Below are 109,416 nucleotides of genomic sequence, written 5' to 3'. Positions count from 1 at the left end.
GGGAGGCAGGGTCCTGAGGGGCAGCAGAGACACCACAGGTTGTTTCCCTCCACCTTCCCGCCAGCCTGCTTCCTGAGTGGGCGGGGATGACCGTTTGACCCGCCTGTCTGTTCTGCAGAGGTCTGTGCCCCCGAAAGGTCACCCCCCCCCCCGGGACCTGGGGTCCACAACACGTGCAGCCGACAAGAAGATAGAGCCCCCTTGTAGCCAAAGCCTGCTTAAGGGACACAGACAGGGGGTGAATGAGGGTGCTCCCTGGGGCAGAGTCCCCACCCCGGGCAGACTTCGCTTCCTAAACCGGATCGCGGGGGCCCCCACGGACCTCCCTGAAGCAGCATCCAAAGATTGGGGCTCCGGCATCTGACTTTCAAAACAAACGCTGCCTATTAAGGCCCATGGCAGTCGTGAGCTGGGCCCACCCCAGTCTTCCCAGGTCCTCCGAGGAGGAGGAGGAGGACGCCGCTCCCAGGACGCCCTCCAGGTCAGAGCTCTGACCCCGGGAGGCGCCCCCTGGCTCCCAGCAAGGCCCACCTTGGGGAGCCTCACATCCGCCCGCCTCGGGGTGGGGCCGAGGGGGGAAAAGGGCTGTGGTTCCAGCAGGGCACACCCAGGCCCGCTTCCGCCCAGCCCCGGGGCCGCCCAGCCCGCAGGCCGCTTCAGTCTTCACGCACCGTGGGGTCTGGTGGCCCAGGAGAACCGGGAGGGGGTGAACCTGGAGGGGAGAGCTGGGGTCCGGGAGGACGGAGCTGGCGAGTTAGGCTGAGGGCACAAGGGAAAGGCCTTGAATGCCACGCTCAGGGGGCGCATTCCCCAGGGTGTCCCGGGCCTTGCATGTGAATCTTAGCACGTGCCGGGCGCACAGTAGGAGTTCAGGAAGCACAGTAGGAGCTCAGCCTGCCGGACCCAGAGCCTTGTTTTCCTGAGCGGGCCCAGACAGGTGTGCATCTAGACACTTTCTAAGTCACCCCTAAAAGGGAGAGACTGATGGGGGACCCCAATGTCTGCCATCTCCGCAGGCTGGGCTCTGGTGAGAGAGGGCCAAGCAGAAATGGCAAACCCGGCCTTGGCCTCCTGAGGCTGGCTGGCCCCTGGGCGGGGCGGGGCTTCAGCACCCACAGAAAGTCCTCCCACCTGCCCACCCCCCGGAGGTCGGGGAGCCCCGAGAGGCGTCTGCAGCCCGTGCAGGGAAACGTGTGTGGCGGGAGCCGGGGCATTCAAACCGCAGCTCGGCTCCGCGGGCTATTCTCCGGGTTTCCATGGACGAGCCTGGCCGTCTGCGTGTAACTGAGTGCGCGTGTGTCCGCCACTGTCCGCGTGTGCTGGAGAGCGCTGGGTGCTGCTGTGCAAAGTGTGGGTGTTTTTGTATCTTTCCGTTAGCGGAAGATATGGGGTCACCTACTCACACTATGAGAGCTGACGTCCTGAGGGATGTGCAGATGGGGAGGAGGGCACGTGATGGCCAAGGGCAGAGTTTAAAGGTCAGACAGAGAGGGGCGCCTGGGTGGCCCAGTGGGTTACGTGTCCGACTTTGGCGCCGGTCACGATCTCACGGTTCACGGGTTCTGCGCTGACCCTGAGGAACCTGCTTGGGAGTCTGTCTCTCCCCCTCTCTCTCTGCCTCTCCCCCACTTGCACTGTCTTGCACTCTCTCTCAAAATAAATAAATACACTTAAAAATAAAATTAAAAAAAAAAAAAAAAAAAGGCCAGACAGAGAAAGGAAGATGGCCAAGGCAGAAGGGAAACTGGAGGACGGAACAGGAAGGAGAAGCTTGGGGCGTAGGGTGGGGGAGGGGCGTTCAAGAAAGAAGGGGTCAGGAAAGGTGAGGCTGGAAACTCTCCCATTGGAGTTAGCCCCCAGAGAGATCTAGAAGACTGGAGGGGGTGGAAATAAGACTACAAGGGCTGTGGGCTCAAGCGGGTGTCAGGAGGCAAAGGCAGGCGTGCAGATAACCCTTCGGGAAGGGAGGGGACAGAGGGTCACTGAAGAAAGGAGGGACAGACAGCCTTTTCCTCTGAGAGGGCGGCAGCGGGCCAGGACTCCAGAAAGAAGAAAGCCTTGGTCCTCTCACCAGTGACAGTGGTTTGGGGCTGGGAGGTCACAAAGGATTTGGGGGGTGGGGGGAGGGGGTCAGCAGGGAACAAAGAATTTTTCAGACCAGACGCAGGGAGCGAGGGTGCAGTAGGGAGGCCCCACCACCAGGGGGCAGCACCGGCACGGCCACGCGCGCTGACCGGAGCCCGCACACCTGACCTCGCACGCAAAGCCCAGCCCACGCACCTGACTCACACGTACACAACCGCGCGCGGACACGCAGGAACCCGGGCAGGGACCAGGTACCAGAAGCAGATTTCCCCAGGTCCCAGGTGAGTCTTGTACATCCAACCCCACAGATACCATCCGGCCTTCAGACACACAGAATCGCAGGGGTCTTTTTTAAAAACAATATTCAGCTATAAAAAAGGAGGTCCTGCCACTTGGGACAACATGGATGGACTCCAAGGACACTATGCTAAGTGAATAAGTCAGACAGAGAAAGGCAAATGCTGTATGATCTCACTTAGACGTGGAATCTGAAAACGGCAACCAAACCCATAGAAAAAGATTGGATTTCTGGCTTCCAGAGGCAGGGGGTGGGGGTGGGGGGAGGAATTGGAGGAAGGGGCTCAAAAGGGACCAACTTCCAGTGACAAGATAAGTAAGTCCTGGAGATGTGATGCGCACAGCGTGGTGACCAGCGTTAACGCCGCTGCGAGGTGTGCTGGAGAAGTCGCTAAGAGAGTAGAAACTAAGAGTTCTCATCACAAGGGAAAAAAAGTTGGTTTTTTTTTTTTTTTTTTTGCATCTAAATGGGGTGATGGAAGTTAGGGAAATGTGTTGTGGTCATTCCACAGTATATGAAAGTCCAGTCATTATCCCGTGTGCCTTAAAAGCACACGGTGCCGTAGGTCCATTGTATCTCAATAAAACTGGGGGGAAGGGCGCCTGGGGGGCTCAGTCGCTTAAGCGCCCGACTCCTGATTTCGGCTCAGGTCATGATCTCATGGCTCAGGAGTTCAAGCCCCGAGATGGCACAGAGCCTGCTTGGGATTCTCTCTCTCCCTCTCTCTCTCTGCCCCCCCCCCCCGACTCACACTCTCTCGCGCTTTCTCTCAAAATAAATAAATAAACTTAAAAAAACAAAACGCTGAGGGGAGAACCACCCAGATGTTCCTATTCACCCCCACATGGGCAACTTGGCACCCAAGATTTGCCCTCAAACACACACTCACAGGGGCGCCTGGCTGGCTCGGCTGGAAGAGTGCGTGACTTTGATCTCGGGGTCGTGGGTTCGAGCCCCACGGGGGGTGTACAGATTACTTGAATAAATAAAACTTAAACACACACACACACACATGCACAGATGTGAAAATACACACTCTGTGTGCAGACTCACAAACGCAGGGTCAAAATCACAGCCAGTGGTGCACGCACACACACTCAGACGTTCACACACACCCAAGCTCACCTCAGGACCCAGTCTAAACTTGTCTTCTGAGGACCCCAATGTCACCACCACTCACAGTGCCGTTTTCTTCGGCCCGTCCTGGGAATGTCTAGTCCGGTCAGGGTGAGATGCCTATAGATGGAGAAGGGGTGAGGGGGGCTTGTGCTCAGGGCTTGGCCTTCCCCCCCAGGCTGGAGTCCCTGGCCCCCCAGCCCCCCTGCCCCCCTGCCCTGGCCCCAAGCTCCCATCAGCTGATGCATCTGGCCGCCCCTGGCGGCAGTCTCCGCCCCTCTTGCTGGCAGCCCCATCCTGGCAGGGATTCCCAGCCAAACTCCTGCTTCAGCCCCTGCTGTGCACCCACCACTCTCGCACGCGTGGGCCCCCATGGCTAACTCAGCGCTCAACCACTCCTGGCCAGCCCTCTCCAAGCGGTGGCTGAAGCGGTGGGCCTTCAAGAGAGGTAAGGGGGCGGGCAGTGGCCAGCAGGCATGTCCCCCTGCCCCCAGCAGGGCTCCCTGGACAGCCTGGAGCCTTTCCTTTGCCTGGGGCACAGGCTCTGCCTGATCCGGCCCCAAATTCCACGATCCCTAGTCCCCCGGGGCCCAACAGAACATCACAGACTTATGGGGTCCTTGTCACTTCAGAGGAACCGTCTCCCCAGGCTCGGCCAGGACCTTGTGTCGGGAGGTAAATTTGCAGAATGAGAATCCACCCCAGAACTCCCTTGGGGCACCCTGGTGACTGGCTGGGGGTTCCTGCTGCTGTTTGCTCCTGGGTGATGGCAGGATGGAAGCTAGGGAGGCAGCCAAAGAGAGGAGGTTTGAGACTCCGAGGGGTTCTGGCAGACATCTCCCTCAAACACAACACACGAAAGGGGTTGGTGGTGGTCCCCTCCCGGGTCCTGGGGCCTCAGTTTACTTCTGTGGGGGCTGGAGAGGCCCCTTGTATTATATCCCCCGAGGCCTGGGCGAATCGCTTTGGCAAAAAGACGCTTCTCCTTAAATCTCAGGATGAGTTTTCCCTTGAAGATAACCAGCCAGTATCAGGAGCCACAGGGTGTGGGGGACAGTGTGATAGGAGCCTCCTGGATGTCCTTCCTCCCGTGCCTCCCACCTTTGCCCGACCCTCGCCCGCTCCAGTCCACTGCTTAGCCTCCACTGTCACCTGCATGAGCCAAGTGCCTGTCCAGGGTGACAGTGAGTGTTCATGCAGGAGGGAAGCCAGGGAGAAGATTCATTAGCTCATTCATTCCGCAGACTGGTTGAGGGCCTAATGTGTACCAGGCACCCTGCTTGGGTCAAGAAGGAGACAGGAGTATCAGAGGACCTGGAGGCTGGGGCCGGGGAGACAGAGGGAGGCCCGGAGATTGGGACGCGAGAAAAGAATAGCCAGAAAGGTAGAAGTTGCTCGCCGGTTGTTGAACCCTCGTGATGTTGAGAGAGGCTGAGTGACTTTTGCTCGAGGTCACATAGCAAGCGCATGCTGGAGGGGCCAGGATCTGGAAACAGTTCCATCCCAAAGCTACCTCTGTGCTGTGTTCTGACTGGTAAACGAAGCTGCCAGTGTGGGCAGCCGGAGGGTCTGGGGAGGGCTTTTAAATCCACCAGTGGATGGCAATACCAGAGAACAAGTGCATCAACCATGGACCCCCAAAGTCCCTGTCTGGGACCCAGACCCTTATGAAGTTCCACCCGCTCCTGGCCTCTCCGCCCACCCCATCTTCCTGCCCAGGCACATTGAGACTGATTCACAGGCTGGCAGGTGGGGGAGTGAGCTGAGGACACCAGCAGTCACTCTTACACCCTTTTATGGCTGGGGCTGCAGGGGCTAATGGTGGAACCTGAATCCAGGCTCCTTAGCGAGAAGCATGGTGCTGGGGAGTAGAGTCTTTCCTAACAGTGTCCTTCCAGGCTTTAGCCCTGGGAGGAGTAGGGAGATACATAGGAAGAGGGCTTTTTTGTGTGCCCCTCTCAAGCTCTGTAACTGGCCATCTGGACACCTAATGGGACTTCCTGGGAAAATGATAGGGTTGGATTTGGGGAATGAAACAAGGCTGGGGAAAGGGTAGTTAGGACCTGCAGGGAAGTTGCCTCACCGAATCAGTAATGAGTACATTCTGTGCCTTAACTGGGTTTCCCTCTTGCCTGGCTTCTCTGACTCTGTCCTGCCCCCCTTCTATCTACATCTTCCCCCTCCCCCACTCATCCCCTCAGAATGCCATTTCCTTAATGTAACGAATGCCTCGCTGTCTCTGGACACTGCCACCCCATCTATCCCAACTATCCATCCATCCACATATCCATGCATCCATCCAACCAGCCAGCTAGCCAACTATCCATCCATGCAACTATGCATCCATCCATGCATACATTCATCTAACCAATGATCTATCCATCCATCTAATCATCCATCCATCCAATCAGCCAGCCACCCAACTACCCGCCCGTGCATCCATGTATTTGTGCATGCATGTATCCAGCCACCCAACCAGCCAGCTAGCCAACTATCCATTCATGCCACCATGCATCTATCCATGCATGCATTCACCTAACCATCCACCCATTCGTCCATCCACCTTATCATCCATCCATTCAACTAGCCATCCATCCATCCATCCATCCATCCATCCATCCATCCAACCACATAACCATCCACCTATCTTACCATCTAACCATTCACCCATCTAACCATATACCCATCCATCCATCCAAACAGCCAGGAAGCCAAGGATCCATTCATTCATGCATCCCAGCATCCATCAATCCATTTATATAACCATCTAACCACCCATCCAGCCAACCATCCAGCCAACCAACTATCCATTCATCCAGCCATCCAGCCAGCTAGCCAACTATCTAACCATCCGTCCACCTATCCAACAACGTATTCACTCATCCATCCAACCATCCACCCTTCCAATCATTTATTCACTCATCCATACTTTCATCAGCTTACCACAGGATAGCCTGGTGGTTATAAACCCCTGCTTTGGAGGTGGAAATTCCTGGGTTCACATCCAACTCTGCCTCTTACCAGTATGGTATGACCTACGACAAGTTCTCTAAGCCTCAGTTTCCTCTTTTGTAAAAGGAGCACTCGAGGGCTTATGAGGATAGAAGAAAGCAAAGTACCTGATAGGCTTAGCACTAGGCAAGGTATACAGGAGCTGATCAATATACATAAGATTTTACCACTTGGGGCTTGGGGATGTGAAAGCAGGTCAGATATAGTACCTGCCCTCATGAACCTCATGGGCTACAGCAGGGGTCAGCAAGCTTTTTTTCTGAAGTGCCAGAGAGTAAATATTTTTGACTTTGCAGGTCACGTGGTCTCTGATGCAACTATTGAACTCTGCTGTTACAGCATGAAAGCAGTCGTAGATAATACATACACAAATGGACGTGACTTGCGCTAATAAAACTTTATTTATAAAATCAGATGTTGAACCAGATATAGCCCATGGAACTCCTGGCTTAGAAGGGAACAAGTAAATGGGGCACATGGGTGGCTCAGTCGAGTAACCATCTGACTTCGGCTCAGGTCATGATCTCACGGTTTGTGGGTTCAAGCCCCGTGTCGGGTTCTGTGCTAACAGCTCAGAGCCTGGAGCCTGCTTCAGATTCTGTGTCTCCCTCTCTCTCTGCCATTCCCCCACTCACTCTCTGTCTCTCTCTCTGTCTCAAAAATAAACATTAAAAAAAGAGAGAAGGGAACAAGTAAACCAATTACAGTGCAATAGCGCGGTAGAAATTGTGGTTGACCATTGTTTGTGTGAGAAAACCCCAACAAGAATTGTGGTTGGGCATGGAGAGAACGGGGACTGAAATTCAAACAATGGCAGAGAAAAGAAAAGATGATAGAGTGAAGAAATGTCAGGGAGGTGAAATTGACGGGGCTTGGTGTCCTGAGGAGTAGTGAGGAGGGAAGGCTGGTCTCCAGGTTTCTGGCCAGGTCACCGGGAAGATAGTACGGTCACCCTGCCACAGGGACATAGGAGGAGGAAAGAAAACAATGAGTTTGGTCTTGGCAGCTGGAGGTTGGAGTATGGATGGGAATACTAGGCAGCAATGACCAGAGGCCCCTGGAGACAATGTCTGGCGTCTGGGGGAAGAGAATCTGCCATCAAAATCAGAGTTCAGTGTGCAAAATCAGAATCAAGGCTCAGTCTGTAAGCAGGGTCAGGATTCAGCTTGTGGCACTAGGATGGAAACTCAGTCTATGACACCAGGATCAGGACTCAGTCTATGATGTTGGGTGGGGGCTCAGTCCATGACACCAGGATGGGGCTCAGTCTATGATGTTGGGTGGGGGCTCAGTCCATGACACCAGGATGGGGCTCAGTCTATGATGTTGGGTGGGGGCTCAGTCCATGACACCAGGATGGGGCTCAGTCTATGACACCAGGATCAGGACTCAGTCTATGATGTTGAGTGGGGGTTCAGTCCATGACACCAGGATGGGGCTCAGTCTATGACACCAGGATCAAGACTCAGTCTATGATGTTGGGTGGGGGCTCAGTCCATGACACCAGGATGGGGCTCAGTCTATGACACCAGGATCAGGTCTCAGTCTATGATATTGGGTGGGCGCTCAGTCCATGACACCAGAATGGGGCTCAGTCTATGACACCAGGATCAGGACTCAATCTATGATGTTGGGTGGGGGCTCAGTCCATGACACCAGGATGGGGTTCAGTCTATGATGTTGGGTGGGGGCTCAGTCCATGACACCAGGATGGGGCTCAGTCTATGACACCAGGATCAGGTCTCAGTCTATGATGTTGGGTGGGGGCTCAGTCCATGACACCAGGATGGGGCTCAGTCTATGACACCAGAATCAAAGTTCAGTCTATGACCTTTGGCATCAGGACTTATAGTCTGTGGCACAAAGATTGGGGTTCAGCATGTTATACCAGGATCAGAGTTGAGTCTGTCATCAAAGTCAAGTCCAGCCTATTCTTGGCTCAGAAGCTTCCATAGAAAAGGTAAACTCATCCCTGGCCTTTCACTTTCAGCCTGTGGATCGCAGAACCCAACGTCTGAGGTTCTGCCTTTGGCCTCTACAGGCTGTCGAGGCCTCAGGCCTCCATGAGGCCCCTGCCCAGTGAAGCAGGCAGACCCTTCAGTCTGAGCAGGGGGTGGGACTGACCCTTGGGCCAGCTCCACCTCCCCTCCCAGACTCGCATCAGCCTCCCGGACCCCCCCCCCCCCGCCCCACATCTGGTTTTTCTCCCTCACAGCCTGCTTGTTTTATTCCGACATTTCTCTGAGTCATAGATGCGGCCCTGGCTTCAGGGTGGGGAAGGCGGGAGAGGCGAGACTTAAGGAGGACAGCAGAGCAGAGACCCTCCGTCAGCCCAGGAGGGCGACGGGAGCACAGGCGTGGTGGAAGCAGTGACGTGCTCACACACTGTGGCAGGCCCGGAGCATCAAAGGCTCATTCACCTTGAAGGAAACGGAGCGGCAGCCCGCGTGCACCTGCCCCATCAAAGTTCTACAAGGGGCCCCAGGAATGTCGGGAGCAACAGTTTCATTGAGATGTAATTCACACACCAGCCGGTTTACCCATCCAACGTGTTCAGTTCGATAACTTTAACTACATCCACAGTATTATGCAGCCATTGCGACAACTTTAGAACATGTTCATCACCCCAACAGAAACCGTATCTTTCAGCCATCACCCCATAGCCCTCTATTTCCCCCAAAGCCCTAGGCAACCACTAATCTGCCTTCTGTCTCTACAGATTTCACCTGCTGCAGGCACTTTCTATAAATGCACTCGCGTAGCATGTGGTCTTTGTCAACTGGCTTCTTCGCTTGTAAGGTCTTCAAGGTCAATCCTCACGTTGTAGCAGTGTCCAAACTCCCTTCCCTTTAGTGGCTGAATCCTACTGCTCCGTGTGCCTCCGTCACCTCTTGTGTATCTATTCATCCACTGGTGCCTATTTGGGTTAGGGACATCACCAGCCTTCCCCTGTGCCAGCAACAATGGTCGCAGGCAAGGTGGCCACAAACATATCACCCTAGCTAGACCCTTTGGAGAATGACAGCAGATGTTGGCTCGTAATTATCCTGGCTCAGCATTAACTAGGACGGTCCATGGGGTCACCCGGCCACAGGGGACCCAAGCTGCGGACCTAACTCGGCACTTTCCAAAGGCATCTGACCTCCCACTCCCCACCCCATCTCGGCCCCACCTGAGACCGCCATTGCTGTCACTTAGGACGCGCTGGTCTCCTCCCTGGTTTTGGCAGAGTCAGGGATGTCTTTGGAGGGGGGTTGGAGCAGGGACGATGTCGAGGCAATGCAAGGAAATGAAACGCACATGAGAGAGGCACCACAGGTCGGGGGCGGACGGAAATTTCTGGAAGGAACAGGGTGAGGTCTTCAGGCAGGCAGCCTCAGAGCAGGAACGGAAGGGGAGGGTCTCAAGCAGCAGGTCCCGCAGGGGCGGGGACCAGGCACAGAAGGAATATCCTGGTGGACATCAGTGGCCGGGCTAAGAGTCTCAATATTCCTCCTGCGAGCGATCAGGAGCCTCCGCGGGGATTCGAATAGGTAGGGGGACTGTGCTGGCTGCATTGTAAAGGGCAGGGGGAGAGAAAAAGTGGGTACACCCCCCTTCCCACAGCAAGGGGCTCAGCCCAAGACCTGACATCAAGGCAGGGCACCCTCCTGACCTAGAGGGCAAGGAAGGTGGCCAAGACTGGCCAAGTGCCCCAGGACTACGCTCCACACACTAGGGCCCCTGCATCCTCCCCACAGCTCTGAAAGGCAGTCATTGTCACACCCACCTCCCAGGTGAGGAAACTGAGGCTCAAAGAGGTACTTTCCCCAAAGGTGTGCAACCATTAGAGGCAAGTCCAGGCAAGGACACAGTCTGGTTGACCCTAAAGTCCTTGTTTTCTCCTCTCTGCCATGGCAACCAGAAAACCCTGAAACTTCAAATACGACCCAAAGGCAGGGGTAGCCTGGGGTCCCCCCATCAGAGACCCTCCCAATGTGGGCATTGGGCGCTTGTGCTCGGTCTTAAGGAGCCATTCTCTCGAATGAGGGCTTTTTGCCAGAGCAGGTATGACAAATCAATTTCATCTCACGAGTCCGCTCTGATGAACTCTAAGGAGCTGCTAGAAATGGTCCCGGGGCAGGGGAGGGGGCAGGGAGGTGGGAGTCCGAGGGGCTGAATGATCGGTCAGCAGGAAAGAGCCTCCTGTGTGAATACAAACGTCTGCCACAGGCTCAGGAGGCAGGATGGGGAGGTGACGGCACGCACGTGTCTTCGCTTCAAGATCTTTGAGACCATCTCCTTCCACCAGCCCATCTTATAGATGAGGCAACCGAGGCCCCGGGAGAGCAGCAGCAGCTGCAGGACTCAAGAGTCCTCTCCCCTCAGCCCGTCGCACTTGGCCCTGACACCTCATCCCTCGTTTCTGTACAGGTTCTGAGCCCAAGCCATGTGTCCAGCCCTTTGACTCTGAAGCAGCAGCATCAGCCACCGGGAGCAGCGGCGGCCCCTGGAGGCCTGGGTGCCCAGACTTTCCCACCATGGAGGATGAGCAGGCAGGTGTCTGGTGGATGAGACGGGCGGGAGCCGACGACAGCAGGGGCGGCACATACACTTTTAGGCGTGCTTTGTACCAGGCACTCGGCGTGCATTATTTCCGAGAACTCTCATTAAAACCTGGCAAGGTAGTGACCGTCCCGTTTGACCAGCGACGAGGAGGCTGGAATCCTTCCTGGGGCAAGGAGAGGGAGGGAGGGATGTGGAGACGAATGGGTGCACGGAAGAAGGAGGGACTGACAGAGGGAGGGGTACACGGACGGACGGACGGATGGGAAGAAGGAAGGAAGGGTGGGTGGGTAGACAGATGGAGGAAAAAGGAGGAGAAAGCTTCCCTGGGGAGCTCCGGGCCAGAGCAGCCTTGCAGAGTGGTCCCAAGTCAGGCTGAGGTGGGCAGACCACACATCTGCTGTGTCCCCACATCAATCAGGCGTGGCCTGTGGGCGGCTCAGGAAGAGGTGTGGCTTCCTGGAAGGGGTCTGACAGCCGACAGTCACCTGCTGACATCCTTCCCAGCATCTGGGTTGGCACATCTTTGCTGAAGGGGGGTCTGGGTGGCATTTTACACCACCCCCCACACTAAAGGAGGGTCCATTACAGTTAAAGCACACGAGGCGTCCTGCGTATCCGTCCCTTCATTTTGTAGGAGGAGAGACTAGGGCCCAGCAGGGTAAGAATCGGCCCAAGTGGGGGAGCCTGGGTGGCTCAGTCAGTTAAGTGTCCCAAGTGTCTGACTGTTGGTTTCGGCCCAGGTCATGTTCTCACGGTTCCTGGGTTCGAGCCCCACATCAGGCTTAGTGCTGCTGGCACGGAGCCTGCTTGCGATTCTCTCTCTCTCTCTCTCTCTCCTCTCTCTCTCTCTCTCAGTCTCTCTCATTCTCTAGAAAAAAAGAAAAAAATCGGCCCAAGGGTCAGCAAGGATCCAGTGTGCACAAAGACAGGAGCAGGACCCAAGTGCAGTTCAGGGCTCTGGAGCTCTTCCCATAGGAACTGTCAGCTGCAGGCAGTTGGGCAGATGAGGTGGTAATGGGGGGACCCCTCCCCCGCGTCCCTGTCATTGTCATCTACTTGGTCACCAGAGTTGGAGGCCAGTGGAAGGTACTTCCCTGTCCCTTCCCTCCTGCTCTCTCACCCGAGCCCTGTGAACGCTGCACCTGCACCCCCTGTCCGTGTTTCTCCTTTCTTCTCCGCTGCCCCGGTGGAGGCCACCAGGATCACTCACCCCCCCAGGGGTCCTTCTCACTCCACCAGGCTTCCCCTCCCCACTCCCCCCTCCCAGCCCATCTCAACTCTGCATCTTGCACACCATCTTTGGTCTTTCTGATCTTTCCGAAGACAAACCACAGTCGCCCCCCCCCCACCCCCACCCTGCCTGAACTCCCTACCACCGCTATTTGGAACTTAGAGATTAAGTTCTTACGTGATCTACCAGGCCTGCTGATCCGGCCCCATCTCCCCCCTCCACACCTCCAGACAGAAGGAACGCCAGTTGTTGGAAGGCAACGGGATCCCTCAAACCTGCAGGCTTCTGAACATCCTGTTCTTTTGATGCCTGGAATGCCCTCACCTGTGGCCTCTGCCTCACCAACTCTTATTTGTTCCTTCGCTATCACCTCCTCCGGGAAGACCCCCTGATTTCTTTCTTTCTTTCTTTCTCTCTTTCTTTCTTTCTTTCCCTCTTCTTTCTTTCTTTCTTTCTTTCTTTCTTTCTTTCTTTCTTTCTTTCTTTTTCTTCTTCTATTTCTTCTTCTTCTTCTTCTTCTTCTTCTTCTTCTTCTTCTTCTTCTTCTTCTCCTTCTTTTTTACATTTAATAGGACACTTCTTGAAAGTCTCCTGTCTACTAATTGGTAAGATGTAGACCTTTTTAAAATACATGAAACTTGACCAATATGTGAAACTTGACCAGTTCGAGAGATCATTTACATGTCATATGGACACTATTTTATGTGGTTGGATATAGGGTTTTTTTGGTTTGGGATGAGCTCTGGAAGGTATCTAAAGATTGTCTAAATTTTCCTAATTGGGTTGTACTTAATAGTTTTTTTATTTTTATTTTTTTACTTTTATTTATTTTTGAGAGACAGAGCGCGAGCAGAGGAGGGAGGAGACACAGAATCCAAAGCAGGCTCCAGGCTCTGAGCAAGTGTTCAGCACAGAGCCTGATGTGGGGGCCTGAACCCACGAACCGTGAGATCATGACCTGAGCCGAAGTCGGACGCTCAACCGACTGAGCCACCCAGGCGCCCCAGGTTTCCTCCCCCCTTTTAGTAACAGAGTCTTTTTATTGATAACTTCCCAACAGCATCTGTAAACATCGGGTACAAAAATATTCCGTTTAACTCTGTTTCCCAAGGTCTCAGCTTGCTCCAAGGAGGTCCTGGGAGGGGCCTGCTGGGCCCTGAGGGTTCACACCTCTGGTCAGGGAAACACAGACCTCATCAGGCTTGCAGCTGAATGGCCCGCCTCCATCTTGAGCCTTCTACAACTGTCTCAGAAGCCTCCTCGAGATACCAACTGGAGACAGCATTCAATACTTTTGTTGGAGGAAAGGGCAGGGAGACCAGAATTAGTAGGTGCAGGGATGGGTTGGGGTGAACTCAGACCCAACAGTGCTGATCACACACTTTGAGGTGGTCTTGACCAGGGCATCGGGCAGGGGCCTTCTGGCTCCAGTCTCTGGGAACCTTTAAATGTTTAGAGCAGACCTCGAGCCTGGCTCTGGAAAAGCTCCCTTATGTCCAGCCCAGTAACTCCAGCTGAGCTGGTCATCCCCTGGCCTGGCAGAGGGGTCTGCAGAAGACTTAATAGGTTTGTTTACACAAACGATTACATTGGTTTTGTACTTGAAAGTAGAGGGGAGGGGCGCCTGGGTGGCTCGGTCGGTTGGGCGTCCGACTTCGGCTCAGGTCACGATCTCGCGGTCCGTGAGTTCAAGCCCCGCGTCGGGCTCTGTGCTGACAGCTCAGAACCTGGAGCCTGTTTCAGATTCTGTGTCTCCCTCTCTCTGACCTTCCCCCATTCATGCTCTGTCTCTCTCTGTCTCAAAAATGAATAAACGTTAAAAAATTAAAAAAAAAAAGAAAGTAGAGGGGATTTTCTTTCTTTCTTCCTTTCTTTCTTTCTTTCTTTCTTTCTTTCTTTCTAGTAATCTCCATCCCAATGTGGGGCTCAAACTCTCAATCCTGAGATCAGGAGCCCACACACTCCACCTGCTGAGCCAGCCGGGCACCCCGAGGGGATTTTCTAAGTAAAATTCCGATCCAGAATTCCTGTCCCTCCAGACAGGGCCAGCTGGCCTCCCTCAGTTCTTCAGCCTGTTTCCTGGAACATTCTATCACCCTTGATACTAATGGCTGGGTTAAACCATCCCTCCTATCCAACTAGCTCCGGGAGGGCAGGGACGGACTGTGTGACTGCATCTAACACAACCATCTTCCCCCCCAGAGGAAGAGCCCTGAGTCCCGAAATAGGAAAACAACCACTAACATAAGATCGCTTCCACTGATCCAGGGTTTGCGATGTGTCCACACCACCTCGTACCCACACAGCAAGTAATCCTACAAGAAGGCAGCATGACACCCATTTTACAGATGAGAAAACTGAGGCCACGAGAGGGGCTGGAACTTGCCCGAGGTCACACTGAGCTAATACAAGTCATACCAGGGAGGCAACCCTTTGACTAAGGCTTTTCTACTCAGGAGCCATCTGCCCTGCCATTTATTTGTACTTTGTTTGATGCCCGTCTCCCTTCCTACCTGATGAAATGGAACTGGAGAAACCACACGCTTAAAGTTGCTCTGGCAGGCCGTGGCTTACTAACGATACAAGATAAGGAACTATTCACATTTTGAAGTTTATCCATGTACGACCCAAATCTGCACCTTGTAAGCCCTTCTGCAGAGTGGGCATTCCGGGGACATCTCGCCTCTGAGTCTGACTGGGGGAGCTCATCCCCCCCCCCCACACCCCCCCGGTGGCCGGAGGCCCAGGCTCCTCAGGGGCCATGAGCAAGAGCCTGGATTTATCGCCTCCTCTCTGGGGCGTCAGGCCCAGCATACACTGTTCAGTCGGATGCCTGGAAAGGCCCCCATTGGGCTGGCTCCCACCTTTTCTCACCCGGGCAATGTTGGAGGAAAGAGGTTTCGAAGCAAAGGATGAGGCACCCCCCCTCCCCACCGTCTCCCTCAGGGTACCTGCTGCTGGGAGCTAGGACAGCCTGTGCCACAACTGCCCATCACCCCTGCCACCCCCAGCCCTGGCCACAATCCCACTTCTGCCTCCGGTGAGGGAGGCCAGATGCAGAGGAGGGGGAGGGGGCCCGGCCCAGGCCAAGAGGCTGTCCTGACATGTTTATGTTTACAGAAGGAGAAAAACCAGAGACACGAGGAAACCTTTCGGGCAGTGGCAGGGGAGATGGGAGTCCGTAGAGGTTGTCCAGCCACCAGGGACGGGACTGGAGTGATTTGGGGAAAGGGGAGACCCGCGAGGAGGTCACAGGAAGGGGAGGGGCGCCCGGGGCCAGCCGCAGCCAGAGACGGGAGAAGCGGGAGAAGAGGGAGCCTGGCGTATGGAGGACAGAAGGAGGAAGTGGAGGCAGAGAAGGAGCGGCCAGGGAGGGGAGGACAAAGATCAGCGGGTCCGAAGGGAAGATTCAAGGAAAAGGGAGGCCGTGCGAGCCATATGGAGGGTGTTCCAGAAGTCAAACCCAGGATACCTCCTGCTCCCAAAAGAATTAAAAGCAGGGACAGGGGCTCCAACAGATCTGCACGCCCGCGTTCCCAGCAGCGTGCCTCACAACAGCCAGATGGTGGAGACAACCGGGTGTCCATCGCGGGATGAATGGGACACAACATGTGGTTTTGCCGATACCCATACAGGGCTGTCCTTCCAGACAATGGAAGGGTTTTTTTTTTTTTTAAGTTTATTTATTTATTTTGAGAGAGAGATAGAGAGAGTGCATACCAGCAGGGGAGGGACAGAGAGAAAGGGAGAGAGAGAGAATCCCAAGCAGGCTCCACACTGTCGGCCCAGGGCCCGACACGGGGCTCGAACTCACGAACCGTGAGATCACGACCTGAGCCGAAACCAAGAGCTGAATGTTTAACTGACTGAGCCACCCAGGTGCCCCAGACAACAGAATGTTATTCAGCCTTAAAAAGGAATGAAATCCTGATACATGCTAGAATACGGATACACTTGAAAACATTAGGCTAAGTGAAATAAACCAGACACGAAAGGACAAATATTGTACGATTCCACTTACTTGAGGTCCCCAGGCTAGGCAGATTCATAGACAGGCAGCAGATTAGAAGCTACCCGGTACCTTAGTGCCACCGAGCTGCACACTTAAAAATGATGACAATGGCAAATTTTACGTCATGTCTACCTTACCACGAGAAAAAGAAGGAGGAAGGGGTAAAAACCGTGGAGAGCTCCAGGCAGGCGAGGTCAGCGGGAAAAGCCAGACCCTGCAAAGCACGTCTTTCCAGGTACTTTCAATGTTGAATTGGAAGCTTCCCCGAAAATACCCCAAACCAGGCAATAGCAGGGGCCCCCCTGCTCTCCCTCTCCCGGTAGAGGACTGGCCCTGCCTGAGCAAATGGTCCAGAGTTAGGGTTGCGAGACTGAGGAAACCAAATCAGAGGACACCCAGTTAGATTTGAGTGTCAAATATTACGATGCTTTGGAATATACTTACCCTAAAAAAATACTTGGGGTTTATCTGAGATTCAAATATAACTGAGTGCCTTGTATTTTATGTGGCAATACTATCCTTGGGGACCTCTTCTTTTTAAGCACATCTATTAACATCTCCATCCATCTTTTTATTTGTTTGTTTGTTTGTTTATTTTAAAGTGATCTCTATGCCCAACCTGGGGCTTGAACTCACAACCCTGAGATCAAGAGGCACATGCTTTACCAACTGAGCCAGCCGGGCGCCCTCCTGGGGGACTTGTGTAGGGTCCATGAAGGGGGCCATGTTCCCTCGTGGCCCCTTCAGGCCACCAGCTGGGACAGTGTCTCACAGGCTGCCTGAGACCACATAGATGCCTGGGGCCATGCTCAGCATTGGCTTTGCAGGAGGCAGTGGGGAGAAGCCCACCCATCCACCCACCTACCCACCAAAGCCGGTCTGAGGACACTCCTAACAAAAGTCTGGACAAGGAAAGTCTCTGTGCCACAGGTCATGCCCAAGCTGGCTTTTGAAGGATGAATAGGAGTTTGCCAGGCCAACCATAGGTGGACTAGGAGAACAGGTTTTCCAAGGAGAGGAAAGGCAAGTTCCCTGGCTGGGGGAAAAGATGGCAGAATGATTGGGAAGGAGAGAGAGAAGAGAAAAAGGAATAGGGCAAGGAGAGAGAAGCATAAGAAAGAGCAGAGGGCTTGGATCCAAACAGACCTGAGTTTGAGTCTGGCTGTGTGTGATCCAGGGTGAGTCTTTGTTCCTCCCTGAGCCTCAGTCTCCTGATCTGGAAAGTGGGACAACAGTGCCCCCTGGTGGAGCTGCTGTGGGATTAGCGACAATGCAGGTTTAGTTCGGGATGACTGTGTGGGGAGCACTAGCGGCTGGCACATCGTCGTCCACTTCTGTGTATCTTCTGCGTCTCACGGGGCCTGGCACGCCGCTGCTTCGCAGGTGGGTGGGTGGCAGCTTGAGGCTGCCGAGGGGGCTGGCCCCAGAGCCTTTTGTAATGTGCCCCCTGGGCTTCTCCCTGCCAGAGAGGGGAAGGTGTTGGCTGGAGCACTCCAGGCCATGAGGGAGCAGGGCCAGAAATAGGGGACGGGAGTGAGGTGAGTCGTACAAGCACAGGGTCCAGTACTGTCATGATTTAACATTTTGATCATCTGTTCATCGTGACTCTCTTTGCATGACTCTTGACATTTTATTTATTTTTATTATTTTTATTGTGTATTTATTTTTTGAGAGACACACACACACACCGAGTGTGAACAGAGGAGGGGCAGAGAGAGAGAGAGAGAGAGAGAGAGACAGAATCCCAAGCAGGCTCCAGGCTCCGAGCTGTCAGCCCAGAGCCCAACATGGGGCTCGAACCCACGAACCGAGGGATCATGACCTGAGCCGAAGTCAGATGCTGAGCCACCCAGGCGGCCCTGACTCTTGACTTTAAAAATATATATATTATACTAACCTGATTTTTCTGGATTCCTGAGTTTGAGGCCCCCCCCCCCCCCGCTTTGATTTTGTGCCTGAGGCAAGGTCCTCACCTGCTGCACCCTAGCCTGGGCCTGGGACGGACACTTGGGGTCCAACAGACCTATGAGGAAATGTACCAAGCACCCCAGGGACAAGGCAGGGAGCCCCAGCGCTGCATGAAATTCTGCCCTTAGCGCCAAGGATGACTTATCTGTGTGCTGAGCTTTTACAAACTGATTTCGAAGACATTAAACAAGGCGGCGGGGGGTGGGGGGGGGAGGCAGAGCAGAGATTATTACCCCCTTTTATAAGCCCATGGGAGGGAAACCCAGCGAGCAAGGTGGAGTCAGGGCTAGAGGTCCCGACTTCCAGCCCCCTTTTTTGGGATGAGGCCGTGAAGGCCCAGGTTAGACAGATCGCCTGGGGGACATTCCACCCCACCTTGGGGGGGGGGGGTGATGGGCAGGGGCCTCTGGCACCCGCAGTCAACGCCCTCTTCCCCTCCCACACGGGTCTCCAGGAGGATGGCCTTCTAGGACAGCTCAGCGACAGCGCCGAGGACCTCAGCTTGGACTTGGGGGCCCTTCAGGGCAGCGAGTATCTCCAGGACCTGGGCCTTGGGGCCTTTTCCCACAGCCAGCCTGGGGAGGCCAGGGACAGCGGCCCCCCCAGTGAAGAGGCCGGAGGAGATTCGCCCTTCTCCAGCTCGGCAGAGTCCCAGGGCGGGCCTCGGAGACGCAGCTGGGAAAGGTCTCGGAGCTGCTCCGAGAGCTGGCAGAGGTCAGGCTTCCGCGACGCGCCCCCAGGACAGGGCGGGGCCTCGCCCCTGCAATCTGCAAGGGGGCGGGGCGGTGTCTGCAGGGTCGGCGGAGGAAGCCCCAAAGACCAGCTCCCCAGACACACATGCGTCCCGCACACACAGCCTGTGAGGGCGGACGAGCCCGCGTGCCCGCTGAATAAGCACGCACGACCCCGAGACGAAGACCGTAGGCTCGCGCGGCAGGTGCACACACGGGCCCGTGCGCACCGAGCGAGCGTACCCGCCTGCAGGCGTCCGTGCTCGCCCAGCTCCAGCCCCTACATAAAAGCCTAAATGTGTGAGGTGCCACTGGTCGCGCATGTATGCACCGAGCCACGGATGCACTCGTGATTAGAACACAGACGTGTGCTCGACTCCACACACAGCAGCAGCCCCACACAGTGGAGGGGGGCTTTGACCGCCCCCCCACCCCGCACCTGCCTCCCTCAACCCCTCCCAAGTCACCGCAAACAGACATCCGGTCTGGGTAAACATGATGTGTCCTCCGTGCAAAGGTGTGGACCTACCTGCAAAGTCCCCAGCAAGGCTCCCCCGACCTCTCCTTCCATATGGGGAGACTGAACACCCCCCTATACCCTGACCACTCCTCCCTGCCCCCCGGGAAGGATGGCCCACAGGTCCCCCCAAGCCCCTGGATGTGGAGCTGGGGAAACAGCCCTGTGGAGAAGACACACTGAAGCCCTGCCTTCCTCTCTTCTTCCGCCAGGCTCAGCCTCCAGGCCGCGGCTGTGAACGAGGGGCCCTGTCTCCCTCGGACGCTGGCTAGCCTTGCTCTGAACTTGCCGGGAGAGGATCTGCAGGCCTGGACCCAACAGTGTCTGTCTGGGGGTGCGACCCCAGCAGAGCACCCGGGCAAGGTGGGTGCAACCCATGACCACCCTCGGGACCACAGCTCGGGACCCAGGAGCCAGCGCGGCGGGTGGGAGGGAAGAGGTTCCTTACCTGCAGCTAGTGGGACTTAACTGTCACAGCGGGGTTGTTCATGGGGCCGCCCATAACCGGGGAGTCACTGAGTCCTGAGATTCCAGCCCAGGCCTGAGCGTTCTTCACTGGGGTGGGGTCCACAGTAGGGGATCCTAGGTCACAAGTCTAACCCATGGTCTGGGAGGCTGGGGGGATGTCTCTGCATTTCTGCAGCTGGAAGCAAGCCCCGTTGGTGACCGGGTAGATCTCGTCTCAGGTCTGGGACTCCAGCCTCAGGGCTGTAGCCTGTGGCTGAGGCATCTTTGGCCAGGACCATGACCTGGGGAGAAATCCCTGATGGGCTGACATCCGGAGCTCAGATTTCGGGGCTCCAGCCCTCGGCTGCTGCTGCGGGGATCTATCCCTGTGCCCGGTGGCTGAGGCAAGCCCCCGCCAACGGCTGGAGGATGGGGCTAGGGACCCTCTATCTGGGGAGCTGGCCTGCAGTCCGGGCTGCCTCCCTGGCTTATCGAGATGCCTATTCCCCACAGGAATGTGACAGCCCTGAGAAAAGAGTGAGGTCACGGTCGGTTCCCGTGTCCTTTGATGAAATCAGCTCCCTGGAAATCTCTCCGGCTTTGGAGGTGCCCACTCCTGCTGTTCAAGGTAGCCCAGCCTGGGGGGGTTCCCTCATTCAAACCAAGAAGGGTAGGGGAGTTCTGCTGGGGGACTCCCTGGATGGGACCCCAGTTGGGCCTGAGAGTTTGGGAAAGGGCTGCTGGTGGAGGGGGCTTAGGGGCAGGAACTGGGGCCCTACTCCTTGTGGGGGGTGGGGCAGAGGGGGAGAGGCCTCTGGCATCTGCCCCATCCTTCTGGGCCTCCAGCCAGAGTGGACCGCACCACCTCAATGCCCTCGCTCACCTAGGGCTCTTCTGTCTCTGCCTCTGTCCCCTCCTTCGTCTCCCTCGTTATCTCTGAATCTCTGTCCTAAGAGCCTGTGTCTCTCTGCTGTCGGATAGACCCAAAGTCTAAACCCAAAACTACCACTTTTCTTTTTTTTTTTAATTTTAATTTATTTTTTTTAATGTTTATTTATTTTGGGGAGAGAGACAGAGACAGAGAGAGACAGAGCACAAGCAGGGGAGGGGCAGAGAGAGAGGGAGACACAGAAACCGAAGCGGGCTCCAGGCTCTGAGCTGGCAGCTCAGAGCCCGACGCGGGGCTCGAACCCACAAACCGCAGGGTCTACCACTTGCTAGAAATCTCTGAGCCCTTGTGGCTTTCTCTGTAAGAAGGGAGCAATGAGCATATCTCCAGGGGGCTACCTGGGGCTTCACTGAGCACACTTGTGCACAGCACTTGGCATACAGTAAGCACTCCTGAGACACGGGACGGGGACGGGGGGGGGGGGGGGGGGGGGGGGGGGGGAGGGAGGGAGGGACAGGGGTGCACTTCCAACACTGGATCTCTGCCCCCTTGGTGCCTCCCCTCCCCGAGTGGCAAGCCCCCTCTGGACGGTCTCCAGTTCCGCAGGGATGGGTCAGAGGGGGTCCACACAGGGCCGGCCTGCCCCAGAGCCCCCTGACACCTATGCCTCCTGGGGTGGGGGCCGCTTCCAGGCCTGGAGCCGCCGGTGCTGGAGTGCATGGAAAAGGACCACGTGGAACCGGATCACGTGTGAGTGTCTGCCTCGCGGTGGGGAGGGGACCCCCAGTGGACCGCCAGGGGGCCAAGGCGGGGGTCCCTCCCAAGCCCCCCGTGACCTCGGTCTTCTCTCCCACCCCATCCCTCTCCCAGAGGAGAGACCCAGGCCCCTCAGAAAGGTTCTCACTATGGCATCAGGGGAGGGGCTGAGCCCCCCGGGGCAGGGGCTGGATGGGGACCTGGGGACCGGCTGGGCAGTCACAGCGCGTCTTGGGGGATGTGTCTACAACCAGGGCGACGGTGCGCTGTTTTTACACACTTCCCCCGCCCCCTACCCCAGGCTGATTGTCCAGAAGGTGCTTCAGGAACTTCGACAGTACCACGGGTGAGTGGGAAGGGGGACACACGTGAGGGAACGGGGCTGGGAAGACAGACCAGACGTGAAGGACAGTGTGGGGAGAAAGCCTGCGGGGACAGGTGTGGACAAGACAGGGAGATAGGGGAGAAAACAGGGATGGGAGAGGTGGGGGGAGGAATGCACGTGGGAAAGGACAGGGGACATGTGGGGGGTGGGGGGACCCAGCCCAGAAGGTACCTGTACACAAATGAGAAACGATGCCTCTTTCCCAAGACACTGCCATTTGCTAGAAAGTCTTCCTGACGTGCTGATTTTGTTTGGCCGAGAGGTGTTACCCCCCCCCTGCTGGGAAACCAGTCACAGTGACCGTGGATAGAGCCCACAGTGGGAGGGATGGTGGGGTCCTGGATGTGGCTCCAGGGCACCGGAAGGTGGGGGTGGGGGGAGAGGCAGGAGATGGGACATCTGGGGAAGGAGGGGCTGCCGACCCACTCATCTGTCCCCTCTGACCCTGCAGGGCCCGACAGAGGGCTCGCTTGTCAGTGAGCCCTGGAGAAGCCCACTCAAACCTCACCTGGTTTGAGTTCCTGTCTGAGTAAGTTTGCAAGTGGGAGTTTCGGGCTGGGGCCCCGTCCTGGCTTTGCGCACATCTACCAGTGGCCCTCTGTGCAGGACCCTAAGCTGGGGGCGGGAGGTGGGGTCCCCCCCCCCCCCCGCCATCCTCTCACTGGAACTGCCAGGGCAACGATGGAGGTAGGGGCTGGGGAGGCGCCTCATACACCTTGGAGGGCAGAGGAGGACTTCCGGGAGGAGGCGACGGCTTGAGCTGGCTTCCGATGGAAGAGTAGGGGTTCACCAACACATGGGGAGGAGGACGGGGGCAAGAAAGGGGTGCCTTCCCGGGGAACGGAAAGGCCTAAGGAATGGTGTCAGGGTGGGGCTGGGAAGAGGGAAGGTGAGGGAAGTCAGCAGGGGTCAGATCACCTCTGAGACTCTGGAGCACCACTCTCTAGTGATTGGTAATGGCGAGCACAGACTGGGCTGGGGGGAGGGCAGGGTCTGCAGACTGGAGGTGTGGATCTCCCTCCAGTGGATAGATTCCGCAGGGGCTGGGTTTGTTTGCTGCTGACTCAATAAATACCGTTGATCCTTGAACAACACGGGTTTGAACTGCGCGGGTCCACTTATCCGTGGATTTTTTTCAATAAATACTTGTACAGGACCCTAAATGTATTTTCTCTTCCTTATGATTTTCTTTTTAAAAAAAAAAGTTTATTTATTTTCGAGAGAGAGAGAAAGCGAGTGGGGAAGGGCAGAGATAGAGAGGGAGACGGGGAATCCGCGCAGAGCCCCACGCAGGGCTCGAACCCGCGAACCGCAAGATCATGACTTGAACTGAAATCAAGAGTCGGACGCTTAACCGACTGAGCCACCCAGGCGCCCCTCTTCCTTGTGATTTTTGTAGTAACATCTTCTTTTCTCTAGCTTGCCTTATTGTTAGCACACAGTACCCAATACCCATAACACATAAAAAATGTGTTAATTGACAGTTTACGTTTTCAGTAGCTAAGTTGTGGGGGAGTCAGAAGTTATATACGGATTTCTGACTGTGCAGGGGGTTGGCGCCCCAACCTCTGCGTTGTTCAAGGGTCAACTGTATTCATTAAATGAGGGGGTGCCGGTAATCCAGGAGAGGCATGACAGTGAACCGGGGCTGGGATGTAAGGGGGAAGAGGAGAGCAGGATTTGAGAGATACCCCAAAGGAAAAATGGGCAGGATTCGTAGGCTGATCAGAAGGTGGGGTCGCGGGTGAATAGCAGGGAGGAGGCAGAAATGGACAGAGCCAAGATTTCCAGCCTGGGCCCGCTGAGGGACCCCAAGCTTGAGACCATGTTGCAGTCCCCTCTGTGAACCTGGTACCCCCATCTCCTGGAACTTGGTAACCATCTGTGTTTGTTGAGTGAATAAGTGATTGAGAGGAGGGAGGAGAGAGTGCGGGGACCACAGAAGAAGCGAAACAGGACGAAGGGGACGCGGGGGACAAATTCCACGTGGGGTCCAGGAGCGACCTGGGCCTGCCGCCCCTCCCTGTTCATCTTTCCACCCCTTAGGAGCGAAGACAGCGCCAGCAAGATTGAGCGGAGTGACAGGAGCACCAGGGTGAAACGCAGACTGAGCTCCCTCCGCTGTAGAGTCACCAGACAGAAGGAGAAGGTCAGGGGGCGCCGGACCGGGGTGGGGGTGGGTACCCCGTCCACCTTCTCCACAATTGTCAGGTTGCCCCTGGCCCTGGAGCCCTGTGACGCCAGGGAGATCCGAATGCGCGGGGCGTTCTGAGGTTCGCTTCTGTCCCCCACAGGGGAAGAGCCCAGCACAACCAAAGGACAAGGGTCAGGATGCTAGAGAGAGGAAGGAATGCATCCATGGGCACCAGCTGGCCCAGGGGACGTTCGTCGGCCACTCCAGCTGTCCCCTGTGCGGCAAACCCTTCCTGAGCTCTGGTGAGTCCGGTGGCCCCGCCAAACCCTCCGGATGGCAGCCAGTCTCTCAACTTTACTGCCTCTAAATCTCTCTCTCGTGGCCTCCTGTGCTGGTTACTCCCTCAGCCCACTTCACCCCTGCCAAGTGGAGGCTCCCTGGAGAGCACTGGGGGCCTAGGGGCAGGGACCCTGTGGCTACCTCGGTTTTTTGTCGTTGCAAAAATCCTCTGGCAAAATTCTGACTCAGGCGGTGGGTTAGCTAGGGCTGCCTGACAAAATACCACGATCTGGATGGTTCGAACAAACAGAATTGTACAGCAGACGCTTGAACAACGTGGGGGTTAGGGACGCTGACCATCCCACCCCACCCCCACTCTGCAGAGTCTATATACAACTCTTAGCAGTATTTTGGCACAACAAACTAACTCCTCCTACCCCTCCAGAGGGGGTGAGTAGCCCCCCTTTCCCCCCCTGGACTTTCAGTTTAATTTTCTATTAATTTTTAAATCTTCGTTTATTTTTGAGAGGGAGAGAGTGTGTGCGCGAGCGGGGGAGGATCAGAGAGGGGGACAGAGGATCCGAAGCGGGCTCCGCACTGACAGCAGAGAGCCCGATGCGGGGCTCGAACTCACGAACCTCTAGATCATGACCTGAGCCTAAGTCCAACGCTCAAGCAACTGAGCCCTCCAGGTGCCCCTAGACTTTAATTTTAGAATCACAGAAAAGTGGAGAGAGCAGAGAGGGTCGCTTTCTAACTTTCCTCCCGGTTCCTGCCATGTTAGCATCACCTGTGACCACAGTACATTTGTCATAACTTAGGAACCAACATTGGTGCAGTAAGTTTTTAAGTTTTTTAAAAAAATGTTTATTTATTTTTGAAAGAGAGAGAGAGAGACAGAGCATGAGTGGGGGAGGGGCAGAGAGAGAGGGAGACAGAATCGGAAGCAGGCTCCGGGCTCTGAGCTGTCAGCACAGAGCCGGATGTGGGGCCTGAACCCATGAACCGGGAGATCATGGCCTGAGCTGAAGTCGGACGCTTAACCGACTGAGCCACCTGGGCTCCCGGGGGCAGTATTATTCATCAAACTAGATTTTCCTCAGATTTCACCAGATTTCTTCTTCCACTCAGGTTCTCTCTGTTTCAGGACCCAACTCAGAATACTGTATTATCTTTAGTCATCCTGTCTCCCTAGTTTCTCTGGCCTGTGAAGTTTCCTCAGTCTTTCTGTATTGCTCGTGACCTTCACGGTCTTGAGAAGTATCAGCTGGGTTTCTAGTATGATGTCCCCCATCTGGGTGTGTCCCATGCTTTCTCATAATTAGGGTTATAGGCTCAGGAACCTTCTTGCCTCCTCCTATCAGGGGATAAGTGCTACCGACACAACACCCCTGAGGATATTAACCTTCACCCCCTGGTTAAGGTTACACCTGCCAGGTGACCGACTTTTCCCTTTCCCTACTCTGTGCTTTGGCAAGAAGTAACTCAATGCAGCATACTCTCACGATGGCGGGAATCAAGGTCTGCCTCCTGGAGACAATTTTCAGGACAGATCTTTGAGATCACAGAAGATTCGAGTTTGTGTAAAGGAAAATATGTGGGGTGCCCTTAGCATGGTGCCTGGTACGTAGGGGTACGTAGCGTCCATCATCATCACCCTGTATCGTCGAGTTAAAGCTAGCGTCGAAACCACAGACCCCCAACCATACCCCCATGCCTGTGTAAGGAGGCCTGTGGGGCCACAACGGCCGTGACTCGCTCCCAGCAGGCTGAGAGTACCCGCCCCTGCCAGGTTTAACGAGCCACAAACCTACCTACCGCTGGAGGCATTCAAAGCCAGATGTTACTATCTGTCCCTTAGAGGAAACAGCCCCACAGGAAGTTCCGCAGAACAGGGAATGAGTCACGCTCCAGGTAATTACGGAGGGCAGGTCTCCAAGGGTAAAGCGGAGATGCTTTCCCAGAGACCAGCCCTGCCGACAGAACACCATTCCGGACAGTCTTGTTAATAGCCTTGACCTCTGAGGTTCCCCATGGCCTGACCCCGCCTACCTCTCCACTTTTGCCCACATACACCACCTGCACCTTGCTCATTCAGTGCTGTTCCTGGAACTCCCTCGGCCGCATAACTCTTACTCACCCTTTAACCCAAAGCCACGGCCACGTCCCCCAGTAGGCCTGGATTGTGGATTAGGCGACTGTATCCGTGTCCGAGTGTCTCTTAGGGCAGTTGCTGTTAGCCGAGAGGACATTGGCAATATCTGGAGGCCTTTTTTTTTTTTTTTTTTTTTTTGTCGTCAGAACTGGGGTGCTACTTGCATCTAGCAGATACGGGCCAGGGGTGCTGTTCAACATCCTCCAACACATAGAACACCCCCCGACAACAGAGAACCATCCAGCCCCAATTGCCAATAGCTCCAAGACTGAGAAACACTGCCACAGACTCATGTTCCCAACGTCTCCTTAGCTCTTAGCAGAGTCCCTGGCCCATGACAAGGACTTCATAAATGCAGAGCGGTTGGATACATACAAGAAAGATAAGAGATACCTCTCCTTTTTGCCAGGCTCTTGAGGAAGTTGGTGTCTACGTTTAGGGGAGAACTGTATCAACCTGAAGGTTTCTATATCCAAGGTAGCTATAGAAATAAGGATCCTGCCACTTTTCCTGCTTAAAATCGTCAATGGCTCCCCATTGCCTTTGGAATAAAGTCCCAAAGTCATAGGAACTCTGAGAGTGAGCATTTACACATCCATTGAGACCTCAAAAGCACCTGTGTCAGGGCTTCTGACCTCTGAGGAAGCACGTCCCTGTGCTTCCGGAACCTCCAATTTCCTGGACGTGCTCCCTCTCTTGACCATGATGCAATAGACTTCAACTGCAGGCAGGTCGCTTGGGGACTCTGCTACCCTGTTTCTGAACTGAGGGCTCTCGACCACAGATTGTGGGTGTTTTGAAGTGGGTTTGGCTTGGAACGATCTCGGCTTGGTTGGCCAGCTTGAACCTTGGGCGAAAGAGGTGCTTGGCTCCTCTCCTGGTTACTGCCCCACTGCCACACCAGGGGTGGGCCTGGGAAGGGGTGGGGCAGCCTCAGAGCCCGAATGTCTGATCGTGCCGGGGGAGTGCTGAACTGGGGGAGGGGAGGCATCTGGCATTTTTTTCTGGTGTCTACTAACACCTGTGTGTGTTGGGGGGGGGGCGGTCTGGCTTGTATTTTAGACTCTGGACACTTGTATGGGGGTATCTACTAGTATCTGTGTCAGAGGTATCTGGTATGTGTTTGGGGGGAGCCTCTAGAAGTTTCTGAGTAGGGTTTTTGACACGGTTCTATCTGGGGGTGTCTGATGGCTCCTGGGTGAAGATGTCTGGTACTTTGGGGGTGATTTGGCATGTTTTTCAGATTCTGAGTCGTTTGGGGGGGGTAACTAACAGATCTAGGTAGGGTGTCTGACCTATTTGGGGTACCCGAAAGCATGTTTTGAGTATCTGATGGCACCTGCCTGGGTGTCTAGTATGAGTTTTGGGTATCTGGACAGACCCATGTAGGGGTGTCTGGAACGACTTGAGAGCCATATGGCTTTTTCCCAGACTTGTCTAGCTTTCTGCAATCCACGCTGCCCCTTCTTCGCAGGTGACAGACCTGTTCGGTCCATTTCTTGTACCCTGTCCTTAGACTCCTCGCCCTGGGCCTCGGTCCCCTGCGACGTCCCCCGGCGCCCGCCGATCCCCGGTTCCAGGCACCCCTGATTCCCTCAAGATGCCCCCCCAGCCCCGCTGACCCGCCCCCACAAGGATCGCCCTCACCCTCACCGCAGGGACCCTCCCTGTTCGGTCCCGGGGTCCCCCCTCCCTGTTCGGTCCCGGGGTCCCCCCTCCCTGTTCGGTCCCGGGGGTGCCGGCGGAGGACCCTCCCCGCAGCTCCAGCCTCAGCCTGAAGCAAAGTCCGCGCGAGCCACGCCCCCTTCCGGGCCCACGCCCTCTGACCCGCCCCCGGGGCGGGCACGCGCGTGCGCAGCTCTCCCGCGCGGCTTCCCACTTCCGGCCCCGTGCGGCGGGCTGCGGTGGATCCTAGGAGGCCGGGCGGCAGCGGCGGCGGCGGCGGCAGCGGAGGCGGCGGCGAACGGCCTGCGGGGACCGGGCCAGGTGAGGGCAGCGGACCGGGCCCGAGGAGAACGGAGCTCGGGAGGGAGGCCTCGGGCCCCGGGAACGCGCCATCGAGCCCCGGGGATGGCCTGGGGCGCCGGACCCCCGGAGCTGCTTCAGCCTCGGGTTGGGCCCCCCTGGAGTCTTCCAAACTGGAGGGCGGGTCCTGCCGTTCAGGCTGCCCCTTCAGTGCATGTGGGCTCCAGCTGGCGAAGGCAGAGGTGCAGACGGTGCCCGCCGGCGCCATCCGAGCTCCAGCCCTCGGGCGGTGCAGCCTCCCCCCAGCTCAGGTCTCCGGGGTCCAGGTTCTGGAGCGCCCGGGGCGGGACTGGGGATATAGTGATAAGCATAAACAGTGACCAGCTCTGTGGTGCTTCAGGCCTCTGTGCAGAACTCCCTCCGTGGAGCGGACGCCCTCCGAGCTAGAGAGCGTCTGGGCAACAAAACTATACCAAGAATGTGTGCTTTGGATCATCCTCCAGTTCCTTATGGAAGAATTTTAGATGTTGCGGTGCTGCTTTCTTTGCAGGGATGAACGAGAGGCCCTTGATCTTTGCATGGTCTGTGGTCGTTACCGTCCCCCGATCTTTTTTACCTGTTGCTCTGTTGGGATGGAAGCCTTAGAAGAGATGGCTGGCGCAGAGCGTAAAAAGTTTTCTTGGTGGGCGGGGGGTCCTCTTTAAGTTTTACCTAGAAGTGAAGGACATAGCTCTACCCCCTTCGCCTCATTTGGGGAGAGTGGAACTCCATCCAGCCAAAAGCCTTAAAGGGCCTTTTTCTTGTCGAGGAGAGAGAGTTCAGGACAGCATAAACAGCCCCATGGCCTCGGGCAATTTGGAGATGATTTTACGGGTGATACATTGCATATCTGGCTGGGTGAATGGTTAACCCTGAAATTGTGTGGAGAAGTGCCAAGAGCGCGGGCTTGAGTGTGAAGTCAGATCTGGGCTGTGGTCCCAGCGCCGTCACATTTTAGCCCTGTAACGTTGCTAAGCCTCAGTCTCCCCATCTTTAAAATGGGAATAAGTATTGGTTAGCGATTCGACCAGACAATACGGGTAAAGTGCATAGCAGAGTGCCTGGCTTACGGTGAATACTCAGTAAATGTTATTTATGCCGTGTATATGTGCATGCCCCCAGACTTGTATTTTGAGGTTGACGATAATAAAGAGCCTGGAAAACGCGAGCATCTCAGTTGTTGTTTGGACTGGGTCAAAGTGTATACTTTATCAGTAGTTGGCTATTCTCTGGGTCAAGCCCTTTTGAGAAAAAGGTTGTTCTAAAGGGAATAGGAGCATAGTGCCAGAAGGCATAATAAATGCAGTTCTTGTAAACATAACTTGGGGGTTTGAATAGCTTATTTCATTTTTAAATGGCATGCACAGAGAAATGGAAAAAGCGATTCTTTGATTCTTTTCTTTCTCTCTCTCTCTCTTTTTTCCCTAAATTGACTTTACAATGCCCTCACTTTGAAAGCTGAAGTGGCATGTACATTGTTTCTGGTGTAAGCTGTGTTATAATTTTCATTCTTGTCACACAGTAGCAATTACCGCTGGCCGCAGGGCCATTACCCTTGTCACCAGCCCCTGGGACTAGGGCTGTGGTCACCAGCTGTGCCTCCCTGGGTGTTTACCTACCACATGTTTAGCATATTTCTGATCCTTGTGTCAAGGTCTCCTTCTTTCTTCCTCATTCATCCTAAGTCCCGTTTCCATTTCTTCAAGACTTTGAAAACGTTTTCATCTCGGCTCTCTCAAGTAATTTAAAACTCAGAGACCTTTCTGAAGTCCAAATAGTTTGTTTCTTTGTTATTTATTAGTTGGGTTTTACTTCTCCCCTGAAAGAGGTGGAGAGCTGCCTGCCGTGTTTTGAAAACCCTTTCTCCAGGTGCAGAACAATTCCGGTCACAGCTCCACAGCTGCCCGTAGGAATTTTCTGGAGGAGGAATGTGACTGTTGGGGGGAGGGAGCAAAGTGATTAAAATAATGTCCTCAGTGGAGGGACCCCTGCTGCTGTGCTTCGTGTTTGTTGTTAAAATTGCCCGTGAGTGTAAAACTCAGCCCGCTTGCTTCTCTGCTTTTGCTTAGTTTTCAACTGAGTATAAAGTTGCAGTTGGTTATGTTCAAAGTAGCAAACACACCAGCTGATTTACATCATATCTTGAAATCAATATTCTAAAGATTTAACGTATCCTGTGTGGTTACATTTTAAACTCCTATCACTTTTTTTTTTTTAATTTTTTAATGTTTATTTATTTTTTGAGAGAGAGAGATAACACGAGCAGGGGAGGGGCAGAGAGAGGGAGACACAAACTCTGAAGCAGGCTCCAGGCTCTGAGTTGTCAGCACAGAGCCTGATGCGGGGCTCGAACTCACACAACCTCGAGATCATGAATTGAGCCAAAGTCAGATGCTTAACTGACTGAGCCACCCAGGTGCCCCCTTTTTCTTTATGTAACAGCTTTATTGAGATGGAATTCGCCTACCATAAAATTCGCCCTTTTAATGTGTGGTAAATTATTTAGTGGTTTTTTTTTTTTTTTTTTTTTTAAGTTTATTTTGAGAGAGAAAGAGAGAGTGCACGGGTGAGGGGCAGAGAGAGAGAGAGAATCCCAAACAAGCTCTGCACCATCAACGTGGAGCCCATTGTGGGGCTCAAAATTGTGAACCTTGAGATCATGACCCGAGCAGAAATCCAGAGTCGGGTGCTTAACTGACCGAGCCACCCACCCAGCTGCCCCCTTCAATGATTCTTAGTACTTTCCCAGAATTGTGCAACTGTCACCACTATCTAATTCGGAACGTTTTATCATCTGGTTATTCTTGTGGGTGAGTTTCAGGAGGAGAGAAAGGCAAAAGAAAGAGGTGGCCTATGCAGGGGCTCCATGACTCCATTGCCACATGGGACAGAGGGAAGGAAGGACCACATCAAATTACTTGGCTGGAATCCAGCATGTTCCTGTGCATAAGGACAACTAGGCACTGTTTATGGATAACTCTTAGTTTGCCGAGATGACCTTGCAGAGCACAAGTGAATTTAGAAAGAATAATAAATCGTGAAGTCGTCCGCAGCAGGGGCCAGTGTGCTCACCGGTCCCCACACAAGACTGAAATGGATAGTAACTGACCGGACATATTGTAGAGCAAAAAACCAGTGGTGGACCGGTGGGTTACGAAGCAGTGAGGGAGCCAGCTCTGTGGCGCTCATGACCCCAGGATATGGTCAGTGACGGTCCTTGCGATCTTTTGCGGTGGCCATTGGGAGGCTTCTCATCAGAGAAATGAAAGAGAGATGGGGAGGTGGAAAAATTGAGACCCTCCTATGTACTGTTGACGGGGCTGTAGAATGGGGCAGCCACTGTGGAAAAACCGTCTAGCACTTCCTCCAGAAGTCACACAGAGTTACCATATGATCTCCAAATTCCACCCCTAGGGAATCTGCGCCTAAGGGAGGTGACTATATAGGCCCGCACAGAACGGCCACACTCACAGGAGCGTTATTCACAACAGCCAACCCAGATGGCCGTCCCATGAACGGAAATGTGAAATGTGACCCATCCATTCAGTGGAATATTTTTCACCCACAACAAAAGAATGACATTTGGCTACAGGTGACAACACGGATGAGCCTTGAAAACGGCATGCTGAGGGAAAGAAGCCAGTCCCCAAAGGCTGCGTGTCTTCTGGTTCCATTTATGTGAACTATCCAGAATGGGCAAATCTGTAGAGACCAAACATAGAGCAGTGGTTGCGGGGGGGCCGGAAAGAGGAGCACCGGGAGTGACAGCCAAGGGGCGCAGGGTTTCTTTCGGGGATGATGAGAATGTTCTAAAACCGTGGTGATAGATACACAATACTGAATATACTAACAGCCATCCAGCCTTACCCTCTAAAAGGGTGAGTTGTGTGGTACATGAATTCCATCGCAGTAAAGCTGTGGCATAAGAGAAAAAGGAAAAGCCACGGGATAAGAACTAGAAGCACAGTGGAAATGGTCACGGGACAGAATTGTAAGGAGTGGTTTGAGACTAGGTGGCTAGAAATCCAACGGGGCAGGATCAGAAAACCCTAAAGAAAAAGGGAACATCGCTCCAACACAAATAGCTTGGGTTGGATTGTTGACGCTAATAGATTCTTGCTTTCCTAAAGTTGATTACAGACCGCTCCCTGTCACTGAGTCCCGTGTGCCATCCGTTGTGACGAGGGTTGAGGCAGAGATGTGGGGTCAGAACGGGCAGGAAAGTCCTCTCTCTCCTGAGGGGCGGGGGTTAGGCCGAGACTCAGCAGCAGTGACAGAGGGGGACGGCATGTGTGAAAGGCAGAGTCGGGAAAGACGTGCTAGCCAGGAAGCGCTGAGATGGGCATTTTGCAGGCTGGGGTGTTACCCTGGAGGACTTTATGGCCCTTGCTTGTCAGTGGGTGGAGACTAGCTTGGAAGAGGCCAAGGCTGGAGACGGGGAGGCACGTTGGGAAATGACCTTGGCCTAAACAGGGACAGTGGGGAAGAGGTCAGACTCGGGTCTGCTCAAAGGTGGGTGTGTCAGGGCTCATGTGGCGGTGTGGGAGAGAGTGTGATGTAGGTGACCAGGCGGGCAGCGGGCCCTGAGGTCATCAGCTAGGGGAACTCTTCTAACGCAGCCGGGGCACCCGAGGCTTGTAGGTGCTGTTGGTATGACCAGTCTGGCCCTCTCTCAAGTATATCTTGTGCTGGAGAGGGGGAAGCCGTGTGCCCTGCCCTCCAATCAGAGCCTCTCCCCCCACCACCCACATCCACCCCATCCCAAGGCTTCCAGGGTCTAAGGACGGTAAGAAAAGTAGGCCTTGATGAGCATCAGGGGCCCTGAGGCTGCACTGCTGTGAGATGGAGTGGGGGCGGGGCGGGGCAGTACTCACTCCCTGCCCGAGGTTGGAGGTAAGAGGGAGAGAGGCAGACAGCCTGGCAGCTGAGTGATGCAAAACCCATCAGAGATCAAGTGTGACCGGAGAGCCGTGGTGTGATTAGTGTGCTCGTGGGACCAGAGGTGGAAGCCCTGGGAATTCTGGTGCTTTTCTGTCCGCTCTGAGCAGGAATCAGCCGCCCTCGGCCTCCCCGCTGTATGTTCTGGGTGGAGAGTTGTGGCCTGGGGGACCGGAGGGCCGCCTGCGTCTCTCCTCCGTTAGGTGATTTATAGCCCACCTCTCCCCCCACGCCGATGTCCCGAAAACGTCCTAGGTGCGGTAGGCAGGACGAGGGCCCCCGGGTCACCCCCGAGATGGCAAATATGTGACCCTCTGTGGCAAAAGGAACTTTGCAGGTGTGACTGAGGATCTGGAGATGGATGAGCCCAGGTTACCCAGGAGGGTCGGGGTGAGAGAAGGAGGTGTGACGGTGGAAGCAGGGGTCAGAGGGAGGTTGGAAGGGACTCGCTGCTGCCCTGGAAGATGGAGGAGGGGCGGGAAGCCAGGTCGTGCAGGTGCCACTCGAAGCCGGGAACGGGTTCTCCCCTGGAGCCTCCAGAAGGCGGCCGCCCTCCGCCTTCTGCCCTCCAGCGCCCTCGGGGAATAGTTTGTGCTGATCTCGGCCAGGCCAGGGTTCCCGGTCCTTTGGTACAGCAGCCGTGGGGGACCCCCTACGCCCAGTGTCCATCTCCGTTGCTTGAGAGCCCAAGCTTCTCATTTGACTCGGGACCCGCCCCCAGCCCTTTCCAGCACTTCCTTCTACTATGGAAGTTTCTGGCGCTCCGGGCTTTACTCAGCGTTCTGCAGGCCTCCCTCAGGCCACTCTGGTTTCCACTTCACGCACGCACATGTACACACGTGAGCGCCCAGAGCAGGAGGGTGGCAGCAGAGGGCTCACGTCGGCTTCCAAGGCATCAGAGATGCTCCGTGAACACTCTGATCCTCAGCTCCCTGTCTGTAAAACTAGAAGCTTAACAGCCTCCTTAGTTTGTAGGGTTGGAACTGTCGTGAGGGGCTCAGCAGTGTCTGCGTTCATTCGGTACCAGCTTCCGGGGTGGCAAGAGTGAACACAACTTAGCTCTTTCCTCCTCCTCCTCCTCCTCCTCCTTCTCCTCCTTCTTAATCTTAGAAATATATATACTTCATTAACAGTGCAGAAAATACACATAAATAAACAGAAACAATTTTTAAAAGTGGAGGGCAGCCACCGCGGCCGGCTCTGGAAGTTTGAGGGTTAATTATAAGTCACATCTTGAAAGTTAGTGCTTTCACCAGTGTCATTAGCTCCACCCGGCTTATTAGCAGGAAGCTAAAACCTCCCTCTTCTAGAATGTTCCCAAAGGTCTGATCCCAGGGAAGGCCCTCTGGTCCCCTGCTTGCTGGGACCTCCCTGCTGTTCACAGAGTCGTCCGTTCTGCTGGCTGCTTTTGAAAACAGGGATATTATAATTCACATACCATAACATACATCCCTTTAATGTGGATGATTCAGTGGTTTTCAGTATATTTACAGAATTGTGCAACCATCACCACTCATCACCCCACACATTCTCATCACCCCAAAAGGAAATCAAGTACCTATTAGCTGTCACTCCGCATTTCCTTTTCCCAAGCTTCTGGCGACCTCGACTCTACTTCCTGTCTCTAGATTTGCCTGTTCTGGACGTTTCGTATATAAATGTGGTTTTTTTTCGGGGGGGGGGGGGTTCTTTAATGTTTGTTTATTTTTGAGAGAGAGGCAGGGAGACACAGAATCCAAAGCAGCCTCCAGGCTCTGAGCTCTCAGCCCAGAGCCCGATGTGGGGCTCGAACCCACAGACTGCAAGATCATGCCCTGAGCGGAAGTCCTAACGCCCAACCGACCGAGCCACCCAGGCGCCCCTCATATATAAATGTTTTTAAGGTTCATCTGTGTTGTAGCCTGAATCTGTTTTTTAATCTGTGGCAACATGAGCATTAGAAGAATGGTGATATGGGCCACGCCACTGTGTGCACAGACTGCCCCAGGGACACTGGCCTGTTTTAATCTGTTGACCTGATGGGAGTGTTTTCTGCCCTGTCTCTGGTGATGTGGTTGGCTCCATGCTCTGGGGGCTTCTTGGCCACTGCCTCCCCATCTGGATCGTCCTTACACTGTCCCATAAATACTTAAGTCAATGGAACCACTGATCTACAGTCAAAATAAGCAGAGACAAGAGGTAGAGTGAAATCTGACGGCCTTCTAGATGGTAAAACTAACCAAACACCGAGTAACTTTGTCCTTGAAGATTTGCCAAAGTAGGTAGCTTTCCATTGGTCTAGAAGGTTCACCATGTAGATGGGCCCAAAGATAGGGGCTTCTGGGACTCTATAGTATGTTTGGTTTTGACCATGACCACAATGAAAACTAATGTTTTACGTTGTAACCTTGTAAGCATGGGTAAGCAAGCGTGCACACACACACATACATATGTGCATGTGCGACGGGATCCAAAGTTTTACTAAATACTCATCTTTATTAGTCATGATAAACTGGCATATTCTGTTGTTTTATGTTTTTAGTTTTTATTTCTTTTTAAATTTTTTTAATGTTTATTTTTGAGAGGGAAAGAGAGAGCAGGGGAGGGAGACACAGAACCCCAAGCAGGCTGTAGGCTCTGAGCTGTCAGCACAGAGCCCAACGCAGGGCTTGAACTCATGGACCATGAGATCATGACCTGAGCTGAAGCTGGACGCTCAACCGACTGAGCCCCCCAGGCGCCCCTCCTGTTGTATTTTGCGGGAAGCTGTTTCCCCGGCTCGCTAAGGGGTCGTGATCCTCAGTGTCAGAACGCTGCCTTCAGATCCCAACACATACGGGAGGAAAATGTTCAGCGAAGGGTGTGGCACTTGGCGACACAATTAATGGCTGTGACTTTTAAGAACTGTACTAGTTTCTCAGGACCACTGTGACAGATTGCTACAACCTGACTGGCTTAAAATAACGAATGTATGCTGTCACAGTTCTGGGGGCTAAAACTCTGAAGTCAAGGTGTCTGCAAGGCTGCACTCCCTCTGAAGGGTCTAGGGAAGGGTCCTAGAAGGCTGCCCAGGCCAGACTTCCTTGGCTCACGGCTGCATCACACCACTCTCTGCCTTTATATTCACTTGGCCTTCACCTCTGTGTGTGTTTCTGTGTCTGCGTCTCCCTCTGCATCCAAATCTCCCTCATTGCCTTGTACAGACTCCAGTCTTTGGATCTAGGGTCCACCCTTAATCCGGGCTGATGGCATCTCGAGATCCTTAAGTTAATTCCATTTGCAAAGACCCTCTTTCCAAAGGAGAGCACGTTTTGTGAGGTTCTGGGTGGCCATGCATTTTGAGGGGACCATATTCACCCCACCACAGGGCCTCCTATTTCTAGTGAGTCGTAAATGAGAGCTACAGATACTCATTTCTTAGATTCTTTACAACACAGTAACTTCAGGTATCGTAAAGTGAAAAGTAAGCGTTGAACTTCGGCCCACTCTTGGGAACCCAGTAAGTGAAGAGAGGAAATAGGAGATCTTAAGGGGAGCTAGTTTCTGCTTGAAAAGCTTCCAAATTTGAATCTCCTGTGAATATCATTTGCTATACGGCATAAACAGGTGCCTGAGACTACAGTATGTCCACTGTTTGCTTGTGTGCCTGTCTCCATATACCCTCGTCTTTCCCCATGCGTTCAAAAACCACCTGCATCAAATACAAAAGTCTTGTCAATTTGGAGAGGAAAAAACAGTTCCCTCTGCCTGGCCCTGCACCTGGCTGACGTAAGTATGTGCGATTGCTTTCTTCCCGACCTTGAGACATGAAATACATTAAAATATATTCAAGCTCACACCGTTGCAGTACTAAAAGGAATACTAATGAAGGTCTTTGCAAGGTTTTGGAATTTTCCTAATACATGAGCAGGTTGCTGACTTAACGTTAATAGTTCTAGCCGGCGCTCTTAGCAGTGTGGAGATCTTGAGATGCTCAGAAACCAACCTCGTACCTGTTTGCTACCAGCATGGGCTGCTTCAGGGCTCTGGAATTCAGTAATGACTTCACGCAGTTAATCTGCTTCATTGCTTCCTTTATTCCATTCCCTTCTGTGTGTCAGGGATTAAAAATGGGTGCTTCTTATGCCACATGAGTGAGCCCTGCTGGGTTGTTGGAATAGGCCTTCCCTTCCAGAACAATCCAAGCAGATAAGGTAGACCGGGGATCAGCAGACTTTAACTCTAAAGAGCCCAATAGTAAATATTTTCGACCACACAGCCTCTGTCTCGGCTGCTCCCAAGAGCAGCCCCAGGCAACAGGGAGACAAGATGGGCATGGCTACGTTCCAATAAAACTTTATTCACAAACATAGGTGGCTGGCCCTCAGGCTGGAGTTTGCCCACTACTGCAGAAGACTCGTGACTTTTACCATTCTGGTTCTAGGGTTGCGACTCTGATTTTGTACATTTGGTGAGGGACACAGGTGAAGGGGACAGGGCATCTTCTCAGCTGCAAGTTTGCACTGGGAACTCCTTCAACACCCCTGACACCATTTCTGTTGTCCTTTTTACAGAGATGCAGTGCCCTTGAATAATTCCCCAAGCCACTGAAAGCAAACAGGTTTTTTCTGGCATGGTATTTGCATGTTTTTCTTTCCTGCCTTCCGCCTTTAACAGAATGCTTTTTATCTGGTGAAAGAGAAACCCACTGGGCCCGGTCCAGTGTTTGATTTCCTCTGCCCTCCTTATAGCCACCTCTGCTAACATTTGTTCTTCATTCCCTGAATAAAAGTGGTTTTTTTTTTTTTTAAATAGCTAATAATAATGTTAGTTATCCAGAAATCTTCTGGAAGATTTCAGAGGTGCAGTGGCAACACCTGAATTAATCTTTTCAAAATCCTTTGTTTTCATTGAAATGTTTTGCAACCCACGTCATGTTGACTTCTGTACAGTCCGTTGAATTAACGTGATTGTTTAAAACACCAAAGAGGAAACCAGGCTGCCCTTCCTGGCCAGGCCTGGGGGAGTGGGAGGCATTGTTTTGCTGGGGCCCCTACAGTTCAGCACCTGGCCTTGGACCCAGGTCACAAGAAACACTCATGTGGCACATGGCTTTTCAGGGTCTGAACAGTCACCCATGGATGATGCCGAAGTTCCACCGAGCAAAGGGGAGCTGGGAGTCGCGCAGGGCATCCTCCCCACATCCTTGGTTTCGCACACTCTTTGTCAGATCTAGTTCTCTCTTTAAGCAGTCACCTTCCAGCCCTGACCCCTCTGTCCGTCTGACCAGATTGGCCCCTTCTCAACCCCACACCGCTCATGTCCATGTCATCCTTTAGGAGTGATCCTTCCTAGTTCTCTCGTGGTGAAATGTTCCAGACCCACCTGCAGGCAGCTGGCCCCTGTGTACTGGCTAAACTTGTTCATCAGAATGAGTCAGAACACCCGGTGGAGAGGGTTTTTTGTTCCCGCATTTTCATTAACCATCCTCGTTAATTGCGAAGGGCGGTTTGAGGAGTGGGCGCCCAGAGGCAGAGGCGGGCCCCTCCCAGACCACCCGGGGAGCGCTGGGGAGCGCTGCGGAGTCGCCTGCCTACTGGAGCCAGTCTCCTGATGAAGCTAGTAGGTCCTGTCGGGCGGAGAGCTGCCAGTAGTGAAAGAGGACAGAAGTTCCTAAGTGCTGCTTGGGTTTATCTTCCGTCTTGGGGAATGCCAGGTTCCAGGGAGAAAATCTACATCCAGGAGGATTGAGTAGCAGCTGCTCTGAAAGTCAAGTCTTCTGCAGCCCTAGTTGTGCCTTTAAAAAACAAACAACAACAAAACATTTTAACCATTTTCAGTGTCCAGTTCAGTGGCATTCGGTACATTCACGTCGTGCTACCATCCGTCTCCAGAACCTGTTCATCTTCCTGAACTGGAACTGTGTCCCTGTTAAACACTGACCCCCACACACGCTCCCAGCCCCTGGCTCCCACCATCTACTTTCTGTCTCTAGGGATGGATTTCTCTAGGGACCTCACAGAGGTGGAGTCAGACACAGCGTGTCTCCTCGAGCCGGGTTTATTTCACTGAGCATAATGCCTCAAGGTTCATCCACGTTGTAGCAGTTGTCGGCACAGCCTTCCTTTTTATTTTACTTTTTATTTGTTAAACCTTATTCATTTGTTTATTCAGTGAGAGGGTGGAGGGAGAGAGGGAGGGAGACAGAATCCCAAGCAGGCTCCACGCTGTCAGCGCAGAGCCCGACGCAAGGCTCAATCTCAGGAACCGTGAGATCATGACCTGAGCAGAAATCAAGAGTCAGACACTTAACCAACTGAGCCACCCAGGTGTCCCTTGTTATTTCCTATTTTAAAAAATTAAATCGTCCTATTGCTTCTGAAGTGGCTGCTCGTCGTGGTTCTGATTTGCATGTCCCCAAGGATGAGTGCTGTTGCACATCTTCTCGGGTGACTGTCGACCATCCGTGTTATCTTCTTTGGAGAAATGTCTGTTCAAGTCCTTTGCCGACTTTTGAATTGGGGTGTTTCCTTCCTCGTTGAGTCTTGAGGGTCCTCTGTGCTCATTGCGTCTGACACCGTGGAGCCTTGCACAGACTGAAAAGCCAGCTTCAGTTACCTGCCACCTTGGACATCCTGGGGCCCGCCACCAGAGGGCTGGCATCTGGGAAGGAGGCGGGAACACTGGCATCGCAGGGCCTGCCAGCCGCAGACCAGCCGACTCCCCGTCTGAAGGGTGGGTTTATTAAAGAGGCAGCGTGAATCATTAGGAGGAGGTCGGGCCCCATCAACCTCCTTCCCTCTTCTGATGACAGATAGGTAGCCCGGTTGAGCAGGGAGACGAGGGGGAAGGTGTGGAAGCAAGAGGCATCTAAGCGGGTCCCCCACGATGTTCTTGGGGCAGGATGAGAAGTGCTCGGGGCGGGGGGGGGGGCGGTCAGGGTAATTCTGAGCTAGCCGTCCTGCAGCCAGACTCATAACTAGCGAGATGAAAGTTCCCAAAGGGTGTTAATTAGAGCACCGCGGTCAGCCTAGAGGGAGGCCACTCCTGGGTTCCATCCTCCGCTCTGCCCTGTCATTTACTGTGTCATTTAGAAAGATAAAGGTGTGTAAGGTTTAGTTATCAAAGCTGGAGGTGACAGCTGGAGGGCGGGGGGGGGGGGGGGGGCGTCGTCACAGTGTCATGGAGTCAGGACCCAGAGATCTCAGCGACGGAAACGAGGTAAAACATGAGCGCGAAGAACGTTTCAGTTCCTGTGCCTGCCTCTAACATTGCTTCCGGCCTCCGTGCTGTGGATGTTTGGGGCCCAGTGATTCTCTGTGGTGGGGCCATCCTGTGCTTGGGGGGACTTGATGCGAGGAGCACCCCCGCCATCGCGACCATTGAAAATATTTGCAGACAATGCCCAATGTCCCCTGGGAAACACTCCCCCCCCCCCCCCCCCCGCCCCGGTTGAGCACCACCAGTCTGAATAAGCAACTACGGAAACAGAAACAGGGTGGGGAATTAGAGCTGAATGACAGCCTAGGTGGACAGCTCAGGGATTTCAGTGAATAGTAATCGTTTGGGCCAGCGTTTGTGATACCGCAGTCCTACCCTCTTCTCCCCACCCCCCCAAAAGGAAACTAATGTAATTAAGTCAGGCCCTTCTGGTACCAAGACAGTCAAAGCCAGGGCCCTAAGACAGTTAATTCCGTGTCTTATCCAAGGAGCTCTGCGAAGCACTCTCCCTAAGCCTGCCTTCAGGTCTCACGCAGATTTCCCTTCCCTGTTCAGACCTCTGTCCTGAGCGCCAGCCTCCTGCGTCAGCTGCCACCTGCCATCACCTTGAGCCCTCTGGGGCAGCTTGGGTGACTCCCCACAGAAGGCAAACCCATCACCTCTCCCCGCTCCCGGCCCCCATCTCTGCCCTTCCTGGGTCGCCCGTTCCAGTCCCGACACCCTTCTCACCCGTCTCCCTGCATCCACCTGCATCCCCCACCACAGCCACTGCTTCCGGAGGCAAATGTGATGGACCACTCTGTGCATAAAGCTGCCGGTGGCTTTAGTTTCCAAGATAAAGTATAAACCCCAAGGATCCCAAAGGCCTTGGAACCTGTGGAACCCTCACACACGAGCCGTCCCCTCCACCTGTCTCTCTGCCTGTTCCATGTCTCATCTCTCCTCTGACCTACCCCAGACCATGTCTCCCTCTGCCCCTTCCTTCAGCAAATATTTACTGAGCATCCACCCTGTCCCGGGCCTTGTGCCAACAGTAAACAACAAATAGAGCTCCCCTGGTGTGTGGCGTTTCCTATCTAAGGAAACAGCACAGTTCACTGTTGGTGGATTCCATAGTTACAAAGTCACCCACTGACTGAAATTCATCCGTAACCCCCAAGTCGATACTCAGAGTGCTTTCTTGGACGTTAGACAACACGGGGAGTGGCAAAACAAAGTGCGTATTCCCACGCCGCCTTCTTGTTTGAGCTCATTCTATTAACAGGTGTCCTCTTTACAGTGTGTTCAGTGCCGCGTTCAGTGCATTTTTGTGCTTTCTGTTGAAATGGCCCCCAAGCATTGTGTCAAAGTGCTGTGTAGAGTTCCTGAGCACAGGAAGGCCGTGCTGAGCCTTACAGGAGAAAATACGTGTATCAGGCGGACTTCATCCAGACGTGTATGTTAAATAAGGTGTCTTCTGACTGAAACACACAGAAAACAGGGTTCTGTGTTGATGCGCTGATGAAAATAAAATCAGAATTCCCTAGAATTCTAACTCAGTGTCGACAGCCTTTCTAGATGTACCTGCCACAAATCCAGAGTGTCGGTTGTCCGTAGCGCGCGAGACCCTAACGACGTTAGGACCGAGGTGATCTGATCCTTGTGGCTCCCAGGACATGGGAAGGAGAGGAAGTGGAGACCGTGGGGTGTGGGTCTTTTGCGCTTCCCCAAATACCTGTGTCTGGGGGCCTCTCCCAGCACTGGTGATAGAGAGACCCCTCAGCTTGGGCTCAGCCCAATTCCCGTCACTTCTGCACTGCCTGTGTGTCCTCCCTCCAACCCACACTTGTCCCTGCCCCCCCCCCCGCCATGGCAGCCCGTGGAGCCCCATGCCTAGTAAAGGAACGGCCCGTCCCCAGCCTGTCTTGGGAGCACACCCCAGGACTTCTCCGATCCCCCCCCCCCCCGAGCCCCTTTTCACTTGAGACTCATTCTGAGGAGCCCTTGTGCACAGGGCCTCCCGGAGGAGCGCTGTTCCGCAGGCTCTGGACCAGCCAGCTCAGGGACAGGTTCTAGTCACGTGTGAACGAGGCACACGGGCAGTCTGGGCAGGGCCCTCTTCTCTGGGTACAGGCTTTTCAGCCTGGAGCCTGCCCAGGTGGCTTTACCGAGTCAGCGGTTTTTGGACCACGCGTGCTCTAAGGCAGGTGGCTGTCTGCAGGAGTGAGCCCAGCCAGCCCCAGGCCCCGGCTGCAGTCTGTGCACGCTCTGAGATAGTCACCTGACTGAAAAAGGCCAGCAATTTTTAAGTTATAAGCCTTAAATACTTTATTTAACTTTAGATAAGCGTGGGTTTTTTTGAGATTTAAAAAAATTTTTTTTAACGTTTATTTATTTATGAGACAGAGCATGAACGGGGGAGGGGCAGAGAGAGAGGGAGACACAGAATCAGAAGCAGGCTCCAGGCTCTGAGCCATCAGCCCAGAGCCCGACGCGGGGCTCGAACTCACAGACGCGAGATCGTGACCTGAGCTGAAGTCGGACGCTTAACGCTTAACTGACTGAGCCACCCAGGCGCCCCTTGAGATTTTTTTAAAGTTATCTCTCCACCCAACATGGGGCTCAAACTCACGACCATGAAATCAAGAGTCCCCCTACTGAGCCAGCCAGGCACCCCAATAAATGTACTTTTATTTGTTGATCTTTTGGTGCCCGACAGCCTTTCCTTTGAGAATAGAAATCCCTGTCATCTTTCTTGCTTCAAACCAGGCCTGGAGAGGGATGTGTGACTGGCTTCGTCCATAGAGCGTGCAACTCTTCATCTCAGGACTGAGGTTCAAGCCCCACGTTGGGTATAAAGATTACTTTAAAATCCAAAGAAAACCCGAAGCCTAGATTCTGTGATTGGTTTGATGGGTTTCCCCTCATTTGGGCTGGAGGGTGGGGGTTGTTAGAACGATCACCTTCTCATCAGATGGCATTTTGGTTTGCTTGTTTTTAAAGGACTTGCTTGTAAGTTTTAGGAACACTAATAACTCTTTTGCACTGGTGGTTCAAGAGTTTAAATAGCACTTTGTTGTTAAAGAATGCATCTGTAAAAGCTCCGAGGGGCGCTTGGGTGGCTCAGTCGGTTGAGCGTCCGACTTCTGCTCAGGTCATGGTCTCCCAGTGAGTTCAAGCCCCGCCTCTGGCTCTGTGCTGACAGCTCACAGCCTGGAGCCTGCTTCGGATTCTGTCTCCCTCTCTCTCTCTGCCCCTCCCCTGCTCATGCTCTGTCTCTCTCTGTCTCTCAAAAATAAATAAATGTTAAAAAAAAAAAAAAAAAAAAAAAAAACCTCCGGAAACAACTAGAAATGGCTCTAGTTAAGCAGACGTTTGCAGGCAGATGGCCGCAGAGCGTCCCGTCTGCCTCATTTGCCTCGTCCTGAGTTGTGTACCTGGATGGAAAAGAGGCTTCTGTTGTCAGGGTGGACCCGTTAAATGCAACTTGCTTAAGAGTGTACCTGTTCACCCAGGACGAAGAGCAGACCGCTAGTAGCAAAACGTGGTTTTTACTGAATATCGTTCTTCAGAATCTCTGTCTTCAGCTACTCTCATCTTGTTTCCCCCTTGAACGTTCTGGCTATTTCTACACATGGATTGCCCCTGAGTCCATATTCCCAGGTTTGACTGTCACCCTGGATTTTCAGCTGCCTTCAGGACTCGTGACCTAGTGTCCTGGGGGCATTGACAGCTCCCGCCTTCCTCTCCGCTGCACCTGCTCCCTGGCTTCTTCCAGTCCCGGCCCATGAGGGCACCACCCAGTGGCCCAAACCAGGTGTCTCTATCTTCCCAGGCTCCTACAGCCACCCCCTGCCCTGGCCTGCCTCCCACCCACCCTCTGCCTGCTGTAAGGACATTGTCCCTGGCACGCAGACTGCTGAACTGGTTCCATCCCTCTGCTTCCTCTGGTCGCCCACCATCCTCTCTAGGAACGCACATCTCATCCTGCATGTCTTTGAAATCCCCTGTGATTCCCCATCGGGAAGTCACAGGGCCCTAGAGGGACACAGGAAACACCACACACTCTCATGCCCCCTGCCTGCCCACCCTGCACAGACCCCCACCGCCTCTCCTGCAGTGGCCTTCCCCTTCCCTTCTTTTCTCCTAACGACCTCCTACTCATCCTTCGAAACCCAGGGCAGATGACCCCATAATCTTCCTCCCCTCCCCGCCCCCACCGGGAAGAATGACTCATCTTCCTCTCTGGGACACTCCCAGCACTAGACATCCCATAATTATTTGCTAACATGTCACCTCCTTGATCACCTGGGCTCCTTGGGGCTGGGGATCTGTCTCACTCAGACACCATTATTCCCGTGGAAAGCTGTGTTTTATGCTTTTTAAACAGATCTGCAAACTGTTTACTATTATTACTTTGTGGGGTGTGACTGGACAGCGCAGGGCTCTGTGGGAGGAGCCAAGCCCCAGTTTCCCCAGTTGCCGGTGTGTGAAGATTTCGTGCATTCTGGTATCGAGCCCCGTCCCACGTGTTGTCTGTTCAGGAAGATGCTGTCAGTCTTTCTTTAATTAGGTGCTTGGACATTAGGGACAGGCATGAGGCAGCCACCAGCTGGCCTCCTTGCCAGCTACGCTCTTCAGGTTCATTTCCTCACCGAGTCCTCCCCAGAGCCCTGTGAGCTCGGCGCCATTTACCGTGCTGCACAGATGATCGAGCAACCTCAAGGGCACTAAGTAATTAGCCAAGATCGCAGCAGCAGTAAGAGCAGGTGACAGAGTCCAGATTCAAACCCCCGTTCTTCCTGACTCCAGAACTGATGTTTTGGAAGAGAACAGTCATGTCCCAGAATGTCCCTAATTCTGCAAGCCCACACTTGGGGAAAGAAACTAAAGTCGTGGATCTTACATAACCTAATAGAAGCAGGCGTCAGAAATTGTCACCATCTGCTTTGAGCTTTTTCTCAAACTTGCCTTTTGAAATAAATTTAGATTTATGGAAGAGTTTTAAAGAGAGTGTACAGAGAGTTCCTGTACGCACCCTGCACCCAGCTTCCTCCTAATGCTGACTTTTCTTTATTATTATGATAAAAGTCACGCGAGCATTGCAGCAAATTTGGAAGCTAGAGAAACGAGGGAAACACCCACACAACTACAGTAAGCCATCCTTCTGTCTCGTCGCCTTCCAGGATTTTCTGTCTCTGTCCGTGATGTCCCACGAGGTTGTCCTCGGTGGTGCAGTCCTTTGGGAAAGCAGTTTAGTGATACCAATCTAACATCGCAAAACGTATCTAACCTTTTCCTCTTTGAGAACTCTTTGCTGTCTCTTTGAGACACGCGTCCAAAATTGGGATGGGTCAAAGGTCTGACCACAGCAAAGTCGGAAAAGCAGAACTTACGAGAACCAGAGCAACGTGAGAAAGCGACACGTGTGTCTGATTGCTGTGGTTAATGAACGTGAACGCCCACGTGATACAGGCCAGGGTGCGGAGGCACTGGTGAGTGGTGGAGAGAATATTGATTCGTTTCCGTTTTAATTTCTCTCTTTTTTTTTTTCTTTTTAAACATTCAAGTTCACTCTTGGACTGTCCATTAAGAGGGATCACCTTCAGGTAACAGTGACATAGGTGACGTTTTTCTCATGTGCCCTTATCAGTGTTTATTGAGGACCGTTTCTCATCAGCCAGGAATCTTTGCAGGTGACGAGTTCCTACGGCATTCTGTGCCTCCAGACCTTAACATGCAGCCGGCTGGATGTACGCCCCAGCATGTTCTCCTTTGTTCGCTTTTTTTCCTTCCCCTGAGATGACTCACCTGCCTTAGTTCTTATCTTTATTAAACAACAACCATTTAGAGAAATGCCATCTCAGTATTAGACATTACTTTGCAGAAATGCCTTATTTACCAATAGAATAAATAAGCTGGCGGTTCCCCCCCCCAAAAAAAAAATCCCTTTGAAATTAAGTTTATTAAGAATAAAAATTCACCCCCAGGCGGGATAGCGGGTACTTAATTAACATCTGGCTGTTTGGATCCTAAAACCTAGCTCTCTGCCTGCCTTTCCCATCTCAGCCTCATTTTCCCTCTTATGCAAAATCAGAGTGACACTCTCCTGCACCTGTCGCAGAAATGATGCTAGACTGAGGGAGCATTAGAGCAGAACAGGCCACTTCTGCCGGGATAGAGGCCTCGCGTTAATATTTCTGGTAAGCAACATACCATGAAGCATCCCTGACTCTTAGACATTCCAGAAGGAGAAGCAGCTTAGACTTGTGGGGTTTCTTTACCATGGACCGTGAGATTTTCTGTAGTGTGCTGGCAAAACACTTTGATCATGGGTCACCTAGCGGTGTTGAAAGGTCCTGAAGAGCCTTCTGCGTCTCAGAGGAACGCAACTCAGAGAAATCCAGGGCTCGAGGAGGCCGAGGGAGATCGGGTCCTGCTCTTGGGGGGTTGGGGATGAGAACACCAACCACCCTGCCCTCATTGATCCCTTGACAGGCTGGCGGCCACGAGGTCTGTAACCCCGTAACCCCGCCTCCAGGCAAATAATATTCTGCCTGGCCTTCCTGCAGTCACACGACACAAAAACCCGACAGGAAAGCCCGCGTGCTGGGGTCAGGGCCAGGCTCACGTGTGCAGCACCCAAGGATGAGGACGCTCTGGGTGCCGGGAGGAGGCGGAAGACTGTCCTTGTGAAGTCCGCCAGGGAGCCAGAGTCCCATGGAGACCCAAGGAGAAGAGTGGGCAGGGAAAGGTCCGCTGCAGAGTGTGGGGGGCAGAGGGCCGTGCTGTCGGGGCGGGAGCTCGATCTGCCGAGGCGTCTCTGAGGGTGAAGCAGCACATGAAGTCCCAGAGGCAGAGGAGCCCATTAAGATATGAGCACCGTGGGGACAGTCACTCCCTTCCTGACCGTGTCCTTCCCACACCTTCCGGCAGAATCCAGGCACCATGCAGCCTGTTACGTGGAGCTTTTTTAAAAATCCCACCAGAGGTAATATCCCGAAGGCAGCAGGCCGCCCTCACCGTGAGATAGCAGGCCTCGCCTTGGGGTGCCCTCCCCCTGCCTCTCCTCTGTCCACCCACTGCCCTCCCCACCTGCGTCCTTCCAGCAGTGATGAGGTCTGCGTGCCTGTGCTGGGAGTGGCCTGTCCCAACACATAGATCAAAGCAGTGCTGGCACCCAGAGACAAGTGACACCTGACCCTTGCCCTCCAAGAGGTCAAGGTTCAGTGAGGCATGAGGCAGCGTGTTAAAAGGCATAACCAGCAGTGTGCACAGGGGTAGAGGAAGGGCACGGGAGGGCCTAGGCTGTTGGGGGAGCTGGGAAACAGGGAGGGCGACCCAGAGGGACTCTGGCTGGGCCCCAAAGCCGGCCAGGCTAAGGGGTGCCTGGGCCAAGCCACCCAGGGCTCTGAGGCTTTCCAGTGCCACGTGTCAGCATGGTTGGGGTGCAGGAGCAGGCCAGCGGGTCCCAGCCAGAGCCGTGGAGATGCTAACCGGCGTGTGGTGAGACACGCAGCAGGGCGGACAGCGAGGGAGCGGACAGCCGGCCACCCGGAGGGGCTGCAGCTTGGGCCTACTGGTCGGGGAACAGGCATGAGGCCCGTTACATAGAAGGCAGGGTCAGTGACCCATTGGACTTGGGGGGTGCAGAAGGCTGTACTGCAGAGACCCCCCCACTCAGGAGCTGGTGCACGTGGGGAAGGTGTTAGGAAGATGAAGGAGGTTCCAGACGAGCGTGGTCAGGGGCCTCAGTGAAAATGGAGAGAATCATATACAGAGCAGGGAGGGCGCCTCTCCTGGAAAGTGAGCGTCCCGGTCAAGTTCCCTGGCGGGGGGGGGGGGGGGGGGGTTGGGGGTGGACCTGTGCACCAGGAGTGCTTGGTAGGAATCCGTCAAACACATGCTGAAGGATCTGAGGATCAGGACCCTCGGCCCCACTTGCAGAGCGCAATCCGGTGCACTCTCCAGTAAGCTGGAGATACGGTGCTTGGCCAGGCAGACACTGACTGGCCTGCTCTCGGCAAGCTTCCGGCTGGGGGGAACACTGACCCCCTGTGCAGTGGCAGGGGTAATGAGACTGAGGAAACACGGGGCAGGGGACCCAGCTACTAGTATGAATTTAGCCCAAGAACGTACCCAGTGCAGATGAAGTATTTCTTTTTTTTTTTTTTTTTAACGTGTATTTATTTTTGAGACAGAGACAGAGCATGAACAGGGGAGGGTCAGAGAGAGGGAGACACAGAATCTGAAACAGGCTGCAGGCTCCGAGCTGTCAGCACAGAGCCCGATGCGGGGCTCGAACTCACGGACCGCGAGATCGTGACCTGAGCCGAAGTCGGCCGCCCAACCGACTGAGCCACCCAGGCGCCCCACAGATGAAGTATTTCATGCATGTGTCCGTCAGTCTTAGTTATGAACTCGGTGAGACCTTGGAAGCAACCCAGGAACGTGCCGGCGGAAGAAGCTTGAAAGGAATCGTAAGCGGCTCCTGAAATGTACTTCGCAGTAGAGTGAAATGTTCATGGCATGACCTTGGACAGAAAGGCAAGATGCAAAATTGTGTCTGCACCCATGTGTTAGGTGGACCCTTCCGTAGGCTGTGAATGGTTGATTATTAGCAAGGGTCCCATTAAATGGAACTAATAGAAATAAGAATGGGATGGAATGTGCTCAAACAGGAGTAGCGGTTTTCTCTGGTTTCTGAAATGCTGGGTGGTTGCTCTTTCATTCGTACTTAAAGCTAGAAATTCCTCCCCTGCAGTAACCCCACCCCTTGTGCTGTGAGCCTCGAGGGAGAGCCTGCTTGCTTCCAGGCCTGCCAGTAGGCCAGCCCTTCCAGAGGACCATCCTTGGGTCGTCTTCTCTGGCCCGTGTCCCCGCTCTGACGCTCTTCCTCCCAGGTCGCAGCTGGGATCTCGGTTGTTCAGTCAGCCTCCGGGCGTGCCCCTCCTGGCCGGCGTTTGGCCCGGACGGGCTCCTTGGCCCTCCTGCCCCTGACCCTCCGCGGGACTTGTCAGAATACGGCTTTCCGGATGCCCTCCTGGCCGGTGTCACCACCAGCCACCCACGCACTGAGCTCGGCCTGGGCCTGAGATGAACCCCCGGGCAGGCGTGGCTGGCCAGTGGCTCAGCCCTCATGACCCTTGTCATCACACTGATGTTGATGTGGCCCAAGATGACCCAGCCCTGTGAGCACCACACTGCTGATTTTCTGAGCCCGCTGCTGCCCCCCCCCCGGCCGTCTTTGCGGAGTCTCTTGATGTTTCCTTTACTGTAGCCTGTCCAGTTAGCTTTGTGTTAACTCCTCTCCCTGCCTTTGTTTCCACACGTAACTTGAAGCAACTCGTCTACTCCAGGTGACTTTGGTAAGCAAGCCGTCTGCATTCCCATCTCAGGCAAGACGGAGGCCGGAGCCAGTGGGTGCTCCGCTGGCCATCCTCTTTCTACCTGAGGTGGGGCCGTTACCAAGCTCGGGTGTGCGTGCTCAGTAAGTTTCAAAGTCGCCCGACCTGTCCTCATCCGGTTCTTCCTTCTCCCTCAGATTTACACGGGCGTCCTGTGGGATCCAGCCGGCACCTTGCTGGTACCCCCAGGAGCTGGCGTATGCTCCGTGCCCCTACCATGGCCAGCACCTGCCAGGACAGGCCACCCACTCACTGTGATGGCTGTAAACACCTCGGTCTGCTCCACGCCTGGGCTGCCCGGATTCCTGGCCTGTTTCTCAGATTCATGGCTCACAGGCCTTTTTCTTTTTTCTTTTTTTTTTGGGGGGGGGGGCCACAGTTGAACATTGAGTTTTTAAGATTAATTTCTTCTTTTGCCATCCACGGTCGCTTCGCCCTCCTGCCACCTTCGTCGCTTCTGTCCTCCCCAGCACCCCAGAGTTCCCACATACAGGCACACACAGTCTCACCTAGAACTGTCTTCATGTCTGAGATGAGATGAACTTCTGATCCGGCGGCTTTAACTTGCACAGTGTGGCGTTGAGCGGCTGGCATGGGCTGAGCACTGAGCAGCCAAGGTTAGCTACGTGTCCTTCTCTCCCCCCTTTTACCTTCCTTCCTGCCCTTCTACGCACATATCTCTGACCCTTCCCCGTGAAAGGTGGGGTGCTTACATAACAGAAACTCATTTCGCACAATCCTGGAGGCTGGCGGTTCAAGGTCAAGGTGCCAGCAAATTTGGTTTCTGGTGAGCGCTGTCTTTATGCCAAGAGAGGGGGTGGAAGGAGGGAGGCATCTGGCTCTCTGTGTCTCTTCTATGAGGACACTGATGCTACCAAATCGGGGCCTCACCCTTATGTCCCCCCTTAACTGTGATTACTTTCTTGGAGACGCCGTCTACAGACACAGCCACGCTGGGGTTAGGGCTCCAACAGACACACTTTGGAGGGACACAAACACAAAACATTCAGTCCATAACATGGATGAACCTTGAAAACGTTGTGCTAAGTGAAATAAGCCAGATGCGGAAAGATGAACGCTGTGTGATTCCACATATGTGAGGACAGACCCGTAGAGAGAAGGGAGGAGGGTGGTGGGTGCGGGGCTGGGGGAGGGGCGTTCTTGTTTAGCAGGTACAAGGTTTTTGTTGGGGACAAGTCTTGGCCAGAGACAGTGACAGTGGTTACACACATTGTGAGTGTGTTTAGTGCTGCTGGATTGTACGCTTACAGATGGTCAAGAAGATAAGTGTTCTGTACGTTTTACCACAGTACAAAATAATGATAGTAATTAATAAAGAAGAGAAAGAAAACAGGAGCGCCTACAGTCCCAGCCCCCTCGGGTCCAGGAGAGACCCCCAGGCTGGCAAAGAGCAGCACTGCTGTGAGAGGCCAGGTGGGCCCAGGGGTTCTTGGCCACAGGTGTCTTGCACCAGCAGGAGGGGACAGAAGGTGACAGCCCAGACCAGGGTCCTTGGTTGCGAGCCTACTGAGCCGAGCCCAGGGCCATCTGGTAACTCTCTCGACCAGGATCACTCCCTAGGTCCCCGCGTTTGCCCCTTTGTTTTACACGGTGGCCCCCTGGAGGGGCCGCTGCACAAAGTCCCCAGGTTCCCACCCAGGAGGCCTTGCCGGCTGGGCCCAGCTCTCTGTAGGGTGGCCCCACATCCTGTGGATCACTGACTTTATCTTCTCATGTTTTCTCTTCGAGTTTTAGAACCCGTCACAGTCACGTTTGTCTCCCCAGATTAAGGTAATTTGCTGTGGCCATGTCTCTTTTCCGCAGTAACCCTCTCTGAGTGTTTTGAAGCCGACCTTCTGCTTGGCCATCAGAACTGCTTTCTGAGGTCTTGGTTCCATGGTGTCTGGCACCTTCTCCAGTGATCCTGTCTGGGAGGCCATGCCCTCTGGCCTTCCCTCCGAGAGGTGAGGGGAAGGAAGAGACAGGTGCTTGTTCTTTCTGCTGAGGCATCCGGGGAGCAGTAGGAGTTCTATACGTATTGATTGATTTTTATGTTTAGTTATCTTTGAGAGAGACAGAGAAAGACAGAGAGAGACAGTGCATGAGCAGGGGAGGGACAGAGAGAGAGGGAGACAGAATCCGAAGCAGGCTCCAGGCTCCGAGCTGTCAGCCCAGAGCCCAACGCGGGGCTCGAACCCCGGAGCTGTGAGATCACAACCTGAGCCAAAGTCAGACGCTTTACTGACTGAGCCACCCAGGTGCCCCAAGGGTTCTATATCTAAATGCGTTCTTAGGAAACATGGTTTTATTCGTTGTTGGGTGCTCTGAGCTGCTGAATTGTGTCCCCCCTCAAATTCTCATGCTGAAGCCCTCGCCCCCATAGTGATGGGATCTGGAGGTGGAACCTTTGGGAGGTAATTAGGTTCAGACAGGGTCACGAGGGTGGGGCCCCCAGGACAAGGTTAAGTCCTTGTAAGAGGAGGCCCAGAGAGCTTGCTCACCCTGTCCCCACCCCTGGAACACACACGGGAGACCTGGGCTGGCTGACTGCCAGCTGGAGAGAGCACCCTCCCCCAGGACCTGCATCTCTCTCGTGGCTTGTGAGGAGGAGCACTTTTTCGTGTGCTTTTTTACCATCTGTATATTTTCTTTGATGATGTGCATCTTCAGCTCTTTTGCTAATTTTCTGAATGGGTTGTTTGTGTTTTTACTGTGGAGTTTTGATAGCTCGTTACATATTATGCATGCTAATGCTCCGTGAGCTGGTGGCTTGCGGGTATTTTCTCGCATTCTCTAGCTTAAGGAGCCAAAGTTTCCAATTAGGCTGAGGTCAATTTAGAGATTCTTTTTCCCCCTGTCTTTTGTGGATCAGACTTTTGGTGTCTTATCAAAGAACTCTTCATGAACCAAGCCCTAGTTCCTGAAGATTGTATCCCTTGTTACCTGTGAAATGTTTTATAATGTGACGTTTTCCGTTTCAGTCTGATCCACTTGGAGTTCTTGGGTGTGAAAGTTCAGGTCAAGGTTCATTTTTATTCTCCAGGCACACATAGGCATTATTGTCCTGTTTTTAACTTCCTGAATGATCGACAGAGTAATACAGAATATTTTGTAGTGTCATAACCCACACGTCCTGTATGGTATTCATGCTAAAAGCATATATTTGATATTAACATTCTTTTGCTTTGTGGAAGGGATTTTTTTGAACATGGATCTTAGGATCAGTTGCTTTTTTTTTTTTTTTTTTTTAAGAGAGAGAGAACATGAACAGGGCAAGGGGCAGAGAGAGACAGACAGACAGACAGACGGAGAGAGAGAATCTTCTCTCCACGCTCAGTGTGGAGCCCAACTTGGGGCTGGATCCCAGAACCCTGGGATCATGACCGGAGCCAAAATCAAGAGTAGGACGCTTAACCGACTCAGCCACCCAGGCGCCCCATGATCTTACTCACTTTAAACATTATTTCTCAACCATTTTCTATCCAGGAGCAACTCACTGTGGGTGGTGGCATTATGGATTATTTCTACTTTTATGCCTTTTCGTGATTTCTAAGTTTTCTACACACGTAGTCAAGAAGATACCCACAATTTGTTTTAATAGTGTTTGCTAGGTTTGACGTAATTTGGGAGTAGAGGGTTGTGAATTATTTTTATTGGGTAATAATCAGGTTCAGGAAGAGTATTCTTTCTGGCACACACTTAATTCTAAGCCCCAAGATGCTTGTTTTTTCCCCCTTTGCCCCTTAGGCACAGGGTTAAGGTTTTCTGTTGTGTTTTGCCTTTTTTTTCTTCTTTAGGCTTATTCTTTATACTGTCTTACTTGTGTAACATCGAAATGAAGCAGGGCAGAGAAATCAATGAGCTGTCTTGGCATCGATTTAGTTTGATTTAGTCTATTCTCAGGTGGCTGAAGAGCCAGGAACTGTGAACTGAAAACTTCATCTTGTCTCAGATTTTCTTAATTGTCTCTCGAACACTCGCCCAAAGCGCGTGCTTGCCAGAACTCTCCAGAGACAGACGCCAATCTCAGCCTGCAGGGAAAGTCTGCACTGAGACAAAGAGTGGGGGCAGGGACGGGACACAGGACCTCAGTAAAGATGAGAAAAGTGACAGTCATTTTGAAGCCAAGCTTTTGAAACCGCTGTGCAACAGGGGGCGGCTGTTCCCGCCTAATGATGTCACTTGGCTGGTCCCTTTATGCGACCCTTTCCAGAAAACTGGGGGGACTTCTGTGCCAGGGCCCATCTGCCTTCCCAAGCTGTTCCCGGTTGCCTTTGAGCAGCTGGAGGGATCTGCTATTGAGAACATAAAATTCGTGCTGGGTGGCTCGAGCTGGTTGAGTGTCCGACTCTTGATTTCAACTCAGGTCATGATCCCAGGATCGTGGGATCAAGCCCCGTGTCGGGCTTCATGCTGTTAGCAGAGCCTGCTTAGGATTCCCTCTCCCTCTCTCTCTGCCCCTCCCCTGCTCGCTCACTCACTCACTCTCTCAAAATAAGTAAACTTTTTTAAAAAAGGGTTTTTTTTCCTTTTTATTTTATTTATATTCAGGTTAGTTAACATGCACTGTAGTCTTGGCTTCAGGAGTAGAACCCAGTGATTCATCTCTGACATATGGACACCCAGTGCTCATCCCAACAAGGGCCTCCTTAATGCCCCCCACCCACTTAACCCAGCCCCCAGCCCCCCTCCAGCAACCCCCAGTTTGTTCTCTGTATTTAAGAAAGAGTCTCTTATGGGGGCACCTGGGTGGCTCAGTCAGTTAAGTGTCTGACTTCGGCTCAGGTCATGATCTCACGGTTCGTGAGTTCAAGCCCCACATCGGGCTCTGTGCTGACAGTTCAGAGCCTGGACCCTGCTTCTGATTCTGTGTCTCCCTCCCTCTCTGCCTGTCCCCAGCTTGTGCTCTCTCTTTCTCTCTCTCTCAATAATAAATAAACTTAAAAAAAAAAAGTTTAAAAAGAAGTACCTTTAGTATTTAAAAAAAAAAAAAGAGTCTCTTATGGTTTGCTTGCTTCCCTTTCTGTTTTTATCTGATTTTTCCTTCCCTTCCCCTGTGTTCATCTGTCAAGTTACTCCAATTCCCCAACTAAAAAAAAGTTTTTAAATTAAGGGATGGGTACTGAATTTTCAGACATAATGCAGTTGCACACTTAATAGTCTACAGCGTAGTGTGAACATAGCTTTTATATGCGCTGGGAAACCAGAACACTCACTTGACCCGCTTTATTGTGGTGGGTCTGGAACCGAACGCACAGTATCTCCGAGGTGTGTAAGTAAGTAGGGTCGTGATATCCGTCACACAACTTAGTCGTCTGATTTGCTCACAGAGACCGCTCTTCAAGCCACCAAGACAAAACAGGTTTTAAAAAATAATCATCACGGGGCGCCTAGGTGGCTTAGTCGGTTAAGTGTCCAAGTCTCGATTTCGGCTCGGGTCATGATCTCACGGTTCGCGAGTTCGAGCCCCACATTGGGCTCTCTGCTGTCAGCACAGAGCCTGCCTTGGATCTTCTGTCTCCCTCTCTCTCTCTCTGCCCCTCGTCCACTTGCTCGCTCGCTCTCTCTGTCTCTCAAAAATAAATAAACGTTTAAAAAACAATCATCATGAGAACAGGCTGCAATTTGTTGCTGAGAACAGCGTGTATTTTTTTCCTCTGGGCAAAGAACTTTTCACATTTTCCCTGTTGGCCTCCTGTCTTTGCCCCTGCCTCTTCCCCAGGTCCCCGCGCACAAACGGCTCTGTGGTACAGTCTCTGCAGCGGGCCCGGTGCACGCCGATCGATGGCCCCTCTCAGCAGTGGGCAGACGGTGCTAATTAGGCCCCGAAGCAGCGGTCGTGGCGGTCGTGGCGGTGTGCAGACAGCGCTAGGCGGCCGTGTGCTCACCTCTGCTCCGTGGCCCCGATCCCAGCACCGCACCGCCGCCCCCTCCGTCCCACCATGGCTGTCTGGTTTAGGAAGACACGAGGGCAGGACGAACGCCCATTCCTGCCTCTCTCTGCCAAGGGCAGAGTGACTGACCCACAACATCTGTTCTGCTCCTGCAGAAAGATGGCTGTACCTCAACGAGTTTATTGGTTGGTTCAAAGGCTCTACGGAAGGGCGTCCGACTCTGGGTTTCAGCTCGTGTCGTGATCTCGCGGTTCATGGGTTCGAGCCCCACATGGGGCTCTGTGCCGACAGCTCGGAGCCTGCTTGGGATTCTCTGTCTCCCTCTCCCTCCACCCCTCTCCCACTCGTTCTCTTTCTCTCTCTAAATAAATAAACTTTAAAAATAAAAAATGAAAGCTTTACTGAGCTATAACTCACGTACCATACAGCTCCCCCACGTAAGTGGGGTCCCAGTCACCACAGTCAGTGTTAGAACCCCACAGAGAAAGCGTATACCCCTTAGCTGTCGCCCTCTGTTCTCCCCCAGTCCCACACGGCCGTCAGTCTCCTTTCTGTCTCCATGGACTTGCCTCTTCTGCCCATTTTCCTGGAGACGGACGCCTACAGTATGTGGTCACTTGGGTCTGACCTCTTTCACTCAGCATATTTTCCAGGTTCATCCAGGATCCAGCCTGAAGCAGCGCCTGGTTCCTTGTAGGGCCGAGTAATAGCCCATCGTGTGAATGGACCCTGTTGTGTTTTTCCAGCCATCAGTCGACGGACCTCTGGGGCCGATTCCGCTTCTGGCTGTTGCGAAGAGTGCTGCGTGAACATTTACGTACGAGTGTTTGTGCGGGTGCCCGTTGTCACCTCTCTCGGGCGTGTACCTGGAGGGAATGGCACCTCCACGTTTAACCGTTTGGAGAAGCACCAGTTTTCCAAAGCACTCTACCGCCTTGCGTTCCCACCAGCAGCCCCGCGGTTTTGCGTGTGTTTGAGAATGTTGGAGGCCCCGGCCCTGGCAGGCACGCCCCCGGGCCCCTGGGTGGCTGGTGTTTTCAGGGTCTGCAGGATTTGTTTGAAGCAGGTATGGGAAGACAGCAGACCTGGAAATGACTGCCATGAGACAAGTTTGTACTCGCGGCCCCCAGGAGCAGGAGGCGGGGCACGCCTCACAGGGCCGCAGGGGGCTGCCGGATGCCCCAGGGTCGGTCAGGAGCCAGAGGCGGGCATGAGTGGAAGATGTGGGCAAGAGCCTTCACGGTGGTTTCCGTGGGGAGGAATGGTCGGGGCGGGGTGAACAGGCTTAAGACTGGCTGGATTGAAAACCCCAGCGGTGGGGCGCTTGGGTGGCTCAATCAATTAAGCATCCGACTTTGGCTCGGGTCATGATCTCGTGGTTTGTGAGTTCAAGCCCCATATCTGGCTCTGTGCTGACAGCTCAGAGCCTGGAGTCTGCTTCAGATTCTGTGTCTCCCTGTCTCTCTGCCTCTCCCTTGCTCATGCTCTGTCTCTCTCGCTCAAAAATAAATAAGCATTAAAAAAAATTAAAAAAAGAAAAAAAAAAAAAAAAGAAAACCCCAGCGGGCTCTGGGGTGCAGGCGCTGGCCCTGGTTGTCCGGCCCCGGGCCCTGGGGTAATCGGGGCAGGGGGACGGTGGCCCCGAGTGTGAAAGCCCGACGGACGAGGAGGCTGGAGCGTGGGCTCTGGGTTGCTGGGTGTGCATGTGAAAGGTGCTCTTGCAAGCGAGTCGTTTCCTGTCTCTAGGAACCTGCCAGCCCTGGCAGGGGCAGGCTTTCCTGGGTCGGCAAGGTGCCACCTATCAGATCATCAGAAATACGGAGTAAGGGGCGCCTGGGTGGCTCCGTCGGTTAAGTGTCTGACTTCCGCTCAGGTCGTGATCTTGCAGTTCATGAGTTCGAGGCCCCAGCTCGGAGCCTGGAGCCTGTTTCGGATCCTGTGTCTCCCTCTCTCTCTCTCTGCCCCTCCGCAGCTTGTGCACATACTCTCTCTCTCTCTCAGAAATAATAAATGAATAAACTTAAAAAAAAATACAGAATAAAACGACATGATTGAAGCAGCTGGTCTGTCGCAGAGCCCCCCACTCGTGTCTTGATCAGGCACTCATTTCCGTGGCTGCACGTGTTCTAGAAAGACTTGATTAGTGATTGTCCACCCCTTACTTTAAAAGTCTTAAGTGGCGTGAGAGGGGCAGTCGTGGTTAGTTCCTCCAGAGGAAAAAGAATGATTTATCTCCAGAGGCCATATTGCTGTCAGATGTACAGCATTCTTTTTTCTGTAAGAAGTCCCCCCAGCTCGGAGACTTTTGGGGAGTGTGAGCTCTCAAGAAATAGCGTGTGTGTCTGAGCAAACAAGGGTGTTCTGCAATGTAATAGTAATTTCTCAGTCAACAGGGTTCTTACGTACAGCCTGCCCTCATTTATTCCCGGATTCTGTATTTGCAAACTTAACTTCCTCGCTGAAACGTATAAGTAACCTGGGGGCGCCTGGATGGCTCAGTGGGTTAAGCATCCGACTTCGGCTCAGGTCATGATCTCGCGGTTTGTGAGTTTGAACCCCGCGTCGGGCTCTGTGCTGACAGCTCAGAGCCTGGAGCCTGCTTTGGATTCTGTGTCTCCCTCTCTCTCTGCCCCTCCCCTGCTCACGTTCTGTCTCTGTCCCTCTCTCAAAAGTAAATAAACATTAAAAAAAAATCTTATACATAACTCCCAAATCAGTACCTGTGGGGCGTTCACAGTCACGTGCAGCAGACGTGTCCAGTGAAAATACAAGTCCCCCAGCACGCGTGTTCCTATCCAACAAGGTGACGTGACCTTCTGCCTCCTTACTTCATCTCGTCCTTGAACAAGCGTCCTTTTTGCAGTGTGCTTAATGCCATGTTTTTCACATTTTTGTGCTCTCCGTCGGTGATTTGGCTGTTTAAAATGGCCCCCCGGTGGGGCACGTGCGTGGGTGGCTCAGTTGGTCCCACTCGTGACTTCGGCTCAGGTCATGATCTTGTGGTCTGTGAGTTCGAGCCCCGCGTGGGGCTCTGTGCTGGCAGTGCAGAGCCTGCTTGGGATTCCGTATCCCTCTCTCTGTCCCTCCCCTGCTTGCTCTCTGTCTCTCTCTCTCTCAAATAAAAATAAGCTGTAAATACATACATACATACACGCATAAGATGGTCCCCGGGCATCGTGCTGGGGTGCTGTCGGGCATTACTGAGTGCAAAAAGGCTGTGATGCGTCTTTCGGAGGAGGAATTACGTGTATTAGGTACACTCCGCTCCCTTCAGCCATGAGTTGTAGTCCTACTGACCATGAGTTCAATGGTAATAAATCAACAGCATGTATGAAATCAGGTATCCTTCAAGAGAAACACACACAAAGCAAGGTTGCGTATTGATGGGCTGATGACGGGCGTGGGCAGAAGGTCCCGGGAACCTAGCCCTGTAGCTTCCCCAGGAGCGGCGATTCGGTATTGGCTAAAGCAGGGTTCGCTGCAACTTTATGGAACATCACTACGGGGAATAATGAGAGGCCGCTGCAGCTTTTTGTCTTGAAATAAAATTCACAGGAAGTTGCAAAACTAGTACAGAGTCTCAGGTGTCCTTCACCAAGCATCCCCCAGGGATGGTAATCTGACATGACCTCAGCCCGTGGTCAAAACCAGATCACTGGCATCTGTACAGTATTGTTAACTCGGGGACAGACCCTGTTTGGGTTTTGCCAGTTGTTACCTGCACTCTTTGGTGAGGGAAAGGGAGTGAATAGTTCTAGGAAATTTTATCCTTTGTATGTAGAGATCTGAGTAACCCAACTCCACTGTGTTCCATCCCAAGGAAACAGTGACTCCTTAAAAAAAAAAAAAAAAATACGTAAACATAATATTGACCATTTTAACCGTTTAAAAAATTTTTTTTTAATTTTTTAATGTTTATTTTTGAGAGAGAGACAGCATGAGTGGGGGAAGAGCAGAGAGGGAGAGAGAGGGAGACACAGAATCCGAGGCGGGCTCCAAGCTCTGAGCTGTCAGCACAGAGTCTGATGCGGGGCTCGAACTCACAGACTGCGAGATCATGACCTGAGCCGAAGTCAGACGCTTAACCAATTGAGCCACCTAGGCACCCCCATTTTAGCCATTTTTAAGAGTACATTCCAGTAACATTAGCTACATTCGCACTGTTGTGCAACCACCCCCACCTCTGTCTCCAGAACTTTCTCATCTCCCCAAACTGAGATTCTGTCCCCACGAAACATGGACTCCCAGCCCCTGGCTCCCACCATCTACTCTCTGTCTCTGGACGGGACTCCTCTAGGGACGTCCTGTGAGTGGATTCGGGCAGTATTCATCCTTTTGTGTATGGCTTATTTTGCTTAGCATGATGTCCTCAAGTTTTGTCCGTGCTGTAGCAAGCATCAGGATTTCCTTCCTCTTTATGGCTGAAAAATATTCCATAAAACAATGATTTCTTGACCCGTTTTGCGGGAGGCACTGCCCTCCATTCTACTCGGGAAACAGCGATCAGAATAAATAAGTAAATTGTATCATATGTGAGAGAGACCACCTTACTGTTCTTTCAGCTGAAATTCTGTCCCTTGTACCCCTTTGAGTACCTGCTGTCCCTAGTCATGACGCTTAGCCATGAATACCTCAAAGTATCTTCTCAATTATCAAGGGAAGATTTAAGTTACTGTAGATTTAGTGTGTCCATCATTTATTAAACTTCTTGGGGACTAGTGATGCTCAGAAGATGTTTATGGTGACTTTTTCTCTTGCAGACTCTTTGGTTAAAGCAGAATGTGGGACACCTGGGTGGCCCAGTCGGTTAAGCATCCAACTTTGGCTCAGGTCATGATCTCGGCAGTTCACAAGTTCGAGCCCTGCACTGGGCTCCGTGCTGACAGCTCAGAGCCTGGAGCCTGCCTCAGATTCTGTGTCTCCCTCTCTCTCTCTCTCAGAAATAAACATTAAAAATATTTTTAAAGCAGAATGTATCTCACTTCAGGTAAGATGTCGGGTCACAGGAACAATCAGTCAGCCAGGCAAAGGACGCATTTCAGGGTTGGTCCCATATTTGTATATTTGAATCATAATTGCCTAGGTGGGGTTTACAGTGGTGTCGAAATGGCAGGAAATGCCTGCCCTGGACCACAGAGGCCTCAATTTATGACTTTCACCTTGGTGAATGGGTGTTCATATATGAGAGAGAGCCTCATCACCTTTGTCTTTATGATAATAGCAGTGGTAAGCCACTTAGTATCATGACGCTGGGGTGTTTGGGGTCACTGGGCAAATGTCACCCCCACCATACAGAGCTGTGTTACAGAATGAACGGCTACGGATACATGTTCCGCGTGGAATATGGCATCACGCCGCCTAGTGCTTAAGTCTCAGCTGATAAGCTCTGTTCATTACTCCTGGACCAGTTTTCTCTCCGACATGTACCCAACTGCATGTTTCCAACCACCCTGAATTTCCATCTAAGTTAAAACTTTCAGAATGCAGAATCCCACTGTGCAGAAAAGCTCTTAAGTACATTTTCCTCTAGTACTGGTCCCTTAGCCACCCCAAACGTCATGGTCTGCATGCAGCAGAGAACCACGGTCCCCACTACTTCCCTGTGTGACAAAAAGACGAAGCTTGGGGGTGGGGGCACCTGGGTGGCTCAGTGGGTTTAAGCGTCCAATTCTCAGTTTTGGCTCAGGTCATGATCTCATGGTTCCTGAATTCGGGCCCCACATTGGGCTCCATGCTGACAGTGTGGAGCCTGCTTGGGATTCTCTCTCTCTGTCTCTGCCCTTCCCCTGCTCGCTCTCTCTCTCTCTCTCTGTCTCAAAAATAAACAAAATAAACTAAAAAAAACAAACAAAAACAAAAAATGAAGCTTGGGTGCCCGGGGGGACCCAGGAGCCAGGTCAGAAAGGCTAGTGGACAGATTTCTTCCTTTTTTAAAAAAAAATTTTATTTTATTTTATTTTATTTTATTTTTTTTTTTTTTTTTTTTTTTTTGAGAGAGAGTGCGTGAGCAAACTGGGAGGAAAAGAGAGAGAGGGGGACGGGATCTGAAGTGGTCTCTGTGCTGACAGCAGAAAGCCCGACACAGGGCTTGAACTCACGAACTGTGAGATCATGGCTTGAGCCAAAGTCAGATACTCAACTGACTGAGCCACCCAGGCGCCCACAGTCCCCTCCAGATTTCTTCTAACGTTGCTCTTTGTCCTCGCCTGGAATAGAGCTTTCAGTGTGGTTTTCACCCTGAGAATGAATTAGCCAAGCAGCCCATCTCAGCTCAACTTGATTTGTCAAATAGAAGAGGGTGAGAGTTTGGCCTTCTGAATTTCATCTTTCCATCAGTGGGAAAGGTGACCAGAGAATTACACACATCCTATCATCTCGTTTCCTACATTAACGAGCAGATGAGTGTGAAGAACCCTTTGGAGCCCCTGTCGAGTGTCAGGTTGGTTTGCAGTCGTAGCGTAAAATAGGATTGGCACCTCTCGTCTGTCCGCTCTGCTGCTCACATTCTATCAGAGTGCTTTTACGGTCAGGGGCGCGTGTGGCCACACATCGTGCCCTGCAGTCTCTGGGTCTCGGAGTCATCCTGACATCCGATCTCGGGTTAATTACAGCCCTGTGTGTGTGTGTGTGTGTGTGTGTGTGTGTGTGTGTGTGTGATGTCGGCACGAGCCACGCCAAGCGCAGAGCTCTTGGTGATTTTAGATTATTTACAGTGAATATAAACTACTCTCCGCCTTTTACCTCCTGCCAAGATGGAAGGGGTGTCGGGGTTTTTTTGTTGTTATTTTACCAAAGGAGAAGATATTGTGCGATTTCCACACTAAATGGTCACAGTGGGGACCAATTTCCTGCCCTCCAGACCCGCTGTCTCAGCCAATACAGTAGGAGAAGACGCGGCTTTACATTTCTAGAAGGATCACACGGAGGCATAAAAGCGACGCAGCCTGGCCTCGCACCACGCCGGGTCCTGGAGCCCGGACCGTGAGCATGGGGAACACGCATTCCAAAAGCAGTGACCGAGACGGCGCGCTCCGTGACCGCCCCGAGCTGTCTTTCTACAGCTCTTTTCCTCGGAAATGGAGCGAGAACGTCTTTCTGGATAACGAGCTGCTGACCTCCAAGATCCTGTCCGTGCTGCGGCCACAGTCGGAACGGGGCTTCCGGACGGGCCAGCTCCACTACCCTGCCCGCTTTCTCAGCACCAACTCTGTGTTTGCCTCTGTCGCAGCGTCCTTAAAGGAGCACCCGAGGGCCACCCTCTTGTCCGATGGCAGCCCGGCCCTGTCCAGGAATGTCGGCATGACGGTCTCACAGAAGGGGGGGCCACAGCCAGCACCCAGCCCGGCGGGAACGGGGACGCAGCTCGGGTAAGTCGGGTCCGTCTCTGCTCCAGGGGCAGCTACAGGTGAAGGGAGGGAGCAGGATGGGACATTCCCCTGGGACCCCGCAGATGGCCTCTCGGAAAGGAGACCCTCAGGTCCGTGTGAATCTGATCGTAGGCCCCCAGCCACACGGTGAAATTCCTATTCACACTTGCTTCCGAGATTCTGGGTGTACTTGGCCTCTTGCAGCCAGCTGGGTTCATACCCTTGAAGGGCCCTTGGGCGGGGTTTCTGTCCCAGCCTGAGATGATGGTAGAAGTCCCACTGAGGTTGCCGTGGAGGTGGCATCCCGTTACTAACGCCTTAACCCTGTCCTCCGTGGACTCAAGGTGGTTCCCATATTTCTCCGTTCAGCGGTGTTTCGGTTGAAAACCTAATGCTAACAGATGTCATCACGGTGGTCCTTGCACGGGTTGGCGGGGAAGGGGGCTGATTATCTTTTTCCGTTAAGAAGGGTTCTCCACCCTCACCTGTGAGTGTGGCTGTGTCCACCTAACTCTCACTCGAAAGAATTGCGGGGGCTCCGTGGGCTCCGGTGGCCATTAAAGGAAGCGTACAATCCAACTCACCCTGAGAACATACCGGCACATTGAATTGAAGTCAGTTATGATGGGGGGACGTCCTAATGATATGATTTTTACAAAGGATCTGTGGGGAGCTTGGGTGACTCTGTCCCGGTTAAGCGTCCGACTCTTGGTTTCGGCTCGGGTCATGGTCTCGCGGTTCGTGGGTTCAAGCCCCATGTCGGGCTCCGCGCTGAGAGTGTATAAAGTCTGCTTGGGATCCTCTCTCTCCTTTTCTCTCTGCCCCTCCCCTGCTCACTCGCTCTCCCTCCCTCCCTCCTTCTCTCTCTCCCTCTCTCAGTAAACTTCAAAAAAAAAAAAGGTAAAATCAATTCTTTTAAAAACAAAAAGATCTGTGACAAAGTTTAAGTGCATATAGAAATCTGGAAAGTTCTCAAATAGATTTGCCTTCCTAGAAAGGGTGTGTATGTGTATTTAATTGAGACTTTTTGAATAATGGTTTTTATGATTTTTATTTAGACCAGTCACAGGAGAGATGGATGAAGCCGACTCCGTATTTTTAAAATTTAAGCAGGCAGCTGATGACTCTCTTTCGCTTACATCTTCGAGTGCCGAGCCCATTTTTGTAGAAGGTACGGCCCTCTTGCTTCTTTCCCAGGTGCCACGCTGGGAAAGTGCCGGGACCCCTATCCTTGTGTCCACGGGACACGGCCTGGGGCGGCCCAGAGCCAGTGGAGCAGTGGCCGCTTTTTCTTCCCTCAGACCCTTGCACGGCCTCGCTGAGGAGTGAGATCGAGTCAGATGCCCGCGAGTTCGAGGCCGAGTCCTGGAGCCTCTCTGTGGATGCCGCGTATGCAAAGAAACAAAAGAGAGAGGTGGTAAAGAGGCAGGATGTGCTCTATGGTGAGAAGTTCTGCACCATCACGCTGACCTTCTACTTCCTTCTTTTCCATCTTTGTTTTGATTGATTGCGCCTGGGAGTCTGGGCTCCGCTGGGACCTCCGGCTCCGTCTGCTCCCCCAGGGCAGCCCTGCTCTCCCAGTCAGGGAAGAGGTGGCCAGGGAGGGCTTTGTGGGAACGCATCCCTGAGGACGAGCGTGGCCGAGTGCCCAGTCCTGACTCATCCTGACCCTGCTGGTGACCCTGAGAGAGAAGACTCCCCCAGGCCTGTCCCAGCCATCCCTGGTGACCACAGACAACACCCCCCCCCCCCAGGGGGTTGGGAGACATGTGACGTAGCACTGGCTCCCGGTTGGGACACCCCTTCCCGCTGGCCATTGGAGGACCTGGCTGTGGACAGCCGCTGTCCTGAGATGGGAGGTTACAGGTCACTGTGCAAAGAGTGGCTCTCAAACAAGAGCCCGTCCCCAGGCCAGGTGCCGCATTGGGTGCCCTACGTAGGTCCCTTTGGGCCTCTGGACTTTCTATAAGCAGGATGACAAAAACCCAAGACAGCCACACTGGAATCTGAGGCCCTTCTCTCCCCAAAGCCCTCGCTTGTTCTTAACGATTCTCCCTCCATGGGAATCATTCACCAGGACTGACACCGTTATGTCGTCCGAGGAGGCATTTTCTGCCCCTCGTCGGGGTTCTGTGAGGAGATTCTGGCACACACGGGTCTTCACCGTTCGCTGGTGTCCGGCTGGTGGTGGTGTCCCCTGACACCTGGGTCCCTCCCGTGTCACACACTGAGCTTTCTGCCCAGGCTGGAGGGGGTTGGGGTGTGGGCAGGAGGGGACCCTGATAGATGCTTCGCCTCAGGACTCCAGAGCAGGGCAGAGACCCTGCAGGGAGGTGCAGAGAGGACCAGTCTGGATGCTTCCATCCAGGCAGCCCTTTGCCACATTGTCTCATCCTCTGGGCAAACACAGTCTGCGTCCAGCCCCCATGGCCGGCAGCTCTGGGCCGGGCTGTGTTGACCTTTGGTCTCCTAACAGCATCAAGGCCGTGATTTAAACAACAGGTAAACTCCAACACAGAACCTGATCTTTCTTTGCCTTTTCACAGAGAATTAAATTCCTCACCTGAGCTCTGCTTTCTTGTCAGTTGTAGTCTGGGTCTGGTCAGTGACGTGCACAGACGTGTGAGTTTCACATCCGAAGGAATAGTGTTCATCAGAACAGTCTTCCTGATAGGGCGGCTGGGTGGCTCAAGTTGGTTAAGTGTCCGACTTCGGCTCAGGTCATGGTCTCACAGTTCGTGGGTTCGAGCTCCGAGTCGGGCTCTGCACTGACAGCTTCGAGCCTGGAGCCCGCTTTGGATTGTCTCCCTCTCTCTGCCCCTCCCCCGCTCACTCGCTCACTCACTGTCTCTCTCTCAAAAATAAACATTAAAAATCAAAAAAAAAAAAAAGAACACAGAACAATCTTCCTGCCTAAAACAGCCTTGAAATGTCTTCGGGCGTGAAATCCTCCTGTGAATTTGAGGTCCCAGCACACGTCCCGGGTCCTCTCTTTCCTGATATCACCCCAGCCCTGGCTGCTCCCTTACATTAGGACCTCCGCAGCGCTGGGCCCCGGGGCGGGGGGAGGGGAGGCCTGCCCCCAGGCGGGGAGACCCCCAGGGCCAGGGCCCCGGTGCCGAGCTGGAAGCGGCCGGCCGGGCACGCGGTGGGCCGGCGGCACGCGTGATGCCACCGTGGGCGCCCTCCCCGACGCGGGTGAGTCCCCTGGTCCGTGTCCCCGCAGAGCTGGTGCAGACGGAGGTGCACCACGTACGGACGCTCAAGATCATGCTGAAGGTCTACTCCAGGGCCCTGCAGGAGGAGCTACAGTTCAGCAGCCAGGCCGTCAGCCGCCTCTTCCCGGGAGTGGACGACCTGCTGGACTTGCACAGCCACTTCCTGTCTCGGCTGAAGGAGCGCCGCCGGGAGTCCCTGGAGGAGGGCAGTGACCGGAACTACGTCATCCAGAAGATCGGGGACCTCCTGGTGCAGCAGGTGGGCACGGCCGGGCCGGGCCGGGCCGGGCCGGGCCGGGCCAGTCTCTGCTGACTGAGAGGCCGTGGCCCTGGGCCGTCACGGGTGTGCGTGCAGCTCGTGGTCAGAAGCAGGCGCCTGTGTGCCAAACGCGCTTGTGCGAACACGTCCGCCCTTGCAGGCGGGGCTTTGGTCTGGTTCGCTGGCTGGATTGTGTTGTGTTGTGTCTTGTTTTCCGGTTTTGACCTCCGTGTCTCCGGCTGTTAGAAGCGTATCTGTGGTATGGGGCGCCTGGGTGGCTCAGTCGGTTGAGTATCCGACTTCGGCTCAGGTCACGATCTCGTGGTCCGTGAGTTCGAGCCCCGCGTCGGGCTCTGGGCTGACGGCTCAGAGCCTGGAGCCTGCTTCCAATTCTGTGTCTCCCTCTCTCTCTGCCCCTCCCCCGTTCATGCTCTGTCTCTCTCTGTCTCAAAAATAAATAAATGGTAAAAAAAAAATTAAAAAAAAAAAAAAAGAAGCGTATCTGTGGTAAAGGGCCCCAAGCCTAACCTGACTCCTGAGTCGACTTGTGAGCCTCAGCCAGGATTGACAGAGGGGACCCGTCAGTCCCCGTCTGCCCTCGGGGTGCTCGAAGCATCCCGAGTCCGCGAATGAAGAGCTAATTAGAAGAATACCCCTTTTGCTTGGAAATCTCTCTAACGTGCTGCGGCTCAAATTGATGCTCCCTTCTTGGATTTCAGGAAATGTTACAGCACTGTGACGTAGTAAAGCCCATTCGAAGGTTTTCTCCTTTTGCCTCACTGCACCTTGCGTGGAGGCCCCCGTACTGAAGCGTTTCTCTGCCTGCGTGTATGTTAGACAAGAAAGGGGAATCCCAAGTCAACTCGAGACACATTTTCATGGAATCAACTGAGCCAGACAAGAACACGCCCTGGTGGTTTGCACGCTCCCTTTCAGTAACGTCTCCGTTGTCTTTCTGCAGTTTTCAGGCGAAAATGGGGACAGAATGAAAGAAAAATACGGTGTCTTTTGTAGCGGCCACAACGAGGCGGTCAGTCATTATAAGTTGCTGCTGCAGCAAAACAAGAAATTTCAAAGCTTGATCAAGGTAAAAAAAAAAAAAAATTTTTTTTTTTTTTTTTTTTTTTTTTTTAATTAAAAAATGCATCCTCTTTGCTCTGGATTGTTTTCCACAGGACCGTAATCTTTGAAGAGCTTAAGGTTATAAGGTACCTGTTATAAACCAGGGATTTTCAAGTTTATTTATTTATCTTGAAAGAGACAGAGACAGTGCAAGTGGGGGAGGGGCAGAGAGAGGGGGAGACAGAGAATCCCAAGCAGGCTCTGCACTGTCAGCTTGGAGCCTGATGCGGGGCTCGAACTCACGAAACCGTGAGATCGTGACCTGAGCCGAAACCAGGAGTCCCGGACGCTTAACCCACTGAGCCACCCAGGCACCCCAAGTTTTTCTTTCATTTTAACCACAAAGCTGTTCAGAGCACGTCAGTGAAATCTGGAGAATTGTGAAATGTAAAACAAAGCAAAGCACACCCAGGGCTTTGTTCCTGGCCACACCAGCAGGCCACGGCGTGGAACCTGCTGACCACCACTCCTCAGACTGCTGAGGGGACACAAGTGTCATTCCCTCGTCCTGGGAACCACCCCTCTGGAGCCACCCATTCGGCCTTCATAACTTACTCCACACCTTTGCCCCCCCACCTCGCCTCCTTCCCTCTCTGGTCCCCGTTTGTCCCTTGAGGCCTGGGAAATGACCCACACCTGCCTTCTGCCTAGTCACGTGCAGGTGCTCACAGCCCAGAACCAAAAATGCAACATCCCACCTGAGTCCCCGGGGAGGGGCAAGCCCCTGTCTCCCGCATCCTTGCAAGTGCACCTGGGTTAAGGTCACTTGGCTGTCAGCATGCCTTCTGTAGCTTGGTCCCCGAGGACTTTAGTTGGAAGTGATAGCCAATAACTAATGGTCTAGAGTTAGGAATGACAGGTTTTGGGGGCACCTGGGTGGCTCAGTCGTTAAGCATCCGTTTCTTGAGTTCTGCTCGCGTCACAAGCTCACGACTCATGAGTTCGAGCCCCGAGTCAGGCTCTAAGCTGGCAGTGTGGAGCCTACTTAGGATTTTCTCTCCCTCTCATTGTCTCTCCCTGTCTCTCTGCCCCTCCTTCGCGTGCTCTCTCTCTCTCTCTCTCTCAAAATAAATAAACTTAGAAAAAAAAGAATGACAGGTTTTTAAATTCCGCCCCATTGCAGTTGCAGTGGATGTAGACGGGAAAGGCAGAGGGTCCGTTTGAGGTTGTCCCTGGAACTTCACAAACCCCAGAGTCCTCCTCTGGTCCTCCTCAAAAGTGGCTCCACAATGGCTGCATTCCTGGAGTGCTTGAGTGTCGAGGGAGCAGAGAAGCAGAATGTGTGGTATGCTCTGGAGGGCACCAGCAACCGTGCTCCGCCCTGCCAGGAGCTGGCTTCCGGTGACTGCTTCTTGGGTTCTTAGCCAGAGGTGTGCGTCGGGTGCCAGCAGGCGGCTGCCTCAGAGGCACAGGCTCAGGGTAGTTCCAGATGGTTCTGGCAGTCGTCAGTCGGGGTCCTTGTGTGTATATGCACGCATGTGTATGTGGGCATGTGTGATATACAGCTCTCTGGGTGATTCCCTACCGCCCCCTGTATTTTTGAGAGAGAGAGCACAAGCGGGGGGGGGGGGGGGGGGGGAGAAGCAGGGAGAGAGAAGGGGACAGCGGATCCGAAGCAGGCTCCAGGCTCTGTGCTGACAGCAGAGAACCCGAGGCGGGACTCAGACTCCCGAACCACGAGATCATGACCTGAGCCGAAGTCAGACGCTTTAACCGACGGAGCCACCCAAGTGCCCCTCTTTTTTTTTTTTTTTTTTTTTTTAAAGTTTATTTATTTATTTTGAGGGACAGAGAGAGAGAGAAGGAGAGAAAGAGTCCCAAGCAGGCTCTGTGCTTTCAGAGCTCAACGCAGGGCTCGAACTCAGGAACCTTGAGATTATGACCTGAGGCAAAATCAAGAGTTGGATGCTCAACGCACGGAGCCACCCAGGCACCCTGGTTCTGGTTTCTTCTTCCTGGGTTTTACAGAGGCCCTCCTTTACAAGAGGGGACACTGCCTTTGCTTCGGCGGCCTTTCTGCGCACAGCAGATGAGCCCCCCTTTCAAGTACTCAGTGAAGCAACAGAGAGAAAAGGCCTTGGCGACCTGAAAAAGGAAGGTGCCCCCAGCTGATTTGGCAGGAGCCAGGGTGCCAGCGGGGCATTTTGTTTCCCATTGCCTAGAAAATCGGCAACTTTTCCATCGTGCGGCGGCTTGGTGTGCAGGAATGTATCCTCCTGGTCACGCAGCGCATAACCAAGTACCCGGTGCTGGTGGAGCGCATTATTCAGAACACAGAAGGTACAGTAGCTCTCCTCGCGGCCTCGCCCACTGCCGCTTGGAGGGGCGATCTCGGTCTTCCTGCCCCGTTTTAGCAGTGGGTTGGAGAAGCGCCCCCTCTGTGCTCCCTCCCTGGTTCTCTGGAGCCGTCGCGGCTCAGCAGTCATTAGCCGAGCTGGGTTGTGGGGTTTCCGACTCAAGAAAGATGGGGTGCCGGTCTTACTTGCCCGCTGTCACCCCGCAGCCCCTGGCACAGGCTGGGCCACAGAAGGCCCTGGGTCGTCATCCAGGGAGCAGATGAATGTTGGTCCCGACAGGCACAGAGATGGCCTTCGTGTCACGTGCCTGGAACCTGGGCGGGCGGAGGAGAAAGGGCCCGCGGGCCAGCCCGGGGTTCTCAGAGGCCAGGGCCTGACCACACGAGCCCCACCCCCAGGAGACTCGGGCCCTGCGAGAACGAGCAGATTCTTGGAGCTACAGGGGCCAGCTCTGGGTGATGGCGGGAGGTGGAGGGAGTCTTCTGGGCAGAGCTGGTGGGCACGGGGTTGGGGCCAGGGGGGGCGGGGGGCATTCACCGAGGAGGGGCAGGCAGCAGGGCTAGGCAGGGCCGCTTCTGTCTCTCAGTCACGCGTCGGCTTCCACGTTCAGCGGAGGCTGTGTCTCAGCGGGAACCAGATGCCGCCGCCTTTGTCTGGAGAAGCATTTACATTCAGGCGCTGGTTGGGAGGTGATTCTTGAGGGTCCTCTGAGCAGTGGCTTCAGGGAGCGCACCTCGTAGAGCCCATAGCACGTCCGCCTCTGTCGTGTTTGTGAACGGGGACACAGGAAGGCGCTAACCCTGCGGTGTGTGGCAGCCGGCAGCGAGGACCACAGAGACCTGAGCCAGGCCCTGAAGCTCATCAGAGACATCATCTCGCAAGTGGACGCCAAGGTCAGCGAGTTCGAGAGAGGCCAGCGCCTCCGGGAGATCGCGGGGAGGGTGGACCTGAAGTCCTCCAGCAAGCTCAAGAACGGCCTGACCTTCCGCAAGGAGGACATGTTACAGCGGCAGCTGCATCTGGAGGGCATGCTGTGCTGGAAGACCACGTCGGGGCGCCTGAAAGGTAAGGCTGGGCCCCCGCCTCCGGGGGGCAGCCGCGGAAGGGCCCCCGCGTCCCCGAGCCTCCCGCTCACTGCCCGGGGGCTACTGTGGGCCCCGCCTCCAAAACCCACAGTGCACTTCCAGACCAGAGAGCACGCTGGCCTCCGGCCTGCGTTTCCCCGGGCCAAACCACGAGCTTCTGGAAACCTCCTAACCTGTCTGTTGACGCCAGCATCTTTCAAGATCGTTGGTGGGGAGTGCTTGAGGTGGCCAGGGATCAGATGTGCTTGTTCGTAGCTCGCACGGGCGAGCATCCGGCAGGCAATTTAGCGCCTCCTGGGTCCACGACACCCAGGTGGGTGGTGGGAGGGCTGTGCCCTCGGGGGCTCCAGCCAGTGGGCAGAAAGGGGGAAAGAAGGAAGGAAGCCAAAAGTAGCGAGAAGTGCAGTAAATGCTTGCGAGGAGGAGCGCGCAGGCCTCAGGCGAGAGGACTCTTGGGGAGAGGCGTCTGGTCTGGGTGTCTGGAGAGGGTACTGCTCCTGCTTTCTGAGACACACGGGCTCCGGCTGGACACGCCCTGCAGGACGTGCCAGGGCTCTGCTGTCAGATGTCCCCGCAGGGACAAGGGGCCTGAGGGCAGGCCACGACGTCCCTGGCTCAAGTCCCCGCTGACCTGGGAGCGGGGGGGGGGGGGGGGGGCGGGGGGGGGTGTGGAGACACAATTCATGTTTGAGGAATCAGCCAGAGAATCTCAGAGGCCAGGCCTGCAGGTGCCATCACAACAGGGACCGAATGGCAGGTTCAGCAACCTGCAGGAGGAGACTCCAGCCACTGATCTGTGCCAAATGTTGGAACCCAGGAGGTGATGGAGAGCCGTGAGGTGGACGGAAACCCTCAGGCTCCTGCAGAAGCATCATGGCACCAGGCTGAGCGACCAGCCCCCCTGCCCTGGGGCTAGAGCCTTCCCTGGATGCATGGGTCTGCCTGGCAGGACCCATGTGGCCCTGCGACCCTGTGAGACATTTCCTTCTGTGCTTTCTCATTAGATGTTCTCGTTGTCCTTCTGACTGATGTGCTTTTGCTGCTACAAGAAAAGGATCAAAAATACGTCTTTGCCTCCGTGGTACGTATCCCATCTCGTCAGATGTTGGGTCCTGCCCTCTGGAACGTTAGGGGGTGGCTGTGAAGCTGAGTCAGAGGGCGGCCAGGAAGACACATCCAAAAGTTCACCCGCTGTCCCACGTCCTCCCAGGGGCCAGGAGGTTCCAACAGGGCAGGAGTAGAATTTTCTGAGACCCAGGGTCCTGTCTGATTGCCTGAGGAGGCCTCAGGGCCTTGGGCTGACATCCTGTCTGGTCTTAGCCTCCTTGTCTCCGTGACTCTTCCTCTCTCAGGGGCTTGGGGGTTCGGGGGCTCCCGCATCCTTGCCAGGAGATCCCCTCCTTCCTTCCCTACCAAAGACCCCAGCTCAGGCAGCTGCTCCCTGGGAGCTGTGAGCATCTTGGCCCCATGGCGCTCTGATCCCGGGATACCCTTGTCACGGGAGCCAAGCCTGGCCTGCATAGGGCTGGTTTCTCCTGGGGCCTCTCTCATTGGCTTGCCATCCTCTCCCCGTATCTTCATATGGCGTCCCCTCCGTGTGACTGTGTGCACCGTCCCCTCTCCTTAGTAGGAGCCCAGTCCTACTGGATGGGACCCCCTCCCTTAATGACTTCATCTTACCTTAAGCACCTCTGTAAAGGCCCCACCTCTACAGAATCACATTCTGAGGCGCCAGGAGGGTTAGGGCTTTAACATCAGGATTTGGGGGGCACAGTTCAGCCCATCACCGCCAGTTAGCGTGCATTTTACCGGGCTGTGTCAGAGCATCGTCTCTCGTAGGATCACAGAAATACTGCCTGGCTGTGGCGGTTTGGGGCACAGAGTCAGGAGGAAGATTCATTTGTGATCATACACTACCTACCCTTGTATCTCTTGAGTTTTGCCCAGTGGCATGCATCACTGGTTATAAAACACGTGTTTAAGCACGATAAACAGAGCATACGAGGAGATCGTTGCAGTCGTGTCTTTTTTCCCCACGTGGCAAAATATCTCTGCTTTCCATTGTTTGAAAATAGATGGGGCACCTGCCGCCCCCCGTCCCCTCCCCCTCAGACAGGCGCGCGACAGCCATTCAGATACGGCAGGGTGAAGCTACCCCCTCACGAGGCACCGCATTGCACCCACACAGGACTCCAAGCGCCCGGTCATCTCATTACAAAAGCTCATCGTGAGGGAAGTGGCCAACGAGGAGAAAGCCATGTTCCTGATCAGCGTCTCCCTGCGAGGCCCGGAGATGTACGAGATCTACACCAGCTCCAAAGAGGAGAGGAACACCTGGATGGCTCACATCAGAAGGGCCGTTGAGAAGTGAGAAGTGCCCGTGTGTGCGCGCCCTCCCGACCCGAGCCCCCAGCCGTGTAGCCTTGGGCTTTGACAGCCACCCAGTCAGCTGTGGCCTTGAAGGGCCTGAGAGAGCACTAGAGGTCACAGGTCGGCCGGAGACCCCTCTGCCTTTCCTCTCCCTCATTCCGCCTCGGTGCTTTGTCCATCCCCCTCGTCTAAAAGGGACAGGTGGCACCATTCTGGCACCTTCCGACAACAGCCCAACCTGTCAGTTGCTAAAGGGGCCGCGATGTTGCTGGCCGGGGGGTGCGGGCCCAGGTGGTTCTAACTTTGGGTGTTGGTGGGATGCGACGAATGACACCCGACAGGGGGCCGGGCCTGTTGGAGCAGGTTGTGGCGTCCCGTCCTTCTTCCTCAGGCCAGGGGACCCCTCAGGACCCAGCCAGCCTGCGGCTCCCTCTCTTTGCACCTGGCAGCTTCCCGGACCCTTAGCCTGCCCAGAGCTCCCTCCATACCCAATGCCGGTTCTGCAGGTCCCCCGGAAGTGAGCTGTCCTCAGTCTCCTCCTCTCCCGCGTCGTGACCGGGCACGTAAACCCGAGAGACGGGATGAATGCCGGTGGCTGCCGTTCTCTCCTCCCTCATTTTTCTCCCACACCGTTAGCAAGCTAAGTCACCCACAGAACGAGACGTTCTCGGCAGCCGGTTCTGCAGACAGAGCTCTCAGGGCCCGTCACCGAGGCCAGCCTGCCCGTGAGGCATTCTCGCCCATCTGCCCATTCTCCCTGCAGCTGTCCGGACGAGGAGGAGGGGCCCTTCAGCGAGGCCGAAGAGGAGAGGAAGGTGGTCGAGGCCCGTGCCCTGAGGCTGAGGGACTTCCAAGGTAAGGGGAGTCAGTCTGGACCTCTGACTCCCACGGTGTGTCCCTCATGTGGTCAGAAGGCTCCACAGCACCGTCTTGAGGCAGTGGGCCAGGGGCCATGAGCGGCATCTCTGTTCCTTCCCACTGGGATTGGCCACGGAGTGACTCCCGTGGGCTGTCTCGTGTCCTACAGCTCTGTGGGGCCTTTGCAGTGAGGATTTGTCACGAGCTGGCGATCGGCAGGAGGGGGTATGAGAAAGGGAGAGGGTGGCGCTCGGGGCCCCTGAGCCACCTCGAGACACGCGCGCTTCGCCACACACACTGCCCTCTCCCTCCGTCCCTGTCCAGGAAGGAGCTCGCTGTGGGTGTCCCAGGTCACATACACAAAAGCCCCAAGGGGACTTGGAATAGCACGGGACCCCACAGCCTCCTTCTGGAGCCTGGCAGACCGAGACCAGCCCTGGCTTTGTGGTTGGGGACCTCGGCTCCCCCCGCCCTGTTTTAATTTTTTTCCCAGCTACTTCACTGAGACATAATTCACACACTACACAGTTCACCCACTTAAAGCATACCATGCAGTGGCTTCGGGTGTATATCACAAGATTGTGCAACTGTCACCACAATTTCAGACCATTTTCAGCTCTCCACAAAAAAACCCCGTGCCCATTAGCTGTCACTCCCTGCTCCTTCTTCCCTTTGCCCCTGGTAACCTCTGCTCTGCTTTCTGTTTCTATGAATTGGCCTGTCGTGGGGATCTTGTGTATAGAGAGTCCTGCGATCTCTCCCCTCTTGTGTCTGGCTGATTCCACGGACCACGATGCTTCAGGGTTCAGCTGTGTTGTAGGGTGTGTGTTCCCTTCCTTCCTAAGGCTGAATACTGTTGGGTTGTACAGATGCACCTATGTGCTTATCCATTCTTCTCCCGGCTTTAACAGACTCCTGTGGGACTGAAGTGAGGTCACTGCCAACAACGGTTCCCAGTGCTTTGTGGTCTCAATCAGCTTCTCTCCTTCCTCTCACTGAGTCACTTATTTTTAAATTAGGTAGCATTTAGACAGTAAGCACATAAAATTAGGCAGTTTATATTTTATTTCTTTTTGTAGGGAGAGGCATACGTTCGAGGGCACTGATTAATAAAAATGTCCAGAAGAAAGGGGTGGAGAATCCCACTGACCCCGGGAGCACAATTCTAATGCCGTATTCATTCAGACTCTTTATTTCTGCGGGATGGTTATGTAACACACACCCTGTACTAGGCACATCTCCGTGGACACACCTCTGTGGATGCCACAGTCCTACAACGATATCTATTCCTTACACGTTCGTGACAAGATTGCATTAGAAATAGGTGCTTTCTTTATGGAGATACTCATTCCCATCTTGGATCAAAAGCTGATCTCATCTTTAACACTGGGACCTCAGGGACACTCCTCAAAATCAGAAGCAAGGCTGGGCCAGCCCCTGTCACCATTATTACCTTTATCCTGCAAGCTCCAGCCTAGGTGGTAAGGGGAGAAGCAGAAGTCAGATCACGACTGGAAGGGAAGGGACAGAATTGTGTTTCACGTGTGACATGATTATTTGCCTAGAAAATCTAATAGAATCAACTAGAAAACTATGGGAGGCTGTGAGATGCAGCTGAACGTGACACGTGTATTCTAGCAGTCACCAGTGAGAGCTTTGCTGTGGCCGCAACTACAAAAAAGGCATAAAACCCAGAGACCTGCAAGGAGTTTGTCCTAAATGCCCGACAGAACACGCTCAGGATAGGAAAACTAAGTCTTTGAAGATTCTCACTTTGGCCCAAACTAATAAATCGGCCCGTGAAAGTCCTCGCGTGTACCCCATGGTGTTTAGCTTTTCATAGCTGGGGCAAACAATCAGAAGGCAGGCCCGTGCCCTCACCTTCCCCGTGGGCTGTTGGAAGGGTGGGCCGCAGGTCAGCTGGGGTCCCCAGAGTCCAGCCCCCTCCCCCCCCCCTGCAGGGGCCTCCCAGAGCCCACTCCTGGGAGAAACGATCCTGGAAGGCCAACCGCTGCCCCCCCCCCCGCCCCCACCCCCCATCCCTTTGCAGAGCGACTGAACCTGAAAGACCAGCAGATTGCGCAGAGCCTCAGCGAGAAGCAGCAGATCTACCTGGAGATGGCCGAGACGAGCGGGCTGGAAGACGTCGCTCCGCCACGGCTCCTCTTCCGAGGAGGGGACCCCTCCGAGACCGTGCAGGGGGAGCTGATTCTCAAGTCGGCCATGAGTGAGAGTAAGGAGCCGAGCCTGGGGGCCCTCACTGGGCACCCGGCTGCTGCTGCCGCCACAGTTCCACCCGGGGTGGGGGATGGTTCTCGGGGGGACCCCAGGACGGCACTTGACCCAGTGTGGCCAACTCGCCACCCTGGCTGGGACGCACTTCTGTCTGGCTGGGGCGGGCGTTCTCCCAGGAGCAGCGCTGACACCCGGCAGACTCAGCACCTTCTCCCGAGCACCTGCTACACGAGGCACCATGCCAGGCCCCTGGGATCTGAAGTCGACTGAGATGGGTTCCCCACCCTCAAGAGGCCCTCCTCTCTGAGAAGTGGGGCACCAGTGATCTCCCCAGAGATCACGCACATATCCACATTTGGTGGGTCATTTCAGAGGGCTCCTGCCCCTGGGCCTGGAACCCCACCTCTGGGGGGAGGAGGCTTCTGAACACAGCGACCACAGGGGGGCGCTGGCCAGTCTCCTGCCCTCCGTGAGCACTCTGCTGCCAGGCCCGCCTCGTGGAGCCGTCAGGGTCCTTGCTGGAGCCCCCGGTGGCCCCCACACAGCTGCTAGGCCAGCTCCGCACGAGGCCCAGCCTGGGTCAGGCCAGCCAGCCAGTGCTCACTGGGTCCAGACAGACAGCTGGCAACTGCTCTCTCAGCGACAAACGAGAGAGACAGCTGCCCTCCAGACCTTTCCTTCAGAGTGAAGGGAACAGAGACCAGAGGGGTCCCTTGTGGACTCCACTTCTGCTCCGCCTCGTGTCCTCCGGCCACACCGACCTTCTGCTTCCTCACATTTCTTCAGGGGCCATTGTTCTTGGCCCCCTGAGGACCCTCTCATATCCTGTGCCTGGGCCTGGAATGTTCTCCCCACCGCCTCACTGGCCAAAGCTTGTTTGTCCTAAAGCACTTTGTGTGACCAGACCTGCCCCCAGAGGCCACCCTCCCATGGCCTCCGACCTTCTGTGTGCACCCCTCACACACAAGCGCACACCCGAGTTCTTCCCCGGCCCCTCCCACAGGCTGCCCCAAGGTCCAGCCTGACCTGCAGATATGCATTGGCCTGTCCTGGCTGCAGTACCTGAAGTTAGGGGAATGCATAGAGCGGGGGGCTGAAGTCCCGCAACAGGAATTAGAAGACCGTGACCCAGGCCCTGCAAGCTTCTAGGCCCCGATCCCCGTGCCCCGCATGGTTCCACAGGGCGACTCGCTTCCTCCCATCTTCTTCCACAGTTGAGGACATCCAGAACCTGCTCTGCAGGCAGCTGGCCAGCGCCAACGGTCAGGCAGAAGACGGGGGAGGCTCCGCGGGCCTGCCCCGCAGGGCAGACACCTTCGGGGGCGGCGACACCGTGAGCAGCCCTGGCAAGAGTGAGTGGGGCTTCTCGGGACAGCTTGGAACGTTCCCTTTGCAAAGCCGAGGCATTTATTGCTGGGTGTCTCTGCTGCTGCTTCCCCTCAACGATTATAAACCCTCTGTGGTGAGGTTCTGGAACCTTCAGGGTGTTGTCGGTCATGCTCCGACAGCGGCACACAGACCAGCCTCTCCCTTTCCTGCTGGCGTGTGTCTCCGATGCTGCCATTTTGGCACAAGCCCAAGGGTAGCGGCCTGGCCACAATTTCCTACCTGGGTTCCGGGGTTGTGGTGCCCCGTCCGGACTCCTGGGGGGCGTCCAGCCCCCTCACGCACCTGGATTGGGGTTTTCAGACGGCAGTTTTAAGAAGGTCTGCAGCAACGACCCTGGCCCCCGAGACTGGCAAGGCCCAGTGAGCAGCCCAGACTCCAGGCCCGGCGACACCCCGGGGGCCTCTGAGGAGCCACCACCTGGGGTATGTCGCTCCCGTAGCCAGGTTCAGGGCCCCCTAAGCCCTTTTCGTTACCGTTGCCAAGTGTGAACAGCCTGTGCTTGCGTGGTCTGGTTTTTCCATCTAGCGGCAACACGCTGTCCCTGGGAGTGGCCCACGGTGGCCGGGAATGGGATGAGAGGGGACAGGCCCAGGGCAGTAGCTGTAGCCGCATCAGCAGAGGAGAGACCCTGCGGGGCCCGCCAGCGTTGGGTCTGTATAAGTGTCCTGGTGCCCGGAGGCTGGGGCGCACTGGGGCCCGAGCAGGGCTGCGGCTGAGGCTCCCTCTACTGCCCGCTGTGTGCCCCCAGCCTCCACAGGGTGAGCCCACGACAGCCGCCTTCCCGCCTCCAGGCAGGCTGCCCTGTGCAGTCGTTTTCCAGACGCCAAGACTCAACGCGAGTCACAGGACCAGGCGTGGCTGGGAGGGGAAGGGCCTGTTGGTCACTAATCAGCAGGTCCTTAGCTCTTCAAGTCTGACTCTGTTGCCTCCACAGGTCACAGTGCCAGGTGCGGAGTCTGGCCCCCGTCTGCCCGCCGTCCTGGAGCTGGAGGTAGGCTCGGGGCTCGTCTGTCTCCCCGGGGGTCGGCATGCACGCCCCGCGCCGCTCCGTGCAGGGAGCCCGCGTCTCTCTCCTTCTCCACAGCTCGTGCAGCGGATCCAGACGCTGTCCCAGCTGCTGCTAAGCCTCCAGGTACAGGGGCTGTGCCCGGGCCCTTTTCCTGCGGGAGGCTAGGGTCTGGGGAAGGGCCAGCCGCCTCCTAACATCGGGGCCTCCCCCCACGCCCCGCCTCGCCCCCCGCAGGCCGTCATCGCCCAGCAGGACAGCTACGTGGAGATGCAGAGGGCCGCCCTCCAGGAGCGCGAGAAGCAGCTGCGGCTGCAGTCCACGCGCGGGAACCTGCTGCTGGAGCAGGAGCGCCAGCGCAACTTCGAGAAGCAGCGGGAGGAGCTGGCGGGCGTGCAGAAGCAGCAGGGCCGGCTGCGGCTGGAGCAGCAGCGCTGGGAGCGCGAGCGGGGAGCGCCAGCGGCAGGAGCTCGACGTGGCTTCGGCGCGGCTGCGGCAGCGCGAGGAAGAGTCGCTGCAGCTGCAGGAGCGGCTGGGCCAGGAGCGCGAGCAGCTAGAGCGGCAGCGGCGCGCCTACCAGCACGACCTGGAGCGGCTGCGGGAGGCGCAGCGCGCCGTGGAGCGGGAGCGCGAGCAGCTGGAGCAGCAGCGGCGCCTCAAGAAGCAGAACACGGCGCCCGGGGCGCTGCCGCCCGACGCGCAGGCCGAGGTGAGGGGCGGGGCGGGGCGCCGGGCGCGTGAACCCCGGCGCGTGTCTGCGCGCGGGCGCGACTAAGTGTAACCGTGGGTGCGTGCGCCTGCAGCAGTAAGTGGCGACCCCGGGGGGCCGGCGCCGGCCCCGCCCTCAAACAGAACCTCCCAGCCGCAGCTGCAGGCGCAGCGCGCGCGCGCGCGCTTAGGTGACCCCGGGACCCAGAGGAGGTTGGGTGGGGCAAGTGGGCGAGGCCGGCCCTGGACACTGCAGATCTGGGGACAGGGGGATTGGGGGGTGGGACGTGATCTCCTGCAGGAGGGACAGCTCTGGGATGTGGCGTCTGTCCCTCTTTCAGGCCCAGCCCCCAAGCCACGCTCCCAGCTTCAACGGGGAAGGGCTGGAAGGGCCCACCGGCCTCGCCAAAGCGCCAGGACCCCGGGCGAGCCTGCTGCTGTCCAGTTCGGGCCCCGAGTTCCCAGAGCGCCCCGAGGTGGCTCGCCGAGACAGCACCCCAGCAGAGGGTCGGCCGGCCAAGAGCGACGTGCCCATCCAGCTGCTCAGTGCCACCAACCAGATCCAGAGGCAGGCGGCCGTGCAGCAGCAAATCCCCACCAAGCTGGCCGCCTCCACCAAGGGCGGCAAGGACAAGGGCAGCAAGAGCAGGGGCTCCCAGCGCTGGGACAGCTCGGGTGAGCCCGGAGTGGGGGGCGGAGCTGAGGCCGCGGAGTCCTGGTGGGCTCTAGGTGATGGGTGATCTCACGTGCCCACCCGGTCCAGTCACCACCATTTGTTGAGACTAAAGCGGCTTCTTGGGAGCAAACCAAAATGGGACCCCAGGGCTGTTCCCTGGAAGGGGCACCAGGAGGAAACTAGAAGGCACAGCTGGTGACACCAGGCTACAGAGACGACCTGTCCCCATGTGGTCTTCCGGCCCAAGAAGCAAAATTAAAACATCAAACCCCATGTCCTTTTCCTACCCCGGCCCTCACACTGGGACTGGGGATGAGGGAACCTCTTGGCAGTTCAGAAAGAGGGGCCCTGCAAAGGGGTGACCAAGGAGGAGAGGTCAGAGAGCCTGGGTCACTGAGGGACATCGAGGCAAGCAGTGCTAACACTCCCACCGAGCCCCCAGCCAGTGCCGACACTAGCACCCACATCTCTACGGGGTCCTCGGTCCACAGAGGGGACACTGAGGTCCTCGCACAGAGCACTCTGCAGCAAATGGTCCCCGGTAGGGAAAGCCCAGGGGGGCTCCCTTGGGTGCTGTCAGCATGCAGGCTCTGGCTGAGGGGAGCCAGCCCTGGGGTGTTTCCTGAGGAGCAGGACCTGTGTCCCAGGACTGCTGGGGCTCGGGGGTCACGGGGTCTCTCTCCAGCGGCGCACTGTGGTCAGGCCTCGCTGTCCCTGGGGCCGTCCTTGGGCATGGGTGCCGGCGTCCTCTCTCGGCCGTCTGGGGGAAGAGCCAAGGAGGGGTTGGAGGGGGGCTGCTTGTGTGCCTGGAGCGAGGCCAGACACCCCGGGCCGTGCCCTTCTGCCCTCAGCCTCCTTCGACCTGAAGCAGCAACTGCTTCTCGGCAAGCTCATGGGCAAGGACGAGGGCGCCTCTCGGAACCGCCGGTCGCTGAGCCCCGTCCTGCCAGGCAGCCACGGCTCCACGCCTCTCCCAGGTGAGCCCGGCCCCCCGGGACAGCGGGGCCGCCGTGATGCCCGGCAGCTGCCGACACCCGCCACCCCCCCTCTCTTCCAGACCCCTGCGGCTCAGCCCCAGCCGACGTGCCCCCTGAGGGCTCCAAGCCCGGGGGCGCGCCCATGCCCCCATCCTTCTTGCCACTGCCCACCACGCCATTGGACAAGGAAGAAGCCGGCAAGGAAGACGTCATCTTCTTCTAGAGGGGCTGTGGCTCCAGGTGCAGACCCCTCCCTGCCCTGCTCTCTGGGGAGCAGCCCAGTTGTCCCTCCCCCCTTCCCTAGCAGACCAACACCAGCGACCGCATGGCTGGGGCTGGGGTCTGGGCCGGGGCGGGCCTGTCGTCTCGAGGCTCTTTCTGTAGGATTAGCAATGGTGCCTGGGTAACTTTCTAAACTTCTTTTTTTGATACAGAAAGGAAAGTTTGTAATCGAAGGGTGAGCCAGAGCTGACCTAAGGAGCTGTGTTCAGTTGTAGCACCCCATGTGAATAGGGAGAGAGCAACTCCACGCCATCGTTCCCAGGGACTGCCCAACGCAAGAAGCCTGGTGACAGGCCAGACCCCAGTCTAAGGAGGAGGTGCTGGCCCTTGGCCAGGCTCCGCAGCCCCCAGGAGACGCTGGAACGTGTCATTAGGACACCAGGAGAGGTGGGTGGTGTCAGCAGAACAGCTTCCAAAGCAGAAACCTACATGTGTTCACGGTGAACCTCAAGGCCGAGGGCGTGAGCTCAGACCAGGGGTGGCACACAGCCCGCCTGGGGACAGAGGGCCACAGGGCAGGGCGTATGAAGGGGATGGCCAGTGGCACCGTAGACAGGTTCTATAGGTTCTGGAAGGGGTGGGCCATAACTCATTTTAATTTGACAGAGGTTTTTAAAACCTGCTGTTGTTCAACTTTGTGCTTCCCAGAGAAACCTCACCCAGTTGGCATGATTCTGTGGGGTCCAAGGGCACCAGCTGTTCTCTGAGCATTCAGCCTGTCCGGAGAAGGCAAATCGAGAGCTTTAGGCAGGACTAGTGCACTCCTGAGGGTCCCGCTCCTAGCAGAGGGTCCCCAGCCCCCATGAGATGGGCTGGTGTTCCTGGGGCCACAGGGAGGAAGCCCCCGGGACAGGTGTCCCTCACTGAGGGGCAGGTGCTGGTTTAGGGAATGGAGTGGTGGGGCTGCCCTGCCCTGGCAGACAAGGGTGAGATGCTAGAGGGGTCACGTGTGGCCAGGAGACCTTAGGTGGCCAGATGGCCGTGGGTGCCTCATGCCCAGTGAGCCATGCTAGCTTACTGTCCACTTTCCCTGGAGGGCAGCTCCCCCCTCCCCCCCCCCACAATCCAGCCGCACAGTTGTGGACGGCAGGGGGGGTGGGTGGGGTGTTAGATGTCCAGGAACGGTCAGGGGTGGCAAATGGGTCAGAGCCACACTTTAGCTCTGGAGGAACTCTGGGTGCCGGGTGGGTGAGTGGGGATCCCGCAGCCTTTGCACCCCTGGCTCCGCCACCGAGCCCAGAGCCCAGTCCCTTCCAAGGCATTGGCGGGAGGACTTGGGTCCCTCGCTGGCCAAGGAGCGGGGGCGCTGCAGGGTGGAGCGACACAGGCATTCCTGACGGAGGAACCGAAAGCAGCGGTTGTGAACCTCTCCCAAGCACAGGAAATGGTGTGACGTTCCCGGGCCTCTCCGAGAAGCCCCGCCTGCTCCCTCCTCTCCCCTGCTCTTGACCGTGTCCTCCTCCTCGAGGAGCAAGGAAAAGCGGTCTCCCTCGGTCCTGTGACACAGCGGAGCTGACCTGTGCCACGTCTCTAATCAGTGTTCGTGTCGTACCGAGACGTATCGGAGCACTTTAGAAAAGTTGACTTTAGGTCCCTGTCCTGTCGTAAAGAGAACATTCCTGGGCCCTTGTGCTGGGCGATGTGACCGCCAGGCGCCCCTCGCGGTGAGGAGTTTCTGCTCAGCCACGTGGCAGGAGTCGGGGCTCCCCGCCACGGGGCCGAGAGCATTTCTCGGTCGTGCCACGCAGCGGGGCAGTGCCACTACATGTCTGGCCAGCAGGAGGTCACCCCTGGGTAGAGCCCAGTTCTCCTTGTGTGGTCGGTGGCTGAACAGATACTATTTCTGTGGAATCTGTGCGCGTCTTTGTTAATCGTGACCATAATCTTAGTCCACCCGACAATTGCTTTTACGATGATTGTGTTTCCTCACCGCGGGATCTTTCGGAACCGTCTTAGAACTGAAGACCTGATTCCAGCAATAAAAGCTTCGGAGGTGAGCGGACGGAGTGTTTGTATTGAGGGTTTGGGGTTTTGTTTGAGGATCGTCTGCCCAACGCCGGTGCTGTGATGGTGGATTACGGGGAGACTCCCGTGGCAACCCTCCCCAGGCGGGGCCCGCCCCGCCACACCCCTTGCTGCAGTAGGACCTGGGGGAGGCCTGGACGCCACGCTCAGGGCCCCGCAGACCCCTCCACAGGGCCTGCGTGGCCGGGATGCCGTAGGAGCCCCCCGAGCTGATGTTCCCACCTGCTGCGTGCAGGGGTCAGGCCTGTGGAAGAGTGCAGGACACTCCCCTGCCCCGCAGCTGGGGAGGTGGCTTCAGGGATGCTGAGGCTCGTCCTGGGCAAGCAATGTGGCCCCGCACAGAGGAGCCCAGCCCACAGGCCCGCCCTGGTCCCCTCTGAGGATGGTCCAGTTGATGATCGCACTGGGGGCGGGTGGCGAGGCCAGGGCGCCCGTGGCCCGGGGAGAAGCAGCCCTCCGCAGGGGACTGAGGTGTGGGAGCACCGCCAGTCCTCCCCGCTCCAGCGCGGCCCCCTTCCGTTCAGGCCCGTCCCCGTGGTCTTGGGGCGTCAGCCTTCTTGACGAGGAGCCATGGCTGGCCTCTGGGCCATCCTCCAGGCCCACCAACCTCCCTGCTCCCCAGTTTGCTGCCATGTGTACTCCCTGGGTCCCGAGAGAGCCCGTTGAGGCCCAGCTCCTGGGAACAAAGACCTGAAGAGGCCGAGCAGGGGGTGTGGCCACACTGCAGGTGGGGTTTCTCCTTGACCACCCAGCAGTGTTCCCACACAGCCCAGGCCCACAGGGACACCAGCCTGTTGGGGCACCCGTGACCCGACACGTTAGCATCCAGGTGCTCACGTGGTTTGCCCACAGACACCCTGCCCTGGGTGCCTTGTGAGTATTGACTGAGTCTCCAGGCAGGTGAGTGGGTGCTGCTGTGACCGCCCCCCCCAATCTCCCTGGTGGCCCCGAGTGCTGGGAAGGGGGCCTCTGCTAAGGGCCCACCCCCCACCTGTGAACCCCAGGGACAGACAGGTGGGGCAGGGTGCTCCAAGGGGGGTCTCTCCTGTGCCCCGTGTCCACCCAAAGTGGCCTCCACCCCAGCTCTTCCCACCACGTCCCTTCCTTGGGAAACAAGATGCGGTGGGTGTCCCCTGAAGCCCCAGGGGCCGCAAACTGCCATTTTTGTTAGATCTTTCCAGAGGGACAGCATGATCCCCTCTGCCTTCCCACCAGGACTCCTGTCACGGGGAGGGGCAGGTGTGGGCTGGCCACCACCTGCAGGTGCCTGCCTGAGGCCACAGGGGGGCAGTGGCTCTCAAATGTCAGCCTGAACAGTAAATGCATCCCACTGCACCCTGATCCCCACGAGGAGGGAGACAGGAGCCTGCGTGGCCCAGCCCCAGCTTGGCGCCCACGACACGCTCAGACCGGCCCTGGGTCCTGGCCGTGTCGGAGCGTGAAATGCTTCAGCCGCCACAAGCACCCCAGCGATACCCAGGAGGACAAGACCCAGGCGTGGGGGCGGGAGAGCCGCCCGCCTCGGCCAAGGGCTGCTCCGGGCTGGGTGGGCTGTGCTCACAGAGTCCGAGAGGACCCACTGAGCCAAGCACGTTCCAGGAGGCAGGCCGGGGAGGTGTGGTTTCCAGGCACCCACCACATCCATGCAGCACTTACACACCCCGGAAAATAAGGCCCAGGGGCCTGGTGTGAGCCAGGGGGCCTGCGGGCGGGAGGGGCAGGAGCCAGCAAGACAGGAATGAGCTCACACGTGGGCCTGGCACCAGCACACCCTTTAATTGATCCTCGTTTCCGTTGTCCGAAGGCCCGCCTGGCACACGCCGCCCGGGCTCTCCTGCTCGCCTTGATTGGAACGCAGGCCACAGGCCGCGCGAGGGTCTGCTGAGGTTCCTCTGCACGTGAGGCCTGGAGACCCCTACTCTGGACCTGAGAGCAGCCTCCCCCACTGAGCCCGGAAGGCCCTAGCCCTCAGCACTCAGGGGACCTCACCCCTGCCTACATCCTGCCCCACCCTGGCCTTGTCCCCAAGGCTGCTCGAGCGTTCTCTGGGCCGTACCTCCCTACACCTGGCATTGACTCGCTCAATTAAAGACCCACCCCCAGCCCCGGTGATTTCTGCCTTGTGGGAGGGGGCCCTCCGGTGGGGTTCCGGCTGCATCCACACCTCCCGGGCCACGTCAGGGGGCGGTGGCCTCGGTCCAGTCACCGGCCCGGACGGCCTGGTACACACTGAGGAGGGAGGAGACGGTGCCCAGGAGGCCCACCAGCCACGGGGGGAAGCGGCCGGCCCACAGGACGCCCGGAGGCAGCCAGTGCACGGCGTTGGCCAGATCGGCCAGGTTGCTCAGGAGAGTCAGCACCTCCGACTGAACCTGGGCCTCCAAGGCCCTCCTCTGGCTCCGCGGCAGCCGGCTGTGGGAGCAGAGAGAAGGTGCTGGGGACAACCCACGAGTGCCTTCACTCCCCCAAACAGGCCGGAAGAGGTGACAGCACAGGGAGGGAAATGTGGGACTGGGTCCCTGTCACACCCCCCGACAGGGAGCTCATGGCACGAAAAGGGCACAGACTGGCAGGAAAAGTCTCAAATCCACACCTCGGTCGTCTGGCCACTGGAGACGGGTGGGGGGACCGGTGGGGGCCCAGCTTCTGGGCCTGCCGGGGTGCGGCTTTGCCCCACATTCCCTCCCAGCCCGGATGAAACATGGACGGTGAGCACAGTCCTCAAGAAACGACTGTCCCAGATCAGTCTCCCTGCTGGGGGCGCCGCCATGAAGGCTCAGCCACTTCCTGTCTACAGGGCCTCAAGCAGGCCTCAGTTTCCCCACCTGTGCCAGTCCCTGGAGCTGCCGTAGGCCCCATGATCTAGCACACGCGGCCGCCCCAGCCCAGGCCTGCAGAGGACGAGGCTCATAACTGGTGGCAACTGGAAGCAGCTTCCTGGCTCCCACCCGGGTCCCCAGCGTGCAGGACGAAGTCAGCCTTCTCCCGACCAAACCCCGGATGTCCCTGGATGTCATACCTGGTAAAGGCCACCGTGGGGTCCCTCAGCCTCTGTCTCAGTTTCAGGACCATCCACAATGACCTGCATCAACAGAGGGGGGGATGTGCCGCCAGAGGGGCATTCCCATCTGCCGGGAAACGCCAGTACGGGGCGGGGGGCGGGGACGCTCTGCCTGTGTTTTCTGGGCAGAGGACTCTGAACAAACCCACTCAGCAGACTCTCTGTAGAGAGGAAAATGTTTGGGAGGAAACCATTCTTTCACAGTTCTAGAAACGATACGGGTTTCAGAAGCACACCGCCAGACAGGAAACCCCTGGCTGTTTTGTCCGGGGATGTGCGCCGATGACCACGCACACGGAGAGACCGGGTCCAGGCCTGGACTTATTCTTCCTGGCTCCGGCGGGAACAATCACGCACGTGCCAAAGATGTCCACATCCTAGTCCCTAGGACCTGTGAGTGTGCTCCCTTACATGCTCAAAAACTCTGCAGATGTGACCGAGTTAAGGGTCTTGAAATGGGAGGTGACCGAGGTGGCCCTGGGATGACACCCAGAAGAAGGACGCACGGGGTTGGAGTTAGAGAAGATGTGACAAGGGACACAGGCTGGAGGGACAGGCTCTGAGATGGAAGGAGGGGCCACGAGCCAAGCAGGGCAGTGGCCTCTAGAAGCCGGAAAAGGCAGGAACAAATTGTCCCCTGCAGCCTCCCGATTTCTAGCCCGGATTTCTAGCCCGGGGAGTCCCTACTGGACGTCCGCCCTCCAGCACGGCGAGACGGTCAGCGTGTGATGTTTGAAGCCACCGGCTTTGTGGGCATCTGTTAGGGCGGCCGTTGGATGGATCCAGGGAGGGGGCAACAAGAGGAGGACTGTGGGAAGAGGCCAAGACGCTCGCACCTCCAGCCTGTCTGCCCATCGGCCCGGGTCTCGGGGCACCCATACAGCCTGCCGGCGCGTGCTAACACCACTTACCTGGCGATGCCCAGCAGCAGGGAGAGGCCCCAGAAGGCCGTGCTCAGTGTCCACCACCGGGCAGAGTCCACACGGAGGATCTTGGCATCGGCAGCCCAGGCGATGTGCTCACAGGGGTAGTAGAGCTGATCCGCCAGGTTGCCCAGGACGGATACGCAGCGGACAAAGAGGTCTTCCTCCTGCAGGACCAGGAGAGAGCGGGGGATGGGCCTGGAGTCAGACCTACCCAGGTCCACTTTAGGGACCCAGACCAGGCCAGGTGGCAGTCACAGGGCAATGTCCAGGCCCAGCAGGCTGGCCCATTGGCTGGGCCACTGCAGGAGAAAGGCCTGATTTCTGCTTCCCAACAGTGTGGTCATCGCCCAGTGGAACAGAAGGTGTCGGGAGTCCCCGGGGAGCTTCAAAACCCCCACCTCTAGGAGTGCCTGCGTGGCTCGGTCAGTTAAGCTTCTGACTTCAGCTCAGGTCGTGATCTCACGGTTCGTGAGTTTGAGCCCCACACTGGGCTCTGAGCTGTCAGCACAGCCTGCTTCGGATTCTGTGTCTCCCTGTCTCTCTGGCCTTCCCCTGCTCATGCTTGGTCTCTCTTTGTCTCTCAAAAATAAAAGTAAAACATTAAACAATAAATAAAACAATAATAAATAAACAATAAATTAAAAAAAAAAAAAAACCTATCCCCAGGGTTTCTGCCTCACTAGGTCTGGGGTGGGCACTGGCACCAGGAATGTTTTTTATATACATATATATTTATTTTTGAGAGAGAACGTGAGCCAGGGAGGGACACAGAGAGAGCGACAGGGGATCCGAAGCGGGCTCCGAGCTGGCAGCAGAAAGCCCTACTCGGGGCTCAAATCCAGCGGGATCATGGCCTGAGCCAAAGTCGGACGATCAACGGCCTCACCCACACAGGCGCCCCCAGAAATGTCTTTCAAGTTCGCAGATGACTCCCATGAGGGAACCGTGACCCCACAGGCAGGGTGCTATGGTACCACCAGGCTTCCGCACTCAGTGCTGACAGTAAGTGGGCACGAGGCTGCAAGGCTCGGGTCGCCTCCCCAGACCAGAGAGGGGGCACATCCCCACAAACAGGCAAACTGGGGGTGCCTGGGGTGAGCTGCCGTGTGCCCCTTCTCATACAAGGACAGGCCTCAGGCCTTCAAACAGCAGAACCCACGCCCTTCAAGCCTGAGTTCTGAGCCACCGCCTGTATCCAGTTGAGGCTGCAGGAGCCTGGGCCCCACCCCCCAGGATCCGGGCCCCTGGGGGCCTCCAAGCTGCCCGCCATACCCCCTCCCTCCTCTCCATCTTCCCAGGATCCCCCTCATGAGCCCCACCAATGCCCCCTTCCTTCCCACTAGCCAGCTGTGACCCTGCCTCCCTCTGGGTTTGAACCCCACTCCAGCTCCCCTATCCTGCCTGGGACCTTCTGGTGTGCTGGCACATTCCACTCCTCCATGAGAACAGAGCCCTCCCCGCCCCTCCTCGCCCCTCCCCAGTGTGCTCATTCCACAGTGTCTCCAGAGAAGCAGCAAGGTCAAGGCCCTACACCGGGGAGGAGATGCTCACTGGGCAGGGGGCACAGACACAGAAACACTGGACCCAACAAAGGAGTTCCTGTTCTGGCCAAGGGAGAGACAAGGTGCACAGGGCCCCTGGTCTAGGGACGCAGAGATGTGGGGGGAGGGGTCCTCAGGGGGCACATGGGAAGCATGCCCTAATCAAAGAAGAAGATAGGACATGGGCATCAAAACAGGGGGACGGTCCAGGAAAGCACCTGAAGTTGGGGTGACTGGGCCATGGGGCACTGGGGTGGAGCGAGTATGGGAGCAAACATGGAGTGGCTCAGAGAGGGGACAGGAGAGGGGTTGGGCAGGACACCCAGGGAGGGGCATGACTTGGCCAGGCTGGCCCCAGGCAGCTTCTGAGCCCATCCCGGGGAAATGTCCCCTGGGGGGACAAGATGGCCCCAGGCAAGGGAACACTGCTCTAGGTGACGCGCCTTCCTGCAGAATGCTGCAGTCCCCTTATAACAGCCAAACCTCCATGTCCCTCAACAGGGGACCAGCCAGCTGCATAGCAAGTGCTAGGTGGCCACAACGAAGGAGGGAGCTCTGTTTGGACCTATGTGGAGTGCCCTCCAAGTTGTGCTGTTTAAGCGAAAAAAGCAAGTGGCGGGACGGTGAAAATGGCACACAGCTCATTATATAAACAATGCGTATTTGCCTGTGCGTGTACAGATCTCATGAAGCAATCACAGAAAGCCGACAACAGCTGCCTCTGAGGAGGAAAACTGGGGAAGGGGGATCAGGAAGGAGGGAGACTTTTTAGTCTACATACAGCCTATATAGCCTTTTGGAATGTATGAATGTAGAAGCTGTTTTTTTAGATTTATTTATTTATTTGGAGAGAGAGCACAGAGCCCGACGCAGGGCTCGATCCCACGAACCATGAGCTCATGACCTGAGCCAAAATCAAGAGTCGGACGCTTAACTGACTGAGCCACCCAGGCGCCCCACTTATTTTTTAATTTAAATTAAAACGAGAACATATGATTATCTCAAAAAAGAAAGCAAAAGTTTTTTTAAAAAAACATTAAACTGCCGGGGCTCCTGGGTGGCTCAGTCGGTTGAGCATCTGATCCTTGGTTTCAGCTCAGGTCATGATCTCGAGGTTCATGAGTTCAAGTCCACCATCGGGCTCTGTGCTGACAGTGTGGAGCCTGCTTGGGGTTCTCTCTCTCCCTCTCTCTCTGCCCCTCCCCTGCCCACTCTCCCTGTCTCTCTCAAAATAAATAAACTTTAAAAAACAAAACAATAAACTGCCCACACAACAGCCTTCAGACAAGTCCAGAAAACACCAGTTTTTGCCCAGAGTCTGTGCCTCCCTCTCTACGGCCCTTTTACCTCTGCCCCCAGGCCGTACTGCTTCGTGTAGATAAACATGGCCATGTCGTCAAAGAGTCGCAGGACAGTCCTACAGTGGCTGAGTTGGGAGGACAGTGTCAGCAGGCGCGTCCCCACTTCTGACCTGGCTGGACACTGCTCCACCAGGACCCCACCAACCAGTTGGCAACAGTACCCCAGCGTTCGGATCTGCAGGACACCAGAAGCAGTCAGCACGGCCGCGTTCCCAGACTAGGCTGGATCAGCCCCCGTGGCCGTGGATCCCACGGGACCAAGTTGGGTGGGGAGAGTCGGTAGACTAGATCAACACACTTCCAATAAGAGCTGAACATTTGCTGGCCCATCTTGCACGTGGGCCAAATGGAGAAACATGGCATCCTTGTCCAAAAGTCACTGTGGACACTCGAAGGGAGGGCTGGCTCGTGTCACCCTCCCTTTGGAGACAGATGTGATGGGAACAAGAAAATGAAACCATTTCCCAGCAAGCTGGAGGACGAGGCGGACGTGTATATCTGCATCTACCCAGCTGGACCAAAGTCTGTAGCCGGGCTGGGGAGGGGAGAAGTGGGGAGGGGAGAAGTGGGGAGGGGAGAAGTGATCCGGCCTCAGCCCAGTGAGCAAAAGGGTCATATGCTTGAATTACTTCAGTGATCAAAGGAACTCAGTGGCTGACTGGGGCCATTGAGAACTGGGTCGGCTTTATACCTTCTACCTGTGTTTCATCTGGTTTTCAGAAATTGCTTTTTCCTGTTTTATATATTATTGTTACTGATTTCTTTTCAGTCCCTTTTAACAGCAAAACTCTGCAGTGTAAAACGTCCAGCTTGGGAATTGATTAAAACCTGAATGCCCGATCATAAGGGATTTGGTTGGAACCCAACTGCCCAACCACTGGTACATTTCCTGGTACAACCTAAATTCCTACCTATAAAAGAAGGAAGCTTCTATAGGAACACGCAGAGACTCTGCCCTCAAGGGCCTGGATGGACCCTAAATGCCCAACCAGAGGGTATGTGGTAGGAACCTAAACATCCAAACACAGGGAAAGCCCTACAAAAATCCTAAATCCCCGTAGAAGATTGTTAGGGACAACCCAGGGACCAACTGCAGCGGCCTAGTCAGACCCTAAATGTTCAAACGTGGACTTGGTTGCCTTGTAAATGTCCAGCCAGGTTGAAATGGCTGGAACAACCTCAATGCCCAGTTATAGGGGATCTGGTCCTAAATTCTAAGTGCTATGACTGGGACAACCCAGTGACCATCTTCAGTGGTCTGGTCGGACCCCAAACGTCCAAATGTGCGGATTTGGTTGGTACTGAAAATAATCCAGCCATGACGGGTTAGCAGGAACAACCTAACGATCGCCGCTAGGGGACAGGGTCGGAGCCCAGCCCGGGGAGGGCCTCTGCGACGGAGGATCCTGAGCGACCCCGCCCCTCTCCGGCCTCAGTTTCCCGTCTCTGAGCCCTGGCCCTGGCCCGAGACCTCCGAGCGCGCTCCGCCCCAGCCTCACCAGGCGGTCGCGGCCCCTGTAAGACTCCAGCGCCGACGCCATGCCGCTCAGCGCCGCCATGGCAACTCCGCCGTGACGCCACCGTGACGTGAGCGCGCAGCGCCAGGGGGCGGGGGCGAGGCCACGCCCCCGGGGGGGACGCTGTGCGCAGGCGCGGCCGCGACCCTTTGTCCCCGGTCCGGCCCTTTGTCTGCATCAGGGAGCGTCGGAGTTGGCAGCTGAGTGACGGCCGCGTGTGTCCCCGGATGGCTCGGAACCCGCTGCCTTCTGCCCCGCGACGGCTGGTCTTTTCCGAGCTAACCAGCTGCCCACAAAAATAATGTCCAAGTTGCCCTGGTTCAAGAAGGGGTTTTTCTTTATAATTTCTGTGCTTCACCCTTTCGCCTGTTGTCTGCTAGTCTATAGCGACCGTGTGCAGCTGGTGTAATATCAGAGAAGGCATTGCTAGAAAGTCGAGACTGCAACCGTTCTAGACAAGGCGATAGTCTGGTGACTGGAGTTGCTCCAAGGGGCGTAATTAACTGCGTGACCGGGAAGAAGGTATTAAATTATTCACATTGTACCAGTTTGTAGCTTTCCTTCCGCCCCCCAGTTTGGTCGACGGCACTGTAGGAGTTTTCAGGTGTAGGGCCTAAAGGCCTGAGCCACGGATACAGTGAAATGATTACAGTGAGTTTAGTTAACAGTCATCTGTAATTGTGTAGCTTTTGAATTTTGTGCGACATGCATGTATAATCTCATCAAAAAGATGACATTTTTCAAAAAGAACAGGATTCATTTCCTTTTTTTGTTTGTTTTTCGAGCGAGAGAGTGAGTGGGGAAGAGGGGCAGAGGCAGAGAGAGAGAGGGAGAGAGACAGTCCCAAGCAGGCTTCATGCCCAGCTCAGAGCCTGACACAGGATTCGATTGATGGTGAGATCACCACCTGAGCCGAAGTCAAGAGTGGGAGGCTTAACCGACTGAGCCACCCAGGCTTTAATTGAGGTAAAATTATCTCAGATTCACCATTTTAAGGGGCGCCTGGGTGGATCAGTCGGTTAAGCCTCTGACTCTTGATTTCGGCTCAGGTCATGATCTCACAGTTGCTGAGATTGAGCCCCTTGTTGGGCTCTGTGCTGACAGTAGGGAGCCTGCTTGGGACTCTCTCTCCTCTCTTTGTCCCTACCCGTCTCAAGCTCTTTCTCTCTCTCTCTCCCTCTCTCTTTCTCTCAAAGTAAATAAACATGAAAAAAAAATTTTTTTAAAGATTCACCATTTTAAGTGGCATTTAGGACACTCCCATGTTGTACAAATATCACCCCTTTCTAGCTTTATTTATTATTTTTTTTAAACAATTTTTTTTAACGTTTATTTATTTTTGAGACAGAGAGAGACAGAGCATGAACGGGGGAGGGGCAGAGAGAGAGGGAGACACAGAATCGGAAGCAGGCTCCAGGCTCTGAGCCGTCAGCACAGAGCCCGACGCGGGGCTCGAGCTCACAGACCGTGAGATCGTGACCTGAGCTGAAGTCGGCCGCTTAACCTACTGAGCCACCCAGGCGCCCCACCCCTTTCTAGCTTTAAAATAATTTCATCACTCCCAGAGGAGACCCTGTAATTCTGGCAAGCAGTTCGTCTGTTCCTCCCTACCCCGGTCCCTAACAACCACCCTCTGCTTTGTCTCTGTGGGTTTACCTATTCTGGATATTTCATACAAAGGGAATAATGCGATTTGTGACCATATCTGGTCACATATCTGGCTTCGTTCACTTAGCATAATGTTTTCGAGGTTCATCCAAATTGTAGCTTATATCGATACCTCATTCCTTCCGTGGCTGAGTACTATTCCACTGTATGGACTGACCACATTTTGTGTATCTGTTCAGCCATCGACAGACACTTGGGTTATTTCCACATTTTGGCGGTTTTGCCTTCCTCCTGGTCCTTGAAGTTACAGTGCACTCCTGCCCCAGGGCCTTTGCATCGGTGTGCCCTCTGCCTGGAATGTTCTCCCTCCAGATTCCCACATGGATCCCTCCCTCACCTCTTCCTCATGTTTACTAGAACATCATCTGTCTTCTCATGGGACCTCCCCTCACACCGTCCTGGGCACTTCCCACCCACATGTCCTGATGCCTTATTTTTCTCCTTAGCTTGTAGTACTAACATAACTATATTGTGTCTTTGTCTGGCTGTCTAGTTATTTGTGCCTCAAAAGAATGTGAGAAATTTGATCTGTCTTGGTCACAGCTACGTCCCCACAGCCTGGCACAGAATAGGTTCTGAATAAATGCCGTAGCTTGCAGGGCTCAGCTCCCTGCCCAAAGCTCTGTGTGTGCGCTCCATCCACACTATCCCGGGAAACCCTGTCCACTCCCACGAGTTCCCTGGCCACCTCTCCCTCGTGACTCTTTTTTTTTTTTTAAATATTTTTTTTAAATTAATTTTTTGAGAGACAGAGCACACGTGGAGGAGGGGCAGAGAGAGAAGGAGACAGAGAATTCAAAGAAGGCTCCAGGCTCTGAGCCATCAGCACAGAGCCCGATGCGGGGCTCGAACTCACAAACCTTGAGATGGTGACCTGAGCCGAAGTCAGATGCTTAACCGACTGAGCCACCCAGGCGCCCCCTTCCTCATGCCTCTTTAATCCTGACCTGATCCTGTTCCCACCTGCCCCGTGGACAATGTCCCTACTCATCCCACAACCCCCATCCCCACGCTTGGCAAGTCCCAGACCGACTGTAGCATCATCCCCTAACGTCTTGCTCTCCGTGTCCCCATCTCAGGGCTCCCCCGCCAGCCACTGAGCCACCCAGTCACAGACCGGTCATCACTGTCTCCTCTTTCTCCCCCCACACATCCCTCCCATGTCCCAACAGTCACCAAAGTATCACTTCCTCCCGGCCCACGGCCCCCTCCATAGGCAGCCCTCCTTCTCTCTGGACCCCAAGCCCCGCCTCCCCCATCTGCCTTCCCCGACAACATCTCAGGACACTCTTTAACCCCCACATCTGACCACAGCCCTCCTTGCTTAAAACTCGGGACACTGTTCCTGCCGCCGACAAAAGCCAAGCCAAGCCCAAAGCCTGCAGAGGGACGAGGATCTTGGGCTATGGAGCCTGCTGCTGAATGAGTGGTTACGTCCCTTCTCTTGAGCGCAGGCTGTCCCTGACTGCTTCGTGACAGCACAGTGCGTTTCTCCGAGTGCCTGCTGGGTGGCCGGCCCCGTGCCAGGCCCCAAGCACACAGCAGAGAGTCTTTGGGGCCCTGGCCAACCCTCCCAGCGTCCTCCACCATCAGTTAGGGCCGAGCTTGACCTTTGAGAGAGGGACGGGAGCTAGACTGGCATTCACAGCTGGCCTTGTGGTCGCTAGGAGCTGGCCCGGCAGCCCCAGCTAGGCCCTGGTGCGCTCCTGCGAGACATAAATAATTTCACAGAACGCCGGCGTTGGACAAGGCCACTCCGTGACCGTGGTGGGACGAGACAAAACAAGCCGAAGGCAGGCAAAACATGAGCATTGTCCAAACCACAGCAACAACCAGGCGTTCGCTCTTCCTGGAGAGTCTGAGCGCTGCCGTTCTCTCCCGAGACTTTCTGCGGAAAAACTAAGATCCTCAACAACAGAATTCTCTCCGCCCCCCCTTGCTTTCTGACAGCATCCAGGATCCACCCCCTCCTTTTCCCAGCAGACAGAAGGACCAGGCGGAAACTGTATTTGCATCAGCCTGGCCGGTGCCCAACGCCCTACCCTCCCGGTGGGGGAGCCGGTGATGGGGCCTCACCCCAGAGGACAATGCAACAATTTGCTTCAATTTAGTGAGAAGAAACCCACTCGGGGAATAGGTCCTGGGGAGGTATTAGCTAATGTTACCTTGACAATCATATTGCAATATAAATGTATCAAATCAATATGTTGTGTCTCAAACATAGGCAATGTTATATGTCGACTATATCTCAAGAAGAGAGGTGGGGGGAGAGGGAGAAAGAGAAAGAAGGAAGGAGGAAGGAAAGAGCCTATTTAGTAGCTGATTCGGGGTCATGAACTTTATTTATTTATATAAACATATTTATGTTTACATAATTTATTTATATGTATATAAATTTATATGTTTATATAAATTTACATATTTATATAAATATATTTATACATTTATTTCATTTTATTTTTAATTTATTTTTTGAGAGAGATAGAGAGCAGGCGGAGGGAGAGGGGCAGACAGAGAGGGAGACAGAATTTCAAGCAGGCTCTGCCCTGTCAGGGCAGAGCCGATGCAGGGCTCGAACTCACCAGCTGTGAGATCATGCCCTGAGCTGAAATCCAAAGTCAGATGCTCAACGGACTGAAACACCCAGGCGCCCCTTCATCTGCTTTGTTTGTTTGTTTTTTTAAGAAATTGTTTTTCCATTTAAAAAATGTTTTATATTGAGGGGCATCTGGGTGGCTCCGTCGGTTGGGCGTCCGACTTCAGCTCAGGTCGTGATCTCACACTCGGTGGGTTTGAGCCCCGCGTCGGGCTCTGTGCTGACAGCTCGGAGCCTGGAGCCTGCTTGGGATTCTGTGTCTCCCTCTCTGTGCCCCTCCCCCACTCGCACTCTGCCTCTCTCTCTCTCTCTCAAAATAAACATTAAAATTTTTTTTTTAATTTTTAAATGTTATTCATTGTGGTAAAATACACATGACATAAAATCGACCATCTTAACCATTTTTAAATGTTCTGCCCAGTGGCATTAAGCACATTCATGAGACTGTCCTCACTGCCCTCTTTCAGAACTTTTCAGCTGCCCAAACCGAACCTCTGTCCCCATGAGACCCTGACTCCCCATTTCCCTCTTTCCTATTGTTTTGTATATTATTTTCATTTGTCAGGTCATCTCAACAAAGAAAGCCAAATCTCCCAGCAGTAAAAACCTGCAACGCGAACCCCCATTGCCTCGAACCTCCCAGAAGCAGGGACACAAGCCCAGGTGAAGACAAGCCCATCTCAGCTCATACCCACAGCTCCCCGGAGGGTGTGCTCTCGCTCGCGGTCACAAGTAACAAGCTTGGATTTGGTCAGCCTCAGGTGTGTTCCTGGCGGTCTTTGGGCTGGGGGGGGCACTGGTGTCCCTAAGGGCACCTCGGAGGTCTGCGAGCCCTGGAGTGACATTAAGCAGTGCAGTGACTCAACGACCAAAGACGTTGGCTCGTCCTGCGTGGGGAGTGCTGAGAAGCAGATAAGCAGGAAAATGATAATAATGAACATACTGCCTCCAATCCTCACTCCTGCTTTCTGAAGCCCCATTTTCCAGATGGCAAAACTGAGGCTTCGAGAAGTCAAGTCACTTGCCTAGCTCTCTTGAGCTCTCCGGAGGCAGGATCCTCTGGCCTCACTCCCGTTCTTCTTCCCAGCTGCCCTCAGAGTGGCTGGGGACCATTGTGACAACGCTGGGTGAGGGAAGCTCTTTGGTCACAATGGGCAGAACTGGACCACGCGGGGACACAGCCTCGGAAGGAACATATGAGCATCTTCTGGGAGACCGGGGACACAGGGAGTCCAGAGGGTCAGGCCGGTGGCCAAGGGCATTTCCTAAGACTCATCAGTCCCCATGCCACCCCTTGAGGTACGTCCCACATGCTCATCCCTGATGTGGAAACTGAAGCTCATAGGAACCCGATTGCTTATTCCGAGGTGACCTTGATTTCAATTGTTAGAATCTCCGTAGGCTATTGGAGACTTCTCAGCTCTCACCTATTTCAGGCGCCAAACTGATCAAAGAAGCAAATGAAGACTCTGAACACCTGTGGTTTGGTTAAAATGCTTGGCCCCTGTTTTCTAAATATCTTTTATTGTTGTTTTTATTTTTATTTTTTTTTATTTTTTTTTAACGTTTTATTTATTTTTGAGACAGGGAGAGACAGAGCATGAACAGGGGAGGGTCAGAGAGAGGGAGACACAGAATCTGAAACAGGCTCCAGGCTCTGAACTGTCAGCACAGAGCCCGACGCGGGGCTCGAACTCACGGACCGCGAGATCATGACCTGAGCCGAAGTCGGCCGCTTAACCAACTGAGCCACCCAGGCGCCCCTTTATTGTTGTTTTTAATGTTTATTTATTTTTGAGAGACGGAGAGACAGAGCGTGAGCAGAGGAGGGGCAGAGAGAGAGAGGGATACACAGAATCCGAAGCGGGCTCCGGGCTCTGAGCTGTCAGCCCCGAGCCCGTGAGATCATGACCCGAGCCGAAGTCAGATGCTTAACCGACTGAGCCAGCCAGGCGCCCCATGGGCCCTGTTTCCTAAAGAGGTCGACATGACCGGTTTTGAGCTGACTCGGTCTGAGCGGGGGTGAGTCTGCGGTACCCCCCCCCCCCCACACACACTGGGACTGCTCTCAGAGGGGCTGGGAGCAGGGTCGGGGAGACTCCCCTGCTCAGAGCAAAGGCAAGAATGTCCCCGTCAGCTAAATGGGGTGCCGGGAGCCTGGAGCTGGAGGTCAGAGAAGTGGAGAGAGACGTCTATGCCTCTGAGAGTTTCAGAATAGGAAGAGATCCGGGAGAACAATCGGCACCCAGGACAATTGCAGAGGGCAGGAAGACCCACTGGAGGGGGGGAAGGGGGGAGGGGTGGCAGAGACTGTGGCCAGGACTGAGCAGAGATGGAAGATCCCACATACGGAGGGGAGGGCCATGGCCTTGACCACTACCTGAGGGTGAGGAGAAGGGGCTCCCGTATCAAAGAGACTAGACTGCAGTGCTTGGTTCTGCAGTCCTTCTTGTGGCCCACCCTGCACTGGCCTTGGCACCTGCTGTTCCTTCTGCCTGGAATGTTACTCCCCCCCGCCCCCGTCCCCATACGCTCCTCTCCCACATTTTCCAGGTCTTTTCTCAACTGTCATCTCAGTGACACCATCCCATTTAAAACTGCAACCCTCGTCCCCTCACCACCACCCTCCTATGCTGTGTGATGTTTTTAGGCACAGCACTCAGCTCCTTCTACTAACACCGGTGCAATTTGTAGTGTTATATTTATTCAGCACTGTCTGTCACCCCCCACTGTCACCTCCACAAGAGCACTGGCTCTTGGTCTGTTTTGTTACCTGATGTTCCCCCTGCCAAGGACCTAGAACAGGGCCCGGCACATGGTAAGTGCCCAAAGAATGCTTTTATCTCTATGCTCTCTACTTTCCCCGGGGGGCACAGGGGCTAGGCCTGTTTTGTTTGTTTAATTTTTATTCAGAGAGAGAGAGAGAGAGAGAGAGACAGAGTATGAGCAGGGGAGGGGCAGAAAGAGAGGGAGACACAGAATCCGAAGCAGGCTCCGGGCTCCAAGCTGTCAGCACAGAGCCGGACGCATGGCTCGAACCCACCAACGGCAAGATCATGACCTGAGCCGAAGTCGGATGCCCAACAGACTGAGCCACCCAGGCGCCCCTGAGCCTGTTTTTTTAGGAAGTCCTCAGACCCCCCCCCCCCCCCCCCAATGCCCAGTGCCTGGTGCACAGGAAGGAGTAAAACCAGCATTGTCCTCAGGCGGGCACTTGCTCAGTCTCATTATCTCCGCCCTCTCACAGGTGGCGCCTTGTCCCCCGATGGCGATGGCCGCGGTCGCCCTCCTGCCATGCCCGATGTCCCGGCTGGACTTCCTCAAGGCCTCGCACTTTGCACTAGGGCCGGATCCGCGGCTGCACGTGGACGCCATGCAACCCACGTCGCACCGGGACTTCCCGGCCTACCCGGGCGTCACCCGCGCGCTGTCGTGCCAGGAGCCGCCCGTCAGGTCCTTCTTCCGACAGGACACGCGCGCCGCAGGCGCGGAGCTCCAGTCGGAGGCGCACCGCGCGTTCGCGCCCCTGGCGCCGCAGCCGTCCGCGCCGTCGGGGACGCGGGAGCGCACCCTCGCCACGCCGGCCACCAACTTGCGCGTGTACGCGCCCGCGCGCTCCCGTACCGGCCTCTCCACCGCGCGCGCGGACTTTGGCTGGCCGGAGCTGCCGGCGCGCGCCAGAGAGCAGATCCGCAGCGCGCGCCTCATCTTCGACCGCGACTCGGTGCCTCCCCGCGACCCAGCCAAGCTGCGCATCCCGCCCACCACCTACCAGGCGCTTTTCCCGCCCCACGACGCGTGCCCGCGGCCCCGCGCGCCCTGCAGCCACTTCGGTGAGCGCGCCCACGCGCCCCACGCGCGATTTGCCAACCCCTAGGTTCTCCAGGCCCGCGGGGATTCCGCGCCCTCTCCCAGGGGACATTTGGCAAAGTCTGGAGATCGTTTTGGTTGTCACGACCCGCGGAAGGGGGTAGTCCTAGCAGGGAATGCATGGAGGCCAGGAATGCTGCTGAATATATCCTACCGTGCACGGCACAGCTGGCCCTAGTAAAGAATTACGGGGCCCCAAATGTCAATAGTGCCGAGCCTGAGAAAACCTAGAACCTTCCTGAGCCTCAGTTTCTACATTCACTGAATGGCATAGCTCCTGAATTTTTTCGAGGGGCTGTGCCCTGGGCAGAAGGCATGAATGGTGGTTTGGACAAATCTGCTAAGTGCCCCCCCCCCCCATCCCAGGCCCGCCACCATAGTAGTTATGTGAGTCTGAGCAAGTCGACATCTCCAAGTCTCGATTTTTCTCCTCTGCAAAATGGGTGCAACAACAGCTCCCCACTTTATAGGAGCTGGTAAAGACAAAAGAGCCCGGAGTGCATGAGGCAACTGGCATAGAGTGAGCGCTCAAAAAAGACTAGCTGTCATTTGTGTGATTTTCCAATTCTGTGACTCGGGGACCTGCCGGTGGACATCACTAGGCAAGAGTCCCTCCAAGCTGGAGTCAGGGATTGTCAGATCTGGATTGGACTCAGTTCTGGTTTTGAATTTCGTGACTTCTGGCAAGTGACTTGATTTCTCTGGGCCTCAGGAAGGCTGTAGAGTGGGGAGAATCTTACTAACTCTCAAATGAGGTTTGAAGCACTTAGCCTAGATTCCTGGCTCTGGTCAGGTATGTTGGTAGCTATTCTTGTTACCATTATTTGTATTATTTTGGCTGTTTTTCCACAACAGCCCTCGGGGGGGGGGGGGGGGGCTAGTCAGGACTGCCCACCTCCCCTTTCCAGGCAAGGAATCGAACCCCAGTGGGCCCGAGGCTGCGTGGAACCAATGTTGTTCTCTCTCTCTTGCTCCTCCTCAGGGGGCAGCAACGCACTCCAGTGGGACCACAGGACACAGGACGATGGGACCTCCTACCAGAGACAGTTTCAGGCCCTGCCAGGCCCACCTGCCTCGATGTGTAAGAGGGTAAATCGAGGTGGGGCTGGTGCTGCTGGGGAGGGCAGTGATGGGGGCTGGGTGGTGCCGCCCTCTTCCCACCTCTGTCCTCCCACAGGCCTCCTCCAGTGTGGAGCTGGGAGACTCCAAGATTGGCTATGGGCCCGTGTGCTCCGAGCAGAAACAAGCCTACGGGCCCCAGGGTCTGCCCCCAGACAGGTACTGTGGCCTTCCACCAGGATGGAGCAAAGGCCTCTCAGCGACAGGTGGAGTGTACCACCTGAGGCTTTCGAGCCAGTACTGTGGGTGCCCCTCACCTCCAAGCAAGGCCCACTATTGCCCAGATCTCCCACCAGTAGCACCCCACAGCCTGGCCTTTGGGAAGTCTGCCCCTCTCCCATTTCCTGGGAGTTGCAAGGGCCCAGATCAGATCTATCTGATCATAGAGCGGATCCCCCCTTACCTGCAGGTACGACAAGGCCCAGGCCTCGGCCCACATCCACTATGTGAATATTCGTCCTGGAGATGGGCTCTTCCGTGACAGGACCACCGAGGCTGAACACTTCTACCCCCGAGAGCCAGGTGGGAGTCTGCTGCCCACCCTGCCCCCTGCTTCCGCAGCAGCCTCCCAGGTTGGCTCAGCACCTATTCTGTCACTGGCAGAGCGTTTTGTTCTTCACCACGACCAGACTCCGGCATCGCACATCCTGGAAGGAAATCGGTGCCCCGGCCCGGGCAGCCTCACCACCTCCGTGCACTTCTTCCACGGCCAGGTCAGCAGCAAGGGGGAGAAGGCCACAGGGCTCATCAGGGACAAGGGTTCCCTAGACAGTACGGATAGCAAGTGCAGAGGCCTTGAGGTGAGAGTGAGCTGGACATGTGTGTGGGGGGGGGGGTGGGGGGGGGGATCTCCTGGATCTATCTGCGGGATCTAAGGTTAAGTCAGTTAACCACTCCCAGCCTCAGTGGCTCTGTCTGCAAAATGAGATACAATGCCAACTCCCAGCACCAGCACGTGGGGCCCAAGGAGGGTGTGAGCTGTCCAAGGTCGTATAGCGCTCACCTCTTCTCTCCCGCCCGAGTTCTGGGACACCCCGCACATTTGGGAGCTTCCCAGATGCCATGTGGTCCTACAGCCACTGCCCCTGAACAAGCCACCCAGCCGCCACGTGCCTCACGAGAAACTGCAGAGTCACGTGGGCCTAGGGGAGTCCTCGCTGCTCGGACAGTTCTTCCAGACCTCCACGGGCACGGACTACTGCTCCCCGGGCACCATCCAGAAGCCGCAGAGAGTGCCCACTCTCCACTTGCTGCCTAGCAACCTGCCCCAGGGCACCGGCGGTGAGCTCTAACCCCGCCCCCGCCGTTCTCGCCCCGCCCACCGCCCCACTCTACCTCCGCCTTCTGAGCTGCTGGATTCCACCTCTTGAACCGATATCCCAACTCTGCCCCCCCACAACCTCGTCCCGTCGAGGATCTGATTCTGCCCCCTCCCCCCACCCCACCTCCGCCAAGGCACCGCCCCCTGCATGACCATAGTCCCGCCCCTCCCCGTATCTGCCCTCACCTGAACCCTGACCCCTGCTCTTCAGTCGGACTCTGGCTCCGCCCCCTGACCAACTAGACTACCCTTCCTGCCCCGCCCCCCCCCCCCCCCCCGCGCAACAACTCTGTGTTTGCCCCGCCCCTGGCTCCTCCCTTCTCCCCGCCTCCTAGTCCTTCCTTCGCTTTAACTTCACCTTGGGCTCAGGCTTCGCCTGAACTCTTACTCCGTGCTTAATCTCACCGTTCCTGCCCCAGGGCCCTGCCCCTCCTCCCTCAGCCCCTCAGCTCGACTACCCCCACCCAAATCTACAGAAACAGATTTTTTAACCATGAACCAGAAGATGCTGAAGCCGCATAGAACAGCTCCCGCCTCCGCGACTGACGAGATGCTACAGCGGGTGAGGGAGGGGGAAGGGGTATCTCCCTGACCGGTAACCCCCCAAAGCAGTGTAGTTTTGTCCCAGGATGATAACGCTGTGACCTCAGGCCCAGAATTAGTGTCAAGTTCGTTCAGGATCACTCTACCGTGACCCCAGGCACAGGGTCATCTTAATGTCACTCCAGCCTCAAGGTCATCCCTAGCTCACCTCCAGGGTCATTTCAGGGTCAGCTCAAGGACATCTATATATCACCAGCCACAGGTATACTCTCAGCTGAGGGGTAGCTCAGAGTTGCCTAAGGTCACCACAGCCCTGGGGTCATTCCAGGGGTCCCCCACTTTCTCTCCAGCTTCCCATCCAGCTCCTGGGGCAGCCCAAACTGGGACACCTTTTTCCTACCTCCTCAGAGCCCAATCATCAGCCTTTGCTGCTCCCAGGGTCATATGGGGACAACGGGGTGGGCCAGGTAGGTCAACCACCCTTCAGGCTGTCCTGCCAGGCTCCCCGCCCTGACTCCACAGTGCAAGTATGACCACATTGAGCCCCCGCTGGGTGGACAGCGCTTCTTCTCAACCCAATACGAGGATGAGTTTGCCTTCAAGTTCCAGGGCCCAGCGGTGCTGAGATCGGCCAACCTCCAGGACAGCCATGTGCCTCTGGGCTCCCCCCGCCAGTGGGTCTGTGGGGCTGGGAAGGTAGAGCCTCAGACCCCCCAGCCCCCTACTTACCCATGCCCTAGCCAGCAATAAACACTACCTTGGCAACATCTCACCCCTCCTCATCAGTCAGCCATGAAAGATGATGCTTGGTGGGATGGAGACTGTACAGGAGAGAGTGACTCCATCAAAAAAAAAAAAAACAAAAAAACCTGAACACATACTTCCGTGGGCCCTGAAGGTCACCCCACTCTGGGCAGGGAGGCCACTCTAGCTTGTACAAGGGCTTGGCAGTTGGACTCAGTGTAAGGTGTCAGGTGCAGCACCAAATCTGAATGATGTGGAGAGAGTGGAGTCATAGTGTTGAACAGGGCACTGAGGTGAAGTGTTGAGAACCTAGGCTCCCAGGGCTGAATGGACAGGCTCCAAATCTTAACTCTTCTGTCCTGGATAGTAGTTCCGGGCAGGTCACTTCATCCCTGTGAGCCTCATCTGTTTGCTCATCTGTAACGCGGAGATGCAGGGCAGTCCTCTCGTTAGAATGTTATAAATGAGAAATGTGCACACGTGTCCATGCGTGTGCCTGAGGGTCAAGGAGGGAGAGCACTTCCCTTCTGAGCATGAAGGTGATGAGGAAAGAGGAAGATGAAGGTATGGAAAGGAGATTTCAATCGTTGAGAGGCTGGGTGGGGCTCAGAGGAGGGACAATGAAGGGGTGGGGAAGCTGAGAGTGGCCCAGCGATTTTCTCCATTGTGGTTCACCCACAATGCCCTGGCTGGCTGGGCAATTGGCCCCCAGGTCAGAGCTGGGTCCGGGGACAAACGAACGAAAACCATCAGGATATGATCAAGTTCAAGGGGGTAGATGTCCAGCCAGGGACAAAATGAAGAGGGTGGAAAGGAGGAGGCTGGGGTGGAGCCCTGAAGCCAGTCCTTGACAGGGCTTGACAAGCAGGTCAACAAATGGTACCTTGGACAGCGCCCCCATCTTGAAGGTCTCGGGTGTGGTGAGATTGCTCTGTCTGGAAAAAAAAAAAATGGGCGTTGGTGGCCATGCCCAGGGCCTGCTTCAGTGGGCTGCTGCCAATCTGGTTTTGGGGAATGAACATGGCTCCCTGACTCCGTAGTCAGACCTTCAAAGACCAAGGCCTCCCATCCAACGAGCCACTGAGAGCCAACCTCAAGCCCAACCAGGAGCCCTCTCCCCATGGGCAGCAATCCTGTGAGGCCAGGTTGTCATTTACACAGGAAGGGCAGGAGTCCAGCTTTGGGTCCTACAGAATAAGATGGCCCTTTTGGCTGCACTCATATTAGCCATGCAAGGGTCTGCTAGCTGCAAAACACCTCTTCTTGCTTTCACTAAAGATGTACATGACACATTTGTGAATTACCTCCTGATGAACCGGGATTTCTCAAACCCAGTACTATTGACATTTTGGATGGGATCATTTTTTATTGTTAGAGGCCCTCTTGTGCATCGTAGGATGTTTAGCATCATCCCTGACCTCTACCCGCTAAGGGCCAGCAGCATTCTCCCTCTACCCCAGCGAGTTGTGACAACCGAAAATATCTCTGAGCATTGCCAAATGTCCCCTGGGGGGAAGAGTTGTCTTGGTTGACAACCACTGCAATAAACCCAGCCTACAAAGATCCCCAGGACAAAATCAGGCTCTCCTGATGAAGCTGGTCTGTTTGTTGACAAGACTACTCTTTTTTTTTTTTTTTTTTTTTTTACTACTCTTAACAAAAAGGCTATTCCTTTTTGCCTTGCCTGCCAGGAAGCTGAGAAAGCTTACTTTGGTATTCCTTTCCATGTAGCTCTGGTTGCAGGATTATTTTGTGCTCCCGCCTGGTTCTAGGAGTGGTTTGAAGCAACAACCCAGACACCAGATGAAACATAATGGGTAGGAGTTACAAGGAGGCAGATTTCTGCACAAATTGAAGCATTTTCTAACAATGGAATTGACTAGCCCTGGGATGGGTTGCTGGGAAAGAATGAGAACTCCACTAGAAATATTTTCAGTGCAGAAAGATACTTCATCATGATTTGGGATGTATTTTATGGATTTATGGCTACCTGTATTCCACTCACCCCTTCCCACCACCAAAAAAGGCATTTCATATTAACTACAGAAACCCAAAAGGCTGATAAAATAAAATGAATAACATAGGATTGCACCTGGGAGAACAGATTAATTTTTTTTGAGAACAGATTAATTTTTAAAGAAAAACATTTCATCACCAAGCAGCAGAATTCAGACCTGCCACTCACCTGCCTGTCTGTCCTTGGGCAAGTGATGGTGTGCTCTGATCCTCACTTCATTTGTAAAATGGGATGGCACTTAATTCTTCCTTCCTAGAATGGGTACAAGGTTTACACAAAATGTGCACGTACCATTCTTAGGCCAGGTTGCAGCTGGACAGGTGCCCATAGTTTTTTAATGTCTTAGGTCATTTTTGTTGCAAGTGACAGAAATCCAGCTTGCTCCAGTTGAAGAAGAAAGGGATTTTACTGATGTTGTTAAAAAGAAAGCCACAGGCTCCAAACAGTGTTACTGGGGCCAGGCTAAAGCACCAAACCGGGGCTTAATACCTAACCTAATTGCAGTTTCAACCTCCTCCAGAAATGTAAATTTTAATCTATCGATCAGTATTTTTTTCTGTTTTTATAAATTTTTTAAATGTCTATTTTTGAGAGATAGCGTGTGAACAGGGGAGGGGGAGAGAGAGAGAGAGAGAGAGAGAGAGAGAATCCGAAGCAGGTTCTAGGCTCTGAGCTGTCAGCACAGAGCCTGACACAGGGCTCGAACTCAGCAACCATGAGATCATGACTTGAACTGAAGTTGGACGCTTAACCGACTGAGCCACCCAGGCGCCCCGTATCAATCAGTAATTTTCTGATATGTACCAATAAGGTCATCTGCCACAGAGGCCTTCCCCATCCCCCAACGGAAGGTAATGAGGTAATCTACCCAATAAGATCCACTGCCTTCCCCTAAGGGAAAGTGACTTTGCCTGGGACAACCCTTTTTCTTTTGCTTATAACTTTCTTGCCCTGCCCTCCTTCCTAGAAATACCTTCCATTTTGCACAATTCCTCATAATGCCCCCTACGCGTTACAAGGGATGCTGCCCCATTCATGAGTCATTTAATAAAACCAGTTAGATCTTCAAATTTCTTTGGTTGAATTTTGTTTTTCACAACTTAGAAATAAAATGTGGCATTAGGTCTCACGTGACTATCAGGACTGTTCTCCCTCGCCAGTTCTCAGTCCTGTATCCCTGCAAGTGGTGGCTTGGAACCATTGGGTTCCAAGGACGCTATAAAAAGATGCTATAACCCAAATCCTTTTGATTAAAGCTTCAAAGAAAGAGGGAGGGGTCTTGCCCCCAACTCCTCTCAGTGGAACTTAAGGGACACGCTGATTGGCGCATTTGAGTCACATGCCTAGCCGTGAGCCAATCACTGTGCCCAGAGGGATAGGATGCTATGATTGGTTGGCCGGTCCACTAGCCCACCCCTGGGTGATTTGGTTCCCCAAAGCTCACCAGGATCTTTGAGCCCGGAGACCAACCTCTCTGGACCTTGTTTCCTAGCAACAGACCTGTGCCTGCCATCCCCTTAGCATCTATTTTGCTCCAGGTTACAATCCGGAGGGTGGAAAGTCAACTAATAGGCTCCTCCCAACGGACGTTTATAGACTGGGCGAGTTCGGTGTTAGAGAGTAGCCTGAGGCATCTAATGCGCCCTGGTTCTCCGAGAGTCCCAATCTTATCTCCCACCTCATTACTAACTTCCTCTTCTAGTTTGGGGCAGAGAATTCAGCTCTGGCAATCACAAAATCAAGCAGGCGCTAGTCTCTGCTTCAAGAAGTCCACAGAGGCAGCTTGCGTCTGTCGAAGGAGACCTTTCTGAAGACCTTATGAAGGCTCTCACATATTTCAACATCCTCCATGTTTTTCTCCAAAGACCCTCAAACCACAGTCCCAAGAGACGCGTGTTTAGAGTCCCGAGATAAAATAGGCAGGGTTTTAAGAAGCTATTTTTCTTCCACATAACAGAGATTTCTTGTTTCTCGAGGAAGGCTCTTCTCAGGGCAGATTGTGCACTGAATAAATCTAGGGAGTGCCCTTCACTTTAAAGTGAATACGTCTGTGTATGCCATGGCCCCGGCCCTCTACCTCAACGTTGCTCAGCCAATCCCACGTTTGAAGTCATTTCCCTCAATATCCTTCCCTTTCCAGGTACTAATCCTAAATAAGTTAAGACTATCATGGATTCAAGGGACAGAATAGGGATTCAAGGGACAAAACTATCCCAACTGTCTGGGAAATTTGTTGGCTCGTGGTAATGGAAAGGATCAGGGCGTCTGGCTTCAGGTATGGCTCTATCCAGGAGCTCAACCAATATTGCCAGAACTGTCTCTCCGACTTTCACCTGTACATCCTGGTGTAGACTGGCTTCAGTCTGCAGACTGTTCTTCCAGACAACTGCACAAGGTGGCTGCGGGTAAGATGAGGTCCTGCATACAGCTGACGATCCCAGAGAAAGAATGAGACCTTCCAATGTCATGTCCTCAGACCTACTTATTGTGGCCAGGGGATGGAGTTGTCTGATTGGTAAGCTTAGATCGAACATTTTTGGGGGGGGGGGGGGCTGTGTTAGACTGGAGTAGTGGGGAAGGATCCACAAAGAGAAAGCAAGGTTCTGACTGAGATACTTAGCAGACAGAAACAACAGCTGTCATTACGAGTGTTATTTGTTATGGGATCTTCCGGGAGGCGACGGGGTGAGGCACCAGTGACATAATCCAATTTCAGTCTCAAACCTCTCAGATCTTCTGTGGGCTTTCCCGCAGAAACGTGGAGAGCAAGCTTCAGACCATAAGGTCAGCACAGATCTAGAAGGTTCACGACAGGAGAGAGAAGACTCCTGGAGGCCTGATGTACTTGAGGTTGTCTTCAAGGGTAGGTGGTGTCAAAATTAACCGGCCAACGACCATCAGAAATACACCTGTCATCAAAAAAAAAAAAAAAAAAATTTTTTTTTTTAGCTTGCTCCAGCAGGAAAGATCACATAATAGGAACCATGGGGTGCCTCCATAAGAGGGTGTTGTGGGACAGGAGGGCATCTTATGGGATGCAGGCATGTGCTCGGTAGTTTTAAAGACAGCTGAAGACTGTAGAGGCCAAGTCTAAGTTGGTGCTAGCAGGGAGCGGATTGGTGCCTGGGTATTTTGATGATTTTTGTCTCAGCAGTGGAAGAATGGACGCGGGGCTATCGCTGGTAAGAAGCAGTGGTCACTTGCGTTGGTCGGGAGAGGAGGGTGTGTATTCATTTTTGTGGTTGCAGCGTGCCCTTGTCTCTGGCTTGGTTCAGACATGGTCACAGAGCGGCC

At 54.9% G+C, this 109,416-nt stretch overlaps 3 protein-coding genes across 3 annotated transcripts; 2 read left to right on the top strand and 1 right to left on the bottom strand.

The window, feature by feature from the left end:
- The first annotated feature begins 3,834 nt into the window (after nt 1-3,834).
- Nucleotides 3,835-83,810, top strand: ARHGEF18 (Rho/Rac guanine nucleotide exchange factor 18). The gene is given in 30 exon segments (XM_019427844.2): nt 3,835-3,947; nt 10,925-11,046; nt 18,725-18,984; nt 19,731-19,881; nt 20,479-20,593; nt 21,547-21,604; nt 21,912-21,956; nt 22,447-22,524; nt 24,042-24,144; nt 24,290-24,431; nt 63,193-63,331; nt 64,390-64,502; nt 64,633-64,773; nt 66,558-66,808; nt 67,770-67,895; nt 70,093-70,210; nt 71,044-71,292; nt 72,317-72,393; nt 73,501-73,679; nt 74,446-74,537; nt 76,591-76,773; nt 77,990-78,127; nt 78,465-78,586; nt 79,099-79,155; nt 79,249-79,296; nt 79,408-79,620; nt 79,622-79,879; nt 80,220-80,553; nt 81,406-81,531; nt 81,612-83,810. Coding segments are annotated over 30 exon segments (4,257 nt in total). The 5' UTR covers nt 3,835-3,871; the 3' UTR covers nt 81,755-83,810.
- A 1,783-nt stretch (nt 83,811-85,593) lies between these two features.
- PEX11G (peroxisomal biogenesis factor 11 gamma) lies at nt 85,594-92,359 on the bottom strand. The gene is made up of 5 exons (XM_019427868.2): nt 92,227-92,359; nt 90,714-90,902; nt 87,811-87,989; nt 86,858-86,920; nt 85,594-86,250 (listed from the first exon to the last, which is right to left on the bottom strand). Exons 1-5 carry the CDS (start codon nt 92,284-92,286, stop codon nt 86,016-86,018), a joined length of 726 nt encoding a protein of 241 aa, XP_019283413.2. The 5' UTR covers nt 92,287-92,359; the 3' UTR covers nt 85,594-86,015.
- Nucleotides 92,360-97,544: 5,185 nt separating this feature from the next.
- TEX45 (testis expressed 45) lies at nt 97,545-104,128 on the top strand. The gene is made up of 9 exons (XM_019427856.2): nt 97,545-97,807; nt 99,756-100,341; nt 101,361-101,467; nt 101,556-101,656; nt 101,907-102,019; nt 102,101-102,210; nt 102,574-102,778; nt 103,295-103,380; nt 103,884-104,128. The coding sequence occupies exons 1-9, from the start codon at nt 97,793-97,795 to the stop codon at nt 104,109-104,111; spliced, it is 1,551 nt and encodes a 516-aa protein (XP_019283401.2). The 5' UTR covers nt 97,545-97,792; the 3' UTR covers nt 104,112-104,128.
- Nucleotides 104,129-109,416: the final 5,288 nt, after the last annotated feature.

Source organism: Panthera pardus, unplaced genomic scaffold (assembly GCF_024362965.1).
Source record: "Panthera pardus isolate Hobbes unplaced genomic scaffold, ASM2436296v1 HiC_scaffold_8, whole genome shotgun sequence".
NCBI classification, from domain to species: domain Eukaryota; kingdom Metazoa; phylum Chordata; class Mammalia; order Carnivora; family Felidae; genus Panthera; species Panthera pardus.
This window is presented reverse-complemented; position numbering and strand designations above follow the sequence as displayed.

Bases quoted from the DNA above. Each gene is read 5' to 3' on its own strand.
- TEX45 (XM_019427856.2), top strand. The intron at 100,342-101,360 runs GTGAGCGCGCCC...GCTCCTCCTCAG, and splicing joins CGCGCCCTGCAGCCACTTCG to GGGGCAGCAACGCACTCCAG. The intron at 101,468-101,555 runs GTAAATCGAGGT...GTCCTCCCACAG, and splicing joins CTGCCTCGATGTGTAAGAGG to GCCTCCTCCAGTGTGGAGCT.
- PEX11G (XM_019427868.2), bottom strand. From the start codon at position 92,286: ATGGCGGCGCTGAGCGGCATGGCGTCGGCGCTGGAGTCTTACAGGGGC. The intron at 90,903-92,226 runs GTGAGGCTGGGG...GGTGTCCTGCAG, and splicing joins ACAGGGGCCGCGACCGCCTG to ATCCGAACGCTGGGGTACTG. The intron at 87,990-90,713 runs GTAAAAGGGCCG...CTGGTCCTGCAG, and splicing joins AGTACGGCCTGGGGGCAGAG to GAGGAAGACCTCTTTGTCCG.